General features: G+C 40.0%; 2 protein-coding genes across 4 annotated transcripts; one reads left to right on the top strand and one right to left on the bottom strand.

The window, feature by feature from the left end:
• Positions 1 to 49,334: 49,334 nt before the first annotated feature.
• Positions 49,335 to 88,204, bottom strand: LOC126204460 (uncharacterized). Of its 3 annotated transcripts, none has more exons than XM_049938847.1 (6): positions 88,065 to 88,204; positions 71,449 to 71,654; positions 71,140 to 71,269; positions 69,901 to 69,995; positions 63,161 to 63,397; positions 49,335 to 51,943 (listed from the first exon to the last, which is right to left on the bottom strand). In XM_049938847.1, exons 2-6 carry the CDS (start codon positions 71,644 to 71,646, stop codon positions 51,836 to 51,838), a joined length of 768 nt encoding a protein of 255 aa, XP_049794804.1. In that variant the 5' UTR covers positions 71,647 to 71,654; positions 88,065 to 88,204; the 3' UTR covers positions 49,335 to 51,835. The 3 variants fall into 3 exon arrangements, with proteins under 3 accessions (XP_049794804.1, XP_049794805.1, XP_049794803.1); XM_049938848.1 differs by lacking the exon at positions 88,065 to 88,204 and adding an exon at positions 87,938 to 88,063; XM_049938846.1 differs by lacking the exon at positions 88,065 to 88,204 and adding an exon at positions 87,359 to 87,630.
• Positions 88,205 to 88,221: 17 nt separating this feature from the next.
• Positions 88,222 to 117,989, top strand: LOC126204459 (uncharacterized). The gene is made up of 3 exons (XM_049938845.1): positions 88,222 to 88,636; positions 89,498 to 89,821; positions 117,273 to 117,989. The coding sequence occupies exons 1-3, from the start codon at positions 88,399 to 88,401 to the stop codon at positions 117,950 to 117,952; spliced, it is 1,242 nt and encodes a 413-aa protein (XP_049794802.1). The 5' UTR covers positions 88,222 to 88,398; the 3' UTR covers positions 117,953 to 117,989.
• Positions 117,990 to 125,621: the final 7,632 nt, after the last annotated feature.

Consider the following 125,621-nt stretch of genomic DNA (forward strand, 5'->3'; position numbering starts at 1 on the left):
CATCTTATATCCTCCTTTCAAGACACTGTTCATTCCGTTCAACTGCTCTTCCAAGTCCTTTGCTGTCTCTGATAGAATTACAAAGTCATCGGCGAACCTCAACGTTTTTACTTCTTCTCCATGAATTTTAATACCTACTCTGAATTTTTCTTTTGTTTCCTTTACTGCTTGCTCAATATACAGATTGAATAACATCGGGGAGAGGCTACAACCCTGTCTCACTCCTTTCCCAACCACTGCTTCCCTTTCATGCCCCTCGACTCTTATAACTGCCATCTGATTTCTGTACAAATTGTAAATAGCCTTTCGCTCCCTGTATTTTACCCCTGCCACCTTTAGAATTTGAAAGAGAGTATTCCAGTCAACATTGTCAAAAGCTTTCTCTAAGTCTACAAATGCTAGGAATGTAGGTTTGCCTTTTCTTAATCTTTCTTCCAAGATAAGTCGTAAGGTCAGTATTGCCTCACGTGTTCCAACATTTCTACGGAGAAATTTGGTGTACTTGACTCAAATGAGAAGTCTAATATTTAGTATGAGAGTAGAAGATCGTTGCGGCAACATCGTTCTTTCCATAATTTTCTGGGTTGGCAAGATTAATATTCATTACGAAAATTTTGATTCTCATCCCTGTATCTTGGGCAATTTACCGATATTAGCTTTCATTACTGCCTTATGCCATATGCTGTAGTGCACAAACTGCAACTATATTTTTCCATTTTTAAAATGAGAGCTGAAATGCAGAGTAAAAAAAAAAAAAGAAAGAAAAAACGCAAACACTACACATAAGACTCTATCTGTAAACTTTTGCTACGTACCACCAGAAGGCGGTACGGGCTGCAGACCCGCAAGACCTGTAAAACACGCACTCAGCCGAGCGCAATGGCTCACCCAACCATTTTAAAGATTTAAGCCTAGTTTACACCACGACAGTGGGTTGCGCCACTTGTTGCGTGGAATGAGTTGTACGCAAATGGTTTCACATTTGACTGTCGACACGGCGAAACCAGTATACACTTCAGTTTCGTCGTTTTGTGGGTTCCTGAGTCATGTCTGAAATGAGTTTTGGCAGGTGCACGTCGCACGAGTTGTGATGGAGTTAAAACTGTATAAGAAAAAAATAAGAATAGTGTTTCGATTCGTGACTGGATGAAGAAAAGGTGGTTCAAATGGCTCCAACGACTATGGGACTTAACATCTAAGGTCATCAGACCTCTAGACTGAGAACTAGTTAAACCTAACTAACCTAAGGACATCACACACATCCATGCCCGAGGCAGGAGTCGAACCTGCGATCTTAGCAGCAGTGCGGTTCCAGACTGAAGCGCCTAGAACCGCTCGGCCACACCGGCCGGCTGAAGAAAAGACCTCAGCTCGATTGCTCAGCATTCTTGCTGAAATAATTTGTAACGGAAGACCCAAGAAGTTCTTTTAATTATCTTAGAATGTCACCAGAACTGTTCATGTTTCTTCTAAATAGAGTTAATTTTGCGATAAGGAATAAAGACACTGTAATGCATGAAGCACTTCGCCAGAACTGAAATTACATATCACAATGCGTGCATTACAATCGAGAACACTCGACATTCCATAAGATGCGGATTTAGTTGGTGATGACACTTTTTCATTAACACCGATAATTATTAACATTAACAGTAATAATTATTAACATTAACAGCAGTAATTATTCGAACAGGCTGTATTAAGAAGAGAATGGTTTGCAAACTACTGTGTTGAAGATTGATCTGTACAGTGGCAATATTTCAAAATTTAAACATATGTGAATGGGGAGCACTGCTGCGACGTTTTAAATAGGTGAACATTGAATAAAGAACGCAGTTTGTTGATTGTGTAGCCTTCCCCCCTGTCAACAATATTTCGCAAAAAAAAAAAAAAAAAAAAAAAAAAAAACCACAGTCGGCCAACTCGAATGATGGGTTTTTAATCTTGTAGACGACAACATTTCCACAGCTAGAATTACATTTGCTTGTATTTTTCTTAATTCAATTGTATATGTGCTTCTAATTCAATAAATTTTGCCTTGCAGCTCAGATATGTTCAAACTTTCTGTGTTCTGATTCCACGTGAAGGTCTCATGAGCAGCAATATATTACTAATTTTTGTAATCAGCATCACTGAAAACCCACAAACACCTATGCAAAGCATAGATATCCAAAAAGCGAGCATTATTCTCCGTTCCTCACTGCATATTTCAATTTGTCTACACTCTTCGAACACACATAACCTCAAAACTCATGCAACTAGTGTCGTCAAAGTTGGAACACGCCGAAAGTGTTTAGTTCCACAAACGGGTTGCGCAAACGCGCGACGCGCATGCGCAGTAGCCGGTAGCGCAGTTGCCTCCAACCTAATGTCGTCGTGTAAACTAGGCTTTTCTGTTCCTAGAGGCAACTGCCAAACACTACAGAGAACCTAGGTCGTGTAAAGGCCCGTCCACACGTTACGATCTGTCTGCGCAAATGTCTGCACACATCACATCTGCGCAGACAGATCGTTGCGTGTGGACAGAAGATTTGCACCAACCTGAGGTGTGTGCAAACCTGGAAGTTGGAGTTGGAGGTTTGAGCGAAACCTCTCAAATCTGTGGGTTCAAACCACATCTGCGCAGACAAGTTGGAGCGTGTGGACAGGAGATCGCCGCAAATCTGTCGCGAAACAGCTGTTTGCTCAGTCTAGTGTTTGTATTTGTGCGCACAGGGCATTAAATTGGCTGATACTCGTCAGTGTTCTCGAGAGTTTGTAAGTGAATTCATTGAATTTGTAGAAACCACCCATGTTTGCGGAAGATTAAAAGTAAAGAATATAGTGACCGAGACAAAAAGATTGCAGCATACAATGCTCTAATTGAGTTATCCAAAGTTCAGAAATCTAGATATGGTGTAGGAGTAGATCAAGTATACCAGCCAACGTTATGGTATTTTGATCTGCTTGGCTTTCTTAGTGATCAAGAAACACCAAGACCAAGCAGGAGTACAATTGAAGATGAAATTGGAGTGTCAATGTTACCGCCAGCCGTTCATGAGGAGAAATTGCCCTTCTCATACAAGTATTTTTCCTCATAATATGAAGGGTTACAAGCTTTAAGAAATAATTATAAGTTTCGACATCTATCCGCAAATAATTTCGCCAGTCGTTAGGTTCGTCCTGCAACTCTCTCAGTAAATTTACGTGAGAAAACTGCTTTCGCTTTAGCAGCCACTGTCTACACCATTTTGCCCGCTTTCTCTGTTTCCTGCGGTTGGTCTGAATGTTTTTTGCAACACAAGTTGCGAACACAGACCACAACAGAACTTCCTCCATTTCTATATTTCAAAATAACTGAATTAAATGTTTGACGTTTACGGGGAGCGTAGTCGCTTGCCACTGATATTTCTTTTCTACACCGACAGATGGCGGGCGAGTAGTAGATTGGGGTTTGTGTCGTGTGAACACACCACATTTGCAGCGATCTTTTGCATGTACAGACATCTGCACCGATGTCTGCGCAGACAGATCGTTGCGTGTGGACCGGGCTTAATGCCCTATGAGCAGGTGAGTTGGAAGATGTGACGTCATCTGTTCCAACTCTGTAACGTTTGTCGATGCGGCCGTTCTCGGCGGCCTTGGTTTCTTGAGTTCTGACGTCACGTCTTTCACTCAGTCAGCTCGTAGAAATTGTTCCTGTCCGAGTTTCAAAAAATAGGTTCGTTCGACTAACGATGAGAACCAGTCATAATCATGCGAATGCGTTCGGGCAAGAGGTTATATCAGTTCCAGTCGTTCGTAACAGGACGGAAACTATTCGAGCAATGACCAAATACAAAGGCCCACGTAAATGATCAAACATTTTGTCACACTTTACAATGCTTACCAAATATTTGACTATGTACACTGCAGTTTGGCGTGATTTTCACGCATAGAGCGCGTTTGTGAGAAATTTTGACTGACGAAAAGTCTGACAGGATTGCGGACGTTGTTTGTGTCGATGCTTCGTCGCATACGTTTGATGAAAAATTGTTGTATTACAATTTATCTCACTGCATAGTGACTTTCCACAACTATGAATACTACGACCAATGATAAAAATAAAATAGCACTCATGATTACCAAAATGTTAGAGGTTTCATATCATTCCCGTCACGCAAGAATAGGTACGAACAAAATCACTATTTCAAGCAGGAGTGCAATGAAATAAAACAGCCGGCCGAAGTGGCAGAGCGGTTCTAGGTGCTACAGTCTGCAACCGCGCGACCACTACAGTCGCAGGTTCGAATCCTGCCTCGAGCATGGATGTGTGTGATGTCCTTAGTTTAGTTAGGTTTAAGTAGTTCTAAGTTCTAGGGGATTGATGACCTGAGAAGTTAAGTCCCATGTGTTCAGAGCCATTTTGAAATAAAACAAAACTCTCTCGTTCTTCCACAGTCGATGTGGTGCTACACTATGTGATCAAAAGTGTCCGGGCACCCCCAAAAACATACGTTTTTCATATTAGGTGAATTGTGCTGCCACCTATTGCCAGGTACTCCATATCAGCGACCTCAGTAGTCACTAGACATCGTGAGAGAGCAGAATGGGACGCTCCACGGAACTCACTCACTTCGAACGTGGTCAGGTGATTGGGTGTCACTTGTGTCATACGTCCGTATCCGAGAGTTCCACACTGCTAAACATGCCTAGGTTCACTGCTTCCGATGTTATAGTGAAGTGGAAACGTGATGGGAAACATACAGCACATAACATATGGGCTGACCTTGTCTGTTGACTGACAGAGGCCACCGGCAGTTGAAGAGGGTCGTAATGTGTAGTAGGCATACGCCTATCCAGACCATCACGCAAGAATTCCAAACTGCATCAGGATCCACTGCAAGTACTATGACAGTTAGGCGGGAGGTGAGAAAACTTGGATTTCATGGTCGAGCAGCTGCTCATAAGCCACACATCAAGCTGGTAAATGCCAAATGATGCCTCGCTTGGTGTAAGGAGTGTAAATATTGAACGATTAAACAGTGGGAAAACGTTGTGTGGAATGACCAATCACGGTAAACAATGTGGCGATCCGATGGCAGGGTGTGGGTATGATGTGGTCGTGTTTTTCATGAAGCGGCTTGCACACCTTGTTGCACTAACATAACACAGGCCTACATTGATGTTTTAAGCACCTTCTTGCTTCCCACTGTTGAAGAGCAATTCGGGGATGGCGATTGCATCTTTCAACACAAGCGAGCACTTTGTCGTAATGCACGGGCTGTTGCGGAGTGGTTACAAGACAATAACATCACTTTAATGGGCTGGTTTTCACAAAGTCGTCACCTGAATCCTGTTTAACATCTTTGGGATGTTTTGGAGCACCGATTTCGTGCCATGCCTCACCGACCGATATCGATGCCTCTCCTCAGTGCAGCACTCCGCGCCAGGCTTCACCTTGCAGCACTCCATGAAGAATGGGCTGCCATTCCCCAAGAAACCTTCCACCACCTGACTGAACGTATACTTGCGAGAGTGGAAGGTGTCATCAAGACCAAGAGTGGGCCAACACCACATTGAATTCCAGCATTATAGATGGAGGGCGCCACGAACTTGTAAGTCATTTTCGGCCAGGTATCCGGATACTTTTGGTCACATAGTGTATATGCGCCTGCTTGTGGTATTTAAATGAAATATCATTACAGGACCAAGTAGAAGAGAATAAATTTTCCCATATATGTGTCTTCTTTTTCAATGTGAGGCGAAGTATCGTTTCACTGTCCATCTGCAGACAGTTGATTTTATCAATAGGTTCTGAGTGTAATATTTCCATTAAAAGGTTTCCATGTCAATATTTCCCTCTCATTTTAAACAATTTCATGGGCCAGCCTCTTGTTTTCTTCTTCTTTAAACACAGTTGTTAGAAATGATTTATTTGCGTCTGTAGCCACTCCCACTAGTGCCAATAAAACAGCATTGTATTATAGTAATGCTCGTTCCATAGCTCATGAATACGATCTTTCGTAATGATGTAGGACGAGTCAGTGGTGTTATGCCATTTGCTGTACAGTACTGTATGTACATCGAAAACGTTTGCTTCAAATCTTAGAGTAAATTGACATTATTTTCTCGATACGTGTAGGGGCTTGTTTGACACATCCGTGGCTAGATAAGAGCAAATTTGACAGACAGGTTTCCTTTTTTACGAGGGTCTTAATAACTTTTAAAAATTTTATTGTTCATTCGAATAAAGTTGAGCTTGAAACAAGTTTTCGAAACACGTCTCCGGCTACTTCATGCGGACACCGCCTGGAAATCTTATTCGAAACACGTTCCTTAGTAGTATCGACACACATCAAAGGAAACATTGTTTCAGGCCAGCTGCCTCATATCGCCGCTGCAGGAATGCACTGTGTCGTATGCTGTACAGTGTAGTTAGGATTTTTGTTTTCCCTTGGTGTATGTAGTTTTTCTGAAAAAAAATGCAGAGGAAGTGGAAGTAGACTGTCGGGTTGTTATTTTTGTAACAAACTGAAGACCACTTGTAGAATGTATGAAGCAAGCAGTAAAAGAATAGCAATAAAACAAAAGATCTTCTGCAGAGAACTGCTGCTACATTTGGTACAATACTGACCAAGACAGCGTAGAAAATAAAATAAAGTCTGTTGGATACCTGAGTAAAATGACGAAAACTAGAGCTGTCTTCCATATTCAGTTTCCCTATAAAGCAAGCATTCCCCACCAGTTCTTTTATAGTATGTTTTCGCTCACAAATGACGACTATTCAATGCAAACAAGCAAATCTATTTCAGACAGCTAATCCGATATTGTCAAACAATAGTAACTAAATCAACGTAATGTCATAGCTTTTAAAACCAATTACGAATTCCTTGAAAACGCAACTTTGTTCTGTAAAATTCCGATACACCTACAGATGGTCTTTCGGCCAAAAGCCACGATAAATAAATAAAAAAGAAGAACAAACGGCGACGACGCCTTCCATCTTGTTTGCGTGAACCTTCCAGCAGCACATATTACAGTTTCCCCGTCTCTAGACATGAAGACAGACCAGAGGCGCCAACTTGAAAATATTTTTGGGGGGACAAGAATCATTTTATTAGGTACAACATTTGACAGATAACTTTACGTTTCCAAACCAATCCCATTTGCAGATGACCAGTGTATTGATTGAATGTGGAAATAGAAAGGTTCTTATGCTGTATACTGAAGTCACAAATGAAAAGATTTCAGAGTGGTTTGTGATGAATTAGCTACTGATTACCCCTTTAAAAAAGAAAAAAAACGCCACTATAAAATTCCACACATAGCAAAATTAAAAATCCTTTAAAACCAAATATTTCTTTGGAAAACCAAAAAATTAAGTGTCACTGAAACAAAATTGCTTTGTTTACTTACAAGGCAATCTGAAATGGAATTCTCACATCACATTCTTAAGTTCTAAACTATCTAAAATGACCTATGCAATGACAGTTATATGGAACAACACAAGTGCTGAAGGAGAGAGGTGTATTATGCACGCATACTTTCCCTTTTGAGTTATGACATCATATTCTTGGGAAATTCCCCTCACAGCATAACAACTTTCAAGAAACAAAAAAAGATTGTGAGGATAATGAAAAATGCAAACAGCTGATGGTGGTGGTGGTGGTGGTTAGTGTTTAACGTCCCGTCGACAACGAGGTGGCAAACAGCTGAAAATCATGCAAACTACGATTGGCTGGCGACTAGCCCCTACCCCTCGACTCGCTGAAACGTCATTTCAGTCGGAGTGTAGGTCAGTAGTGGTACAAAACAAATACATAAATAAATTTGAAGAAACATACCTTAATTTTTAATGGCAAATGTACTCCTCCTCAGATCATTCCTGCATATGAACTCGTCACATATGCCATCAAGGTCGAGTTTCATCGATTCATCTCTATGGGCGTTGAGAAGGGAGATGGCATTAAGACGATCTTGCCTCATTATAGAACGAAGATACGTTTTCACCCTCCGCAGACAAGAAAACGGTCGCTCAGCGCTGCAGGACGTTTCCGGAATCGTCGGCACTACACGTATGAATGTCACTAGTTCAGGCAGTAGTTCAAACAGGTGGTTTTCCCGTTTGAGGTATTTCACTATGTCATCCAACGAACTAATATTCGCAGAATCACTACTTTGGATAATCTCATGAAACATGCTTCGGTGGAGAAGCAAGCGTTCTTTGTCTATATTTGATTCGTAGAAAGATAAAATATCGCAGAATCACTACTTTGGATAATCTCATGAAACATGCTTCGGTGGAGAAGCAAGCGTTCTTTGTCTATATTTGATTCGTAGAAAGATAAAATATCGAATGAATGTTTATTATCACCCAGAAAAAATTGTTCAATTTCATTTACAAATATGAATGACTGAGTTTTGAACCGTGATTCCAAGAAGCTGATGGATTTATCCATTGTTTCATAATACAATCTTCTATATTTGTCACATACTTCAGTGAATGTTTCTACAGATGAATTGATGGAGTCATCGTATTTCTTAGGGACTTTTCTTCTACGGGGTAATTTTGGGGAATCAACTTCCATATCTTGACATTTTGAAATTACTTCACCCCAGAATGATTCAAAATTGTTTCTCATAAATTTAATAGAAGTTACAAGAGTGGAAATCATCTTATTGGTCTCCTCTAAGTGTAGGGATTTCCTCTGTAGTGTTATGTTTACGGTATCAATGTGACCAAACAGTTTTACCAAAAGTGATAACATGAAAAAGAAATCATATGTCTGTATATTAATCAAAACGCCGTTTACTTTGGCCCCAGTGTCCGAATTGTCATTTCTTAAAACATTTAGAAAAAATTCCTGAAGTTCTGTATAGTTGGACAAAACTGAAGACATTACCAAGTATCTTACAGCTCAGCTTGTAGGACAGAGCGGTTTCAAATTTGTAGAGGCATCTGCCTTCAGGTGAGCAAAAAGATCTAATCGTTTAGGTGAATCTCTCACAAAATGTATTAAGTCCTTCATAACATTCAATGCATTTCGACATTCTGTAACTGCTTTCGTAGTGTCTTATAGTGTTAGATTTAAACAGTGTGCAAGGCAGTGCACAAACATAACTCTCTTCTCCATTTTCATAAACTTGGCCTCGACACCATTATATAATCTGTCAAAGCATTGGCTCCTACAATTTGATGTAGGCGAATCAAATCGTCTTAAAATGTCAATAATAATATCCAACAGAACCTTAGCTATGGTACTTTGTATTGAGTATAGCCCTAAAAAATATTCTTCTATCTCTAGCGAAGCAATAACAAATCTTATACAGATACTAAATTGCTCTTTGGTGGCTATGTTTGTTGTTTCATCTGCTATTATTGCAAAATACTCTGCACCCTTGATATCCTCCAATAAGTATTACAGTAGTTGTATTACCTTATAAATAAATAAAAAACTTTTTTATTTTAAATTCAGTGCATTAGTATTTGTAAAATTACTCTTAGTGTTCATTAAAAAATGACGATCATTCCACTTGGGACCTGTGGAATGGTACATTAGCTTATTTGTTTTAATTGTAAATATTTGTCATGTATTGTTGTTTTTCTGACATGTTCCACATCCTGGAGGACCTCCTCACTACGGATCAATTGGAATGAAAGTAAATCTAATCTAATCTAATCTAATCTTCTAAGAAGTGTATGACTTAAAATGGCCAAAATTTCTTTTTGCACATCATGGGATGTCCATGTGTAGGTTTCGCGCTGCAGCCATATTAAAAGTAGCTGGTTATCTTCACATCGAAGGCGTAATAACACAGTCTAATACATACAGTCGCGACACTCTCGCTGAGTTTTGTTTTACACCGCGACAACAGCGCCCCAAGCGGTGGAGAAGCTACGCTGCTGAATACGGTATTCATTAAATGTAAACAGTATCTTTATATTCATTTTTTATACGGTTTTTACGAAAGGCAGCGTATGTAGCGCAATCAGTTGCAGTAATAATAGGAAGAAGACACCACATTTGTCATTCTTTAGGTTTCCTAAGGACCCTGAGAGGTATGAAACATCACATTAGTGCGCTCTTTGTTTACGATTTTTTTCTAAACTGTATTGAATTAGTGAATTTGTTTTTCTTTTTTAGGAGCAAGAAATGGTTAATAAAAAATAGAAGACAGGACCTGCTGCAAAAAGATGTCCTTTATTTGCACAATAACGTGAAGTTTTGTGCGTTACATTTCGAGTCAAACCAGTTCATGAGCGCGGAAAAGAAAGACATTGGTATGGAATGCAGTTCCTACGTTATTTGACGTGCCGAATAAGCCACAACTAGTGACGATGAAGAGAAAATTGCCATACAAACGTGGAAGTGTTACTGCAAAAACAATAAAACTATCTCCTGACACAGAAGAAACAGCTACCACAAGTGTTCCTATACGAGAGACATACATGAAATCACTAACAACGGAATCTGCAACACAGACATCTTTTGAAGATGAAATGCTTAGATTATGTGACATTATTCGAGTGTTGGAAAATCGTGTGAAATGTAAAAACGTGCAAATCATTAGACTTCGTACAAAATTACTACGTGACAAGGAACGTGCCCATTATAACAATTAAAATGTGGGACAAATATTAACATATTTCATCTTTTAATGCAGAAAGTGCAACAGTTACCAGAAACTGATATAATTGTTAATTTATCTGTGGATGAGATTTCACTAATGGAAAATTTGATATATGACGGCTCTAGGGATCGTGTTATTGGATTTGAAGACATGGGTTTCATACATACCTCTGTGGTTGCCAATACTGCAATAGTTGTAATGATTAATGGCACCTTCTCAAATTTTAAACAGCCATTAGTATATTATTTCTCCAAAGGATCAGTAGGAGCCACCTATCTGACTCGCATATTTTTTGAAGTTGTCATAAAACTCAAAGAGATTGGTTTGGTTGTAAAAACATGTGTGACTGACCAAGGCTCGAATTTTGTGGAGTGGAGGCACAGACTGGGTATCACACCAGTTAATCCATGCTTAGTACACGAAGGGTGAAAAATATCAACTTTTTTTATGACACCCCAAACTTGATAAAAAGCATACGTAATAATTTATTCAGGTATAACATTATCCACACAAGAGATGAAGGATGCATTGGTACTGCTTCATGGAAGGACATTTGTCAATTGTACTCAAGTGATTGTGAAAGGAAGTACAAGTTGCCCCCCCCCTCCCCCCCAGCTCACTAAAAGAGCTGACCAACTGCCAGCACTTTCAAAAATGAAGGTAAGCACTGCAGTTCGTGTGTTGAGTCATACAGTAGCAGCAGGCATTGAGACACCATATCATCATCTGCTACTGCTACTGCAGATTTTTGCCAAAAAGTAAACGATATTTTTGACATATTTAATGCATATAGTGTTAAAGGGCCTGTGTCCTTAAGGAACTGCATTACAAGTGCCTCAAGACATTTGGAAATATTAAAGACACTGAAGCCATGGATACAGTCATGGAATTTTGAAGTTGTTGATGGGAAAGATTTTTCATCTAGTATTAAGTGTGTTAAAGGACTTCTGGGTAACATAAGCGTTTTGAACATGTTTGTTGATGATGTTTTGGATGGAACCAAGTTATATTTATTAACACGCTAAATTAATCAAGATCCACTGGAATACGTTTTCTCAGTGATAAGGCAACAGGATGGTTTTTGTAGCAACCCATCACCATGACAGTTTTGTGCTGCATTCAGTAATTGTGCTTTACGCAAATTAATGAACACACACAGTGTAGCTACCTCCAATTGTGAAGGGATCAGTTGGGGTCAGACAATAGTGGATATGAAAGAAGCACCCAAATTACTTGTTTCACCACTGTTGGACATCAGTGACAGGATTTCAGTGATCAGACTACCAAATATGGAAGTCCAAACACACCTCGGAGAGGCAAACAGCATGAGATACGTGTTTGGTTATGTATTAAAGAAACTGCTTAAAATTCATGACTGTTATAAATGTAGGACAGTACTTGTAGATGGCAGCCAAGACTTAGATGCAAATAACAAAGTTTATTGACATTTTAAAAGCTATGAAGGCAACTTTGGAAGCCTGTTTATTTGTACAGAAAATGTCAAAGAATTTTTAACTCATTGTGAGACTAAGATTGCGAGGTGCTGGGGCTAGCAGTGGATTTAACACTAAATTCTTCTAGAATCTTCATGATGCTCTAAGCCCCCCTTTTCTAACTTCGACTTTTGCTGTTGCACATGGATTAAGAAGAAACGCGAAATGACTGTAATCGACCCTGCAAGTGGAGTAGAAAAGAGTTTGGCACCTGCAATAATTTAATTTGATAAAAATTAATTTGATAAAGGAAAGTTTCATTAACGTAGTGAGAAATGAAAGGGTTGCTTTACCGATCCCCAGAATGAAAGTTCTGTCCAAAATAACAATTTGATTTATTACGACTAAACTCAAAATAATAAACAAAGCAAATGAAACATTTACAATACGTCAAACTGGATACTCAAATAAATGTTGTGAAGGCGAAGTTGTCCATAAACTAGCTTGTGACGTTTATGACCAAGTGGTATGTGGAGCCAATTCCTTGCAACTCAAATCTTAAGAGAAACACCCAGCCAACCCAACGTTAATTGCTGTTACAGTAGTGAGAACTCAGACAATGAACATCCAAGACAGAACCACGTAAGAAAAGACAGGAACGGGCGCGCTCTGCTGAGCTCTGATTATCAAAGAGAAAAATTCCCTAATCTGCCGGTGCTGCGGACATACATTACCAAGCTGTCTTCTTAACTGCAAGAACACGATCTGGCGTACCGGAGGCGATGGCTAGTTGCTTCGACATCCCATCATGGTGATGATAATGTTGCGAGTATAGCCCGAAACAAATAATCCTGGTCTGGTTGTTCCAGACTGAAGACTTCCTATCAATACAAATGCGCCTCTGATGGAGACGAAGAAGGCTCGCCACACAATCACTGACGGTACAGTGATTGATTTTAACAAGCAAAGTCACACTGTGATTCCGATACAGTCAACTTTAGCCAAAACTGCTCTAGACGGACAACATAGGCCGCTTGTATGCAGAACGCGCAATTGCCAACTGTACTTGGAAAGTTACGTTGAAGTCGAAACTTCAGCAACTTCGTCAAACAGTTACAATTAAATGAAAGTATATTAGACAGCCAACGGAAGGCAGGCTGTCCAGAGCTGCGAGAGCTCCATCTTGTAACCTACCGAAAGGCGATAGCCGACTCTCTCAAGAGCACCCGTTCATGTCGAACACAGAACATTCCCGCCCCCACGATGGTGGCCGTGGTTAAACGTTCCTATCAGCAACTCTAAAATCGGCGGAAAATTCCGCTCTATTGCCGACACACTACTATTCCACCAATGGAGATACTAGTCGCCAATTTCTGCGTCGATTTTGCTACGTCACGGAGCTATCCCCTGAGCAAGCACATCACAGTTATGATTTTGCAGAAAACGCGGGAATTTTCCCGCCAAGAGTGCCTGGGAACACAAGTCGTTCCCACGTCTCGCTGGTAGCCCGCCAGAAAGTGTTTCTGCGAAGTAACGGAATCTCTAGACCAGCCGCTCCATCAGGCCCCTGTGGGCATGTCGCCCCCTCTCTTATGGCAGTGTCGGCGTCTGGAAAGCATCCACTCGACTCCCTCACACCCGTCGCCTTAACCCTTTCAAGATCAGCTGAACCCGCCTCTCACCGGGCCACCCGGGTGACAAGAGACGCTGCGTGGGAAGTCCGCATGTGAAGGAATAGCAACTTTTCACCGCATGCAATTAGAGAAGAAAATCGAATTACTCAGAGTAAGATAAAAATGACGAGATAAAAGAAATTATTCAGGTAGTGAAGGGAGACGAAAATTTAATAGTCATGGGTGACTGGAATTCGTCAGTAGGAAAAGGGAGAGAAGGAAATATAGTAGGTGAATATGGATTGGGGGGAAGAAATGAAAGAGGAAGCCGCCTTGTAGAATTTTGCACAGAGCATAACTTAATCATAGCTAACACTTGGTTCAAGAATCATAAAAGAAGGTTGTATACCTGGAAGAATCCTGGAGATACTAAAAGGTATCAGATAGATTATATAATGGTAAGACAGAGATTTAGGAACCAGGTTTTAAATTGTAAGACATTTCCAGGGGCAGATGTGGATTCTGACCACAATCTCTTGGTTATGAACTGCAGATTGAAACTGAAGAAACTGCAAAACGGTGGGAATTTAAGAAGATGGGACCTGAAAGAACGAGAGGTTGTAGAGAGTTTCAGGGAGAGCATAAGGGAACAATTGACAGGAATGGGGGAAATAAATACAGTAGAAGAAGAATGGGTAGCTCTGAGGGATGAAGTAGTGAAAGCAGCAGACGATCAAGTAGGTAAAAAGACGAGGGCTAATAGAAATCCTTGGGTAACAGAAGAAATATTGAATTTAATTGATGAAAGGAGAAAATATAAAAATGCAGTAAATGAAGCAGGCAAAAAGGAATACAAACGTCTCAAAAATGAGATCGACAGGAAGTGCAAAATGGCTAAGCAGGGATGGCTACAGGACAAATATATGGATGTAGAGGTTTGTCTCACTAGGGGTAAGATAGATACTGCCTACAGGAAAATTAAAGAGACCTTTGGAGAGAAGAGAACCACTTGTATGAATATCAAGAGCTCAGATGGCAACCCAGTTCTAAGCAAAGAAGGGAAAGCAGAAAGGTGGAAGGAGTATATAGAGGGTTTATACAAGGGCGATGTACTTGAGGACAATATTATGGAAATGGAAGAGGATGTAGATGAAGATGAAATGGGAGATACGATACTGCGTGAAGAGTTTGACAGAGCACTGAAAGACCTGAGTCGAAACAAGGCCCCGGGAGTAGACAACATTCCATTAGAACTACTGACGGCCTTGGGAGAGCCAGTCCTGATAAAACTCTACCATCTGGTGAGCAAGATGTATGAGACAGGTGAAATACCCTCAGACTTCAAGAAGAATATAATAATTCCAATCCCAAAGAAAACAGGTGTTGACAGATGTGAAAATTACCGAACTATCAGTTTAATAAGTCACAGCTGCAAAATACTAACGCGAATTCTTTACAGACGAATGGAAAAACTGGTAGAAGCGGACCTCGGGGAAGATCAGTTTGGATTCCATAGAAATGTTGGAACACGTGAGGCAATACTAACCTTACGACTTATCTTAGAAGAAAGATTAAGAAAAGGCAAACCTACGTTTCTAGCATTTGTAGACTTAGAGAAAGCTTTTGACAATGTTGACTGGAATACTCTCTTTCACATTCTAAAGGTGGCAGGAGTAAACTACAGGGAACGAAAGGCTATTTACAATTTGTACAGAAACCAGATGGCAGTTATAAGAGTTGAGGGGCATGAAAGGGAAGCAGTGGTGGGGAAGGGAGTGAGACAGGGTTGTAGCCTCTCCCCGATGTTATTCAATCTGTATATTGAGCAAGCAGTAAAGGAAACAAAAGAAAAATTCGGAGTAGGTATTAAAATTCATGGAGAAGAAATAAAAACTTTGAGGTTCGCCGATGACATTGTAATTCTGTCAGAGACAGCAAAGGACTTGGAAGAGCAGTTGAACAGAATGGACAGTGTCTTGAAAGGAGGATATAAGATGAACATCAACAAAAGCAAAACGAGGATAATGGAATGTAGTCAAATTAAATCGGGTGATGCTGAGGGAATCAGATTAGGAAATGAGACACTTAAAGTAGTAAAGGAGTTTTGCTATTTAGGAAGTAAAATAACTGATGATGGTCGAAGTAGAGAGGATATAAAATGTAGACTGGCAATGGGAAGGAAAGCGTTTCTGAAGAAGAGAAATTTGTTAACATCGAGTATAGATTTAAGTGTCAGTAAGTCGTTTCTGAAAGTATTTGTATGGAGTGTAGCCATGTATGGAAGTGAAACATGGACGATAAATAGTTTGGACAAGAAGAGAATAGAAGCTTTCGAAATGTGGTGCTACAGAAGAATGCTGAAGATTAGATGGGTAGATCACATAACTAATGAGGAGGTGTTGAATAGAATTGGGGAGAAGAGGAGTTTGTGGCACAACTTGACAAAAACAAGGGACCGGTTGGTAGGACATGTTTTGAGGCATCAAGGGATCACAAATTTAGCATTGGAGGGCAGCGTGGGGGGTAAAAATCGTAGAGGGAGACCAAGAGATGAATACACTAAGCAGATTCAGAAGGATGTAGGTTGCAGTAAGTACTTTGAGATGAAGAAGCTTGCACAGGGTAGAGTAGCATGGAGAGCTGCATCAAACCAGTCTCAGGACTGAAGACCACAACAACGACAACAACAATCATTAATCCTATTATGCAAAAATATATGTGCAAGTTTTAAAAAATTTCCCAGTAAAGGATAAGGAAGGGGGAGAGAGCGGTGAGAAATGCATGTTTGAACATTGGGGGGGGGGGGGGGGGGGGGTAGGCCCCTTCTTTAAACTGTTGGGGGGGGGGCGCAAAGTACCTTGTCCCCCTCCCCTGTAAGTCGGCGCCACTGAGACAGACAATACTTAAACAATACACCATATAGCGTTGCAGACGACGTGAGTACTCTGAGAAATGTTTGATGCCAGTGTGGAGAAACTGAGAAAAGAAACCAAGTTGGAAAAAGATGCGAAACACTGCGGGAACTATATTCTGACTGAACGCGGCTTGAGAGTACTATAATATTTTCTTTAGTATGTTTTCATGTCTTCTCCTTCTTCTTCTTCTTCTTTAAACACAATACCGAAGTCTGCCAGGACTGCCTCATCTGCATTTGTGATCATTCTCACTACGGTCAAAGCAGTCACGAAGACGAACAGCGTCTACCTCAAAATGAGATTAAACTGACAAACTTTGCACGTGTGCAGCTTGTTAGACAAATCCGCGGCTATAAATTTGTCAAACGGGTTTGTTCGTTTACATTTCCTTAAATTGACCTTGCACTTCTGATATTTTGGAGTTCTGCGGTTACGAATTGCTTCATTATAAATTTATGTAGTCTTGCTACAACATAGATTAAAGTGTCATCGTGAAGAGATGCAAAGAAAGACTAGGATCTAGAGCGAGAAAACAAAAATGTTTGCAAGAATATAAAAGATATTCCGTATAGAAATGAAAATTACAAAAGTAACGAAAGATGTCTCATATGACCCATAAACATGCTCGGAATTATAATACACTAGGCAAGTCAGAGGAAAGCTCGCATCTATAGGAATACAAAAAGAGCCAAAAAAGTTCAGCGCTGAGTGAATGCGAGAGCTACGACAGCCTCGAAAAGGAAGTGGAAAACGGCTCAAAGTGATTACGTAGCCCAAATGGACACAGTGGACATTTTTTATGTTTCGTGCTTTATCCTAAAACAATTTGAGGCAAATTTTTTAAAATCGGTATCTTTGGATTCATCAGTTTTCACACTACCAGAATCATTAAAGCAATTATTTGTATCTTCAATATTTTGAGCACCAGAAAAAAAAGATGTCTGCGATCTGTCCACATTTTCCCATGGTGGGGCAAATGTGGTCATTGACTGAAATGACATGGGGTAAAAGTATGTTTCTGATATAAACAAAGTCAAGTTCCTGAAAAAAAGTTTTATTTATCGCTTGATAAATGTGAAACATTAATATTAACCTAAAGAACTTTTTTGCTTTTTTAAACAAATATTGTACTTTTCAAAATTAACATTAAACTGCAGCATCCTCCCGTGCCTTTGTGACCTGGTTGTTTTTGCAGAAGGCAGGAGACAAATAACATCAGACCTCTCCACTACTGATCCATCTGGAACAAAAGAGAATACAAATCCAGTTCCTTTTTTCGCAGATAGGAAACATACATTTCGTCTTTTCCTATGGTATTCACAACTTGCCCAACATAATATATAAAAGTCTTCTTGCTAGCAAAACAAACCAAAACAAAATCACCAGGCCTCAGTTCTTTATCATCTGTCAGCATTTGTAAGGTTTGGGCTTCATCGTCGTCTCTTTTACAATATCCCCCATCCTCAGATTCTAGCATAGTGAATGAAAGGGTTTCTGTGGGACTTAACATCTCAAGTCAGTAGTCCCCTAGAACTTAGAACTACTTAAAACTAACTAGCCTAAGGACATCACACACATCCATGCCCGAGGCAGGATTTGAACCTGCGACCATAGCTGTCTCGGTTCCAGACTGAAGCGCCTAGAACCGCTCGGTCACTGACGCCGGTGGAATACTAGTGTAAACTGCGGATTTCTTTTGCCTCGATCTTCATTCTCGCCTTGCGGCTTTTGGGAAAGGTCGACAATCTTCAAGAGCTGGAATTTCAGTTAGTGCTGCACTCGAATTGGGAGGTAAAGCATCACACAAACTTGCAGGTTCCACAAGAGAACGTGTGTCACAACTTGACATAGAGGCTGCTGGCTAGTCAGTTATTTACAATGGCCTAAAATCATCTTCAGTGAATGCCAACCTATTAAGTGGCCACAATCCAGGCACCTTGAAATGCGTTATTTTTTTGGGTTAATGAAAGTGGGAATGCTATCCCACAAAACATAGCGATCTGTGAAGTGGTGACTGAGCGATCAGGATGCATTCTCATCCAGTCAGCAATTGCTATTCTTCGACATCCCTTAAATGGCCCAAACACATTGATATCTAGTGGCTGCATCCTGTGGGAACAATGTGGAGGGAACGTCAGCAGAGTGATTCCAGCATCCCTTTTCAAGTTTCATATCAGAGCACACTCCGCTGCAGAGCAAAAATCTCATTCTGAAAACATCCCGCAGGCTGTGGCTAAGCCATATCATATCATTTCATTTCATTTTATTGTCTTCCTGTAAATCATTTACACGATGTAGGAACTGCCACAACAATAAATTAAAATATTCTTCAATAACTTTATACACAATCAAAGTACTCATCTACATCATAGAAAATTTTGCTTAAAAGGTAATTTTTAAGTTCAGTCTTAAATTTTACTTCATCCATTATTTCCTTCATGTACACTGGCAGAGCATCGTAAAGTTTTATTCCAAAATAGCTTACATGCTTTTGGGTTTGCATTGTCCTTACCCTTTCTACATAAAAATTCTTAGGACTTCTAGTATTATAATTGTGGCAGTTCTCATTTGTACATAGATTTTTCATATGTGCTCTTGTAAACAGAATGCTTTTAAATATATAGTGATGGTATTGTGAATATTTGTAGTTAATGATTAGTTAGTTAGTTAATATAGTTAATGATGAAGCCTACATTCTTATATCAAATATTTGTAGTTGTTTGAAAAGGTGCCTACAAGGAGTTCTTGGAGAATTCTGTGTTATGCTTTGTATAGCTCTTTTCTGCAATTTGAAGATATCTATTACGCTTGATTTAGTTTTACCCCAGAACACTATGCCGCAAGACACATTGGACTGAAAGTAAGCAAAATACACTAGTCTAGTACAGTCTGTGCTGCATACACTAGATAATATCCTCAATGGAAAACATGCCGAATTGAGCCTGTGGGATAAATATTGCAGATAGTTTTTCCAGTTTAAGTTTTGATCAATGTGCATGCCCAAAAACTTTGTGGATTGCACACTCTTTATCTCCTTATCATTTAATATTAACTGGAGGTTCGTATCTTGGGTTGCTTTGCCATACTGTATATAATTTGTTTTACTTAGATTAAGTGTTAACTCATTAGCATTAAACCATTGTTGTATACATATCAGGACTTTGTCAGTTGTGGTGTTTAATTACTTTTTATATCATCACTTATAATTATGTTCATGCCATCTGCAAGCAACATTATTTTGATAGAAATATTTGGATTTTTTTAATATCATTTATATAAATCAAGAGTAATAAGGGACCAAGAACACTGCCCTGTGGGACACTTATTTCCAATTTCTTTGCAACTGAAACCCACTTAATTTTCTGATTTTTATGTTCTGCGATGCTTTCTACCATCTGAGTTCTATCTTGAAGGTAAGATTCAAACAATTGCCTCACAACTTCCCTTACACCTAATGCTTCCATCTTGTTTAACAGAATTTGGTAATTTACTGTATCGAAAGCCTTAGAAAGATCTAAGTTAATTCCCACTACACATTTTTTAGTGTCGAGATTCCTGACAATCTCTTCAGTATATGCATGGATAGCTGATTCTGTGCTGTGGCCTGAGTGAAAGCCACGTTGATTTCAGTTCAGAAGTTTGTAACCATCTAAGTAATTTATGAGTCTGGTTTTCATTAATTTCTCTAGGATTTTGGAAAATGATTGGAGAAGGGGTATTGGTCTATAATTTTCTATCTTTTGTGGGTCACATTTTTTAAACAGAGGACTAACCTCAGAGATTGTCAACCTGTGAGCAAACACACCTTCGCTGAAAGACAAATTGGCAGTATGTACCAGGGGCTTTATAATTTGTTGGGTAACTTTTTTTTATTATTGACACAGGCATTTCATCCGCACCTGCAGGCATTTTTGATTTTAGACTGTTTATCACATTTAATATTTCATTACAATTTGAGGGAGTTAACAAAATACTACTGTTTACTTTTGAGGCTGTTAATTTCTCATGTTTAGTAAAGTTTTTACTTAATGGCACATGTGCACTTAAAAAGTAATTATTTATGTAATTTTCCAGAGTTTCATCTTTTAATTCAATATTTTCACTATTTTTGAGTACTATTTCCTGATCCTTTAGGCCCTTACCTATTTCCCTTTTCACAATTTCCCAAGTAGTTCTTGATTTACTACCCAATTTTCTTATTACTTTATCATTACTTACTAATTTTGCTTTTGTAATTACTCTTCTATATATATTTTTTGTTGTTGTTTGTTACATGTTCTTTAAATTTGGGGTCAGTACAACTTTTCAGTTTATAGTTAAGCATTTTCATGGTCCTGGAGCAATTTCTAATACCTGTTGTGATCCAGGAGTTGGCTTGTAAATACCCGTATGAGTTTGTTTTGACAAGTATTTTAGGAAAACACATTTCAAAATTCAACATAAACAGGGAAGAAAAAACATTATATGCAGCATTTGTGCTAGTTTGCAACAGTACTTCTGCCCATGATTGGTTAATCAGTGTATTTATGAAGTGACTGCAACTATTTGTGATTCAAATGGCTCTGAGCACTATGGGACTTAACATCTATGGTCATCAGTCTCCAACTATTTGTGGAGAAGGTTCTTTTGTCCATTTGATATGAACTATTTTTAGCCACAGGGGCTATGGGAAATTTAAGGATGAGTGCATTGTGATCAGATATTCCTGGGTCAAAATTTATTACATCTGTATCTATGGCATCTATATTTGTGAAAATATTATCTATGAGACTTTTTGAAGAGTTTGTTACTCTTTTAGGGTTAGTTATATGCGGATGCAAGTGGAAGCTCTGTAAAACATTCAGGAACTGATCTATGGATGCACCTTCAGTCAATAAGATGACATTAAAATCTCCACTTATAATTATCGTTGATTTTTTATCATGTAATATATTGAGCAATGTCTCTAACTTATTTCTAAAAATTTCAGGATCACCACATTGTGATCTGTACACTGGCATTATTATTAATTTTCTCTTTTGCATATTCAGTTGTATTGCTGCAGCTTCAAAGTGTTTTTCTCCACTCAAGAATTCAGTTACAGTCATATTTTTAACCTTTACTCCAGGTTATGCATAAATGTCTTCTTTCCTTCCTGCAATAGTGACTTACTAATTTGTATGGGGAAATGCAAATATTTTCTAGTTCATAACTCCTGCATCAATGTTCTTGAATACAAATACAATCTACACTGGCTGCAATATCAAGTTAAAGCTCATTATTTTTAAATTATTAAAATTAGCTTGTCAGGAGTTCATACTTATGCTTCCCAATGTTACTGACTGTTTCTTGTTGAGGCTGGATACCAAAAATCCTTAAGAATTGCCCGTTCCCTGCTCTTTGTATTTCTTACCCCTGGAGGTGCCACCATACTTGTTGTATCTGTTGTTGTAGCTGAAGTTTCAGTGGATGCTGGAGGTGTTTCTGAAGCTGATGTTTCTGTGGATGTTGGAGATGCTGCCAGTTTTGATGTTGAATCTGCTTTTGTAACTGATGTTCCAAATGATACTGTAACTTTTGCTGAGATTGTAGTTTCATTTAAAACTGGAACTACGGTTGGCACGGACATTACTGTGGATGTTGAAGCTGCGTATGAAGTTGATAAATGATGCTTTGATGGTGTGGATTTTTCTTCTGTTGATGATGTCTGAGTGGCATTTTGTACCACTGGGCTTGCTTCTGTTCTTCTGATTGCTTGACTAGTCACAGATGCTGTGCTTGATTTTGAACCTGCTGGAGAAGGTGGTACATCTGCTGCTGATGATAATGGGTCATTTGTTTTTGATGATTTTGATACCACTGATGAGTTGGCTGCTGTACTGGACGACAATTCAGATTGGTTTACTTCTTCTAACGGCAAAGAATCTTCTGTTGTTACCAATGATTGTGGGGCATCAGCTCTACCTATTTCCACTAAGGTTGACACTGTAATAAGGTCGTTTTCAGACAGTGTGATAGTGTTTCGTACTCCTTTGGACTCTTTACTAGTGTTCGATATTTCTGCACTCATGGCAACTTCCCTTTCATGGATCTGTGAAGTCCATGCTCTGTAAAATGCTCTCTGCAATCACTATTTATCCAAACATATGCAGCATTAGGGTAACCTCGACATATCTTGGCGAAAAGTCTGTTGGCGGTAATAATCTCAGTATTCAAGCAAGAGCTTTCCATGAGATCATACCTATGAGGGATACTGACAACAAAAAATCTCACTTCAGGCATTTTACAAATTACTTGCTTTATAACTGTTGTATCACATTTAGTTTCATTGTGGTATATATCATTTGCACCTACAACTATTACACATGTGCTGCCATTTGTCATAGACTTTTTACAGCTATTTAAAACTTCACACAGTGGTGCTCCTGGTTTGACTATCCCTGTTTCCTTGAATTTTTATTTTTGCTTTATTAGAATTCATAATTTTGGCTACACCTCTTCCATGGCTCTCTGCTAGAATAATGATTTCATGTCTATTTTCTAACGTGTGTTTTTTTGTTGTTTTGTTTACAAATAGTAGGGCTATTTGTTTTGCTTTGTAGGTGCAATTTAGCATTGATCATTGAACTGTCCATGTGGATCATAGTACAATTCGATTGTTCTTTCTCCTCTGTGTTATTTTCAACCACACTAAACATATTACTTAGTTTTAAAGTAAGTTCTGCTGTTTTTGTTTTTGGTCATTTATTTATTTATTTATTCGTGTTCCGTAGATCCATTATACAAAAGAATTGCATGGGTATGGAACGAGTCACAATATAAATTAACACAGTAGCCTACTTGTATATGCTAACAAATGTAAATTGCAATTGGTGTATAAGAAACAAAGTATGTTAATAGTTACGGGCTTAAGCATTTTCTATGGTAAAACAGAGGTATAAAATAATAAATTACAATTTTCCATATTACAAACTATACATTAGCAGGAATTTGATAGTGCCAATTGCCTGAACACGAATTCCCATACTGGTGTGAGATGTATTAAGTTACAAAGTGGCAATAGCAAATATTACAAGTAAAGTATTACATCCAAGTTACACTGTTACATTAAAGAATTGATTAAGAGAGTAAAACGCTTTTTCCAGAAGATATTCCTTCAATTTATTCTTAAATTTTGGCATTTCACTGGTAAGATTTTTTATGACAGACTGGAGTGTATTAAACACCTTTATGCTTGAGTAGTATACTCCCTTTTGTATCAGACTCATGTGCTGCTTATTTGACTCATATTTGAGAACACTTAAAGGCTAGATTTTGAGGAATTTCTCACACTTCTTACGAAGTTTTCAAGCGTTTTAGTGTATTTTATAATATAATCAAGTTCTTTCCTAAGTTCATTCTGTACATTGACTTGCAAACCTGCACTGTGCATTTCACTGGCGTTGTTCCGCCCATTGCATTCCATATCACAGTCGCACTTGTTTAGAACTTCCAATAATGAGAAACAATGTGCGTGACACCACATATGATTGAATGAACAAATTCTTAATCCATTTAACACAATGTTATGGCATATAGTACACTTCACTGACGAAATATGATCACAAATTACAGAGTGATTTGAGACTACATGTATACTCGCCGCCATCTTTACTTACTACTTTACCTACTTTATATCTCCGCAAGTGTTAGTTCTGCAAGGTTCACAGAAGAGCTTCTGTGAAGTTTGGAGGGTAGGAGACAAGTTACTGGCAGAATTGAATCTGTGAGGACAGGTCATGAGTCGTGCTTGGGTAGCTCAGATGGTAGAGCTCTTGCCCGCGTAAGGCAAAAGTCCCGAGTTCGAGTCTCAGTCCGGCACACAGTTTTAATCTGCCAGGAAGTTTCATCTCTGGCCATATTGATAACATCAATGCTGATGTGTCTTGCATGATTATCCAGAAGTATGAGTAAGTAATTGTCTTTCGAACAGCTATATGCTTCAAAACTTTGGGGAACAATTCGGTTGTCATGTATCCAGATTTGTTGGTGAATCCAGTATTACTGTTCGGTGCACCATCCAGAAATTTCTCTCTCATATGGACTTGTGGAAAAATAAACACTGGCGGTATGGCCATACCTGAGACTGAACAGGAAGTACACATGGGGACGTTTCCCCTCTGTCATGCGATGCTGCCATTTCCACTTGCTTCTTACCACATTCTGCAATAACTTTAGGAAGCTGCATTATGGCAGGAATGCCACATTCATCCAAGTTCATTATCCTGTATGGAGTGAACTTAAATTTGTCCAATACACTCAAAAAATTGTCAAAGAAAAGGTTAACATTTACTTTGTTAAATGCTGCATTCGTTGCAAAGCTCATATTTTCAGGTGTACGAAGTGATAGCTTCTGTTGCCTACGTAAAAATCCATACAATCAGTGCTTTCCTGCCACACACCTTACATCGCAGCTCCTAGGGGAATTTCTTTTTTGCAGTTTTTTAGCATACATACAACCCAATTCACGTGTTTGGTTGTATGTCAGTCCCTAATGTAATTTCGATGCCCTCATGAAGTAATGAGCGAGTAATTTATCTTCAGGATCTGTAAAGACCTTGTAAACTCTGTATTAGGATTCTGTCATATTAAGTATTTGGATTACTTCATTTGAATTTCCAGTCACTTCACATGGATATGAAAAAAGCAGTAGTCAGCCACAATGTAGGAATAGAAAAGGATTTTTGCAGTTACACAACTGTATCTGTTATTTGTCTAAGACAGTTGATTTACAAAGAACAATAGACTTATTATATGGTGGCATAGTCGTTTGGAAACTCACCTGGATGGATCTGAATGCTTTCTTATTTCTTATCAGTGGTGATGCGTTTCTGTAGCATAGACTTCTTTAATTCAAATTTCTCTGCAGTTCATCGAATACTCCCTGTTTTGAACAAAACTTCTATTACTGCTTTCTAAACTTTTCTTCGTCAATGTTAGTGCTGTCGGTTTTCCAGATATATGCCCTCACAATCTACAACATAGATAATTTACTAAAATCATTTATAAACATAAAATAATGAAACTAAAAGTTGGCATCTGTTCTAAATCAGGACTGGGGTAACAGTGGACACTATCCACACATGCCCCTCTTCAAGTGTCCACATTTGCCCCAAGGGGCCATTTTTGGATATGAAATCAAAGTGTAGCAATGTGTTGTATTTAGATGAAACATAACACAAGCAAAAGTTGGGGAAATCTTTATAAATTTATAAACAAGAACTGATAATATGTTCAGTACTAAACTTTTGAAGTAATCTTGAAATTTGTTTCTTACAAAAACCAAATAGAAAGGACAGAAATCAAATTTTCACTTCTCTTGCTTGCAACAATAACCAGACTGGCACCAAATTTTTTTGATCGTTTACTACATGCTACAGAACTACCAACGTGGCATACAAAAGTTCCAAAGATTATTTCACTGAAATAATTCTGTGTCCACTCTGGCCCCCGTCCACACTAGCCCCACTCTCTCCTACTTACAGGGGCCAGCAACAGTCCAAATTTGTGATTTATCTATTCTGTAACCATTATACTACTCTGTGTAACCATTGTATTAAAGACCCTGATAATTAAATTACTCAATACTATGAAACATTTTTTATGATTTTATCCGGGCGTTTTCATCAAAAATCTATGGGATGGACCCGAACTGTGCACACAGTTTATTTTTTTAATAATTTGAGACAGTGATCATGCCATGTGTGTTTTCAGTTTCTTAATGCATTTATTTTATTATATTTTTGAAGTATGGACTTCTCATTTGAGACATGGTAGCAGCTGTTCATAAGTATAAAATTGTGAACTTCACAAAACGAGAAAATATATTCTATGACTGTAATATACAAACAGATACATGGGTGTAGCACTTCATTGGGACATGAAATAAAACGACCACATAGGCTCAGTCGTTGGTACAGTAGGTGGCAGATTTGGTTTATTGGTAGAATACTGGAGAAATGCAACCAGTCTACAATGCAGTTTGCTTACAACTCACTTGTGCAATCCATTCTAGAAGATTGCTCAATTGTGTGGAATCCGTATCAAATAGGACTAACACGGGATGTTGAATGTACCGGGTGATCAAAATTTGAAAACTTAATAAATCACAGAATAATGTAGATAGAGAGGTAAAAATTGACACATATGCTTGGAATGACATGGGGTTTTATTAGAACCAAACAAAAAACAAAGTTTACAAAATGTCCGACAGATGGTGCTGGACAGCAAAATGTCAGTGACTGCGCATGACAATCGTGCATAAAAGGAGCTGTAATGAGAGAGAGAAAACAGATGCGTCAGCAGTCGCAGCATGCTGACGTTACCTGAAAAGGTGCTTTTAGTGAAGCTGTATTATCAGACTGGGGAATGTGCTAGTTCAGCATTGCAATCCTATCACCATAGGAAGGGGATTCGAATGGGTAAAGGTCCATTGACAAATGCAGCTGTGGCGAGAATGATTTCAAAGTTCGAAGCCACGGGTTGCTTAGACGATGGACCCCATAGTGCCCATCGAGCACAAGGCATAATGCTGCTGAGACAGCTCAGGAAGAAATGGAGACTGTAGCGGGTTCGTCTATGCACAGGGAAGTCAGCACTCGTGCAGTCGCACATCGCACTGGCATTCCATACACTACTGTTTGGTTGGCACTTAGGCGCACCCTCCGATGCTATCCGTACAAAATCCATCGGCATCATGAACTGTTACCTGGCAATTTAGTGAAGCGGATGGTATTTGCGGTGTGGGCATTTCAAAAGATGGTGGAAGATGATGATTGGTTGAGTAACGTGTTGTGGATCGACAAAGCTCATTTCACGCTCCAAAGGTCTGTCAATGCCCACAACTGCACAATTTGGGCTACCGAAAATCCTAGAACTGTCATGGAAACTCCATTACACAACGAGAAAGTCACAGTATGGGTTGGATTTACCACATCTATCATTATCGGGCCTTTTTTCTTCGAGTAAATGCATGATTCGGTTTTGTAACTGCTACCGTGACGGGTTCAGAGGTACACCGATATGTTACAGAAACGCATCATCTCCAGCCTGGCTGATAAACACCTGCCGGAACGTACAATGTTTATGCAGGATGGCACTCCGCCCCATATTGCTAGATGCGTGAAAGATCTCTTGCGCGTGTCGTCTGGTTTGGTGATGATCGTATGCTCAGCCGCCACTTTCGTCATGCTTGGCCTCCCAGGTCCCCAGACCTCAGTCCGTGCGATTATTGGCTTTGGGTTTACCCAAAGTCGCAAGTGTATCGTGATCGACCAACATCTCTAGGGATGCTGAAAGACAACATCTGACACTAATGCCTCACCATAACTCCGGACATGCTTTACAGTGCTGTTCACAACATTATTCCTCGACTACAGCTATTATTGAGGAATGATGGTGGACATATTGGGAATTTCCTGTAAAGAACATCATCTTTGCTTTGTCTTACTTTGTTATGCTAATTATTGCAATTCTGATCAGATGAAGTGCCATCTGTCGGACATTTTGTGAACTTTGTTTTTTGTTTGGTTCTAATAAAACCTCATGTCATTCCAAGCATGTGTGTCAATTTGTACCTCTCTACCTACAATATTCTGTGATTTATTCAGTTTTCAAATTTATACTGACTTTTTGATGACCCGGTATGCTGAGAAGGGCAGCATGAGTGGGCACAGGTTTGTTTGATCCGTGAGAGAATGTCACAGAGATACTAAAGGAACTGAACTGGAACATTCTTGAAGATGGATGTGAACTACCCCATGAAAGTCTATTAACAAGGTTTCAAGAACCAGCTGTAAATGATGACTCCAGGGATGTACTGCAACCCAGAATGTATTACTCATTTGGGGACTGTGAGGACAAGATCAGATTAACTACAGCATGCACAAAGGCATTCAAACACTAATTCTTTTCACACTCGATATGTAAACAGAACGGGAAGAAATCTTAATAACTGGTACAATCGGATGTACCCTTTGTTATGTGCTTCACAGTGATTTTCAGGGTAAAGACATAAATGTAGATGTAGACCCGTACTAACAAGTCTGTTGAAATTATCAATTACCCTTAACAATGCCCTTCTGTTCTTGTTCAGAATGTTACTGTGTGGGTCAAACCGTAGCTGGCTGTCAGTTACCCTTGATCACAACTATCCAACACAACATTAACTAGTTATTGCAACCAAATCTTATTACTGCCCTCTTCGATTGAGAAATGAAGTTTAAAACATTTGCTGTGGGAGTCATATACACTGTCAGAACTGCTGGCTTGTATGTTCAGCAAGGTTAGTCATCACACACAGTTCTCAGAGTTTTTCAACGCAGAATTCATGGAAGAGTAAGATCTGGAACTTTACTCCAGTTTTTGTGTATATAGCCACTGCTCTTTTCCTCATATCACACCTACTGTAATGTGATACTACCTCGTATCCATCTAGGTGCGTCTGTTAAATTTCTATGACTTTCAAGTGATACTTTGTTGTATACAGTACATCTGTAGGAATGCTTTTAAATTTTTCAGTTTCCTGTCGTGATACGGAAGGCCTATTTTTCTTAGTAACATGCTTAATATGTTTTGACAGAAAAATCAAACTGTAATTGTAGCCTTTGTGCTGCTCAAGAATTCATGTTCGTTTCTGCAATAGTTGTTGCAATTGTGTCTATAGTTACTTGACAGAACATTTGCCCTAAAAACGTCTTAGTGTAAATACTGTAAATCAAAGGAATTGGACTGAGAGTGCCCAGGAAGACACTGTATGCTTCTGGCAATTTGATGTGCAAGTAGCCTCTGAATGGCAACATTCTGATTTAGAAGGCTTCAATGTTAACTAATTTTGTGGTCGAGCCCATATATTATTGCTGTTTACTGCAGTTTGAAATTGTGCTAACTATTATTGTGTTACTGTCAAATCATCTTCAGATTTCTATAATATTTCCTCTTTTTCCAGTACTATGTAGTGGTAGCAAAAATCACTGCATCTTCATAAATGCCCAACACCTCCCCACAGGAATTTCCATTCCTGATGATTCTGAGAGGAGTGGCTTCATGCATAAAAGTTGGAGACAAGTACCACATACTTTAGGTTAACGACTATTGTGTTGGACAGGTCTTTGTTTGCTGTACCACAATAGTGGCTCCCGAAACATGTAAGAATGTAGTCCTGACAATTTACAGACAACAGTTTTAATTAGACTATGCGTGCTCAGCTGGAGAATCTTTGTTCGTGCAGTGCTGAATTTCTGTCAGATGGTAATGACCAAAGGCACTTATTTATATGACCAGGATGGTCAAATGCTAACAACAGAAGATACTAATCAGTGATGCATAGTAGAAGTTCCTGGGTAACACATGAGATATTTAATAATGATAATAATAAAAATAATAATAATATGTCAAATGTTTTGTGACATTATTTGTCTAAAAGCAAGAGATAAAACACATTAGACAACCATAAGCTATTTTATTTCTTATTTTAGACAGACCATTTCACAAAACATTCGACTGTTTTTTTAATATTATTTTAAAGTTTTGCTCAGAAAGCATGAAATATGATATATTTAAATATCAATTGGTACTGTGTTATTATTGAGAGTATATGGATCAAAAGAAAGGAGATAAACTTCAATTTTGGCTGTACTTTGATTTTTTTTTCCAAGATGAAAGAAAAAATTCTACAATTCCTATGTCAATGTTATTTTTGATGTACAAAATAGGTAGACCTTTAAGAGATGTTCTTTTTCACACTTCATTTACATTGGCTAACAGATTATCTTCAAGCCATTAATATATATTTTTTTAAACACCACCACACACTGGTGAAATTAATACCTCATTGTCCATTTCCCACTCATTGTTTGTAAAAATTCGAACAAAAATTCATTTGTAATTTCTAGGGAGTCTTGTTTACGCTCTGCTCAGATGTGTGACCAAAACAATTAGATTGACAGAAAGTGCAATATGGCTTAGCAGAAATGACGAGAGGAGAAATGCAATACTGTACAAACATGCATAATTAAGGGAAAGATAGATGCTGCCTACAGGAAAATTAGAGAAACTTTTGGAGGAAACAGAAGCAACTTCAGATATAAAGCGCTCATATGGCAGGCCACTACTAAGCAAAGAAGGGAAAGCTGAATGGTGGAAGGATCATTTACAGAGTGTCTATATAACGGAAGCAAACTTGAGTACAGTATTATAGACAGAGAAGAGAAAGTAGATGAAGATGAGATGGGAGATATGATACTGGAGATATAATTTGACAGAACATTGAAATAAGTAAGGGAAAACAAGGCCCCTAGAGCAGACAAAATTCCTTCCAGATTATTGAGATCCTTGGAAGGTGCATCAGTGTAATAAGTCTTGGCTGAAAAATATTGACACAAATTATATACAGAAGACTGGAAAAACTGGTAGAGGCTGAACACTGGAAGATCACTTTGGACCTGAAGGTGTTTAGGAACAGACAAGGTAATACTGACTCTACAACCTGTCTGAGAAGATACATCAAATAAAGTTTAACCCATGCTTATAACATTTGTAGATTTATAAAAAAGCTTTTGACAATGTTGTCAAATTTTGAAGCGCTATATCTACATAGATACTCTGAAAATCACACTTAAGTGCCTGGCAGAGGGTTCATCAAACTACCTTCACAATAATTCTCTATTATTTCAATCTCGAAAAGCGTGTGGAAAAAACCAATACCTATATTTTTCTGTGCGAGCTCTGATTTCCCTTAATTTATTATGATGATCATTTCTCCCTATGTAGACTGGCATGACCAAAATATTTTTGCATTTGGAGGACAAAGTTGGCAATTGAAATTTAGTGAGAAGATTCTGCTGCAACAAAAAACACCTTTGTCTTAATGATGTTCACCCCAAATCCTTTATTATGTCAGTGACACTCTCTCCCCTATTTCGCGATAATACAAAACATGCTGCTCTCCTTTGAACTTTCTCGATGAACTCCATTAATCCTTGCTGGTAAGGATCCCACACCATGTAGCAGTACTCCAAATGAGGACGGACAAGCGTAGTGTAAGCAGTCTGTTTTACATTTGCTAAGTGTTCTGCCAATAAAATGCAATCTTTGTTTTGCCTTACCCACAGAATTTTCTATGTGTTCTTTCCAATTTAAGTTGCTTGTAATTGTAATTTATAGGTATTTAGTTTAATTTATGGTCTTTAGATTTGACTGATCTATCTTGTAACCAAAGTTCAACCGATTCCTTTAAGCACTTGTGGATGATGTCACACTTCTCATTATTTAGGATCACTTGCCAATTTTCACATCATACAGATCTCGTTTCTAAACCATTTTGCAATTTGGTTTGATCTTCTGATGACTTTACTAGATGATAAACGACAGCATCATCTGCAAACAACTTAAAACAGCTGCTCAGAATGTCTTCTAAATCGTTTATATAGACAAGGAACAGGTGAGAGTCTATAACACTACCTTGGGTAACACCAGAAATCATTTCTGTTTTAATCGATAAGTTTCCATCAATTACTACAAACTGTCGCACCTCTAACAGGAACTCACAAATCCAGTCACATAACTGAGACAATATTCCATATGCATGCAATTTCACTATAAGCCGCGTGTGTGGTACAATGTAGAAAGCCTTCTGGAAATCTAGAAATATGGAGTCATTTGAAATCACTTGTCAATAGCAGTAAACACTTTGCGTGTGTAAAGAGCTAGTTGTGTTTCACAAGAACAATGTTTTCCAAATCCGTGTTGATTGTGTGTTAACAGACCGTTCTCTTCAAGGTTTTTCATAATGTTTGAACACGATATATGTTCCCAGATCCTGCTACATATCGACATTAATGATATGGGCCAGTAATTTAGTGGATTATTTCTATTACCTTTCTTGAATATTGGTGTTAACTGAGCAAGTTTCCAGTCGTTGGGTACAGATCTTTTGTTGAGTGTTTGGTTGTCTATGACTGTTAAGTATGGAGCTATTGCATCAGCATATTCTGAAATAAACCTAACTGGTACACAGCCCAGGCCAGAAGAGTTGCTTTTATTAAGTGATTTAGGTTTCTTCATTATTCTGAGAATATCTACTTGTAAGTTACAGGTTGGTTGGTTTGGGTTTTAAAGGGACCAAACTACAGTGTCATCAGTCCCTTTATCTGCATTCAAACAAGACTCAAGTTAAAACAATTCCCAAAAGGAGTAGGAGAAAGGAAAAGGGTGAAAAACTAACAGGGAGCCACATGGAAAGAAAAACCGAAAGAATCTAACCAAAAGGGGAAAATGAACACTAAAAGGAAAAGTAGTGGAATGTATTAAAATAATATAGCAGGTGGCAGAGGCTGGCTGTTCACAAGAATAAAAAGAAATGAGCCAGTCACTCTGTGATACACTAAAATCTCCAGCTCAAAAGAGAAGGCGAGATGAACACGCATAGGGACAAGAAGAATAACAAGGCAAACAAACAGCAAGTAATGACATAGAACAAAAATGGCTGACTACAAAAACAGCTACAGACATTTCAGCTAAGGAAACATTAGGTATGGAGAGAAAATCAATGACCCACATGGTTTGATGAAGAGTGTAAGAGTGTGACTGAAGAAAAGAACACTGCATACCAAAAGACATTACAGGAGAACTGCACAAGAAGCTTGTTGGAGGATTATCGAGAGAAGAGGAGGATCGAAAAGATGACACATCACCGAAAGAAAAGGGAATAGACTAAGGCTGAAATAGAATGTATGGAATTGTCCAAGAAGAAGAATGAAACTAGGAAGTTCTTTATAAACGTTAACAATGCTAGAAGACAATTTGCTCCAAAAACCAGCTTGATTAGGGATGAAGAAGGAAACATAGTAAGTGAGAGTAAACAGACTCTGGAAAGATGGCAAAGATACTTTAATGACCTGCTGAATCGAGAGATAGAGTGAGCAGAGGATATCTATAATGACTGTGAGCAAGGATTGGATGATGAACTTCCACTGGATGGCCCAGGGTTAGAGGTCGTTAAAAAAACTTTAAGGAAACAGAAGAATAACAAGGCTCCAGCATTGATAGCATTCCTGCAGAACTGCTAAAAATGTGGAGGAGCAACATTAGAGAAGTCTCTGTTTGAACTTATCACTCTCATATGGGAACAGGAAAGGACACCAGATGAACGGAATGAAGGAATATTATGTCCCCTACATAAAAAGGGTAACCAAATGGAGTGTAGAAACCACCGTGGAATCACCCTCCTGAACCTGGGGTACAAGGTGTTATCTAATATTATTTTTGATTGGTTGCTCCCACAGGTAGATAAAGAAATTGGAATATACCAAAGTGGATTTCAACGAGAAAGGTCAACAGTAGACCAGATTTTCCATGTGTGCCATATTTTGGAGAAAACTGTTGAATATAGAACTGGAACACATCACCTCTTTATTGACTTTAAGGCTGCATATGACAGCATCAATAGAAACTAGTTGTTTCATGCCTTACAGGAGATGGGGATACATGGAAAACTCCTGAGAATGGTTAAAATGATGATGTCTTATGTAAGAAGCTGCATTCGAGTTCGAGAAAATTACTCAGAACTGCTGGAAATAAAAAATGGGCTACATCAAGAATACGCTTTAGCATGTTTATTATTTAATGTAGCACTTGAGAAGGTGATTAGGGAAGCAGGCCAACAGACCAGGGGCACTATCTTTTATAAGTCAGATTTTAGCATATGCAGATGACGTAGACACCATAGCATGGATAGTACCTGCACTGAAAGAAGCTTTCACAGCTTTAAGCCAAGCAAGTAATAATATGGGACTTACGATAAACGAAGATAAAACTAAATACATGGCCTGTGGGAAGGAATATCAACCCAATATACTGTCAACTTTGAGAGCGAATGGATACACATTTGAAAGAGTTGATAGCTTCAAGTATTTTGGTTCCACAGTCACTTGCTTTAATGACATCTTATCTGAAATTAAGAGTAGGCTAATATCAGCAAATAAGGCATATTTCACCTTAAGCAATTTATTCCGGTCAAGACTCCTCAGCTACCCAACAAAATTCATTATTTATAAAACCCTTGTTAGACCAGTTCTCACTTATGCTTCAGAAACATGGCCCTTGACGGATTTGAAAGGAAAGTTTTGGGGAGAATAATTGGCCCTGTTATGAGAGAGAACAATGGAGAAAAAGGTACAATGCAGAATTTTACACTATATATGCCGATTCTCCTGTAACAGAAATCATACAATCAGGAAGGATAAGATGAGCAGGTCATATGGCAAGAATGGAGGAGTCTGTGGTGATAAAGAAGGTTCTCTTTGGTAATCCGGGAGGACAAAGATGGCTGGATGGAGTGGAAGAAGACCTACGGATGCTCAGATGCAGAAACTGTAGGAGGGAATCATGTGACCGTGATGGATGGCAGAAGCTTATTGGGAAGGCCAAGGTTCATCCTGGACTGTAGTGCCACAGAAGAAGAAGAAGAAGAAGAAGAAGAAGAACAACAACAACAACAAGAACAAGAAGGTTTTCCAAACCTGTATTGACTATGTGTCAACAGTCTGTTCTCTTTGAGGTTTCTCAGAATATTTGGACACAATATATGCTCCCAGATCCTGCTAAGTATCAATGTTAATGATATGGGCCTGTAATTTAGTGGATTATTCTTACTACCTTTCTTGAATATTGATGTTAACTGAGCAAATTTCCAGTCTTTGGGTACAGCTCTTTTGTTGAGTGATTGGTTGTCTATAACTGTTAAGTATGGAGCTATTGCATCAGCATACTCTGAAATGAACCTAACTGGTATACAGCCCGGGCCAGAAGAGGTGCTTTTATTAAGTGATTTAGGTTGCTTCACTATTCTGAGAATATCTACTTGCAAGTTACAGGTTGGTTGGTTGGTTTGGGTTATAAAGGGACCTAACTACAATGTCATCAGTCCATTTTTACTCATGCAAAGAAGACTCAAGTTAAAACAATTCCCAAAAGGAGTAGGGGAAAGGAAAAGGGCGAAAAATTAACAAGGAACCACATGGAAAGATGAAGCGAAAGAAGCTAACCAAAAGGGGAAAACATACACTAAAAGGAAAAGTAGTGGAAGGTATTAAAATAATATAGCAGGTGGCTGAGGCTGGCTCATCGCAAGAATAAAAAAGGATGAGCCAGCCACTCTGCAATGCCCTAAAATATCCAGCTTAAAAGGGAAGGCAAGATGAACACGAATAGGGACAAGAAGAATAACAAGGCAAAGAAACAGCAAAGAAAGAGTAAGGAAGTGATAAAATCAAGGGAGAGTGGAGTCCTGGGAGAGAAGGCCTGGCTCCCACCCTTAGATTGAGTGATAAAAACTCCTCTTACGAATAAAACATAAAACAACACTAGACAATGAGGCATTGTTGTCCAACACCGGAGGCAGGATGCTGGGAAGGTTAAAAGTCCACTGCGGAGCGGCTAAAATAGGGCAATTCAACAAGATGTGGACAAAAATCATATGGGAGCTACAGCGACACCGAGGTGGGTCCTCGTGATGGAGGTGACCATGTGTTAGCCAAATATGGCTGATGCGGAGCCGGCAAAGGATGAGTCCCTGCGAGTGGCTTGCTTGGATGACCGCCACTCATTCAATGTCTCCTTGATAACACATAGTTTATTTGGTGTACTGAGGGTGTGCTATTCAGTATCCCAGATTGCGAAAACTTTGCAGTGGAAGACTGATCTTTGATCAGTCTCCTGCAGGCCAATCTCCATATTGGTTTACTTGTAGCCTATTTTGCCAGGCAGTCAGCAAGTTCATTGCCCAGGATCCCAACATGTCCTGGGGTCCAAGTGAATGTCACTGAATGTTCACTTTTGCCGAGGGCTTAGAGAGACTCTTGGATAGTCAGTACCAAAGGATGGCGAGGGAAGCACTGGTTGAGAGATGACGAAGGACTCGCCAGCGCAGGAGCAGATATGCTCAAGAGCATGATAGATGGCTACCAACTGTGCACTGAAAACACTGCAGCCAGGCAGCAAGTGTAATGGAACTGACAAATAGACGTCATTTTATTTTATTATACACTAAAGTCGTGTTATAAATGCTTTTGCTTAAGATAATACTAAGTTAGGTGTTGCGATCAATAATCGATATTGGAATTGTATGTTCTTTGTAGCTTATGACCGTGATCTTTGGTCTACAACGAGTCTTTGGCCACTTGTGTGTTGGCCGCGGTTGAGTGTAGTTGTGCATATAGTTTTTGCAATAAATGTGTTTTGATACAAAGAAACCGTGGAATTCTGCATCATTTTTCGATAGTCCAGTAATAATTAAAAAACCCGCACCTTTTCTTGGAACCAAAGCAGTAAAGGAATCATCGCCTAGACAACAAGAAGCCACATGGACAACGCAGACACAGCAGCATCAACAAAGGAGACATCACGGCCAGCTCTACTAAAGTACTATACAGCCATTAGGCACACCGTAACGGTGTCCTTATGGAGTTAACATTGCCTGCGAAGTAGAGCCGGTTTCGTGACAACTGGGGGCTCGTCCGGGATTAAGACATTTATATGTACTGGATTGACGAAATCTGTTGTGCAGAAGTCTAATGACCACGTGGTACGAAGAAGTGAAGACTGAAAAGATAAGTACATTTGTTTAGTGCTGTTTTTTTCCTGTTATTATTTTGTGTGTGAAAGTTCACGAAAATGACCATTGTGAAAGAGAAAAGTGGTTCTGAATCTGAACAGGATTGTGAAAATTTGTTAGTCTGTGGGGACGTAGACATACCGATAAAAATGGAAGATGAGTCAGTCAAAGAAACGGATCAGATTCTTAATTCCTCAGAACGTGAGACGTCGGACATTAAATCACTGTTACAAATGATGGAACAATCGTTAGCTTTGAGTCAGACTGTTGCAGCTTCAAATCAGACTATTGCAGCTTCGTATCAGACTGTTGCAGCCCGCTTGCAAGCTAATGAAGAACAATTGCAAAGCATGAATCAGACGGTCGTGGACAGTTTTCGTGTTATAAATCAGAAAGTGTCGCGTCTAGAGGAAACTATGAACAAAAAATTTGATAATGTCTTACTTTGGGGTAATAAACTTCGCAACGATATATCAAAGATAGACAAGAAACTTAACAAGGCAGAAACAAAGATTTTGGCAGTAGAATCTAAAGTGGGAGAAGTAAAATCTAGTCTGAGTAACAAAATTCAGTCTGTAAAAAATGAACTGGTCACAGACAGAGAGAAAAATGCAAAATGTTTTGTTAATGTTAATAATCAATTAGATACAGTTTGTGTAAATGTAAAAGCTATGGCAGTAGATCTTGAAAGTAGAGTAGACTCGAAACTAAATGTTGTGAATGATAAAGTGGAAACAGTCAGTAACACAGTAAAGCTCCACGAGATTGAAACTAAGACAGATGTTAGTGAATTAAAAAGTACAGTATCAGAGTTAAACCAAAAGTTTGAAATATTTAGCAATGATGTAGCTAACAAAAATTTTTCTATGAACACATGTACCTTATTATCCAATATTCCAGTTAAAATTTTTTCTAATGAGTGTAGTTTGCATCCTGTTGACTTTCTGCAGAGTTGTAGAGACAACTTCTTGCCAAATATGAGTGAAAGTTTCAAAATTAAGTTTGTTAAAAAATTTTTGGAGGGAGAATCTTTGTCATGGGCCAATCAAAATTTTTCTATGGACATGTCTTATGCAGAATTTGAAATTGAGTTCTTAAAACGGTTCTGGTCTGAAACTGAACAAGCCAGGATAAAGAGCAAGTTCCTAAATGGGCCAAATTATAGAGAAACACAGGGGAGTATGAAACAGTTTTGTAAGAATCAACTGAAGAAACTTGTACATTTGAGTAAACCCTTCGATGAGCTCACACAGATAGATGCTTTAAAGAGAAGGTTGCCAACAGATGTGCAATGGGACCTAGTGTATGGACCAGATGACAACATTGGACAATTTCTAAACTATGTGGACAAGCTTGACAGGATTATAGACAAAGTGGGGAAACCAAAAAACTATTTCAATCACGCACAAAGAGGTGGGGATCATAGTTGGGGAAACACTAATTTTCACAGGAGGGAAAACAGTAGGCCCAACAACCATAGTTTTCACCATAGGGAACAAAATAGTCACAATATTAATAACAATTTCCATGCAAGGGAAAACTATAATTTCCATTCGAGAGGACAATCTGGGAACAATTGGAACAGAAGTAATTACAGGGATTCTGAAAACAGGAATTGGCATGAACATAGAGACACCAGGGGTCAAAATGCTATGGGAAGTCCTGAAGTAAAAGACTAGTGTGCGCTCCATTGTCGGTCCACAAGGTAGGGGCGAAAAGCATAGATAATAGATGGACCAATAACAGTGACTACATTGCACCAAGAGATACGTCTCAAGTAATGAGTAGTTATCTTATGAATGTATACTACCCTCTAAACACAGTACCTGTTAAGAATGAACACATTGGTTGTAATAAAGAGCCAGAGAAAATAATTGACTTAGGTGAATTTTATAAATGGGCAGAAGCTTGTAGTTTGTCAGAGGACCTGCAGATTAACGATTTAAATAATATAGGAATTGATGCACTGATGAGGGAACCAAGTGAGCAAATTGTTGACACTGATTTAACGGGCAAAGAATTAAAAACACTTGGGTGTGAAAGCAACGTCTTAAGTTTTCGGGAGAGAGAGGTTGATGATTGTAGTATGTGGGGAAATGAAGATTTAATGATACATGATGATGGTGAAAAATATTTTGTTTGCTTGAAAGAGGAAATGGAGGCATTAGGTGTTGTGGGAGATACTGATATGCATGTTGTAGATGTACCCAAAGATGTTATTAACAGTTTAAGTGGTGTTAATGCCAGTGTCACAACCAATAGGCTCTGTAATCCAACATCTTATGAAGAAACCTGGGCAGTTGATAAAGATTCCCTGAACAGTGAAACTGACTGTGCAAGTAGGCTACCATTTGCAATGAACAAAGGTGAATTATTTCTTTATAATATGTGGATAAATAGTGATGCAAGTAAAAATGATAGCAATTTTAGAAAAATGATTCTTAATATGTCTCAAATTTTATATCCTGATTGGTGGCAAAACACTAAACATATTATTGCTGAACAACTGAAGGATAAATACCTGAGTGGTGAACAATGTAATATGGATGAAAATATTTGGATTAAGGAAATTATCGATGCAAGTGACAGTGCTAATGATCTGTGTGTTAATGTAATGACCGTAGATAATAAAGGTGACAGTAATATACGTACTTGTAAATCAGAACGTCATTGTTTCAGTGAAATTCAAAATGATTTATTGTATGAATATGTTCAGCCTGAAAAAGGTGGGGACATAGGTAGTCCGTTCATTAGAGCAAAAGTTGGTACCTGGGAAGACAAGTGCCTTATAGACACAGGGAGTCAGGTGTCAGGAATATCTGAAATTCTAAGCAAAAAGCTGAAGTGCGAGAAAGATTACATTGAAATGCCAGTCATTGGGGTGAAAATAAGAGGGGCTACAGGAAAACGTAGTAAAACTGTGAAAAGACAAACTTTGTTATCTTTTACAATTGAGGGAGTCACATTTACACATGAATGCCTAATTATACCAGGCCTCAGTGAGGACTGTATTCTCGGGATGTCATGGATTCGGAGCGTAGATGCGAGATTTGACTGGGGAGGACAAAAACTTATCATAACAACACCAAATGGGGGGTGTATCTCCACCAAGTTTGTCAGATCAAATACAGTTTTGTGTAATGATAAATTTAACACTATAAAGCTTGTAAAGGAGAAAAGATATGTTGACAAGTGAAGTAGATTTCAACACTCTGGTAAACACTAAGATTTCAGAAGCTAGCGCTCTAAATGATGAGCAAAAACAGGAACTAGAGTCTTTGTTGTGGGAATACAGTGATGTCTTTAGCAATATTCCAGGGAAAGTTAGGGGTTACGAATGTACTTTGCTAGTAAGACCACATGACCCATTTTTCATAAAACCATATGGTGTGCCCATGGCAAAACGTACAGCAGTTGAGAAAGGATTACATAAGATGGAAGTGTGTGGCATTATTGAAAGGAGTATCAGTGCTTATAACAACCCATTGGTAGTTGTGTCAAAAAGGGATAAGACTAGGCTGAGAAAGTTAAAAGGTGACTCAAACAAAAGTTTCTCACTAGAAATTTTGTATATAAAAAATTGTCTGATTTTGATACAGTTTTGTGCCCTTGAAAGTGTTTATTATTTGTTTAATATGTATTCACTGTATGAAGTGTTTGCAATGAATTTTCTGTGTAATATGCTAGCCATGTTAGTTTTTGATATTTCTGTATGTTTATGCAATTTGATGGATGTTTAATAATTTGTGTACTTTTAGTTTGTGTAACTCTCACACCACACTTGTTGAGATGTCATTTAAAATACAAGCCACTAATCAGCACTAAATCTGTCTTGCAACAATTAAGGTTTTTTAAATTTTTTACTCTTAAAGGCAGAGTCCTAATTACTACACACTTAAGTGCTTGAAATGTCCAACTCTACAAGGAGACAATCATTTTCAGTAAACCACATGAATTACTGTATATTTCTCTCTCAACCACTGCAAATGCAAAGGCAGTAATATTTTTTAATTTTGATAAATACATACCATTCCAAAACTTTCATCCATGATTCTACCTTTGCACTTTTACTGTGAATATGAACCCTCGTAACAAACTGCCTGTAACTTTACTTTTGAAAACAATTGAATTTTTTATCCTTGGAGTAATGTCTCTGTGATAAGATATTTTACACCCAATATGTTAATGCATTTGTATTACATGTTTATAGAATTTATCAGTATTTAAAGAATCTTTTTTGACCAGTTCATATCTGTGTAGTATTACTCAGACAGATACTGTAAACTTCTCCCACTAGATAAACATTACCAGAAGGTTAACTATGTATCCTAACCATGTACTTACATATAAACATTATGTAACCAAAAGGTGATCTGTGTATGTGATTTTTAGATAACATGGCATTATAGTCAACAAAGCAATACAAACAGCTAAGCTTTGGAAACAGACGCACTGCAGGACAAGCAGGAATCAGACCTTTTAACGGACGTCACCTATGTGCAGATGGTCAATGTGGGACAGACTGTGAGTAGTGTGAAAAGTGGGCAACTAAAGGAAATAAAACAAGTCTGCAGTTAAAAGTTACAGTCTTTCAATGGTTTCATGTGAAGTGCTAAAACATTATGGACTCTTCTAAGTGAAAATTGTGAATCTTCTTTCGTATTTCATTTACTCTAAGATTAAAAAATTGTATGTTTTCCTTTGCTGAGTATAACAATTTCAGTGTTAGCATAACTTAAAGGAAACAATCCTAGTAAAAATTTTAATTTATTTAGAAACATATTCTTGGCAGTTCCATTATTCTGTTGTCAGAATTTTGTTCGCATTTTCATACTTACAAAATTCTTGGGGGGCTATTGTAATGGAACTGACAAATAGACGTCATTTTATTTTATTATACACTAAAGTCGTGTTATAAATGCTTTTGCTTAAGATAATACTAAGTTAGGTGTTGCGATCAATAATCGATATTGGAATTGTATGTTCTTTGTAGCTTATGACCGTGATCTTTGGTCTACAACGAGTCTTCGGCCACTTGTGTGTTGGCCGCGGTTGAGTGTAGTTGTGCATATAGTTTTTGCAATAAATGTGTTTTGATACAAAGAAACCGTGGAATTCTGCGTCATTTTTCGATAGTCCAGTAATAATTAAAAAACCCGCACCTTTTCTTGGAACCAAAACAGTAAAGGAATCATCGCCTAGACAACAAGAAGCCACATGGACAACGCAGACACAGCAGCATCAACAAAGGAGACATCACGGCCAGCTCTACTAAAGTACTATACAGCCATTAGCCACACCGTAACGGTGTCCTTATGGAGTTAACATTGCCTGTGAAGTAGAGCCGGTTTCGTGACACAAGGAGCACTGTTTAGTATGTCCAACATGAGCTGAAGCGAAACCAACAAGATTGTTGACCACTGATCCATCAGTCTAGACTATTTCTGAGCCCTGGAACTTGCCGAGAATAGACAAAAATTGCTGGCAGAGGGCCTCAGGTGGAATTGAGCCTTTTGGGTGTTGCGATAGATCCAAACGAAGTTGTGACCGAAGCATGGACCATCGAGGTGTATGTAAGTGGACCCGCAGGTGAGGTGGTAGTGGGAAAGTGTCAAGTTCAGTGAGAAGTGGCCGGACACGAACTGCAAGGGTATGTCCTGTTCTGGGCTGCCACTGCGGGGGATGGATTGCCATTTTAGGAAAAAAGAGATGAATTGGGGTGGTGAGCTGAACTATGAATGTGGGTGGTATAATTTGCAAGCAGTAGTTTCTGCCAGAGCGCTGCAATGGAGGAACACCAGCTTCCACGAGAAGGCTATTCACTGGGCTCGTTCTAAAAGCTCCCAAAGCAAGCCAAACTCCACAGTGGTGGATAGGGTCTAGCAGCTGCAGCACGGAGGACGATGCTGAACCATACAGTAGGCTCCCATAGTCAGTATGGGACTGCACAAGAGCCTTGTACAGCTGCAGCAGTGTTGGGCAATCAGCAGCCCAGTTGGTGTGGCTCAGACATAAAATACTATTAAGATGCCGCCAGCACTTTTTCTTAAGCTGACAAAGATGAGGAAAACCAAGTTAACTGGGCATCGAAGACCAGTCCCAAAATGTGGTAAGTCTCCACTACAAGTAGTTGGTCATCAAGATAAAGTTCTGGATGGGGGTTGACATTACGACGACGATAAGAGTGCGTGATGCAAGTCTTGGCAGCTGAAAACTAAAAGCCATGAGTGAAGGTTACGACTGTGCCTTTCCTATGGCTCCCTGCAACAGGCCTTCAGCCGCACCAATAGAAGAGGAGCAGATAGGAGGGAAGATACTGAGGACCCTACTGCTAGTGCAAGACCGTTAACAGCAATTAAAATGAGTGGGTCAGTCAAGACAGAGTCCTGTGGGACCCCGTTCTCTTGGATAAGGAGCAAACTGTAGGAAGCACTGAAGCAAACTAGGAAAGTGTGGAGCAACAAGAAGCTCCGTATAAAAATTGAGAGCAGACCCCAGAGACCCCGCTCATGCCAATTAGCAAGGATGTGGTTTCACCAAGTGGTATCATAGGCATTTGCCAGATCAGAAAGGGTGACAATGCGGTGTAGTCACTGGGAAAAGACTGATTGAATGGCAGACTCCAGGAGGGCCAAGTTGTCAGTGGTGGAGCATCCTTGGCAAAAACTCGGACGGAGCCAGAAGGCCCCGAGACTCTAGGAGCCAACACAACCAATGGCTCACCATACATTCAAGCAGCTAGCACAGAATCTTGGCGAGGTTGATAGGACGATAGCTATCCACATATAGCGGGTTAGCACTGCAACGATGATACTTTCCCACCATTGCAATGGGAATTTGCCATCACTCCACATGAGATTGAAGACAGCAACGGGATGGCACTGCTAATCTGCTGACAGATGCTTAATCATTTGGAATGGATATGGTCTGGGCCAGGGGATGTGTCAGGACAATCAGCAAGAGCACTGAGAAATTCTCACTCACTGAAGAGAACATTACATGGCTCAGGTTGACGTGGAGCAAATGATAAGTGTTGTCGTTCTACCTGTTGTTTGAGATGAAAGGGATGCCCTTTCTCAGACGCAGAGGTGCGAGCATATTGCTTGGCAAGCTCTGCGATTACGTCTGGATCAGAGGACACAGTTCCATGCGTGAAAATTCCAGGTACACATGCAGAGATCTGATAGCGGTAAAGTCATCGGAGCTTAATCCAAACCTGGGATGGAATGTTTCATGTTCCAATGGTGAAGACGTATCGTTCCCAACACTCCTGCTACCGTTGTGTGACAAGTAGGTGGACCTAGGCATGGAGCTGTTTGAAGGCAATGAAGTTCTCCAGGGACGGGTGGTGCTTGTGAAGTTGGAGGGCCCACCTATGGTCTCGAATGGCCGCAGCGATTTCCCATGACCACCATGACACTGACTTCTGCCGCAGGCAATGTGAGGAACGAGGGATTGCTGATTCAGCTGCGGCAACAATGATAGTAGTGACACTGTGGATCACTTTGTCAATGTTGCCATGCAACGGAGAGTCAATTGTGGTAGCAGTGGTGAAAGGAGGCCATCGGCCTTCGTAAGAGCCCATCTGCCATCTGTGCAAGCGTCCAGATGAGTGACACTGGGGGAAGGACAGGAACAGCAGAAAGTGGTCACTACCACACAAGTTGTCATGAGCTCTCCAGTGGATATACGGGGAAAGGCCAGGACTGCAGATCAAGAGATCAATGGCCGAGTATGTGTCATGTGCCACACTGAAACGTGTGGGGACTCTTGTATTGAGGAGGTAAAGGTCAAGCTGAGATAGTAGGTTCTGGACATCTTTACCACGGCCAGTAATGTTCATTCCACCCCATAGTGTTACGGGAAAAAATCACCCAGAAGTAGAAAAGGTAGGAGTTGGGAAAGTAGTGCAGCCAATGCATGGTGCAGCACTTCACCATCTGGAGGGAGGCCCCCGACACCCATAGCTTCTAAAAGTGTTTGGAGGGTCACAGAATCGCCAGACAGATAAAGGACATAGATAAAAACGCCACATGAATGTCTGTCACAGTCCTTACGGTTTTTGCAGTACCCCCGATAGCCACGAAATGCAGGGGTCCGCATTGCGGGAAACCAGGTTTCCTGAAGGACAATGCAAAAAGCAGATGTAACACATAAAGAGTTGTGGTAACTCAGTCAGGTGGGAGAAAAAACTGCCACAATTCCATTGGAGAAAGACGCTTCCTATCATCTGGGAGGACACGAAGTAACCAAGAAGGAATATTATGCCTCAGGGTCACCTGCCGCCACCGGTTGAGTGTTCGCAGCCAGTACCATTGCATCCATGGTGTCGGCTAGACCTAGACCCTCATGGGATGCCAGAATCTCTACTTCATCCTCAGATGCAGAACTATTAGGGAGTGGTGGTGTGGGCGCCACCAGTCTCCCATTTCTAACGGACTTCTTCTTTGCTTGTTTGCCCTCTCGCCGTTCCTTAGGGGCTTGCTGGGATGGCTTCTTGAAGTAGCTTCAGGGACAGAGGAAGACCGTGAAGCCCTTCGACCAACAGCTATTGGCTCTTTCAACCATTGGCTGGTGTCCACTTGACCACAGGAGGGGGGGGGGGACTGTGGAAGGTAGACTCTTCCTGCATGAGAGGAGCCGGAGGAGGCTCAATTCTTGATTTGAATTCTGGAATATTTACTTCAGTTTCTTTAGTGACGGAATTTTGGAGGGCTGTGTTTAGTAACTGTTTTGGCAGCACTGTCGTCAATAGTATTTCCATTGCTATCACACAGAGAAGGCATTGATTGTGTCTTGCCGCTAACATACTTCACATATGACCAGAATCTCTCTGGATTTTTTATCAGATTTCGACTCAAAGTTTTGCCTTGGAAACTGTTATAAGTATCTCACACTGAAATCTGTGCTAAATTTCAAGCTTCTGTGAAAGATAGCACATCTTGGAGATTTTGGTTCGTTTAAATTTGGCATACTTTTTTTGTTGTTTCTGCAACTGTGTTCTGGCCCACTTTGCGTACCAAAGGAGATTAGCTCCATTGTCTGTTAATTTATTTGTTATAAATCTCTCAATTGCTGTTGATACTATTTCTTTGAATTCAAGCCACATCTGGTCTACACTTACATTACTAATTTGAAGGGAGTGAAGATTGTCTCTCAGGAACGTGTCAAGTGAATTTTTATCTGCTTTTTTGTATAGGAATATTTTTCGTTTATCTTTGGAAGATTTGGGAGTTACAGTATTCAATCTCACTACGACTACTGTGTGTTCACAAATCCCAGTATCTGTTTTGATGCTCATTATTAGCTCAGGATTATTTGTTGCTAAGACATAGTGTGCTTTCACAACCGTTAACTATTCACATGGGCTCATGAATTAGATGCTTGAAATAATTTTCAGATAATGCATTTAGCACAATTTGGAATGGCGTTTTAGGAATAGCTCTGGATTTAAACCTGTAGCAGGTATAAAATAAAGGGAGTGAAAGGTTATTTACAACTTCTACAGAAACCAGACCACAGTTATGAGTATTGACAGATATACAATGGAAGCAGTAGCTGACGAGGCAATGAGATAGTGTTGCTACTTATCCCCTATGTAATTCAATGTGTACTTTGAGCAAGCTGTGAAGGAAATGAAAGAGAAATTTGAAAAAGAGAGAAATAAAAGCTTTAAGGTCATCTGATGATATTGTAATTCTGTCAAAGATGGCAACATGGAAGGGTAGTGGAATGGAATGGACAGTGCCTTGAAAAGAGATTTTAAGATGAATAGCATAAAAAGTAAAATTTGGGTATTGTAATACGATCATATTAAATCAGGTGATGCTGAGGGAATTAGTTTAGGGAGTGAGACACTAAAAGTAAACAATGAGTTTTGCTATTTAGGCTGAAAACTAACTGACAATGGTACATTAGAGTCGATATAAAACACATCCTGACAATAATAAGTCGGTCATTATTTTAAAAAAAGAGGAATTTGTTAAATCTAATATCAATTTAAGTGTTAGGAAGTCTTTTCTGGAGGTATTTGCTGGAGTGTAACCTTATACGGTAGAGAAACATACACAGAAAGCAGTACAGACAAGAGGAGAATAGAAGCTTTTGAAATGTGGTACTACAGCAAATGCAGAAGATTATATTGTTAGGTTGGGATGGTGCTGTATCAAATTGGGGCAAATTGAAAATTATAGCACAACTTGACTAAAAGAAGGCATCAGTTGATAGGACATATCTTTAACAATTACTGTTATCGATCATATTCTCACCAACACAACACAACACTGTGTCAGGCAATTACAATGTCACAGCTTTGTGATCTCTGAAGTTGGCAGCAATCTGAAACAGAGAACAGCCAACAAAAAGTTTTCAGGATGAGGGCAACATCCAACTTATGCCGGCCGCGGTGGTCTAGCAGTTCTAGGCGCTCAGTCCGGAACCGCGCGACTGCTACGGTCGCAGGTTCGAATCCTGCCTCGGGCATGAATGTGTGTGATGTCCTTAGGTTAGTTAGGTTTAAGTAGTTCTAAGTTCTAGGGGACTGATGACCACAGATGTTAAGTCCCATAGTGCTCAGAGCCATTTGAATCCAACTTATGACACCTTAACTATTGCTAGTCTATTGTGGGCTCATAACATGCTAATCTGTTAAGGTTACCAAATAATAAGTTCAGTAGACAAATGGTCTGAGGTGTTGCCCCACAATGTCAGTATTGGTTTCTGAGCAAAAAAGTTTTGATGATCACTGTACGTACACCATGATTTCTTTTGGTTCTACAAACCTGCAGATAGTTTTCTTAACAAATTTTGGCATTTTTTAAACATTTCTCACATGGTAGTCTATGAGTGCACATAAGTGTTGACAGTCTGATAAAGAATGAAACTGTATGTTAAAATACCAACCCGCTTCCGAAGTTCCAAGCATAAGTGAATGTTCCAAAATATCTTCTGACCCTAATTTCTCAAAAAATTTGAACTCATTGTATCCAGTACCTCAAATTGTTCTACTAATCAGCAAGTGGTGGGAAAACTAGATTAACTGGTCAACAGCACACTGATGAAATTACAGCACTGATCAGAGGTAGATAACAGTTTTGCATGACATATGGAGTGTGGGTAGATAATCTTTGAGACTTAGATATATCTGGGAGTCCCAAGTGGACAACTTGTCTTTCCAATGTGCAATATGAAAGTGTGACCACCCATCATACTATGAATCTGAAAGAGTACAAACAGGTGATCAAACTAAACTTTCATCCATTACTGAAGGCATACAGAAATAGTTGAGCATGTCATCCTGCCATGGTGGCACAGAGCAATGAGTGGCCAGAATACAATATTCCATCTCACTTGTTCAGGAAAAATGACTGAGGAACCATTTTCAGTTGTCAAGCATCCAAATACAAGTTTCCCATGACTGCTGACTGTAAATATTCTTACAGTTTGATTATATAAGAACATTACTAGTAGAATTTGTACACTAATGTCAGTAATCTTAAGTTTTGTCTGGAAAATGAATGTTTAAAATTTTAAACTGGTTTTTCGTAAATTCTACTGCGCAAGTACGATGGTTCACTGCATACTGCATAGCTTATGTGTCAGATGGAAGAGAGAATGTCGCATCACCACATATTCCCCTGTTTGAATGCAACAGTTAATTTTCATCCTCAAGTTTACACTGCAGCTGATTTATTGCTACAGAGCACATTGTTCAGAAAACACAACACAGTAAAAAAGAAAACTTGAAATCTACTGAAACTATTGAAATCTCATGCTGTGTTGCATTATTCAGCTGCCATGACTACAGTTGTCTCTTGGTTATCTTAAATGCCAGTACACTCAAAACCCCAGTGAGATGAGAATCAAGTCAGCTGTATTAGGGGTCCACAAAGAATGAACAGAAACTTCCTGGCTGATTAAAACTGTGTGCCGACTGAAACTCGGACTTGGGACCTTTTGCCTTTTGTGGATAAGTGCTCTATATCTGTGCTACCAAAGCACGACCCACGTTCCATCCTCACAGCTTTACTTCCGCCAGTACCTTACCTCATTCACTTTTTACTGATTCCTAAGATTCTTTGATTAGTTCTTTAGCCTCAGATATTTCAAGTATTGAAAGGAAAACAGTTGGCATAATCACATTATACAAAACTCAAATTCATTAAAATATTTATTGTAATCTGTATAATCGAAAAATATTTAAGAAATATAATAAAAAGTTGGACGGATTTGCAAGCTCATGATATACACAAATGTGATATAACACATAAATATTTTACTGGACATGTAAACTTGTCACTGAGATATACTCTGACCAGTCATAATAATGAACTAGTTAAAAATAGGGACATAGTAGCACATAAAACACAATAAAAAGTGCAGATTCTCCAGTTCAAAAAACATACAGATTCAAACAATGCTATACAGTTATTGTGCCAGCTACATGACTGACATGACAATTACTTTAAATGCTGCACAGCAAATAACTCCACATGACCTTTTACGCACAACAATATTATTTGTTACATGTTCCATCCCCAATTATTATGAAATAACCAAGAATACTGATGATAACTAAATAGACTGTACTAAAAAACTCTGTTTTAATACTGAAATGAATCTTTTGGTACCTCACAATATAATATTTATTAAAATAGAAGGAGCTCCTCATAGCAGGAAGTAAAGATTAATACTCTTCCACAACAAAAATATTTTTTTTCTTTCTTTAATACTGCCAAAGTGGAAGTATTCTGTTTCACACAGCTACCTTTCCAAGTTTCTGGGTTTGCTGCCAGATTAGTTATCACTTTTCTTCTACGATACTTCCTGACAGATGAACATTGTGTGCCAGATTCAAACTCTAACACAGCCTTTAGCAGGCAATGCTCTTACTGACAGCCATCCAGGCGCAACTCACAACATTAGTTCCACCAGTAAGTTGTGAGGGTGAATCACAAGTTGTGCCCGGACAGCTGTTCTGGGTTCGGGACCCAGGCTGGCACACAGTTTTCATTCAGTAGGATGTGTCAAAACAAACTGAAAGGTTCGTCCTTCCATGATATTCTGACAACCTCTCTAGTTGTTTTCATGAGGTGTCATGTGCAGAGTTCAATGCTTGCCATCTGAACTCCAACCAAACTGTGGACAGGACACATTGCACACCGCTCTAGTGATATTTACAAGCACTGTCAAAGAATAAAAATCTTACAGAATTTAAGGCCAACTCAAAGGCTGCAATCGACTCCTGACAAAGACATTTAGGGAGGTTGTCAAAATCTTGTTGAAGGACAATGATAACATTAACTCTGTTGCAAAGCCAGGAACTTGGAAATCATTAATTATAGTGCAAAAGTTTAAATTCTGTAATATACCACGTTTTTACTGATTGGACTGAAATTAGTATACATGCACAAAGTCTCTGTATCGACAAATCAGTATACAAGTAGATGGCATTGCTGACCAGTATTTGACATCGTGAGGCAGTATTATATGTGCACCTAAAATGCAAATTTAAAAATAGAAACAATAATGTCTAGTTTTCAGAACTGATTGTACTTCCTCAAGAAGAAAAGAGGAATACCTTGGATGCTGACGAGAAAGAGGTGCAGGTTACACAGCCCCCAAACTAGGACATCTGTCAAAGTTACATGCTCCTCCTTCCAACCTTCCCCGAGCTACCCGTCTTTTCTCCCATAGAAAAGGACAACAGTTCTGGTAGATAAATGTTATTTTTACTTCCTACATTCAAATTTATGTATCAGCAGTATTTGAACTTTCCCATCTTAAGTGTAAGTATTGGTCAGTCGTTCTGTCTGCCTGCAATTTAACAGTTTTTTTTAAGCGAACTTTCCTTTTGATCCAATTAATTTCAATTTTATAGTATCTATCAAAAATATACACTGTCCAGCTACAGTGAAGCTATAAGTGACTTATAGACAAGTCAACTCTCACTTTTAAAATCACCGTTTGTATGTGAAATATATGAATAATCTGTGAACACAGTTTTTCTTATGACAATGAACTGTTCGACAGCAATAGAGAAGACAATAACATTTCTAGTATTATACTGTAAAGTGAAGACTCGCAATCATGATACATTCTTCCAAAACACAAATGAGATTCAAGAACAGGGTCTTTTTCTTTGCGAGTATACATACATTACAATGCTGTCAAATTAAGTACTTCTCACAGAGGGAAAGAATCTCATGACAACTGGTGAAATACAAATAATATTCTCATGATTCTTCAACACTTAATCAATTGAGATTTGAATTAATCCACTCGAATAAACAGAAAGAAACATTAAAGCCTGCCTTTTTTTTTTTTTAACTGAATTCATAGACAAAATCTTTCAAGTGCATTTGTGGTTTACAGCCGCACATATTTTATGACAAGTAGTGCAAAATGCTGGCATGACACCAAAAACTGCACTTATTCTTCAAAACTGATGGGTAAATATGACCAAGTTATGTTCTAAATGCAAAAATCTTAATCTACTGACAAATGGTATCACGCAAAAAATAATATTTGTAAAAATAATGTTTGTTTATTAGCAGCACTCATCACGTGTAAATTATTTTGTAGAAAAGTGGGACCATCCACACCACTAATTTCAATTCTTTGTGATTTTATGTCAAGTCCTGTCTACATATTTCAAAATCCTGTTGCAGGAGCTGTTGAGACTGTGCTATGGGGTGTTGTTGGTCGAGATCCTGCTATGGAGTGGGTAGTAGACGCATTCAAAGATGTCATTGTGCCCATCTAGAAAAAGAAAATGAAACATTTTTCAGCCATAGTACAGTTACATTTGCATTTACAACAAATATCACAATAAAATTGAGATATTATTTTTCAAATTTGCACACAAAACAGTGCATAAAAACATCCATGCAGAATAGTGCAAAATTGAAGAAGAGATTAAATGCAGCTGGTTATTATTACATGCACCAACCCTTGAATTTTCAGCATACACAAAAAGCAGCATTACAGGCTAAAAATGTGTACAGAATATTAAAAACCAATTTATTTTTTAGCATGACACCAGTAGGAAGTGAAACATCTGTCACAGAAATATGCCTCAGTCCTCGGCTTAAATACCAAATACTAGATGTCACCACAAAGCAAAATGAAGATGTGAAAGGCCAGATAATATAATAATTTCTTAAACATTTGGAATATTCTACACTTCTGACTATACGCTATAACATCTCTGGAAATGCATCATAGCTACTAGTATTTGCTTGATTGTTGTGCTGATCAACAATTATACCAAACCTTACACATTTCAAACAGACAGACTAATACTGACTTACCATTACTACTCGAGTGTAATAACTTTAAATGCATACCAAGTTAATTGCCAAAACACCCGTGGAGAACATACTAACCTAACTTGTGAACTATTTCTGATCAAATATCATGAAACTTGTGGCATACTTGAGCTACCAGCTACTTCCTGCACAATGGGAAAATTTCTATATCTAAAAACTACTAATCGCACAGCTACAGAAATATGTTTAGCTAACAGACTTACTTTTCAAGTGCCCTACAAGATAGTACCCAAAACTGTTTGAAAGCATAATAATTCCATCCATTTGTGTTCTTTTAGCTGAAAAAGCTGTAGGTAGTAGCTGTACAAAACGCATTGATAGATCGTAAGGAAATACTGCAGTATAAATGGACAATGAAAATTGTAGCAGAACCACATTGAAATAATCTCTATGCAACCCATCGAGAGCATTGCAAGTTTCATATTACTGCCTGAATAGTATTTGCACAAGATAATGTCTGTAGAAACCTGTTGCAATTTTTGTTTTGGCAGCATATATTTACAGATATTGTGAACATATCGTCACATCACACTGTGATATTGCAGGAGACATTGACATATACAAGTGCATTTCAAATTGAAATTTTGATATTTTGAAAATGGTTCTCCTTCTTCTTCGCTTTCCTTGGCTGCTCCTGTTTCTATGGAGTCAGCATTGTTATATGAGGTTTGACAAAAGTTAATGACAGTTTGAAACCAGGTGCCAATTCTGATGCCACCACTCCTTCGGGATGGAATTTGTGTACCGTACCTCATCTGTCTGCATTTAGGATAGATCTCATGCTGAAGTGTCAGAACATTTTCTAAATGTTTGTGTAGTGTGTATCTGAGGTGGGACACAAGTACCAGCCCGATATTTACCTAGCTGGATGCGGGAAACTACCTAAACATCATATACAGGCTGGTCAGCTCATCAGCCCTCATTATTAATGTATGAGGTTGATTCAATTGGATGCAGGTTCGCCTACCTGGATCCCAGAAGTGGTGCAATAATATGTTCGGGTATCCAGATGAGAATATGTGTATTTCGAGAATGGTTGTATTACAAAAGAAAAAAGAAAGTTGTACATGAAGTATCTATTACATCACATGTAAGGTCTCTATTTTCCTGATTTTGCAGCTGCCCCCCCCCCCCAAAAAAAAAAAGAGCAAATTAAGCGTTAACTTGGCACTTGTGATGGTATGTTTAGGAGCATAACTTCTGCTTAACCATGCAATCAAACTTGAAACTATTAGTCACTGAGCCCATAATAAAGTGCTATCGGTAATGGTACACTTTTTTGTTTTGTAGAAATAGCCTGTCTTATTGGAGATTAATTTGCCATGTGTTACCTAAAGTCAGTTTAGCAGTGATCTTTTATTTCTTTGTGTATGGTCACCCCTTGACGGTGAGAGAGTGGCCAAACACTGTTCAACTGACCTGTCAAAATTCCAGGAAACTAATTTTATTGCATGCTGTAATAATTTATACCACAGGTTGGCACATCACAATAGTACAAACAGTAATTCAATTCTCGAACTTCTCTCATAATAATCGTAAAATAATGAACTGGAATTTTTTAAGCTCTGTTCATAAAACACACATATTAATATGGAAAAGAGAACAGACAGTTGAAAATTTCTCTGTTGGTTTCTCTGGATAAACAGAACATGCACTGCAGATTTCATGTAGTCACTTAAGAATAACAAGTGCTCCCACAGTTTATGCAGTTCATTGATGAACTCTATGACACATGCCAAGCTGTATGTCTTGGTGCTGTAACTATGAAGCAGCCATGAAAAGCAGATGTGCAAAGATGGTGGCATTTTTTGATGTGAAATCAAGATATGTAGGACTTCTAAGTGACTGTCAAACAACCATAACAATATAAATAAAAAAGATTCATCCCAAGTAGAGCACATCTCCTCACTCCAAAATACACTAATCACACTTTTCTCACCAAAGGATGTAGCACTGCAAAGCCATTGGTAGACTGGTGATGAGATGTATCAGCGACATCACTCAATGGTTCAAATTATTTTGCTACAATGTGAATGCTTTCATTAATTCAATGAATACATCTTCCCTCCCGTCTTTCACAGAATTCCATTTTGTAAGTATAATGTTGACTTTGAATTTTGAAATGGCAACAGAGAGAAAACAAGAAGAATAACAAATGATTAACATTTAATATCCATTGTAGGAAGCAGCAGAAATTTTGCTTGAAATGGACCACAGCTGAAACCCCAAAATATTCATTTTGAAATAAACACTCAGATGCAACTACCTAGAATGTTAGTCAAGAAGCTAAATTGTGTGGCTGTCACTAGAAGCATTCATTCACGTAAATCTTTTTTAAGTGTAGAAAGAGACAACTAGTAATATCTTTCACTACATTATCTGACACCACACCAACCTCATTATACTTCAGCAGTGTAATCTGGAGGCTAACACAGTGCATTGACTTTACACGAGAACAACAATTTCAATAATTCCTGGGAACTCTAATTTGAGCAACATTCTATCTGTTACCATCTAAGAGCTGCTTTGTTAATCAGTATTTCATTTGTTGTCAGTTTTTGGTCAACCGATCTGTACTTATTCCCCCCTTCCCAATTCTGAGCTAGCTGACCACATTTTCAGAGCTGATTATAGGTTTTCAGGTTTCTTTGATATACATGTTGCATCTCAGTGTCAAAATCAGCAAGTCATTCACAATACACTTTTCCACATCTATGTGGGACACTCTTGGTGTCACGAGTAATTGCATCTCATGTTGTAGGAAAGTCATCACCTCATTCTGTTACTCTCAGCATCTACTTCAACCCATCAGATATCAACATTTATTGAGATTATAGGTGAATTATGCTATTTTATTGATTTGTTATTTTCCTTCCTACTCAAGTGCCATCCAATATAGATTGACTTGCAAATTGGTATTCTTTTACACATACGAAGCATCTAGTGATCAGTACCCTGTATTGTAGGGATTCTATTAACGCAAAACTGTCATCACTTTAGCTGTGAATTTGGGGATTCCAAATACATGTGGTGGCATAAAATTTTATTGAAAAGTTAATTTTTGTGGAGATAATCATGCCCACTGTTGAACAAATAGAGGTCATTACTGAAATGTGGTTGATGCCATTCCAATTTCACAGGTGACATTGTAATCAGTTCCTCTACAAAAAGCGACAAATTGATACAGCATGTGCTTCCGATCTCCAGGAACTTGAACTTTTGAGCACTTACACATACTACACATAAATCAATTTTCCGGACCTTTCTATCCAAGTTTGCAGCAATTTTCTGGAGATATGCTTCCATTTCTCATGTTATGATATTTTCACCTGTAAAATCTATGTCTGTTAAGTGATATGTTTCATCTGGAATGCTAAAGTTAAATTTGGTCACTATTCTTGGCATAATAATCTCCGTAGCAACAAAAACCAAGAAGCACGATAAAGAACTATAACTTTTTCCTAATAGTAAAGAAGTTACAGTTGACATATCCAGTCTTTATACAAGTACTGGAGTTGAAGTATACACATCTGATGACATCAATAATGATAAAGATATTTGTTATATGCTCTGGTACCGCGTACCGTGGAATTTGAATCCCCACCAGACGTCATGGACGTCAAAGACTCCTAGAGGTCTCTGCACCATCGCACCATAAGCTGTGGCGGCGTGCGCCTCCTGGCCCGCATGTAGTGTGAGGGTGCCACAGTGGAACACGTGGTTCCGGCAGCCAATAGCAGCACTCCTGATGGAGTACTTAGGTGCCTGCCTCTCGTTCAGCCAGCCAGTCTAACCTTGCGTATGTCTCTGGACACATCGCCTCACCTTAGACAGCTTATTTACTTTCTTGTTCTGTGTTACAGGTGGACGTGGTTGTTAGGTTTTCTTGTAACTCTGTTGTTTTTGATCTTGTTGTTGTTCGTTCTGTCTTTCGTTGGTCGTGTCCGTCCTCTTCCATTGTGTTGTTGTTCGGTAGCCGCTCCGCGGGTCCTGCCGCATTTTCCGTCACTTCAACCCCCCTCGACCATTCCAGTCGGCGTTACAACATTTTGGCGACGAGGTAAACGGCGGTCGTTGTTGGTATAGAGGCGAAGTTGGTCTGTCTGCTGGAGCAACAGCAGCAGCTCATGCAGAAGCAGCAGCTCCAGTTAGACATCTTACAAAAGTTTCTGCAGTTGCTAACGGACAAAGTCGATGCTCGGGACCCGTTACCACAACAGCTTCAAAGTCCTCGGGTGTCCGATGCTTTCCTGCGTCCGCCGTCATTTCCACCCTTTAATGACGCTAAAGAGGACTGGGAAACCTACTTACATTGGCTGAAACAACATTTCACGGCTTTTCAGGTCATGGACGACTCCCTGCAGCGGTCGCTGTTTTGTCTTGGGCCTCCCCAGACACGTTCTTTGTTCTCCGCAAGTTGGCACCATTGTCCAATCCTGTGGCTCTCTCTTTCCAGGAGATATGCCTTTTGTTGACAAACTATTATTCCCAATGCTACTATGTTGTCGCCTCTCGGCTGGAGTTCCAACAGTACCATAAACAGCCTGGTCAATCGTATCGTTCCTGGGTCACGGACTTGCAGGGTCTCAGTCGTCGATGCAATTTTACGTGCACCAATCAGCAGTGTAAGGCTTTATATGCGGACTCCCTGATCCGGGATGTGGTGGTTCAGCTGGCTCCCGATCCTGAGGTCTGTACTGCGGCATTGAAACTCGGCAACCCCTCCTTGGAAGAGATTCTCCGCATTGCCCACTCCTTTGAAATTGCTCAAGCAGCTAACGAGCTTCTTATGGCGTGAGCACAGGTGGCGGCGATCGCGGCGGGTTCCACCCTCGCAGCGGCGACATGGCCCGGCCGACAGAGGCCAACGCCATCGGGACTCCTCGTTGTTCGACAACTCTATGGCATCGGCGGCTTCAGTCGCCCCTTGTCGCCGGTCCACTTCCATCTTGCCCACAGTGCTTTACTGCCCATTCGCGTGCTGACTGTCCCCACCGCTGGAAAACGTGGACTCGGTGTAACAAGGAGGGCCACATCCGATCGGTTTGTCGTAGTCGCTCTACTCTCTCTTTCCAGCCCCTCCTGGGCCTCAAGATACAGTCCATGCTCTGCAATCGGTCGTCCCACAGGATGACAGTGCGGAAGCTTTTCCTCACGCTCCGCATTTTCACTGAGGATGTCAGTTTTCTGGACAACACAGGGGCCACCGTCTCCCTTATTAATATGGCGACATATACCCGGCTGGGCTCTCCTGCGTTTCGCCTCCCTCTTGCCGTCTGGTCACCTATGGAGACGGTTCCATTCCCCTTCGTGGGCAGTTCATCGTCCAGGCGACATACAAGCGTGTTCCCCGGCTCCTTACCCTCTTTGTCATCGACCATCCATCGGCTTCGAATATTTTTGGCCTGGATGCGTTTCAGCTGTTTGGCTTTTCAATTTCCGACGAAGTTAAGGTCATTTCCATGGCTGTTTCCTTTCAGGACTTGGAATACCTGTGCTCCGCTTTTGCGTCATTGTTTGCATCGGATCTCGGATGTGCTTCCAGCTTTCAGGCGCACATCACCCTACGGCCGGATGCACAGCCTCGCTTTTTCCGGGCCCGGCCCCTTCCAGTGGCCTTACGGCCAGTGGTCAAGCAGGAACCTGATTGGATCCAGGCCACTGGCATGCTGGAGCCTGTAACTTACAGTGCGTGGGCAACACCACTGGTGGTCATACGGAAACCCAATGGGTCCCTTTTGCAGTGTGGGGACTTGGCACTACAGTCAATGCTCAGTCCCTCGTTGACACTTACCCGAAGACCTTCTTGTGAAGCTTGCCAGGGGAGAGTATTTTTACATGATCGACCTGGCTGAGGCATACCACGTTGCCCTTGGATGCCGAATCTCAGAACATCTTGGTTCTCAACACGTCATTCGGATTTTATAAGTAGAAGCGCCTTCCCTTTGGTGTCTCTTCGGCGCTGGCCATTTTCCAGTGATTCCTGGAGCAGCTTACACAGCCTATCCCTGCCTGTGTGAATTATCTGGATGACATCTTGGTCACTGGGCGTTCCCGCCAGGAACATTTCCAAAACCTCAGCGCCTTTTTTCACGCTCTACAGTCTGCTGGTTCATGCTGTTGGCTGGGCAAGTGTTGTTTTTTTCAACTGGAAGTGGAATACTTAGGCCACTGGCTTAGCAAAGATGGCATTCGCCCTTCGGGTCATAATGTCGCGGCCATTGAGGCCCTTCCTCGTCCCAAGGACTTATCTGAACTCCAGGTGTTTTTGGGCAAGATGACTTATTACTTAAAGTTCTTGCCCCAAGCTGCCTCCGTTGCTCAATCACTTGCATCTCAAAGGGGTACCTTTTGATTGGACTCCTGCCTGTCACCACGCTTTTCTCTGTTTAATAAAGGCAATGCTGAAGTCTGCCCCTTGCCTTACTCCCTTTTCCCCGGACCGCCCCTTGGTTATGGCAGCTGATGTGTCGGCATACGGCATTGGGGCCGTCCTTGCCACCAGGACGCCGATGGCTCCGAACAGCCTATTGCTTATGCCTCTAAACGTTGACCCCAGTACAACGGAACTACTGCCAGATTGAAAAGGAGGCTCTGGCGATCATGTTCACTAGCCAAAAATTTCACACCTATCTCTTTGGGGCAAAGTTCAGCCTCCTGACAGACATAAACCCTTGGTCACATTTGGACCCCACTCTCACCTTCCACAGTGGACGGCTCAACGTCTCCAACGCTGGGCATTGTTTTTACGTAATTACGCTTACACCATCCAGTATAAGCCCACCGCCCACCATGCTAACGCGGACACTTTGTCATGTCTCCCAGCAGGCCCCAATCCTGCCTTTGACCAAGAGGAGGTCCTCTTCTTTCACACTGATTCCGCTTGCCGAGATGCACTGGATGGTCTGCCTCTTATGGCTGCTCACATTGCTGCGGCTACCCGCCGCAACCCTATCTGTCGGCAGGTTCTCAACTACGTGGTCCACGGGTGGCCATCCTATGTTACTCATTGGATGCAGGGCGATTTCAGCCCCTGGCGCCACCTGTCCCACAGGCTCTGTGTGGTCAATAATGTCCTTCTGTTGGCCACAGAGTCGGATGCCCATTGGGTGGTTGGTTTGTTACACAGCAGGCACTGGGGTATGTCCCATATGAAAGTTTTGGCTCGCCGGCATGTGTATTGGCCTGGCATCAATGGTGATATTGAGTGCCTGGTCTGTGGGTGCACTGTCTGTGCACCTCACCAGGCGAGGCCCCCCTCAGTCATTTGCACCGTGGCCTGTGCCTCCCGGCCCTGGGATCACATCCATATCGATTTTGCGGGCTCGTTTTTGGGGTCCGTGTGGTTACTCATTGTTGATGCCTACTCCAAATACCCATATGTTGTCCGCATGGCATCCACCACCACAGAGGCTACACTCACATCCCTGGCACAGGTCCTCGCCACTGAGGGCCTGCCACACAAGTTGGTCTCCGATAATGGTCCCCAATTCACGGCCTCCACGACTTCTGTCAGGCCAATAGTATCAAACATATCCGTAGCCCCCCTTTTCCACCATTCGTCCAATGGCGCGGTGGAGAGCACTTTTAAACACCAGTTGACTAAGGCGGTCAACACATCTCCAACCACGTCGGCCCTCACCCTGTTTTTGAGCACCTATCGCACTACACTAATTCACGGGCAACAGTATCACAGGGGAGTGTTATGGGACCATTGCTTTTCACAGTATATATAAATGACCTAGTAGATAGTGTTGGAAGTTCCATGCGGCTTTTCGCGGACCTTGCTCCATTTGCTGATGCCATCCTCCTCCCACCCTCTCGCAGCAGTATGCCCCTGCCACGGCCATGTGGGCCCGCAAGTACGGTGGGTTGGACACCCGCCACAATCGTCGTGGTCCATGTGCGGCGTGTGATGACGGTGCAGACGTCAAAAGGGTTAGAGCGCCGCCATCATAATCAGTTCCGCCCGCATGCCGCCACGGGACTTGCGTTACCGCCTCTTTCCCTACCTCCATCAGGTACGGACGTGGTCCTTGAGTCATTGTCCCTGCCCCTGATTGCCGTCTCCACGCGGGCCTGCCACTGGCCCTCTCCGCCTCCGGGTGGATCGGTGGCTCCTTCCCCTGCCCTGGACTCTGGATCGGTTGTCATATATACCTCAGGCATCCCTTCCTCCCCACCAATAGCGGTTGATGAGCCTGGCTCCTCTTCCCACTGCCGCCGATCTCGGCACAGTCCGGGGCGCTTCCGCCCCTATGAGCAAGTTGCAGGGGGGGAGGGATCTGGTACCGCGCGCCGCGGAATTTGAATCCCCGCCAGACGTCATGAACATCAAAGACCCCTAGAGGTCTCTGCACCATCGCGCCTTAAGCTGTGGCGGCGTGCGCCTCCTGGTCCGCATTTAGTGTGAGGGTGCCACAGTGGAACACGTGGTTCCGGCGGCCAATAGCGGCACCCCCGACAGAGTACTTAAGCGCCTGCCTCTCGCTCAGCCAGCCAGTCTAACCTTGCGTAAGTCTCTGGACACATCGCCTCGCCTTAGACACCTTATTTACTTTCTTGTTCTGATTTAGGAATGGACGTGGTTGTTAGGTTTTCTTGTGACTCCGTTGTTTCAATCTTGTTGTTGTTCGTTCTGTCCTTCGTTGGTCGTGTGCGTCCTCTTCCATTGTGTTGTTATTTGCGGGCTGCTCCGCGGATCCCGCCACGTTTTCCGTCACTTCAACCCCGCGACCATTCTGGTCGCTGTTACAACATATGCCATAACGTGCAACGATTGGATGCAACCGATAAACACATATTCTGCCTGTGATTCCAAGTCAAGAAAACATTAAGCCAATAATGTAAAACAATGAGTGTCATTTTCAGATGAAATATATGATTTTACAACAGACTTCCAGTAATGGAAAAAAGAAACACAACAAATAAGGAAAAATGCAAAAGGTTGGCTGGACTTCAGTCTGCATAATAATGACAGTTAACATCAAGTATAACAAATTGAGGTTTTCATTTTCATAAATGGTGTTGTCAAATATATTGTAAATGTTCAACAACATTATGAAATAGCCATTATTTGCAACCCATTACCAATACTCTCATTTTGTAAGCAAAATGAATGCGAAGGACAAATACTAGCAACGTATATTAAGCAAGGGAAGTGTCAACTTGCCAATTACCGAAACAGAAATGATAGTGAGCAAAGTTGACAAATGTACGTCTTTAAAAATATTCAGGGTGAACCAGAACTTCATTGGCAAAATTTCAGAATTCATTCAGGGATACCTTCAGGGTATTTTGGCATAAGGGACCCACTCTCTCCAGTGTCTCGTTACAGAGAAATAATGTAATTATGATTTATTTGATTTTTTACTGTTTGTTCCCATGAAAAGATATCACAACAGTGATAAAACCTGGAATACACTACATTTAGAAGATACCACACAAAACATAGAGTAGTGCAACATCCCCAGTAAAAATTTAATCCTATGATACATTGGCAGCAGGAACGGCTTAGTGTTGTATCATTGTTTCATTGCATATGAAGTGCAAATCACCCAACTCAGTAAACTTATCCATACTGCTGTGTATCACTGTCAGTGCATAACTAACTGCCAGAAACAACAAACACAAGATACAACTGAGAAGTACTGAATGCAAGATTAAGGACGAAATCTAAAGTGGGCATTACTACTGTCAACAGCAAGTACAATGAATGAAACAAGTTCGCTTCCAAACCAAACATACAGTGCTTAACATTCTCATATGCACAGTTCTGCGCTATTTGCAATACAATACAGATACAAAGCTAACTGGGGCAAGAAACCAAACAAAACGCAATAACTCTGTAACAGGCCCCTCATACCACACTACTCAGAAGATGTGCCTCAATGAGTTTGTCGGTTCTGTTCTGATTCATCCCGCTCACGAATTTTCTAAATATTTTTTCATCCATTTGAAGACTGGGAATAAGAAAAAAAAGACATGCACACGTTCTTACAGAGAAGTAATTGCTGAAATATATCTTGTGCTGTGTGTGTTCTCCTGCATAGTTTATATTTACTTCCCTTCCCTCAAGCATTTGAGCACATGCCCTTTCCAGCTCCTGTTTTAATCTTGAAGAAAGAATTTAAGTAAAATTTGAAAGTTTGAGACTTAACAATGCTTTTGAAATTGTGTTTCTCTCCTGCTCCATTAGTACCTATTTGGGCAAATATTTTCTCACAAATATTTATTCTTATTTGAAAGAAAAGGTACTAAATCAAATAACTTTTGTACCTTAAATAATTTCAATAGTCACTGAAAGAAAAGTAAGTCAAAATCTTGAAACACTTCCATATATCGTACTACATAAAAAGCAATTACCAAAAAAATATGATCTAAATAATTTATAAATGATAAACCACAAAAACAACTGTCACTGCTAACTGCATTAACTGATTGCAGCCAAAAGAAGTAATCAATGATATGTAATACTTGTTTATAAACTAAATGCCAAAAAATAATATATATACATACACTCACTCTGCAAAAATGAATAGCACAATTGCAGAAAGCATTTTTTTACTATTTACATCATGCAAACAAGTGTAACTAGACTACGCTAACTATGGGTATAAAAGTTGCCACACATGATTTTCACACTTACTCTTAAATGTGCCAGATCTTCTAGCTTCGTCAAATCACAAAGTTCCAGGTACAGGGAATATACCAAGAGAAAGCCATACACATTAGCAGCCGAAAACATAATCCACAAAAAGCACATGGCAATATTGTACGAAAATATCATGTCATTCACAATAGATGCAAATACGAAGGCAAATAATCGGAACAGTGTAAATGCTGCAAAGCAATATATCCATGGTACCATCTTCTTCTCATATTCCTGCAACAAACAACAGAATGACTTGTGAAACAACAGAATGATAGCCCACAATGAATGGTGTCATATCACAGATAACATTCTTCAACATGGATGTTAAAATGTGCAAGTTCAAAAACTGCATGTTATGTAACAAGCAATAGAAAGGTACATGGACAGAAAAATAAACAGATGGATAAAAGGCAGGAGTTGAGGATGTGATAGTGACTACTACAAAACCAAAGTTGAGACAAAGTGATCATATAGAGATGATGGAAAATGGACTGACAACAAAGAAACAAGCAGGACAAAACTGCATGCAAAAAGCAAAAGATTATCATACATTACAAAAGTTACCAATAATTACTTTTCTTTCCAAATGATAGCATTAGCACTGACACAATGTGGTGGGGGCTACACTTTGTGAAACAGATGTAAGAGCAACATCTTCCTCATACAGTTCACCCCCTACAAACATAATTTCTACTTTGCACCATGCATTTAACACAGTAAAATCGAGACATACACATAACATGTGCTTTAATATCTACATCTACATTTATACTCCACAAGCCACCCAATGGTGTGTGGCGGAGGACACTTTACGTGCCACTGTCATTACCTCCCTTTCCTGTTCCAGTTGCGTATGGTTCGCGGGAAGAACGACTGTCTGAAAGCCTCCGTGCGCGCTTTAATCTCTCTAATTTTACATTCGTGATCTCCTCAGGAGGTATAAGTAGGGGGAAGCAATATATTCAATACCTCATCCAGAAACGCACCCTCTCGAAACCTGGCGAGCAAGCTACACCGCGATGCAGAGCGCCTCTCTTGCAGAGTCTGCCACTTGAGTTTATTAAACATCTCCGTAACGCTATCACGGTTACCAAATAACCCTGTGACGAAACGCGCCGCTCTTCTTTGGATCTTCTCTATCTCCTCCGTCAACCCAATCTGGTACGGATCCTACACTGATGACCAATACTCAAGTATAGGTCGAACGAGTGTTTTGTAAGCCACCTCCTTTGTTGATGGACTACATTTTCTAAGCACTCTCCCAATGAATCTCAACCTGGTACCCGCCTTACCAACAATTAATTTTATATGATCATTCCACTTCAAATCGTTCCGCACGCATACTCCCAGATATTTTACAGAAGTAACTGCTACCAGTGTTTGTTCCGCTATCATATAATCATACAATAAAGGATCCTTCTTTTTATGTATTCGCAATACATTACATTTGTCTATGTTAAGGGACAGTTGCCACTCCCTGCACCAAGTGCCTATCCGCTGCAGATCTTCCTGCATTTCTGCTAAAATTTTCTAATGCTGCAACTTCTCTGTGTACTACAGCATCATCCGCGAAAAGCCGCATGGAACTTCCGACACTATCTACTAGGTCATTTATATATACTGTGAAAAGCAATGGTCCCATAACACTCCCCTGTGATACTCGAGCAAAAAACATGTTCTAAAATTCTACAACAGATTGACGTCAGAGATATAGGTCTATAGTTTTGCGCATCTGCTCGACGACCCTTCTTGAAGACTCGGACTACCTGTGCTCTTTTCCAATCATTTGGAACCCTCCGTTCCTCTAGAGACTTGCGGTACACGGCTGTTAGAAGGGGGGCAAGTTCTTTCGCGTACTCTGTGTAGAATCGAATTGGTATCCCATCAGGTCCAGTGGACTTTCCTCTGTTCAGTGATTCCAGTTGCTTTTCTATTCCTTGGACACTTATTTCGATGTCAGCCATTTTTTCGTTTGTGCTTAGCTTCTGTTTGTCTGAGAGGTTTTGGCTGCGTTTAAACTTGGAGTGAAGCTCTCTTTGCTTTCGCAATAGTTTCCTAACTTTGTTGTTGTACCACGGTGGGTTTTTCCCGTCCCTCACAGTTTTACTCGGCACGTACCTGTCTAAAACACATTTTACGATTGCCTTGAACTTTTTCCACAAACACTCAACATTGTCAGTGTCGGAACAGAAATTTCCGTTTTGATCTGTTAGGCAGTCTGAAATCTGCCTTCTATTACTCTTGCTAAACAGATAAACCTTCCTCCCTTTTTTGTATTCCTATTAACTTCCATATTCAGGGATGCTGCAACGGCCTTATGATCACTGATTCCCTGTTCTGCACATACAGAGTCGAAAAGTTCGGGTCTGTTTGTTATCAGTAGGTCCAAGATGTTTTCTCCACAAGTCGGTTCTCTGTTAAATTGCTCGAGGTAATTTTCGGATAGTGCACTCAGTATAATGTCACTCGAAGCTCTGTCCCTACCACCCGTCCTAAACATCTGAGTGTCCCAGTCTATATCTGGTAAATTGAAATCTCCACCTAAGACTACAACATGCTGAAAAAATTTATGTGAAATGTATTCCAAATTTTCTCTCAGTTGTTCTGCCACTAATGCTGCTGAGTCGGGAGGTCGGTAAAAGGAGCCAATTATTAACCTAGCTCGGTTGTTGAGTGTAACCTCCACCCATAATAATTCACAGGAACCATCCACTTCTACTTCACTACAGGATAAACTACTACTAACAGCGACGAAGACTCCACCACCGGTTGCATGCAATCTATCCTTTCTAAACACCGTCTGTACCTTTGTAAAACTTTCGGCAGAATTTATCTCTGGCTTCAGCCAGCTTTCTGTACCTATAACGATTTCAGCTTCGGTGCTTTCTATCAGCGCTTGAAGTTCCGGTACTTTACCAACGCAGCTTCGACAGGTGACAATTACAATACCGATTGCTGCTTGATCCCCGCATGTCCTGACTTTACCCCGCACCCGTTGAGGCTGTTGCCCTTTCTGTACTTGCCCAAGGCCATCTATCCTAAAAAAACCGCCCAGCCCACGCCACACAACCCCTGCTACCCGTGTAGCCGCTTGTTGCGTGTAGTGGACTTCTGACCTATCCAGCGGAACCCGAAACCCCACCACCCTATGGCGCAAGTCGAGGAATCTGCAGCCCACACGGTCGCAGAACTGTCTCAGCCTCTGATTCAGACCCTCCACTTGGCTCTGTACCAAAGGTCCGCAGTCAGTCCTGTCGACGATGCTGCAGATGGTGAGCTCTGCTTTCATCCCGCTAGCGAGACTGGCAGTCTTCACCAAATCAGATAGCCGCCGGAAGCCAGAGAGGATTTCCTCCGATCCATAGCGACACACATCATTGGTGCCGACATGAGCGACCACCTGCAGATGGGTGCACCCTGTACCCTTCATGGCATCCGGAAGGACCCTTTCCACATCTGGAATGACTCCCCCCAGTATGCACACGGAGTGCACATTGGTTTTCTTCCCCTCTCTTGCTGCCATTTCCCTAAGGGGCCCCATTACGTGCCTGACGTTGGAGCTCCCAACTACCAGTAAGCCCACCCTCTGCGACCGCCCGGATCTTGCAGACTGAAGGGCAACCTCTGGAACAGGACAAGCAGCCATGTCAGGCCGAAGATCAGTATCAGCCTGAGACAGAGCCTAAAACCGGTTTGTCAGACAAACTGGAGAGGCCTACCGTTCAGCCCTCCGGAATGTCTTTCGCCCCCTGCCACACATTGAGGCGACCTCCCACTCTACCACAGGTGAGGGATCAGTCTCAATGCGGCCAGTACCCCGGGCAACCACAGTCGTAGTCCGATCGGGGGATGCGTGGGACGAGCTGGCCGTCCCCGACAAACGCCCATCCGGACCCCCACAGTGATGCCCATTGGCAACAGCCTCAAGCTGTGTGACCGAAGCCAACACTGCCTGAAGCTGGGAGCGAAGGGATGCCAACTCAGCCTGCATCCGAACACAGCAGTTGCAGTCCCTATCCATGCTAAAATCTGTTGTGCAAAGAACGTCTGAACTAATCTACAGAGAGCACAAACAAATCGACAAAATTTAAACGGTTATTAAAATACAAGATTGCCTAGTAACTGCAGTAATGCTGCTACTTGCGCACTGCTGACACACTGCTCGGCGGCGGAAGGAGACTACGCGATTTTACACTATTCAGGTACTAAAACGCGATGCTACAACTCTCAAATACTATAATACGCCCGAAATTTATGAATTAAACAATGCAAGTACCAAAAACACGCAAAGAAATTAAGAATTAAACTATGTAACAAATGAGTGAGCTAGGAGTATACGACTTGCTGCTGCGGCTGCTTATCCAATGGCGGCACCTTCTCATGAAGGTGCCTTCTCCAAGATGTACATGGTTCCCACAACAGACCAGAAATTGCATCATTATTCAGTTCACACCAATAAACTAATGGACAGCAAAACAACAGTTAACTATGTAAAGGGTACTACACTGCTGCAAGAACTATATTATTATTATTATTATTATTATTATTATTATTATTATTATTATCATTATTAGAGTTAGTAAAACATCTACAACAAATTAATATCATTTATCTTCTGTCATGTTAAACATGAAAGTGTTAAGAAAATTAGTTTCATTTTAGTTAGATGCTGACGATGATGATGGGGGTTGGGAGGAGTACTAGCGAACATTTGATTACACCAATGGCACATGGTCTCAGAAACGTTCGAACCACTGTTCTAAACAGAGTTCATTATCACAGACTGTATCAACCAGCATCATTTATCCCAATGTGTAAGCTTCAGGCTAGTTAAAAGTTCAAAACACCATCCAAATAATCACATTAAATCTGTCAACAAAGGAAAATATAATAATAATTAGTCTTAGAGAACTAATAGGTGTTAGTTTTCCTTCATATAACCTAAAAAGCCACAAAACCTGAAAGACAAATTTTACAGCACTTTTGTTCATATTCCACCACATAATATCTACATCTACATCTACATCCATACTCCGCAAGCCACCAGACGGTGTGTGGCGGAGGGTACCCTGAGTACCTCTATGGTTCTCCCTTCTATTCCAGTCTCGTATTGTTCGTGTAAAGAAGGATTGACGGTATGCTTCTGTGTGGGCTCTAATCTCTCTGATTTTATCCTCATGGTCTCTTTGCGAGATATACGTAGGAGGGAGCAATATACTGCTTGACTCTTCGGTGAAGGTATGTTCTCGAAACTTTAACAAAAGCCCGTACCGAGCTACTGAGCATCTCTCCTGCAGAGTCTTCCACTGGAGTTTACCTATCATCTCCGTAACGCTTTCGCGATTACTAAATGATCCTGTAACGAAGTGCGATGCTCTCCGTTGGATCTTCTCTATCTCTTCTATCAACCCTATCTGGCACGGATCCCACACTGCTGAGCAGTATTCAAGCAGTGGGCGAACAAGCGTAATGTAACCTACTTCCTTTGTTTTCAGATTGCATTTCCTTAGGATTCTTCCAATGAATCTCAGTCTGGCATCTGCTTTACCGACGATCAACTTTATATGATCATTCCATTTTAAATCACTCCTAATGCGTACTCCCAGATAATTTATGGAATTAACTGCTTCCAGTTGCTGACCTGCTATTTTGTAGCTAAATGATAAGGGATCTATCTTTCTATGTATTCGCAGCACATTACACTTGTCTACATTGAGATTCAATTGCCATTCCCTGCACCATGCGTCAATTCGCTGCAGATCCTCCTGCATTTCAGTACAATTTTCCTTTGTTACAACCTCTCGATACACCACAGAATCATCTGCAAAAAGCCTCAGTGAACTTCCGATGTCATCCACCAGGTCATTTATGTATATTGTGAATAGCAATATACTGTTATACTGCTGAGGAATGGATTATTAATGATAAATAACCATGCCATTTTAAAAAAATCATGTTTTCCCCTGCTGTTGTTCCTAACTTAATACCGGTACTGGCTTGTACTGTGTCAATCTTCTTGACAACAACAGAACGTCTGGGATATTCTTTAGTTTTTAGAAGCTCCACAACAGCACAACCTTCGAGAACCATTCTTTTAATTCGACTTATCTACTTCATATTGGTATAAACACACAATGTCACATTTCAAGGGCTAATACAACCCCAAAGCAAGGAAATTCAATAGATTAATGACAAGAAATAAATTTCGAGAAGATAAATGTTCAGTCCTACATGCAACAAGCTGAAATGCCAACTGAATATATTCACTATAATTTCCTGTGACTTGAATATTTATGAGTGTGCCCTATCTTTCCTTTCTATTTTAAGATATTAAATGTCCTTTTCTCTCACTATTTATGATGTTGAGCACTTAGCACATTTTTTTATGATCATGTTTACATTATAAAAGCATAAAATTCTCCCTTTCCATTTTCCATCATTCAACATAGCCTTATATTTCATATCTTTCATCTAAATTACACACTGTAAATTATACTGCATATAGAAGAGTTATGATTATTAATTGTAGGGAATAAAATGAATGCAACATTGTGTAAATATGAAATAATCCAATATAATATACAATCCTCTTCATCGAGCAAAGAACAGAAATACTTCTTAAATTATTTAAACAAATAATAGCTTTTCAAGACAAGATAACAACAGAATGACAACCATATATTGCTGCTTAACATTTGGAACTTCATAAATTACAAATAATAAGTTCAAGTCACCTTTCGAAGAGCAATAATAAGCATGATGCTTGTCACGAATAAAGCCATTCCTCCAATTAGTGAAAACAATGCAAACACAACAAGTGCGTTTCGAACTGGAAAAAAGTCAAACAGTGATTAGAAAAATTTGGTCTCTGAAATTTTTATTGATATAAAAACACAGTATTTGCTTAAAATAAAATAAAGAAAACCATGTGAATAAACTTAACAATTCTCAAAATGAATGAAACATTTCAAGACAACATAGTAATTAAGGAGCACAATACCATTCTATCTCCATATGTTTTACTACTGTGAGTCTTAACAAATAGTATTATTAGAAACATCACTAATTACTCTACTGAAAGTAACAATACCACAGCCTAATTACAATTACTTGATAACTGATTTGTACCACATGCTATTACAATGCTGACACAACAACTGTCAGCTGCACCTAGGTTAAGGTGTGAGAAAAGAAAGTGGGCTGCGAAAACGGGCATATCAAGTCATACCCACTATGTCACAATAGTAACTCGTACTGCTAGCAGACTTAACATGTACACAACACAGCAAACTAACTGATGCTTTGTTGTGGCACACATACAACTGTGCACAATTTGCTCAGGACACTGAGAGTTCTGAACAGAGGAACTCAGATTTGAGGTATGAAGTTTCAACTAACAAGTAACTATTATTTTTTATATCACAGAATAGTGTTTATCATTATTAATTTCAACTGTTGTGCAACAAGCTGACATATATTGTTTATGTTTCATGTTCGACAGCATCCTCAAGTATACTGATACATGCAACAGAAGAATGTCATTCAATAAAGAATGATCATAATTTTTTATGGTCATAATTTCTCACACTAGAATAAAATATTATGATTTCCTGTCAGCTTTTTGTGTAACAAACACACCATACAAATTTCACTGTTGGCAGTCCGTTCCCACCTGTGAGTGACACATACTCACAATCAGTATCACCTACTGCAACAGTGCAGATGGTTTAACTCATTTGAACATGGGAACAAATCAATTTCAAAGGAAGTTAAGTTTACGTAAACGATATCACATCCTTCATTAGAGTTTTGTCTTATTGCAGTGTCTCCAATTGGTGAGTATAGCTTCTCTATTTGTCTTCTTATTTTGTTACCAATATTTGCCTCATTTATGGAAGCCTATAGCTTTACACACATCACAGCTGCAGAATAATAAGATTTTGGAAGTTGCCGTGTGACTAGTTGAATCTTACCATGCAAACTGCCAACATAAACAAATTCAAAGCTGATGATGTAATATCCATAATGAGTCGAGCCAGGAGTTGCCATTGCAAGGCAGTAAATATCAAATACAGCCGTGCTGATTGTAAACAGACTGAGAACCTGTGGAATTAAAATTAATCAGATGTCAATAATAATAAATTTGTCTTATACTAGTAAACCTTATGCAGTACTTCACAAGTTGTGACAAAGACTATAGTTTCACATCAACATTATTGAAAAACACGTGCATAGTAACACAAATTCTAAGTGTGAGCCCAACAATTAAAGTACACGCTTACCAGTGAATAAACAGCTACCACAAGAGCTCCTCTTTGTAAATCAAGGATAATGGCATCTTGTAATATTGGTTTCTGATACCATGGTGTTTTTAATGATCGAAGTGACCGAGAAGATTTTAAACCTGCAGAGGACCTGTTTGTCATATGAGAATAGACAGATGGTGTCCCCATACTTGGGGTCTTCCGTCCATAGTTCATTGTGGAACCTGCAACAAGCAGCTCATGTTTTGATATATTGAATTAAAAGATACATTATCAGTGTATGTAATGCAATGCTCACAGAATATATTAGACAGAAAAATTATTTCTAGACAGGATAGTACACACAAATTTGAATGAAGGGAAGACATGCACATTCAAAAGCTAGCCAAAGAGTTGAACAACAGACAAGTGAGTCTCTGCTGTAATTAGTAGGTTATATGTACCATACATCACATTTATGGTAGATGCTATGATGTCTTATACAAAAATGAATTACATACGCCGGCCGTTGTGGTCGAGCGGTTCTAGGCACTTCAGTCCGGAACCGCGCTGCTGCTGCAGTCGCAGGTTCGAATCCTGCCTCGGGCATGGATGTGTGTGATGTAACTTAGGTTAGTTAGGATTAAGTAGTTTCTAAGTCTAGGGGACTGATTACCTCAGATGTTAAGTCCCATAGTGCTTAGAGACATTTGAGCCATTTTTGAATTACATACAATTATGAAACACTATATGTGTATGGATACATTTTGGTAATTTGTAAGTTCACAAACCACTATTTATTTCTAGTCAAGAACTAATTTATAGAAAGAGTTGCAAAACAGAAAATAGTGTAACCTGCATTTAAATCATTACTGCAATCTGAGGAAATGTTACAGATTGTACTGGAGTGGAAATGAAGGAAGAAAAAAGGGAGTGGTGGTTGTGAGGGATAGTGTGGAAGAAGAGGTACAGAGGATAAGCAACTGAATAATGAAGATCACAATAAGAACAAAGAGAAGAAATATGAAGATGGTTCAGGTTCAGGTGTAAGCCCCTCACGTGGGCTGCTCATTTCAAGAGAAAGAGTTTAAGGAAGAACTACAAAAGCAATTGAATGGATACGAGGTAACAGTCATGAGCAGCTTGAACACGCACATATGTAAAGAAAGATAAGAGTACGAAAATGTATTGGGAGCAGAAGGATGGGAAAAGTAGAAATAGAAAGAGATTGCTGGAATTTTGCATGAGAGGTAACTTCTGGTTTCAGAAGAAAGAGAGCCACAAAATAATGTGGTATGGCAGGAATCTAGTGCACAAATCTTTGGTGGATTACATGCTCTCTGACTGGGAAACAAAGAGGAATTAACAGATATAAAGGTACTACTATCTGCGGCAATGGATAATGACCACTGGCTTCTTATGATGGGCAATGAGACTCATGACAGAATGGAAGAAAGAGAACCAGGAAATGAGAATTAGCATATGAAAACTGAACAAAAAGGAAGTCAAGAAAGAATAACACGATATTATAAGGAAAAGTTACCAAAGTATGCACAAAAAACAGAAGAGGAATTGGGACAATTTAAAAGTGCTATAGTAGAAGCTGCAGTAGGTGTATGTGTAAGGACAAATCGCAGAAAATGGTGGAAGGAGACACTAGGGGGAATAAAGGTGTCAAGGAGTTAGTGGGAAGGGAGAACAAGGCCTTCAGACTATGGTTCCAAGAAAAGACTGAATGAGCAAGAGAGGGGTATAAGAAAAAGAAGAAAGAGCAAAATACGACAGTGACTGAGGAGAGAAGCACCTGGATGGAAGATTGAACAAATATTATGCAGGAAGAGAGCAGAGGAAATAAGAAAGTACTACATGGAAGTGTCAAAAGTAAGAGGAGAGGTTTGAGAGAGGATTGAATAATGACAGGTGTGGAAGGAGTACTGTGAGCATTTGATAAATCTAAATCTGAATGGACTTTGAGATGAAGATGACAGACTAAAGGAGATAGAAGCAAAAACTCTAGGGGTGGAATTGGGGGGGGGGGGGGGGCAGCAGGTGAATGGACTAGGAGATAAGGATGATAGACTGAAGGAGGTAGAATTAAAAACTCTGGGAGGGAGGCAAGGGGGAAGGGGGGAGGGGGGGGGGAGGCCTGTCATGGATAGAAATGGAAATGGCACTGGATAAGACTGAAAGGAGGAAAGGCACAGGTATGGGCAAAGTAAATGTCAATATGGTGAAGACAGAAGGGGAAGTTGGGAAACAGCGGCCATATCAAGTGATGAGGATGGTGTGAAGTTAGACGAAGGCACCAGAAGATTGGAAGAGGGCACAAATTGCCCCTATATTCAGACAGGGAGTAGGAAGGACTGCAGAAACTGCAGGCGAGTCACACTTGTACTGCAATGTGCCAAGATACACTATGTGATAAAAAGTATCCGGACACCTGGCTGAAAATGACTTACAAGTTTGTGACGCCCTCCATCGGTAATGCTGTAATTCAATATGGTGTTGGCCCACCCTTAGCCTTCCACTCTTGCAGGCATACGTTCAATCAGGTGTTGGAGGGTTTCTTGGGGAATGGTAGCCCATTCTTCATGGAGTGCTGCACGGTGAAGCCTGGCACTAAGTTGGTGTTCCAAAACATCCCAAATGTGTTATAGGATTCAGGTCAGGACTCTGTGCAGGCCAGTCCATTACAGGGATGTTATTGTCATGTAACCACTCCGCCACAGAACAGGTGCTCGATCATGTTGAAAGATGCAATCGCCATCCCCGAATTGCTCTTCAACAGTGGGAAGCAAGAAGGCCTTAAAACATCCATGTAGGCCTGTCCTGTGATAGTGCCATGCAAAACAACATGGGGTGCAAGCCCCCTCCACGAAAAATGCAACCACACCATAACATCACTGCCTCCGAACTTAACTATTGGCACTACACACACTGGCAGGTGATGTTCACCGGGCATTCGCCATACCCATGCCCTGTCATCGGATCACTGCATTGTGTTTCTAGATTTGTCACGCCACACAACATTTTTCCACTGTTCAACCGTCTGACATTTACGCTCCTTACACCAAGGTGTCGTTTGGCATTTACCGGCATGATGTGTGGCTTATGAGCAGCCGCTCAACCATGAAATACAAGTTTTCTCACCTCCCGCCTAACTGTCATAGTACTTGCAGTGGATCCTGATGCAGTTTGGAATTCCTGTGTGCTGGTCTGGGTGGCTTATTGCACATTACGACCCCTTCAATTGTCGGCGGTCTCTGTCAGTCAACAGACGAGGTCGGCCCATACGCTTTTGTGCTGTACATGACCCTTCATGTTTCCACTTCACAATCACATTGGAAAAAGTGGACCTAGGTGTGTTTGGGAGGGTGGAAATCTCGCATACAGACGAATGACACAAGTGACACCTAATCACCTGATGACGTTCGAAGTCCGTGAGTTCTGTGAAGTGTCCCATTCTGCTCTCTCATGATGTCTAATGACTACTGAGGTCACTAATACGGAGTACCTGCAGTAGGTGGCAGCACAATGCACCTAATATGAAAAACATATGTTTTTGGGTCTGTCCAGATACTTTTGATTACATAGCATGTATGAAAAGATCCTGGAAAGCAGAAGCCAAACAAGAGCATAGAACATCTTGAGAGAGGAACAGACCTGCAAGGTCAAATTTTGACCCCTTATTTGCAGTGAGGCAGCTCCACGAGCACCACAATGAATTGGGGAAAGAACTTGTGATGGGCTTCCTCAATCTAGAGAAGGCTTAGGAAATGCTAGAAAAAAAGGGAGTAGAAAAAGAGACAACAAGCAAAGTGGAAGAATTGTAGTGTGGAAGGCTGAATTGTGTGAAAGTGGAAAACAGAAGGACAAATTAGTTCCAGAAACTAGCAGTGTGAAGCAGGGCATTGCACTGTCACTCTCCTCTTCATCATGGTCGTGGTTGAGATAATGACTAAGGAGGCAGAAAAAAAATGGAGAAGACAAGATGAAAGCAATAGCGTTTGGGGACGACTTGACGATATGGGGAAACATGGAGGAGGAGATTCAGGAACAGCTGGGTGCTTGGGAAGAAACTTGGAGTAAGGGATGAAATTTAATGTAAACAAATGTGAGATTGTAGTTACAACTACAAAGGAAGATAAGGATTGGAGATGAACAACTGAAGGAGGTGGAAAGTGTCAAGTGCTTGGGAAGAGTAATAAGAGGAAAATGGAAGATATCAAATTTGTTTCTTCAAATGGAACTGTGTGATTTTTTTTCCCATAACAGTAGTTTTGATTATTTCTGCTACTCTTTTATACATTTGATGGTGACATTCTCTATACATTAGTACAATGTTAGACAATTTTTCATTTTCAAAAATAATTTTAGAGACAAAAAATCTTTTACAGATTAATAATGACTACACACAAAAACTAATTTACAATTAAACTGACTTTGACATATATCACAATTCACTTCAGCTAGTTAACTTTCATTCACTGTCCTCTTTCTCAACCACAGAGGGTCAATACACAATTAATCATGCATCTCTATCTTGGCGAAACATTTTATTGTTAAAATAGGCATAAAATAACAGGTGGTGTGTCATTCAACCCATCACAAGAACATCATGAAAATTTAATACATTTTCATCCCCGTAATTTCTTTCAAGACCTCAAGAAGGAAGATTAAGGTTTAATGTCTTGTCAACAATGGGCCCATTACAGATGGAGCACAAGATAAGGTTTGGGGAAGTATGAGTAAGGATAGTGGCTGTGTCTTTTTCAAAGGAAACATACCAGAATTTGTGTTATGCAATTTACAGAAACAATGGAACCCCTCAATTTATACGGCTGAGCGGTGACTATTAACCGCCACCCTCATAAATGCGAGGTCCAATGTACTAAACACCTTGCCACTTCAGTTGGTCCCAGGGCTCCAGACCTATGAAGTACTTATATTGCCTGAAGTTTAAAGAGCAGTCTCCCTATGAAAATGGAGCTGATCTAACACAGCATACTTCACTTGAAGGAATCTTTCCCTCTGCACCAGAGTGTGCACCAATTTGAAACTTTCTGCGAGATCAAACTGTACGCTGGACCGGGATTTGAACCCAGAACCTTGCCTTTCGCAGGCAATGCTGTTATCAATTGAGTTATCCAGACACAACACACGAGTTGCCTTATAAGCTCTCCTGCATATCTTGCTGGAATAGCACCCCTGGAACAAAGAGACTGTGAAGAAATGCCTCAGCCAAAGCCAAGATGATTGTTCCCAAATTGAATACTTCATTCTGTGGTGCTCCGACATACATTTAGTCTGATAGATTTGCACATAGATGTGAACCAACACTTTACAGAAAACCTCAGCTTGCTAAAATGTGTGTTTCGGAATCATATAGTCAGCACTGGAAAAAGACTCAAATTGTCCAAGTGACTGTGTTAATTACAATTTTGTAAATGGTGAGCATGCCAAGAAATCACGTGGAACAATACTAAATGCTTCCTCTGAGGACAAGTTAGAACTGAAACACAAAGAAAGCAGACCTTCATGGCAGATACTTCTGTTTTTGGTGATGTTTGTTTTACTGGCATTAGGCCATGATCCAAGGCATATTTCTCTGGATAATGTTTCACCTTCTTATGTTGGGGCCATAACAAGCCACAAAGCAGTTAAAATTTCAAATAAGCTCAGCAAATTGAACTGCTCAAATGCATCCATGCAATGCTTAGTTCATGACGTCCTCAGACTGCTGATTGTGGAATAGCACTGACATGTGTTATGGAGCTTTATTTAGTAGTAACACTCACAACTTGTCTAATTTCAATACTTCTACTTTTCTGTTAAGGTTGTTCCTGTGTTTTTGACTTTCTATCGTGTCTCTGTACACCCTGGCATAGAAAAATACTCTGGCAACGAGACAAATAGGGCACTACACCCTACAAGATATGCAGCTTCTAATGAAAAAGAACCAACTAAGGGGAAAGTTTTCCTCCCATCCATAAAAATGGTCACAGATTGCATCAGCAGAATACTCAGAACACATGTACTGACAAGATGTTTAACCAACAACAAAGGTATGTGAATACTTGAAGAATGTAAAGGACTACACCTGTTGCTTGCCACAGCAGGATAAAATCCCTTGCAGATGCAGTTAAGTGTACAGAGGAACTACAAAAATAAGCATTAACACCCATCTTGAAGAACACAATAATAACTGTCATCTGGGCAACACATATACTGGCAGTAGCAAATCCTGCACTGGAACCAGGAAACCACTAAATTCTTTTTCTGATAACAAGGTTTTATCAATACCTAATCAGTATTATGCTAGAATGTACAAAGAGGCCACACATTTAAAAAAAAACAAAAACAGCTTTAACAGAAAAGTAGAAGGATTGAAATTGGTAAGTTGTGGGCTTTAGTACTTAATAAAGCTTCATAACACATGTTGTCTGCGATTCTAGGCAGTGGTCTGATATCATCATGAACCAACCGTTATGTGGATACATACTAAAACTTAGGCTTGTTGAGACTGTAACTGCTTTCTGGGTTGTCACAGTCTCTCACAATGTCTCCAGTGTTGGAACACAAAATGTTAGGCAGAGTATTACACCTTGCACCACGGCCTAATGCCCATAAAACATGTCTCACAAAAAATGCAGATAAACAAAATAGACTTGACCTTTTCAAGTATGTCCACACTGAAACTGGTGTCGGTGGCCACAAGACAGTTGTAGCAGCAATTATTGCTGAATAAAAATGTTCAACTACATCTAAATACATACAGTGCATGGTGAGGGGTACCTTGTACCATTACTTGTCATTTCGTTGCCTATTGCACTTGCAAATAGAGCGGGGGTAAAATGACTGTCTATAAATCTCCATATGAGCCCTAACTTTTCTTATATTATCTCCAAGGTCCTAATGGAAATTGTACACTGGCAGCAACAGAATCTTACTGTAGACAGCTTCACATGTCCAAGCAAACTAAACTAAAGCAAGTAGAAAGACTTAAATCTTCAGTGAATCATATAAAGGGGCAGGAGTGTCGCACAAGAACGAGCCGAAAATGTTTTAACGCTATGCATGAGCATGAAGGAACAGCTATGCAAGTTGACCAAACTCTGGATACTGAATATAATAGAGGGAAACATTCCACTTAGGAAAACTAGATCTAAAAACAAAGATGATGTGACTTACCAAACGAAAGTGCTGGCAGATCGATAGACACACAAACATACACACAAAATTCAAGCTTTCGCAACCAACGGTTGCGTCATCAGGAAAGAGGGAAGGAGAGGGAAAAACGAAAGGATGTGGGTTTTAAAGGAGAGGGTAAGGAGTCATTCCAATCCCGGGAGTGGAAAGACTTACCTTAGGGGGAATAAAGGACAGGTATACACTCGCGCGCGCACACACACACATATCCATCTGCACATACACAGACACAAGCAGACATTTTCAACTGTCGGTTGCGAAAGCTTAAACTCTGGATACTTCTGTACTTGTTAAAACAGATTAGCATTTAACATCCTGTCAACATCCAGGTCATTAGAGATGGAGCACAAGATCAGAATATTTCAAGGATGAGGATGGAAATCAGTTGTACCCTTCCAAAGAAATTATTCTGACATTTGCCTGGACCAACTACGAGAAACCACTGAAAACCTAAATCTCGATGCCCAGACAATGATTTGAACTGATGCCTTCCCGAATGCAAGTCTAGTGTGCTAACCACTGTGCCATTTTCCTCCTCAGTATATCAGAACAATTCACGGAGGAAGGAACTCTAAATGGTATACAGACACTGCAAAGAAACAGCAGCTACCACACAGTAGGTGTAAAATAAAGCATGTGGGTACACACAGAAAGGTATTGAATGAAACGCATTTGGTGGTTCAAAGAACAATGCCTGGAACCTTTAACTATTACTGTGGCTGGATCATACAAAAAGACCCCTTGCAAAATCAAAAGAAACTGAAGTCTTACGTGAAGACTATCACTGACATCAAAGTGAAAGTCCAGACATTCAAATATGACAGAGGAACCAAAATGAGGGATAACAAAGCAAATGCAGAGGAGGAGGAGGAGGGGAAAGGAGGAGGAGGAGGAGGAGATTAGTGTTTAACGACCCATCAACAATGAGGTCATTGGAGATGGAGTGCAAGCTCGGATTAGGGAAGGAAATAGGCTCTGCCCTTTAAAAGAACTGTACTGGCATTTGCCTGAAGTGATTTAAGGAAATCACAGAAAACCTAAATCTGGATGGCTGGCTGTGGTTTTGAACAGTCATTCTCCCAAACGCAAATGCAGAACTCAATTTTCTAATGTTCCTTTACAAAGGCTGTTGCACTATCTAAATCTACATAGCTGCCATTCATTACACCAACTGGAAATTTTGTTTAAGTCATCTTGTATCTTCCTACAATCACTCAACTTTGACACCTTACTGTACACCATGGCAAGATCAGCAAACAACCGCAGTCTGCTGCCCTTCCTGTCTGCCAAATCATTTATGTACATAGAGAGCAACAGAGGTCCTATTACACTTTCCTGGGGCACTCCTGACAATACCCTTGTCTCCGATGAACACTCACCATCGCAGACAACATACTGGGTTCTATTATTTAAGAAGTCTTCGAGCCACCCACACATCTGTGAACTTATAGCATATGCTTGTACCTTCGTTAAAAACCTGCATGGGGCAGCGTGTTAAATGCTTTCTGGAAATCTAGAAATATGGAATATGCCTTCATCCAAAGTTCTCATAATATCATGGGAAAAAAGGGTAAGCCGAGTTTTGCATGAACGACGCTTTCTAAAACCATGTTGATTCGTGGACACAAGCTGCTTAGCCTCAGGAAAGTTTATTATACCAGAATGAAATTTTCACTCTGCAGCGGAGTGTGTACTGATATGAAACTTCCTGGTAGATTAAAACTGTGTGCCGGATCAAGACACGAATCAGGACCTTTGCCTTTCGAGGGCAACAGCTCTACTGACTTGAGTTACGCAGGCACGACTCACGACCTGTCCTAACAGCTTCATTCTGCCAGTATCTCATCTCCTACCTTCCAAACTTCACAGAAGCTCTCCTGCAAACCTCGCAGAACTACTAGAAGCAAGAATATTCTGACAGTATTGAAGCTGTGAGGTTGGGTCATGAACTGTGCTCGCAAAGCTCAGTCGGCAGAGGACTTGCCTGCCAAAGGCAAAGGTCCCAAGCTCAAGTTACGGTCTGGCACAAAGTTTTAATCTGCCACAAAGTTTCATATCAGTGCACACTCCGCTGCAGAGTGAAAATTTCATTCTGGAAACATCCCCAAGCTGTGGCTGAGCCATGTCTCCACAATATCCTTTCCTTCAGGGGTACTATATCCGTAAATTGCAGGAGAGCTTCTGTGAAGTTTGGAAGGAAGGAGATGAGGTATTGGCAGAATTGAAGGTGTGAGGACAGGTTTTGAGTCATGCTTGGGTAGCTCAGCCGGTAGAGCACTTGCCCGGGAAAGCCGAAGGTCCCATGTTCAAGACTCAGTCTGGCACACAGTTTTAATCTGCCAGGAAGTTTCAAGTTTATTATATTCAAACTGAGAATGTGATCAAGGATTCTGTAGCAAAGAGAAGTTAGGGATATTGGTCTGTAATTTTGTGATTCCATTCTTTTGCCTGCACTGTTTTCCTTGAGACTTTGTGCTGGGTGAGAGATTAACGATAACTGCAAGCTAGATAAGGGGCCAATGTTGTAGAGTATTCTTTGTAAAATTGAACAAAGATTCCATCCGGACCTGGTGATTTATTTGTTTTCTAATCTTCAAGTTGCTTCTCCATGCCAGGTATGCTTACTTCTATGCTATCCACATGGGAGTCTGTCTGATGGTCAAAAGACGGTATGTTTGTATGATTCTCCAGTGTGAACAATTTCTTGAATGTGTAATTTAAAACTTTGGCTTTTGTTTTGCTACCTTCAACCGGCACACCAGGCTGGCCAACAAGGGGCTGAATGGAAGCCTTAGATCCACTCAGAGATTTTACATACAACCAGAATTTTCTTGGGTTCTCTGCTAGATATTTTGCTAAGGTGTGATGGTGGCAGTTTTTGTATGCTTCGTGCATAGATCTTTTCACAAATGCACGAATCTCTACTAACATTCACTTGTCATTGTTTGTGTGTCCCTTTTTGAACCTAGAGTGCAAAAGCCTCTGCTTCCTCAGCATCTTACGAATTTCGTTACTAAACCATGGTGGGTCTTTTCGATCCTTTATTCACTTACTAGGCACATAACTATCAAGACTACTATTTACAATCTGCTTAAAGTTTGCCAATATTTCCTCTACATCCAACTCACGGGTACTAAGTGATGCCAATTTACTGTCTAAGTAAGATGTTATCAACTGCTTATCTGCTCTACCTAGCAGAAACACTCTACTAGCCTTCTTGACTGATTTATTAATTTTTGTAATCATAGTAGCTATAATGACATCACGATCACTAAGCCCAGATTCTATACCGACATTGTAGATAAGGTCGGGCCTATTTGTAGCTACAAGGTCTAAGATATTTCTGTAGTGTGTGGGCTGCCGACCTAGCTGTCAAGACAATTATCAGAAAACGTATTCAAAAATATTTTGCATGACTGTCTGTCTGTAGCCCCGCAATGAACCCATAAACATCCCAGTCTATATTCAGCAGGTTAAAGTTGCCTCCAACTAGTATTGCACCATCTGTATTTGTGCGATATTGACCACAAACTTTCTTTGAATGACTCTAGAACTGCCACAGCAGAACCAGGTTGTCGGTAAAAACATCCAACAATTAACTCAGCTTCATCTACATCTGTTATTCACTACAGACAACTTCACTGTCACACTGAACAACCTCAATAGAGACAATATTTTTGTCAACTGCAATAAAAACTCCCCCTACTATGGCCTCTAATCTGTCTTTCCAATATACATTCCATGACTTGCTAAATATCTTAGAGCTTTCCACTTCGGGTTTCAGCCAGTTCTCAGTCCCATGAATAATTTGAGCACAAAGACTTTCCTGGAGGGCAATAAATTGGGGAACTTTATTACAAATACTATGATAGTTTAGTGATGAAACTGTGACAGCCATAGTGTCTTTATTCTGAATGCCGTTTGACTTCTCTTGCTGTGAATCGAGTGGCGAGTGTTCATCAGAGCATCTATTATTACCGCATAGTCTAAAAAACCCCTCATTTGCACTCCATAAATACTCTGTTACCCAAGTGGCTGCTTCCTTTATGTAGAGCACTCCTGACCTATCAAGGGGAGTCCTACAAATCCCCACATGATAATACAGGTCAGGAAACCTGCAGCCCAGATCTCCCCAGAGTGAACAAAGCTTTTGATTGAGACCCTCCACTTGACTCCAAACCAAAGCACGCTGATCAACTCTGGGAACGATGTTAAAAATTGCAAGCTCTGCTTGCACCCCTCAAGCGAGGCCAGCATATTCGATAGCCACCAGCAAGGCTGCCTCCATATATCGGATAGCCCCCCCCCCCCCCCCCCCTAGCTCTGGCAGACATACCGAGCAATCCAGCCCCAAATGCTATCTGGCTAAGTTGCTGCATAATGCGCTTAACATTGGAACTCCCAATAACTAGTGAACTCCTCTCCCGTGTGTCTGCTTGGACCCTGCTGAAGGAGCGGCCACCTGTCTACTCACAGGATGAATGGGTAAGGCCAGGAGGCCAGTCTCCACATTGGGCCTCCGCCTTGAGTGACGCGAACGCATTACTACCCATCACTCATCCTGCTGCGAGGGTGGATCCACTGCGTCATGTACAATATGTGGTGCCTTGGAGGCAGAGCCGATAGATAAAACAAGTGACATCTGAGGTGTCCCAAGCGACGTGTCAGATTCTCCACCACCGCTACACCCCAAGACAGCAGCTTGTAGGTGACTGACCACAGCCAATAGCATGTTCAGCTGTTTGCAAACTGCAGCCAGCTGCTCTTGTGTGTGCACATAGCACGCACACATCCTATCCATTTGAGCAAAACTAACCGAAGAAGTAGACCATGAAAGCAGACAATTCTCGATATGCGACTTGCTAACCTCCTGATGTGTCACCAATGGACTGATATATTAAAGAACTATGTAGTGAGCTGTTCAGTGAGTAACTGTTTCACTAAAGATTAAATGAATTTACACTTACAAAAAAAAGATTAATCCTCTTAAATAGAGAAATGCGCATGAAATTTAATAAATGTACTACATGGAAAACAAACCTGTCGCTCTGTACATGCACTCGTATCACTGTCGAGAGCTGGAGCCTGACTGGCTGGCTTACTAAATGAATGGACAGTTGCTTTCGAAACGAAACAAATGAGCAACTAATGCGCTACAGACTGAATGAATTTACATTTACAAAAATGCAAGATTAACCCTCTTAAACAGAGAAATACCCACAAAATTTAATAACTATAGTATGTGTAAAACACAGAAAAGGATAAACATTTAACTTGCCGCTCTGAAGACGCACTTGTATCACAGCAGAGAGCTGGAATCAGACTGGGCTATGTCCAGATGGCCTCGTAAAGTATGCTATGAAAAATAACCAAAAGCTGGACATTGTCAACTCTAGGAGCCTTCTATCAATACCATCTGACAACAAAATAAAGATGAAGTCTCCACAAACAATGACTGTCCAATTACATCTTGGTAAGTAAGTGCGTTTACATAGCTTAGGATTTTCATGCTGATGAACTGTAAACTGTCAGTATTATAAGCTTGGGTGTTTCCAGATCCACTATTGTGGCACAGCATTCAAACAGCTGCTTAACATAGTATTCATTAACCTGAAGGTTTAGGAGGCTAGTATGTGACGGGACTGCTCCCACCACCCTCAAATTAAAAACACTGTTGGGGGCGACAGACCCATTTGTAGCATAGCCAAAGGTCTGTGTTAGGTTGGAAGGTGCCAATCTGGTTGACAGTTGGAGAAGTTAGTGAATCTGAAATAAGGTAGTGGTAAGATATTAATCTGTAGTGTAGCACGATATCTACATTCATGCCATATTTAACACATTTTTCTCATTTATAAAAACTAAAACTACAAGGTAGATTCAGAAAACCTTTGTTAGCTAATGGACAAGCCGCCCCCCATGAACCATGGATCTTGCCGTTGGTGGGGAGGCTTGCGTGCCTCAGCGATACAGATGGCCGTACCGTAGGTGCAACCACAACGGAGGGGTATCTGTTGAGAGGCCAGACAAACATGTGGTTCCTGAAGAGGGGCAGCAGCCTTTTCAGTAGTTGCAGGGGCAACAGTCTGGATGATTGACTGATCTGGCCTTGTAACATTAACCAAAACGGCCTTGCTGTGCTGGTACTGCGAACGGCTGAAAGCAAGGGGAAACTACAGCCGTAATTTTTCCCGAGGACTTGCAGCTCTACTGTATGATTAAATGATGATGGCGTCCTCTTGGGTAAAATATTCCGGAGGTAAAATAGTCCCCCATTCGGATCTCCGGGCGGGGACTACTCAAGAGGACGTCGTTATCAGGAAAAGAAAACTGGCGTTCTACGGATCGGAGCGTGGAATGTCAGATCCCTTAATCAGGCAGGTAGGTTAGAAAATTTAAAAAGGGAAATGGATAGGTTAAAGTTAGATATAGTGGGAATTAGCGAAGTTCGGTGGCAGGAGGAACAAGACTTTTGGTCAGGTGATTACAGGGTTATAAATACAAAATCAAATAGAGGTAATGCAGGAGTAGGTTTAATAATGAATAAAAAAATAGGAGTGCGGGTTAGCTACTACAAACAGCATAGTGAACGCATTATTGTGGCCAAGATAGACACAAAGCCCATGCCTACTACAGTAGTACAAGTTTATATGCCAACTAGCTCTGCAGATGATGAAGAAATTGATGAAATGTATGACGAGATAAAAGAAATTATTCAGGTAGTGAAGGGAGACGAAAATTTAATAGTCATGGGTGACTGGAATTTGTCAGTAGGAAAAGGAAGAGAAGGAAACATAGTAGGTGAATATGGATTGGGGGGAAGAAATGAAAGAGGAAGCCGCCTTGTAGAATTTTGCACAGAGCATAACTTAATCATAGCTAACACTTGGTTCAAGAATCATGAAAGGAGGCTGTATACATGGAAGAAGCCAGGAGATACTGACACGTTTCAGACAGATTATATAATTGTAAGACAGAGATTTAGGAACCAGGTTTTAAATTGTAAGACATTTCCTGGGGCAGATGTGGATTCTGACCACACTCTATTGGTTATGAACTGCAGATTGAAACTGAAGAAACTGCAAAAAGATGGGAATTTAAGGAGATGGGACCTGGATGAACTGACTAAACCAGAGGTTGTAGGGAGTTTCAGGGAAAGCATAAGGGAACAATTGGCAGCAGTGGGGGAAAGAAGTACAGTAGAAGAAGAATGGGTAGCTCTGAGGGATGAAGTGGTGAAGGCAGCAGACGATCAAGTAGGTAAAAAGACGAGGGCTAATAGAAATCCTTGGGTAACAGAAGAAATATTGAATTTAATTGATGAAAGGAGAAAATATAAAAATGCAGTAAATGAAGCAGGCAAAAAGGAATACAAATGTCTCAAAAATGAAATGGACAGGAAGTGCAAAATGGCTAAGCAGGGATGGCTAGAGGACAAATGTAAGGATGTGGAGGCTTGTCTCACTAGGGGTAAGATAGATACTGCCTACAGGAAAATTAAAGAGACTTTTGGAGAGAAGAGAACCACTTGTATGAATATCAAGAGCTCAGATGGCAACCCAGTTCTAAGCAAAGAAGGGAAGGCAGAAAGCTGGAAGGAGTATATAGAGGGTTTATACAAGGGAGATGTACTTGAGGACAATATTATGGAAATGGAAGAGGATGTGGTTGGGAAAGGAGTGAGACAGGGTTGTAGCCTCTCCCCGATGTTATTCAATTTGTATATTGAGCAAGCAGTAAAGGAAACAAAAGAAAAATTCGGAGTAGGTATTAAAATTCATGGAGAAGACGTAAAAACTTTGAGGTTCGCCGATGACATTGTAATTCTGTCAGAGACAGCAAAGGACTTGGAAGAGCAGTTGAACGGAATGGACAGTGTCTTGAAAGGAGGATATAAGATGAACATCAACAAAAGCAAAACGAGGATAATGGAATGTAGTCGAATTAAGTCGGGTGATGCTGAGGGAATTAGATTAGGAAATGAGATACTTAAAGTAGTAAAGGAGTTTTGCTATTTACGGAGTAAAATAACCGATGATGGTCGAAGTAGAGAGGATATAAAATGTAGACTGGCAATGGGAAGGAAAGCGTTTCTCAAGAAGAGAAATTTGTTAACATCGAGTATAGATTTATGTGTCAGGAAGTCGTTTCTGAAAGTATTTGTATGGAGTGTAGCCATGTATGGAAGTGAGACATGGACGATAACTAGTTTGGACAAGAAGAGAATAGAAGCTTTCGAAATGTGGTGCTACAGAAGAATGCTGAAGATAAGGTGGGTAGATCACGTAACTAATGAGGAGGTGTTGTATAGGATTGGGGAGAAGAGAAGTTTGTGGCACAACTTGACTAGAAGAAGGGATCTGTTGGTAGGACATGTTCTGAGGCATCGAGGGATCACAAATTTAGCATTGGAGGGCAGCGTGGAGGGTAAAAATCGTAGAGGGAGACCAAGAGATGAATACACTAAGCAGATTCAGAAGGATGTAGGTTGCAGTAGGTACTGGGAGATGAAGAAGCTTGCACAGGGTAGAGTAGCATGGAGAGCTGCATCAAACCAGTCTCAGGACTGAAGACCACAACAACAACAAACAGTATCTGCCGGCAATAAGTGACAACAGGGAAACGGCACAACACAAAATTTGGATTGTAGATTAATCAACTAAATGACAACAAATAAATTATTCGAAACAAGTTTCACTCATTGCCCAGTGTTTAAACTACAACTTGTCCCATAAATACTTACGTTTGTTGTTTGCAAATGATCCTGCACTCAAACAAACGTCAATACAATGCCCAATTCAGAAAACCAAATAAACAATCCAATCCAGTAAATAATTAGCAACTGAAGAACATTTAGCCACTTTAAATCATGAAGTGAATTATCTGGTGAATGTTGCCACTGGACAAGCAAAGCGAATAAAAATAAAATTGCACTTTGCACTGTGTTTATTAATGATTGCGAAAATAATTGCGGTTACGAAGAACAACAACACGCCCATAAGTCCAAAGATATACGTTAAACAATTAAAGACATTACCGTCTCGCTATCTCTGGAATAAAAAATAAATTCCTTCATGTTCATAGACCATAGATGTTATTTACGTTCTATGTCCATGTTCCTTCCGCAGTCTAATCTCTACAGAACAGGTTATCACTAAGCTTTACATGCGACATATCTTCCGAAACACGAAAATTGAGTTTCGGAAACCGTTCTGTCATGTTTACACGGAAGGTCTGCATCAGATTTGCTAGCCCAGTTAAATATGGTGCCTGGAAAACAGGTGATACAGTTTATGATTTCGTCACCACAATCGCTACTTACCTGAAATTAGACGAGGTGTAAACAGATCCAATGTAATATTTATTCTTATCTTTCACTGTACATAAAGGCACTCCATGTTTATTAGCTGGAAATTTTGAAAAAAAAAAAAATAAACAACAACACAAACCTGACAGCCCAAGCACTTTTTAAAATCGGTTGTGTTTACATGCTATCGAAAATCGATTGCGGAAATGGAAAACCGACAACCAGAAGGGGGTTTCCAGAATTGATTTCAAAATGTTTTTCATGACCACCCAGAAGCGGTTTTGGGAAATCGGTTTACGAAATCTGATTTTTGGAACCCTACATAAATGGGGGTGATAGACTGTCTACGACACACTGGGTGCGTGTCTGATTGGATAAAATTGTGTTTGATGGCGTCTCTTTCTTCAGCCAATCACGATCGCAGCGGAGTCTTCGCGTAAAGCAGCGAAGATATGTGGGTGGATTGTTGTTGAGATATGATGGCAGATTCAAATTTGTGTATACTGTGTGGCAGAAAATTTACAGCTAGAAAGAATTTGTTTGCACACTATAGAGGGGTACATAAATTACAGCCACATACGAGGGCTACGATTCGATGCCCCAAGGAAGGCTGCAGGTTTTCCTGTAACTTTTTGGCTAATTTGAGAATGCATGTAGAGGAAGAGCACAATACTCTGATGGTGAAAGAAGTACTTATGTTCGAATCAGCGGAAGGTAAGTTTTCTCTTGCATACACAACTTTGTATTGTAATTAGTTTGCAACCCAGTGTAGTGTAATTGTTGTGCGGAGTATTTGCAAGTTGATAGTCGTAGGCAACTTTTTAATTTTGTTCATATTTGCCATGCTGTTGGCTGAAAGCGTTGGTAAACTTTTATAAAGCTGGTCACTGTTGAGAAAATTATGTATTGGCTTTACTGATTTTGGCAGTCTATACTGTACCGGTTTTGGCAGTCTAGCCATTACCAGTAGTCTGTAAGAAACGCATGACAGATAGCTGCGTTGAAACATGCTAGGAGTCTTCATTTGATTGCGGCTCCTAATGTATTGACGTTATGTTATTGACAGAATCATTACCGTTCAGAGTTATATGTTGACGTGTTAATGGTGAACTCTTTTAGGGTAGTTGTGGTATCTTTCAGAACCATTTACAGTTTGATTTGCAGTAAATCTGTTATTTAGCATGCCCATTGGTATTGATATGGAGATATGTTAATAAGCAACCAAGTGTCATATTAACTGACATGGAAACTGATCTTACTCCAACCAAATGTAGTTACACTAACATTTGCTTTCAGAAACATTTCAGCAGACACTGGTAGAGCTGTGGGAGTTCAGTAACAGTTTGGTATCAGTAATTTGGCTATCAGATTGTACAATCCGTCTATGAATGTTGATTTCCGTATGTGAAATATGATTTACAGTGATTAAAACCATACCTACAGAGTTTAAAATAACATTAACTCTAGTCTCTTTCGATTAAACTATAGCCTTTAATACAACCTATTGACTTTGACTAATGATATTATAAGGTATGAGAGACTCCTGTTAACCTCTTTGTGTAATGGTTGTTTCAGAGTTTCAGGAGTGGAAGGCCAAAGAAGAGAAGGAAACCAAAAGCAGCTTTGTACAACACTGTGGTGCTAAGCGTACAAAAGGTGGCATTGAAAGGATCACTTTTGTTTGTCACAGAAGTGGGAAGTTTCAGTCTTCATCCACAGGCAAAAGGTTGCTGAAATCACAAGGCAGTATCAAGTTAGGAAGCCACTGTACTGCTGCTATTGAGCTCCACAGAGAAAAAAGTGGTGATTGTACTGTTGTTTATTTCAAAACGCACTTTGGCCATGAACAGCATATAGGCTTACTGCAGCTTAGTAGATCTGATAGGGAAGCCATTGCACGTAAGTTTTGAATTAACTTTATAAAATAGTCTGTATATAAGTGGGAAGATTGGAGTGCTCATGTAGCTGTAGACAAGTCAGTTTGAATGAGTCAACTATGAAATCAGTAAAGAAGTTGTGGGTAATTGTGTGTGGGGAGCTGTGGTTTTAGGTGGTAGAGAAATCTGAAGTTGTTTTCAAGTTCCTGAGTAACTACTAAGTGTTTTCTTGTTAGGTTGTATTAAGAGATATGCAAATTTATAGTGACAGTTTTCTTTACTTGGTGGTGAACACAGGTTCTGGGCTATTTAGTAATTGTTATGCATGCACTGAGTGATCAGTAAAACATTATTTCAGAAAGTTTTCACATTTATATTGAAAAATACTCAAGAAAGGGTCAGCGGAGGCGTCCGATCCAATGTGTCATCGTAGCTGTGTGTGTTTTGGTATCATCAGTTGTAATTGCCCTATATAGGTCAAGGGAAGTGTCAGATTCCAATGTGTTGTTGCTCAATGAGTTTAGAAATCGTCAGTTGTAGTTGACCTATATAGGTCATGGGAAGTGTCAGAGTCCAATTTTTGTTGTTTTCGGTGTTTGTTTTGTGGTATCGATACTTGCGGTCTGAGTATAATTTTTGGGTGTTGGTTTTTATTTTGTGGTATCGACAATTGTGGTTGAGTTATGTAGGTGAAGGGAAGTGACTGATTCCCCTGGATATTGTGGGTGTATGTGGGAATTTTGTGTTGTTTTTATGTCATCGTTTTTTGTGGTTTGGGGTTGTGGTGTGTGTCTTTACATGTTTATATTTAGTTTGTCCTCACCCAAAACCCTCCAATTTCCCATGCTGATCCTGTTAGTTTGATTATATTTTTGGAGGGAGATCTGTTTGTTGTTTTTATATGTTTTTTTGTGTTTGTTGTCGTGTTTATGTAATTACATCACAGACGCCATATTGGAGACATTGAGAATGGTCGTTTCCGCCATATTGGAGATGTCATGGGTGGAATCAGACGCTTCTGTAATCCCATGGGCCCAAGTGCATGTGCGAAAGTAAGGTTTTATAAATGTTAAAATCAAAATCGTGCACAGAAATCTAGAGGTATTTAGGAAGTTATATGTGTGCCGATCATTCACTTTTTGCCAATTGATTATTCATGTGTGTAGGCTAATGATATTTATTTCTCACTCAAAGGTAAATATGAGTGGTACTGCCCCAACTGGACTTCTGGGTGGTTGAAAAGTTGTTCGGGCATAAAAATACAGGGTTTTTATAAATTAATGTCAGTTTTAACACTTTATAATATTTATTATATTAAACTTACAGTTATAGATTATATGTCAAATTAAAGAGCAACTCAGTTTTACCTTATAAATGTTCAATGTGAGCACAATTTGTCACACGGCACACATCGAGTCTATAGTCGAGTTCTTCCCAAAGGTTGATAAGTGTGTCTTCAGTGATTGTAGCAACAGTAGCTTCAATCTGGTTTCCTAATTCAGGGAGGTGTGCTTGTAGAGGAGGCATGTACACACGATCCTTGATGAAGCCCCCAAAGGAAAAAATCACATGGCGTTAGGTCGGGTGATCGTGGAGGCCATGCAAAGCAAGCCCTGTCATTGGGCCCCTTGCGGCCTATCCAGCACTTGGGTACAGTGAAGTTCAATCACGTACTTCGCTATGCCAGTAAGGTGTCGGACCATCTTGCTGGAAAATGAAGTTCTCGGGCTCATCTTCTTCCAACTGAGGGAAGAGCCATTGCTCTAGTGTAGCTAGGTAAGAAGTGCCAGTTACAGTAGGTTCACCAAAAAAGAAAGGCTCATAAACTTTCAGCTGGGAATCTAGCAGATTGCGGCGGATACATTGCATGCTGCGCATGGGCACTGGTGCCAAACGCAACTGTTTGAGTTGCTCAGTCTTTTGACATATCATTTATAATTGTAAGTTTAATGTAATAAATATTATAAAGCATTAAAACCCCAATATTCATTTATAAACACCTGTAGTTAGACATAGAAATTTGATCCATGTGGGATGATTCTTGGAAGCAGAGAAAAAAAAGGCACATTCCTGAACTATACTTTTCATGGCTAATATGAATTATTCCCATATAACGGACACAAATACGGCAGCAGAAGCCGTCACACCCTTGGAAAAAGGCTTTTGAATATTCAGGACTCACATAGTGGCCTTACTTAGATCATTAATCACAAATAAATTAGATAAATGCAAGTCGGTAGACGACTACTGCTATCAAATAACAACAACAACTGCATTTAAGTTAAATGAAATGAAATCTCTGGTAAGTGAAGAGTAGATAGGAACTTTGCTCCTGGCTGGATTAACTGATCATTGTGAACCTATGATCATGGCACTTGAAAACAGTGGCACACGTATCACGGGAGATTCTATGATGTTAAACTGTCGCACGGAAAGGATATGTGGTATTTTTCTAATATCACTAAAAGTTGAGTGAATTTAAAAAAATAAGCATTAAATGTTGACCTTGATTTTCATCTGAATTACCCCCAAAAGGAGGTAAATATGTAAATAGCAAAAACATTGACTTAAACTAGTTGTAATAAGAGAGAAAGTGTTGTGTAATCAAACCTATCATAGCAGAAGGAAGAACCGATGCAGTGTCAGGCAAATATTTACAACCATTAAACCATAAGAGGTTGATCTGCAGGACCCTTGCTGACCATAAACACCAAAGTGGTGCAGCAAGGTTACAGACTGGGGACTGTGAACTGAGGGCCAATCAGGTGATAGAACTGGAGCAGCAGGAATATAAATGCCTTTTTCTGTGATGATGGCATCATGTTCTCTGAATTTCTTACTTACAGATACTACTGTCCTATGACATGCAGGAGAATTGGGAAAAGGGGGAGGTTAAATATATGGGGAACTATGAAAGGATAGGAAAGTGGGGGGGGGGGGGGGGGGGGAGGGCTAAAGAGGAAATGGTGTGATGTGAAGTTCATGTAAGACAGAGGGTAATGTTATAACAAAGAAAAGGGAAACTTGTGCAGTTACAGGAAAATTTTGAACTTGGTGCCGTAAGTGTTGAAAGGGAGGGGGAATTGATTTTAATAAGGAAATAGGGTAAGAAGGAAGAGGGGGGAGGTGATAATGGGGGATTTCATTTTAGGAAGAAGGTAGATAACATAGTATCATAAAAAGTTTGATTTTTAGTAATCATGTGCATTCTTTGAGGTGCTTGATCTCAAAATTTAACAGAATTTTGACACATTTAAGAAATGCTTTAGGAGAAGGAGCATTTTTTGTATCTCAAAGAAATTCTGAAATTGGTCACATGTACTCCCATAAAGAAAAGTTTAACCTTGTCGTATATGATGCATATTTTTCTCTTGTTTATGAGCTTGACCACTCTGAACTAGACAAATTTATGAAAGCTATTACCTCCCTCATACAGGAAATCAGCATACCTGTTAAAGATAGGCAATTTTAAAAGATCTCCCAGCTAAAGAAAACACACTGTGCATCAGATTATGGTCTAAATCAGAGCCATAAATACCAAGTGTTTTCTCATTTGCATAAAGAGTGGTCAACCTCAGCTCTATTCAGTTTAGTACTACAGTGCGATCTGCTTAACAAAGGTCTAAAACTGTTTCCAGTGATCATAGCACAGTAGTATCTGTAAGTAAGAAACTCGAACAACATGATGCTCTCATCACATAAAAAGGCAACACAGCTGTTGCCGTGTATAGGGCTGATTATATTAGCAAAAGTTAAATTTTTTTAATGAGAATGCCACCCACTCCATTGATCATGATCCAACACAGATTTATGTTACGGAGATACAAGCTTGCATTTGTGACTATACTAATATAATTTCCCTTGATAACCACTACAAACAAAAAGTTGTGAATCCAAGGATCCCAAACTTTTGCTCCCAGATTATAACCCACAAGTTACATTTTCTAAATTATTCCATTGTTAACTGTAGAAACAGCCCTCCTGAATCTGTTGTTAATTCATATTAAAAATGTTTAAAGAATTTTATATCTTTGAAACCTCCTATATCCTTAACTGGAAAGTATTAGATGAGCAACTACAGGGAAATTTTTTCCCATCCTCTTCTTATTTGGCTTCCCTCAACCTAATAAAATCTATATAAGAATGTTCCCATTCAAGCAATGAACATCTATTTTTGACAACATGTCCAAAATGGCAAAGTAAATCCAGATGATATTGATGAGCTTCTCTCTCTCTCCTCTGCCTCATTACCTCATACAGTTATTTTTCTTTCAATAGCGGCATGTATAAACAAGTAGACAGCATTGCAATGGGCAACTGCGTCGTGAGATGTTTAGCAGACATATTTCTTAACGTCATTGAAAACTGTTATTTTGTGCAAGTCTCCACCTTTTGCAAGAAAAACCTTTTTTGTAGCAGATATATGGGTGACATTTTATTATAATGAATGCATCCATGGATGATGTACCCCTCATAGACATCTGGGCTAACACTTGCTTTCTCCAATAGTTATGTAACGTTTGGGATTTATAGAAACCCCACAGCCATTGTCGTCATCATCCACTCGACATCCTGTCATTTTTTATTATTTTATTTTATTTATTTATTTTTTTTTCATTCCCAAAATAAGCTTATTTTCTTGTATCGTTGACTGTTTATGCGACATCCCCTTGGATTCAGAATCTGTTGACCAGAGCATGCTAACCTGACACATTGCTAGAACCAGTGGATACCATTCTAGTCTGTAGACCAAACATACAGTAACAAAATTTCTCCTCAGTCCGTGTGTGTCTCCTTACCATCACATGAAGGTAGCTATAACAGCAAACAATTGTTGAAAGACACATATTCCAGCTCCAGGATCTACAAAATAATGTGCTACAGGGCTCAATATTGCACATTGGCCAGACTGGAAGAGCCCAACTAGAGTTCAACAACACCTTTTAAATAGGAGGGATGCCGTCTAAACAGTTCAGCCACCTCGAGTCATCTCAGGAGGACCAGTCTCCTCTAGATGAGCTGCAAATCTTCCACTATACTCCCAAAGGGGGGGGGGGGACTTTTGGAAGAATTCGAAATTTCCAAGTTTGTAAGATAGTCTGCAGAGTACTGCCTCAATCAACAAAGTACTATGGTGTTTCTTTCCAAAGTGAAATCTTTCTGCCCCTGTTCCACTACCATCCCTCTCCCTCTTATCCTATTTCCTTACTAAACAAATTTCTTCCCTCTGTGTCTTTCCTTTCAACACTTATGGCACCTTTTTTCCCACTCTTTCCAGGTCAAGATATTCCTCTACCAGCAAGCCAAGTTTCTCTTTATCATAACATTACCCTCTGTCTTACATGAATACCTTGTCCTATTATTCCATATTAATGCATAAGATTCCCCATTTATTTGACCTCCCTGCTTTTCCCTCCTCCCTCTCTGATCACCTCCTCTGCATTCCCACTGCTCCAGTGCCGCCAGCTAGCTGGCCCGCAACTCACGCAGTCCATAACTTCGCTGCACCTGTTCTATTGTTTACAGTTGGCGAGCACACTGCAGTTCCACCTCTTTCATTTTAATGGTTGTAAATGCGTACCTACCTCCGCACTGGCTCTTCCTTCTGTTGTGATTCGTTTAGTTATGTGACAGCTCTTTCTTATTACGTTTATATAACATCCCCCCACCCACACACACACAACTCATTATACTTAATGTTTTTGCTATTTATCTTTTTAACTGTACTTAGGATTTTCCAGTGTTATTTCATAGTTAAAGTTAAAGACAGGTTAAAGTTAAAGACAGGTGTTTCCACCACTATTTTATATGACAGCCAGGTCCCTTACTTAACTCTTTCCACTTTCGACCAAGTAAGTTTTTAAAGTTTTATTAAATTCACTCACGTTTTAGCGATATTAGATCAGCTGCTGGCTAGTTTCATGTGCAATACAAGTTAATGACATCTCTGCACACTATTCAACAACTGTAATTGTTTCTATGTTGTTCCAGTATGGGGCTGCACTAACCACATAAACTGTAATTTGAATTAATAAGACAATTACATAATTGCAGCAGAGACTGTTCACTAATTTGAATAATTTATCTACTGTTGCTGTATCTGTGATAATGGAGTGGGATGAGATATTTTCACTTTATTGGAAGAGTACTCATTTGCAGTCATTAAGTGAGCTTTTATGTAAAATACATTCTTATAAACAATGATTGAGAAGTGCTTAATTTGTAAGGGATTGGACTGGTAAATGTGCCATGAAACCTTGGTGTAGGCACTTGATGATGAACTAATGAATGACCAGAAAGTTACTGAACTTCTGATCATTAACTGCCTTCCTTGTAAGCTGCATAAATCTCTTCCATTAAGGAATTACTGGTAGTTGCAGAGTGGGTTGCATTAGATGGAGCTGCTTATCACACATACACAGCATCTTGTGAGATGGTTGTCAGTAGGTCCAGTGGAATAGGATTGATCATATTTAAATCTAAAATAGTAATCTGCTATAATACATTGTTTGTCTTAACATTGAAATACTTGAAGTTCTGTAACATTTAGGTGACCTGCTTGTTTTGCAGTGGGAGCCTCTAAGCATCTTCAGATGTTGGGAAAGCTTAGGCCGGGGTGATGCATAATTTAATATCCTCAAGCTGTGAAAAGTATTCCACCCATTGATAGTGGAGACAGTAAAATGGACATTGTTGAATACATATTGACCACATGTTACACTTGACAGGCTCCTCAGTGTGGTAGACATTTGACAGCTCCAGCTGTTAAGCTTTTTTACCTAATAGCTCATCAACAACTGCAAATAAATACTCAATTAACCAAAAATAACTCCACTCTATGAACGTGAGCTCAGTGAAGTTATTTTATCTATTCACATGAGAGAACTGGACAGGATATGCTGGGGATGTACAATCTGTACGTAAACTGAAAAGGAAGCAGTACTCGTGGTGGAGGAAGTTGCCTTTCCTAGAAGAATACTAAAACTGTTGTGCAATGTGACTAAATTTCCCTCTAGCCTTGTAGAATAGTGTGCAGAGATGTCATTAACTTGTATTATTAGTAACTCATATCTGTATCAGATAGATTATATAATAGTAAGACAGAGATTCAGGAACCAGGTTTTAAATTGTAAGACATTTCCAGGGGCAGATGTGGACTCTGACGACAATCTGTTGGTTATAAACTATAGATTAAAACTGAAGAAAATGCAAAAATGTGGGAATTTGAGGAGATGGGACCTGAATAAACTGAAAGAACCAGAGGTTGTAGAGGGCTTCAGGGAGAACATTAGGGAACGTTTGACAAGAGTGGGGGAAAGAAATGCAGTAGAAGAAGAATGGGTAGCTTTGAGAGATGAAATAGTGAAGGTAGCAGAGGATCGAGTAGGTAAAAAGACGAGGACTAATAGAAATCCTTGGGTGACAGAAGAGATATTGAAATTAATTTATGAAAGGAGAAAATATAAAAATGCAGTAAATGAACCAGGCAAAAAGGAATACAAATGTCTCAAAAATGAGATCGACAGGAACTGCAAAATGTCTAATCAGGGATGGCTAGAGGACAAATGTAAGGATGTAGAGGCGCATATCACTAGGGGTAAGATATACTGCCTACAGGAAAATTAAAGAGACCTTTGGAGAAAAGAGAACCACTTGCATAAATATCAAGAGTTCAGATGGAAACCCAGTTCTAAGCAAGGAAGGGACAGCAGAAAGGTGGAAGGAATATGTAGAGGGTCTATACAAGGGTGATGTTCTTGAGGACAATATTATAGAAATGGAAGAGAATGTAGATGAAGATGAAATAGGAGATATGATACTGTGTGAAGAGTTTGACAGAGCACTGAAAGACCTAAGTCGAAACAAGGCCCCGGGAGTAGGCAACATTCCATTAGAACTACTAATAGCCTTGGGAGAGCCAGCCCTGACAAAACTCTACCATCTGGTGAGCAAGATGTATGAGACAGGCGAAATACCCTCAGACTTCAAAAAGAATATAATAATTCCAATCCCAAAGAAAGCAGGTGTTAACAGATGTGAAAATTACCAAACTATCAGTTTAATAAGCCACGGCTGGAAAATACTAACACGAATTCTTTACAGATGAATGGAAAAACTGGTAGAAGCCAACCTCGGGGAAGATCAGTTTGGTTTCTGTAGAAATGTTGGAACACTTGAGGCAGTACTGATCCTATGACTTATCTTAGAAAATAGATTAAAGAAAGGCAAACCTACATTTCTAGCATTTGTAGACTTAGAGAAAGCGTTTGACAATGTTGACTGGAATACTCTCTTTCAAATTCTGAAGGTGGCAGGAGTAAAAACAGGGAGCGAAAGGCCTTCCCTCTTTCCTGATGAGGCAACAGTTTGTTGCGAAAGCTTGAATTTTGTGTGTGTGTTTGTGTTTGTTTGTGTGTCTATCGACCTGCCAGCGCTTTCGTTCATTAAGTCACTTAAAGTAGTAAATTAGTTTTGTTATTTGGGGGGCAAAATAACTCATGATGGTCGAAGTAGAGAGGATATAAAATGTAGACTGGGAATGGCAAGGAAAGCGTTTCTGAAGAAGAGAAATTTGTTTACATCGAGTATAGATTTAAATGTCAGGAAGTCATTTCTGAAAGTATTTGTACGGAGTGTAGCCATGTATGGAAGTGAAACATCGACAATAAATAGTTTGGACAAGAAGAGAATAGAAGCTTTCGAAATGTGGTGCTACAGAAGAATGCTGAAGATTAGATGGGCAGATCACATAACTAACGAGGAGGTATTGAATTGAATAGAATTAGTGAGGAGTTTGTGGCACAACTTGACTAGAAGAAGGGATCGGTTGGTAGGGCATATTCTGAGGCGTCAAGGGATCACCAATTTAGTATTGGAGGGCAGCTTGGAGGGTAAAAATCGTAGAGGGAGACCAAGAGTTGAATACACTAAACAGATTCAGAAGGATGTAGGTTGCAGTAGGTATCGGGAGATGAAGCAGCTTGCACAGGATAGAGTAGCATGGAGAGCTGCATCAAACCAGTCTCACTCTCAATTTTGCAGATCTATAAAGGAGAGAAGTGCATTACCACTATCCAGTGATCTACCTCCCCTCACACTTGTAACGTTCACCTCCAGCTTTCCTCTGTGTTCCATCCCTAGAACACAGTTTATCCATTAACAATATTATGAGAAGGAAAGTTGCTACTCACCATATAGTGGAGATACTGAGTCACAGATAGGCACAACAAAAAGACTTCCACAATTAACACTTTTGACCATTGCCCTTCATCAACAATACACACACATGTTGACAAAGGCCATTGACCGAAAGCTTTAATTGTGAAAGTCTTTTTGTTATGCCTATCTGCCACTTGGCATCTCCACCATAAGGTGAGTAGCAACTTTCCTTCTCATAATATAGTTACATTCCATCCTGGATTTTCCATTGTTTAATTTATCCCTTAATACGGTTCTAATGCACATAGGTGTGTTAAACACGTTTGATGTTAGTTATTCTTTTGGCAATAAATATCAATTTTGTGCCATTAAAACTTTTTTACTAATCTGTGATTTTCCATCATACAGACACTTAGTCCTAGAGAAAATATGAATAGGACCTTTTTTGTTGGACATTTACCATAGTTTTGTTTTTACGAGGAAACATTTTCAGTAGAAGCCATGGGTTTCAAGGTAGTAAAGAAAAAAGTAAAAAGTGACAGTTAAATGTCCACCAGGCAGGATTTTTGGTATATAATTCACTTCATTCCCCACTACCACCGTACACAGATTTGCAACTACACAGTTTTTTTTTTCCTTTGTTGAACAGTTGTTTACCTTGGAGAGAACATAAGAAAACATCTTAAGTGCACTTAAGAGGTCAGTGGCTCGTGCATTGTATGCTGACGTTGGCAACTTGTTGAAATTGATCGTAGCCAGTTGGTTATAGTGTATGATAGTGGAATTTCTTTTGGCAGAAGAAATGAATTGATAACATTTATTTTTGATATAGAGAGTGCCAAAATAACTTTTACTTATCTGGTTATTATGAATTTTAAGGTTGCTTGCTGGCTGTCGTATTTCTTTGGTGACTGGAAAAGTTAAGTATGCTGATGGACTGATCTGTGGCAAATCCTGAGGCCTGCATGCTGCACTGGCATGCAACTTCAAATTCAGCACTGCAGTTGTAAAATCGCCCAGTGTCATGGTAGCATTCCCATCTCTTCCTCTAGCTGTGCAACAAGCCACCAAACTTTCGCCTCATGGCACGAAGTCACCTGCTACACAACCGGCAAAGGGAAAGGACAGAATGAATACTCCTTTGAAGACTCCTTAAATCCCTCCAGCCATCAAACATCTGAGTCTTCCTCTGCCAATTGGAAAGGCTCCAAGAAATTGAATAAAGGCAAATTGTCTTCTCCTTCGCTGACTCGGAGAGCCTCTTCAACAGTCAACACATGATACCCTCAACTGGCCAACCTCCGCGTTGTCAGCACGCACCCCGACTGTTTTTCTGCTCTGGACTCCGCAGACCAACAGATTGAGGCTAGTGATGCCTCCGTAGATCTCGTGGAGCAGGATCCTCCAGCTTCTGCACCTGGTGGCAGAGAGTCTTTGAAGTCTTGCACTTGGCAACGGCTGAGGTGACACCCGTTCATTTTTTTCCCTCCTCCCCTTTCCTCGCCAAGCTCCTCTCCAATAGAACATCCGTAGCCTCCGATCCAACAAAGAGGACTTTGGTTGCTCTTGGGATCACAGCATCCGCTTGTTCTCTACCTCCAGGAAACAAAACTGCGTTTTCACGACCGCTTTGACTTCTCTCATTTATCTCTAGTCCGCTTTGACCTTCCCCCTCGAGGACTGCATTCCATCGTGGAGGAGTTGTGGTGCTTGTTCGGAATGACACTCATAATCAAACCATCTCCCTCACTACCCGGCTTCAAACTGTTGCAGTCCATATTTTCCTTCCTCACTTCATCTTTACCCTTTGTGCCGTTTACATTCCTCCATCATTCGGTGTCACCAAGGCAACTCCCTCTACCCTTTTTGCTGCTCGGTGACTTTAATGCACATCAACCCCTCTAGTGCTTTCCCAGAAGCCCTCTTGGCTGACCATCTCAATCAACTTAACCTCATGTGCCTTAATGTGGGAGCACCCACATTCCTTTTAGACTCCATGCACTCCTATTCCCATTTAGACCTCTCCTTCTGCACTGCCCAGCTTGCCCATCATCTCGAGTGGTCCATTCTCTCTGACACATACTCAGGCAACCGTTTCCCATGTGCTGTCTGTTTGCTGACACCTACCTCAAGTACGTGCACACTCAAACAGCAGCTTTACTTCGACCTGGTGACCTTTGACGAACAACTTTTACACAGTTGTGATGACCAGGTACAATATCTTACAAACATTATTCTTCCTGCCACAGAATGTTCCATGCCTCACCCTTCCTCTTTACCGCACAGTGTCCCGGTCCCTTGGTGGAATGAAGCGTGCCGTGACGCAATTCGCATGCGGACACGTGCTCGCTGCATTGTTAACAATCAGCCTACGATGGCAAACTGCATTTGTTATTAACAGTTGCGTGCACAGTGTTGTCACGTTCATAGGGATATCAGAAAAGCTAGCTGGATTTCATTTACTATTTCTTTCAACAGTTCCGTTCCCTCTTCCGTCGTGTGGGCCAACCTCTGACAGCTCTCTGGGGCTAAGGTCCATCCTCCAATTTCCAGCCTGACCATAGCAGATGATGTCATAGTGAACCCTACTGCTATCTCGCCACTATTTTGCAGAGATTTCGAGCTCCACCCATTATCACACAGCCTTCCTCCATTGCAAATGGGTGTAGGAGGCTCAGACGATACACTTATCTTCTCAGAATCGCGAGTGCTACAATGCTGCCTTTACTATGAGGGAGCTAGATCATACTCTCACTTCATTCCGATCCTCCACCCCAGGGCTGGATAGTGCTCACAATCAGGTGTTGCAGCACGTTTCTCTTGTGGGTAAGCACTTTCTCCTTCATATGTACATTCACATCTGGGCAGAGGGCACGTTTCCCAGATGCTGGCGTGAAGCCCTTGTCGTACCCCTACCTAAGCCCAGTAAGAATAAAAACCATCGTTCTAGTTATCACCCCATTTCCCTCACCAGCTGTGTTTGCAAGGTGATGGAACACATGATTCGTGCGTGGCTGGTACGGTGGCTTGAGTTTCGCAATTTACTAACCGCTGCACAATGTGATTTTGAGCGCGCCATTCTGCAGTTGACCATGTCACTTTGTCAACCTGTGTCATGAATGGTTTTATGCAGAAATACCAGGCTGTGGTCGTGTTTTTTGGGGGAGTGGTATCCTCCCCACTCTCTACAAGTGGGGCTTTCACGGCCGCATGCCCCATTTCTGACAGGAATTTTTAAAACAGTTTTGAAGGTATGTGTGGGTTTTGCCTTTCTGACACCTTTATCCAGGAAAATGGTATGCCTGAGGGTTCCATCCTGAGCATCATCCTCTTTGCTATTGCCATTAACCCTATTATGATCTGTCACCCGCTGGGCATCTCTGGCTCCTTTTTCGTTGACGATTTTGCTATCTATTGCAGTTCTCCAGCGACTTGGCTCCTTGAATGGCATCTTCAGCGTTATCTTGATCATCTTTACTCATGGAGCATTGACAGTGGCTTTTGATTTTCCACTGACAAAACAGTTTGTTTGAATTTCTGGCAGTGCAGTGGGTTTCTTCCATAGTTCTTACATCTTGGGCCTTTTTCTCTTCTGTTCATTGAAACTATGAAATTTCTGGGGCTCATGCTCAATAGGAAACTTTCCTGGTGCTCCCATGTGTCTTCCCTGGCCGTCCACTGTACACAATTCCTCAATGTCCCAAGTATCCTCAGCGGTACTTCCTGGGAAGCAGATCGAACCACCTTCCTTCGTTTGTACCAGTCCTTGTCTGTTCAAAACTAGATTATGGGTGTTTGGTTTATGCAACTACACATCCATCCTTCTTACGCTGTCTCGGCATTATCCACATCGTGGCATCCATTTGGCCACTGGTGCCTTTTGCACTAGCCCGGTTGAGAGTCTGCATGTAGAAGCCGCTGAAATACCGCTGCCATACCGTCGTGATTTTCTCGTGAGCAGAAATGCATGCTGTTTGTCTGCCATGCCTGGCCACTACTGCTTCTCCCCTCCTAGCGCTCCCTTCAGCTTGAAGTCAGTGCTGCCACCACTTCTTGCCCCTAGCCTAGCAACTGCTGATAAGAGGGAGGAAAGTGTGGGGAGTGGTTTGTTTGAATCTGATTCTCAGAGACTGTAAATGCAGCAGCTGGAGACAGCGGTCATATGTGCATCAGTTGTGTCTGGGTGATTGAGTGAGTGTTTGTGTGCTCTTGTTTTCTGACAAAGAGTGGCCAAAAATTTAGATGGGAGTGTGTGATGGTCTTTTGTACTTACCCATCTGTGGCTCAGTGACCATCATTACAGTGAGTTGCTACTTATCCCCATTATTATTGATTCTCAGAGTATTCGTACAAGCTATCTGTTGCATGGATTTATCACCGCGGTCTCATTTTATCAACATGCTGTCTGTGACTTGTGAATAGCTGGCCACATGAGTGGACTTCTGTGACGGGCCAAAACCACAGGCCATTGCTGTGGGTATCTTTAACAGATTGGGCTTGCCAATCTGAAGCCCACTGTTTCCCACAAATGTGCAGGCCTTGCTCACCGAATCTACTCTCACCAATCTGCCTGCAGGCCGGGTCTGTTTGTGTGTGGTGTAATGTGCAGATTTTCGTGATTTATCTATGGACCCAGGAATGCGGGCGATGTATTTCAGGAATTGCGACCATCTCACCACATGTACATTGTGCAGTGCAGTTTTTTATAGACATTTGATTTGTTCTGGTAATTTTTGGCATTTTGAAGGTAGTTTATGCAGGGTGATTCAAAAAGAATACCACAACTTTAGGAATTTAAAACTCTGCAACGACGAAAGGCAGAGCTAAGCACTATCTGTCGGCGAATTAAGGGAGCTATAAAGTTTCATTTAGTTGTACATTTGTTCGCTTGAGGCGCTGTTGACTAGGCGTCAGCGTCAGTTGATGCTAAGATGGCGACCGCTCAACAGAAAGCACTTCATCACTGGCCTCCAAGAAGCCCTGATCTTACCCCCTGCGATTTTTTCTTATGGGGGTATGTTAAGGATATGGTGTTTCGGCCACCTCTCCCAGCCACCATTGATGATTTGAAACGAGAAATAACAGCAGCTATCCAAACTGTTACGCCTGATATGCTACAGAGAGTGTGGAACGAGTTGGAGTATCGGGTTGATATTGCTCGTGTGTCTGGAGGGGGCCATATTGAACATCTCTGAACTTGTTTTTGAGTGAAAAAAAACCTTTTTAAATACTCTTTGTAATGATGTATAACAGAAGGTTATATTATGTTTCTTTCATTAAATACACATTTTTAAAGTTGTGGTATTCTTTTTGAATCACCCTGTATATTAGAAAGTATGGGCGATAAGAAGAAGAAATTGTGGCAGTCATTGGCAGTTTGTGCACTTTGTACTCTTATATTTCTCAAAAGAAAAATCAGAGCATATCTGTAAAATAATAGACATAACACAGTGGGTAGTAACCGACAACAATGAGCATAGTAGAACCAACATTTTATTGGGGTCACCCATAATGCTAGTTTACGCAATTCCTCTCTGCCTTATACACTTCGTCCAAGAGGCCTCTGTCTTTCTTAGGGCGTTGCTGAAATCAATGAAGGCACTTTAAATCTGTCTCGCAACGCCAACGAAATGTGTGTTTTTGTCACCAGATGTTTTGTTTTATCGAAATAAAATAACATCACTCGTAATGAAACACATATACCATTTGGCTTTCTTTCTGCATCTAAAAACAGTTCATTACAAAAGATGTTGATGTTAGTACTTAAGATTTTTGCTCACATCAGGAAAGGTCATCTGCTTGCAAGTTTGTTTATGTATTTCCTTGCTTGGCACTATTTCTGTAGCGTAGCTTCGAAGATGGATTTAAAATACATTCAGTTACTACAAAGCAGCTACAAGCAATATGGTCATGCAAACGTAGAACCACTTTTTTTTTTTTTTTTTTTTTTTTTTTTTCCCCCCCTCCGGAACTTCATGTCAGATTTTGTAGCTTCATTGTTATGGCAACACTGTGGCCCACAGTCAGAGTACTGTCTGCAAATTTTTGAACCATCCCTTTGTAGACCCCTTTTTTTTACTTTCTTGTGTATGTAATGTTCATGTGTCAGTTTTCAAAACAATGTATTCCATCAGAATGAGATTTTCACTCTGCAGCGGAGTGTGCGCTGATATGAAACTTCCTGGCAGATTAAAACTGTGTGCCCGACCGAGACTCGAACTCCGGACCTTTGCCTTTTGTGGGCAAGTGCTCTACCATCTGAGCTACCGAAGCACGACTCACGCCCGGTCCTCACAGCTTTACTTCTGCCAGTATCTCATCTCGTCTCCTAGTGCACTTGCCCGCGAAAGGCAAAGGTCGTGAGTTCGAGTCTCGGTCGGGCACACAGTTTTAATCTGCCAGGAAGTTTCAATGTATTTCATGGTACAGTTGTATGTTTTTTGTTGCGGTTGTTGGTCCAGACCCTTCATTATATTTGTAGCAATTAAAACTTGCTGTCTCTTGAAAACCACTCACTCAGAAGTGGTGAATTTTGAACAACAGCTACATTTCTCTTGTTTCCTGTTAAAAATTTACTTTGTTTGGCAAAACAGAATGGAATTTGCATAATGTCACCATACCAACATCCTAATGCACCTGCAGTTACAGAATCCTGAAACAGTGGTTAAAAAGGGAATGTGGTCAATTCAGGTCAAAAGTTTTTGAAAAATCACATTTTTGGTATAAAAAGAAACGCGTAATTCCTTATCTTGTTGCAAAGGCACGCTAATTCTCATTTCAGTGGCTATCGAATACTTTAAAAAATTACAGCATTCCATTACATAAGTCTAGATACTCGTACAACGTGGTAGGTAAGAAAATTCCACATGCTTATTATGCAGAAAAATACTAAAATATTTCTGTGCTATCATTTGCCAAAATCTCATTTCGATAACTCAGATCATTTGTGAGGCATGAGGGATGCTGTGAATACATTATTCCCGCATTCTGCAGGTATAGTCTCAAGGTCAGGCAAGCACAAACGCACAGGCAGGGGCTGCAGGTATCAAGGAATCCGCTGGAAATATCCGTAGCTCTTTGGGAAAATACATTTTTTCTGTGGCATCTTGCCTTCGAAGGTGCACCAGCTTTCCATTGTTGCAGGAGTGTTGTCAGCAAACAGCTTTCTGTCCTCAGTCATGTTGCAACTCTCACCAAGTTCTGTTAGTATATCCTGGTGAAACCAAGCAGTGTGAAATTCAGTGTTAAATGGCTAAATGACTTGCGGTTTGAGGGCAACAAGGCCCACAAGACATCAGAATTGCAAGTGTTTTGCACAATATGCAGCAAGTCTTTCGCTCTCAGCAACATTGGAAAGATGGCTGTAATCAACCATGTAGAAGGAGCTATGCATTCAAAGGCAGTTGAAGCAGTTAAGAAGATAGCGGGCATTCATCTTTTTCTTCAGTTCTCGGTAAGTGAAGTGCTGTGACTGTTAAGTGATGCATAGACATCATCTCACTGACCTTAATGGGATTTTATTTTCAGGGACTGCATTGTGTTTTTATCCTGCTGTTTTAGTGATGTGTTAGGCAATTAAAAGTTTATACTTGTAATGTTTTAAAATGTAAGTGAGGAGAATGAGAACATCAGGCGAGCTGGGAAACTTTGCCAACAGAGTGGCGCTCAAAAGTGACTGACAGACTTTGGCCTTTTTGGCATACCCTCGTGCAGCTCAATGCAACCTATCTTTGGCGTTCATGTTTTTTTCAGTTAAGGGGAGGGGTGGGGGGAGGGGGGTGGCAGCTCGGCAAGGTACACTTCACCACCCAGCTTTCTCAATGTTTGTTCTTCTCGCTTCCTCTTTGGACAAGGGAGTTGATTTCATTAACCCCTTCTTCAGTGTGCGTGTATTCTAAAACCAGACAACTGCTGTTCTTCTGCTGATAGTACGTACCTGAGTACCTGACTTAGGCGGAAGACTCCAGATTTTCTGCTTTTTCTCCCACCTCCCAGTTATTCCATTATTCTCCCAATTTTTCAGCTAATGATCGTAAAGCCAAAAAATGGTTGTTTTGAAAACTCATCATTTTGATATTTGTCCAATTGTGAAAACTTTTTTGCTTATTAGTCTTTTTAATCAGTGTCCTTCTGAGTTTGAAGAAATCAGGAAATCGCATGCAACATGTTATGTACTTTTCTCTTTCCTGCACATTTTGTAGAATATGTGCTCATATTGCTCAGTTTTTTGCTCTGTTTGGACTTGTGTTTGTGTGTTGTCACTGTGCCAGTGCTGCTAGTGGTTTTCCCACTAAACGTGATGGTTTGAAGAACCTTCTAGTGGTGAGTGAGTGGGTATTATGGTAGATTTTAAACATATGAGAGTGCTTTTACGGTAAAATAATGTGTAAAAACACTTGATCCATTCAACATACAGAAAATAGCACTGTTTAATTTATTTACACCTACTAGCTCTTGAATTTATACAGCCTAAACATTTATAATACAGTGTTCTGTCTTTGTTCCTGTGTTGTTATGCAGTCTAGTATTAATGAATCTGCAACTGTAAGCCTTGTGCATAGCTATAGTGCCAGTGTTTGTGTGATGTTTTTTACATCACTGGATATTGTTGTAGTGCTAAACATGGGTAAAGTAAAGGCACAATATGCCCAGAAATGTCACGCTGAATAGTAAAAAATTGAAAGTACTACGAATACCTGATAAGTCTAATACAACAGTGAAGCAATGCATTAAGCAGATTATTGTTCTATATTGTAAATGTGATCAGCCTCGTTTCATCAGATAGATTTACACGTACCTTTAAAAATAAACTGTTTGTGTGTGCATAGTGAGTAGAAGAGAAAGTGTGCCGACTGCCAGCGCATTAACGCAGGTAACTTAAGACAGGTGGCATGCCCACAAACTACGAGCAGCACTGCCACCTGAGACTTAAGTTGATGTGATGTTGCCTTATCAGGAGGTGTGTGCTGGTTGTGTCTTGTGTTTGTTTTGTGAATTTGTTTAAAGTGTTGTGAGTGAACGTTGCAGAGTTGAAGGCTGCTTATTTATCAATCTATATATTTTCATCATTGGTCTCATTATTTAATTTATATGACACCTGAGGTGTAATATAATGAAAAACACATGTGTATTTGAATCAAGTTTCAATTTATATTTTCCACGTCTGTACGTTAAATAACATCCTACAACGTGTGATGTCGAGAGCACATCCGACAAGTAATTCTACATTACTCTGGCACACAGTGTCTTACATTACTGATTGTGAATAACATCATTTGCATCATTATTTCTTGAGGTTTCATTTGGGCTTTCCAAGCCTGTCCCTCATCATTGAAAATTTAATTACAAATAGTAAATAGTCAAATAACATAAGAAATTCACTGAAGTTTCATGAAAATGCATGTGAGTGTTTTTTCATTATATTACCTCTCAAATGACATATAAATTAAATAATGAGTCCAGTGATGAAGAAATAAAGATTAAATAGTAAGTACAAGGTGGATTCGAACTGTCGCCTCATCCATGACGACCTTGCCACGCGGAACACTAACCACAATTAATTCATCCGTCCAGCAACTTTGTACAGATAACATGATATACGTAAAAGATGCATAAAATTTCTCTTGCAATTTTCTCAAATTTTTAGAGTAGTGCACCTCACTACTTTCACATTATGATGTTTTAATGGCCTACTAAGGGTGTACAATGTCTGAAGTAAATCCGAGATGCCAACATTGTGCCCTCCCCTTTTAAGTAAGAAACAGAAAATTGTAGTAGACACTAAGATAAACAAAAGATAGTTGGGAAACAATAAGGGAATATGGTACGATAATGAGTTTCTTCTGGACAGTGTGCTCTTAAAAATTAAGTCACCCAAAGAACACAGACATTACTGACTGTTGCCACTTCCTTCTGAAATACATCTACAAAATTTAGTAAAGGGTCTCAAATGCTCATATAGAACCCATACACGTGCTGTGGAATCAATTCAGAATTATTTTTGGGAAAGATGAGATGAAAACGAATGCTTAGGTGTGCCAATTTTTGATGTAGTTAAGCTCCATGAAGAACTGCATTTCAATAGCACTTTGTTCAAAGCATATACTCCAGAACACTGTAAGAATAAACTTGCAAATCATGCTCTGGTGTTTATATTTGTACCTCTACTGCATTACTGGATCCACCCTGTTGCTGTGTATGCTAGACCCAATGCAACTACTCGTGACGTCATCTCACAGATATTAGATTCAAGTAATTATCCAGCAAGAGCAAGCCGAAACAACAATTATTGGATTCACTGCTGATGACGATCAACCGAATAAAAAGGTGTGCCAGTCCTAGGAATTAGAGCATAAAAAATAAAGTTACCTGCTCTTTATAAAATCTAGCTGATTAAACGAGAAGATGCTATTTGTGTAATAAAATGCGCAAGGAATAATTTTTTTGATAAATCCAAGGTACTTTTCAATGATGAGATCATCAACTACAATTTTTATGGAAGTGTTTGTGAACAAGATAATACCCCAGAATTCGCAGGACAAAGTTTGCCACAAGTTAACTTTCACACACTTTGATCCGTTGCCATTTCAATGAATGAAATTATTATTAGTTCCACAGTCATTCAGTAACTCAACAGCCAATGGAATAAAATTCTTCAAGGAAATTGAAGGGGCAGGATTCAAAGGCAGTGAATCATCGGAATCATTCACTACATGTATGAACAACTTAGTGGACACACTTAACTCTGTTTCCTAAGGATGCTTTGTACAACAGCTTGGAGGCTCACAAAACATTAATGAAACTGAAAAGCATTCTCATCAATAGAATTAACAACTTTTCTTCCAAAAGAACTCTCCAGTCTCCAAGAGCAACAATTGAAAAAATCTTACGAATATCTGAATTCATGTGGAAAAGAGGTTTCAGCTGTGTCCTGACAGCAAAATTTAATCAGGATCCACTTGAACGTCATTTCGGTATCGTAAGATCTCCAAGTTGTAATGATCCTCTGTCAGTAAAAGACTTCCTGGGCTTGCACATGTTACAGCATGTATACATTCCTGCTAAACTTTCATATCTTTTGATGGAAACTGAACATAAATGCGAATTTTCCCTGACATCATATATAAGCCAGATGTGGACGTTAGCTAGAGAATTGCGGCAGAAGAACAGAGACACGGTTCTAGAACTGGAAGACATAATTAAAAACACGCCATGTGTTCAACATAACTTGACACAGGCTTAACGTAATCTACAACACATGCACGAGAGTCCTGAAAGCTTCTCGGCCAAAGATTGTTTAGTTTATCATTAGACATGTTAGTGGTGCATCAAGCAAGAATATTCACAAAATGCCCGAGGTGTTTGTGCCTTCTAAATAAGAATTTGTTTAACATGCCACTCTCTTTACTGATGTCTATTAGAGATTATGGCTCTTCTACAGGAAAGATGCCCATCGAGAGGCATCTTCAGTGTTCTTATCCAGGTGGAAAAAAAATCATCGCAGTAAAACTCCAAGAGAACAGTTTATTTCTGTCTTAAAATCATCCAATTTATGAGCAACAGTGGTACGGCCTAAAAATGCAGGTGAAAAATAGTGCATTTCAACTTACTTGTTAACTTTGTGGCAATATCCATTTGTTGCAACTCAGCCATCCTGTTAAGGCTTTCATCAAATAAGATTACGAAAGGAACGTCATCTTCAAGATATTCGAGAATATTTTTCCTAAAGTACGGAACTAACCCATCAACAATACTGTACATCTTACTAGCTACGCTATTGTTAGGAAACGACTGGAAACAAAGCAGCCTGCAAAGTCTGTAATATTTCCACTCTTGTGTCATCAGCCTGACTCAGGTACTTTGAAATACAACTGTTAGTTGATGCAGCGTTAGTGGCAGTGGAGGAGGTGAGGTTGGGCTGCAATAGCTGGGATGTTGACAAACCGACCATCAACTGCAAGCTTCTGAGTTCACCAGTTACCATGATCTTATCAAGTGTCAACAGAGCATCTCCATTATGCCCAGTTGTCTTGCCATATGACGGAGTGTGATCTGGAAGTACTAGCACCCTGAAAACAATCAAATACCTAAATAAGATGATGACATGACCGTTGTGATACTATGTACCTGTCAACTTCTAAAATCCAAACATAAGGAGATGCAGTTTTTAAAAAATCAGGAGGTACGAATGATCAAAGCTCACAGTTCTGAGACAAATGATCTGAGCCTTTCCTTGTGATGTCAAAAAGCTATATGATGGCTATAAAATACTGGAACTAACCAAAGCATCAATTCCATACCTGTTATTTGTAGCATATTTCAACTGTGGTACGAGGTCAGTGCAGTTAATCGGCAAATTGTAAATGATGTAAATAATTCTAACACCAACATTCTAACACTTAACATTTTCTCGGTAATTCGAAAAATCTATTTTTACATCGTGTAATACACAAATGTCACATCAGCAAAGGCAAGATATCCTTCTCGTGCGAAAAGTGGCAATTGACCCTAAATAAAGGAAAGTATGAGGTCATCCACACGAGTACTAAAAGAAATCCATCAAATTTCGGTTAGAAGATAAATTGCACGAATCTCAAGGCTGTCAGTTCAGCTAACTATCTAGTAATTAGAATTACAAACTACTTTAATTGAAAAGACCATATAGATAATGTGTGATTGGGGGGGGGGGGGGGGGCAAATCAAAGACAGCACTTTGTTGGCAGAACACTTAGAAGATGCAGCAAATCCACTAGAGACTGCCTACTGCTGCGTGGTATGGGACTCTTACCAGATAAGATTGATGGAGGACATTGAAAACGTCCAAAGAAGGCAGCTCATTTTGTGTAGATGTAGTGTTCATTTTTCCTGTGCACTATTCAAGGCCGAACGGTAAAAAAATAATCTGAAAATGGTGCCATGAATCCTCTGCCAGGCATCTTAAGTGTGAATTGCATGCTAGTCATGTAGATAAAAATTACAAAATGTAGACAATGGATCTTTCCTTGACATAGTAATGCACGGAAATAGTTGCAATATTGCCCCAGGGAAACAGAATGAAAATGAAACTTCCTGGCAGATTAAAACTGTGTGCCGGACCGAGACTTGAACTCGGGACCTTTGCCTTTCGCGGGCAAGTGCTCTACCAACTGAGCTACCCAAGCACGACTCATGCCCCGTCCTCACAGCTTTACTTCTGCCAGTACCTCGTCTCCTACCTTCCAAACTTTACAGAAGCTCTCCTGCGAACCTTGCAGAACTAGCACTCCTGAAAGAAAGGATATTGCGGAGATGTTTGAGATTGGCTGATTTCAAAAATCAAATTATTGCACTGGTTGCAGCACTGTAATATATTATTGTTATTTCTAAAAATTTGATCACGTTAATGTCTGTTGATGTCTTGCCGCAAATTTTCTGCAAAATGGGGCCTTAGTACATGTTTTATAATTCCACTAAACTTTGTTCTATGTATCTAAACTTTTCTAGCAGCATCATTGCCTGAATTTACTCACATACAACTCATTTAAGTGGTCACATATGATTGCTCAATGGCAAAAAATGCAAGGGAACCTTTAGCTTGATTCACGTCTAAAGATTCTTTCATGGCTCTGAAAGATATTTTTGTTTAGGGTGCTGCAGCTATCTTGTGTTTTTTGTCCCACTATGGCTTGTAAGTTGGCATAAGATGCTTACAAAGCACTACAACAAAATCCGCAAGATGCTCTTGTGTCATTGCCAAAATTTCTTTCTAACCAGTTTGCAATTTTACTATCACGTAACACCTAGGTGAGAGACAGTTTAAGCATCTGGGCTCCTACAGATGTTCAGATGCTTCTTCTTTAAAAATGAGTAACTCACATTGTGAAAAGTATTCCAGCTAATAAAACTTAAGTCGCAAAGGAAATGCACTGTATACAACAAAACACGGTGATCATACAAGCCTCTGCCAACTGTAAAGTTTGTCAAAGTGTTTAGGAAGACTATGCAATGCTTCTTAACAAAAAATTGCCTCCAATGAGCGTGACGTGACAGTTGTTTACATTGTTTCGTTTTAATGCAAGATCTTTAAATGTTTTACACGTACGAACATACGGCCTTCCTGCGTCATCGTAGCTGTGCAAGTGCAGTGACATCTGTTATCTGGAGCTCTCTGGCAACTGCTGAACCAAACCTATTCCTAACAGGTCACAGGAAAATATTGCGAATGGTTGTTTGAAAAGCGTTACTTCGAAAGTTAATTTACTTTTATGCAAGATGAACTATGTGCAATAATGTACAACAAATTTCTTAAATCACAGAGCGTTTGACTTTCATTTAAAAATCAACTCTTTGGGATGACCATCTAGAAGAATTTCTATCCCAGAAGATCAGACATTTACGTCGTTATTAAAAATTTTACTGGCACATTTAGGTGATGTATCTTAAAGTGTAACATGAGGAAAAGAGATCAACAGTATATGTGGAAACTTAGCTTCTCTTGCGGCTTATTAACCTTAGAGATCAATACTATATGTGAAAGTTTTGCTTTTCTTGTAGCAAAAATATGTATATTAATTTAAACCATTAACTTTCCTTATTTGTGTGTTTGCGCTACTTAAAAGTGATGTTGCTATTGGCTGACTACATCATGTGTCCTATGCTGTCATCAGCTGGCAAGATCACGTGACATGATCTGTGACTGGCTTACGAAGCGCGTCATTATCTCGATTTCAATGCTTCGGAAAGTAACATGCGGTGTTTGGTGGAATTCGAATTTATACTTTCGTAACACGAAAATATGCAGCGTACATGTTGCTGCACATCAAAGATATTTCCGAAACGTGTTTTTTCCCCTGAGTTTCATCTTCTGAAGTGCCGGATAATTCTACGTCAGTATATAAAACCATAAACAATCAAAGTATTGATAAGTTTTACAGTGCCAAGGAAAAGTATACTGTCACTTAACACAGAAAAAGTGTATTTTCATCCGGGAGAAAGTGTATTTTCAACCGGGAAATCTGGGAATTTTTTTTTCCTTGTCCATGTATACACCCTGTAATGGAGCGATACACCTGGAGTGAGTACACTGATATAGTTGGTGTGTACTACGTAACGCACCACAACAGATGAGGTGCACAGCGGGTTTATCAACAACAATATCCTAATCGCCGTATCCCGCATCATACGACCTTTGCTGCTGTGTACCAATGTCTGCGTGAGACCGGGTCATTTAGCAGATTACCTGGACAGGGATGCCGTCGCACGGTAAGAACGCTGCAATTTGGGGAAGTTGTCTTGCAGCATGTGGAGCGAGGTCCTTCAGTCAGCACTTGTGCCAATTGCAAGTAACATGGGGACAAATCAGACGAATGTAAGAACAGTCCTTTGAGAGCAATTGTTACGTCCATTTCACTTATAGCATTTCCACAACCTGGAACCAGTTGATTATCCACCCAGAGCACAGTTTTAACAGTGGTACCTGGAATAGTGTGAAATACATCCTGCATTTCCATCCTCTGTGTTGTTTACCAATGAAACAACGTTCGGACATGATGGAGTCTTCAACATGCACAATTCGCATGTTTGGAGTGAGGATAACTCACATGCCACAGTTACTAATGCTTATCAAGTGCAGTTCTTCGTTAATGTGTGGGGCAGTGGTGTTGGAGACTGTTTAATTGGGCTGTATCTGCTACCTAGGCCATTAAATGGCAGGCACTATTACAATTTTCTCACCAGATCATTGCCAGAATTGCTAGAAGACTTCCCTCTCCCTACAAGACAACGCATGTCGTTCCAATATGATGGGGTGCCGGCACATTTCAGTCGTCATATGCTTCGATTCCTGGACCGACGGTTTCCAGAAACGTGGATTGGCAGAGTTGGTCCTGTACCACGGCCTGCTCGATCCCCAGATATGTCCCCTCTGGAGTTGACGTTTTTGTGTGGGGATGAGATGCGCAACCTTGTTTACTCAACCCCTGTTGCATCAGAAGAGGATCTGGTTGCCCGGATAGTAGCAGCAGCAGGAACAATTCAGGATACTCCTGGGGTTTTTGCCCGTGTCAGACAGAACATGATCCGACAGTGTAACCTTTGTTTACGTGTCAATGGAGGCATTTTTGAAAATCTACTGTAATTGAAATTGGGTCGTGTTAATGTGTTGTCTCGTGGTCATAAAAAAAATGGAAAAGTGTTTGTTGGTTTAATTAATTTGCTGCCAGAGGAATCTTCCTCTACCGGTTTAAATACTCCTATTAGGAAAAAATGACATTAGGGAAAAATATTTGTTTTGATGTCCCCTACAACCTCCCAGAGTTTGTCATTTTAAATACTTTTCACCCTGTAGACAGCTCCTTGCGTGTATGCATGCTGCATTGCCAGTGATTCATAAGGCGTATTGGGGAGGATCTGTATAATGTATAACTTTGTGAAACATCCTGTAGTTGATTCTTGTGATGATATGGGATAGCAGGGGTGATCATCTGCTCGTTCTTCTGTTTGCAGTCCTACGAAGAAGGTGACCTAACTTTGCTCATGCTTCTACCCTCCATCCCCACTCCTCCATCCTGTTGCACCCCCAGAACACAGGAAACAATAGTTTTATACCACTGAAACATTAATTTTAATAATCTGCAATTTTTCCATCCCCTGCAAAGCAGAAACTATTGACCCTAGAGAAAAAATGAATAGAATCTTCTTTGTAGGAAAGTTAATGTAGTTTAATTCTGCATTGGGAAATATTTTGCTACATGCTGTGGTTTGAGTTATTCAAGAGAAACATTGAAATAAGTGACCTTTGACCCCCCCCCCAAAAAAAAAAAAACCACACACACACACACACACACACACACACACATTCCCACCTCCTACTCTGTAGAAAAATTTGCGACTACAGGTATTTTTTCGCCTATTTGATCTTTTTTGTCTTCAGTGACTGGACTAAACATTGCCAAACCCAAAACAAGTAGCAAATGGTGGAGAAAATCCAAGAACTGACTCAGATTGAAACTGAGACACTCTGGACAGTACTCCAGAATGCAACCACTGTGCCACCAAAATGATTTTCTGCTGTTGAACTTGGTATATTTAACATTCTGTGCAAAAATTTTGAATTTCTCTTTCTAACTATGCTCCTATAAACTAATCACATTAATTAAAAGTTGTCTCCACAAATTGTTATGAGATACACTATCTGCACTCATTTCCTATGAAGCCGAACTTCCCATAACTTACCCTTACAATCTGAAAAAAATATTTTGAGCTTCAGTAATGGGGAATGGCATATTCACATATTTACTAATATCTTCTTCACTTAACAACTTCTTTATTATTTACTTTTTTTTAACTCATATTTTTGCAAAACAGAAACACAGTTTTGTAATGTCGGTAGGTTGTGAACTGTATTTGACTAGATTTGTGAAATTTCGGCAGTCAAAATGACCCTAGTTCTCAACAATGTAATCCGAGATTAACATTTATACAACAGGTTTGAAAGTTTATTTTCTGTGTTAAACTAAGGTACACTGCATAATACAATTGGTCCTAAGTATATTGCTCCAGTATAATGTCATTTTGATATACTCCATCCAGTAAATCACAGCATTATGTTTTGGCCCTGTATATCATCCCAAGCCATATGGAACTTTTCATATATTCACAGACTACCGAAGTCCTGTCCTCTTCTGTTATACAAATTTAAAGTAAAAATTCAATGCAAGTAACCTAACACCCCATTCATATAGGTCAGTTTTTCAGTTGTTAGTCACTTTTAACTGTTGTTTAAAGATGTCATTCATTATGTTTAAATTAAGCCAAATGTGTCTGTTTTCATTGTCTTTGCTTCACTGAAATTTAAGAGTCCTTACATTTAGTACCTGTGATATGCTGTATTAACAGTTCAGGCCATTTCTGTCACTCAGAATAAACAGTGAAACATCAGAGTAGTTTGTAATATTTCAGAGCAGAGAATATGACACACAAATTATTAAGATTTGTGATCTATTTAATTTAAAGAACAGTCAGTAAACAGAGGCCTGTGACAAGTGTTAAGTGCCACTGGTAATTCATGTGTTGTACGATTAAAAGGATAATTGAGAATCTTAAGTTTGAAAATCCTTATTTACTCCTTTCTTATTTTTGACTGCGCCTAATGGCATAAAGGTTTTAAGAACTTGATAATGGGATTGTGTTTTTTAAATTAATCAGATGTCTGAGCAACTAATGTCATATTCTCCATCATTATATTGTGATACAGTTGTACTAAGGCTTTACAACACATTAGTATTTGTTTTGCATGATAGGTTTGTATTTGGATTAATAGTTAAAATTTGTTGCAGGTCAAATTGCTAAGGGCGTGCATTTCGAAAAAATTTTGGATGATGTGAAGAGCTCCATCCATTCCGGAGAACCGGAGAGGCTGCACCTTATTACTCGCCGCGACCTCCACAACATAAAGAGAGATTTTGGCATTGGTGGCACTCGGCAACAGGACATTGATGAAGTGAGTGGACAAAATGAAAGACTGGACACACATTCTTCTCAGTTGAGGAGACTGGAGTATAAATTACAGCTTTTGAGACGCCGTATCAGCTCAGGTATGATGTCCAGAGAAACAAAGTGTAAAGTGGAGAAAGAAGTTGATCGTTTGCTTTCACTTACTCAATCAGACTTCAGCAGGGAAGTTCCGCATTCCCACAATAGTAAAAAATTGAAAGTGCTACGAATACCTGATAAGTCTAATATCAACAACGAAGTTCCGCACTCCCCCAGAAATGAAAAGTTCAAAGTGTTACAGACACCAGATAAGCCCAACATCCATAGGAAAGTTCCTCACTGCCCCAACAAAGAAAAGCTGGAAGTCCTACCAATACCTATCAAACCTAAGATCTTTCCAAGGAGCATTTTTGTGGTTCCGGCCCATATCGAGAAGCCAAATAGTGTAATTGTGAAGGGGCAACCAAATAGTGAAGTTAAGACTGTGCATATTGGTTTTGATCACACATACTGTCAGAGCTAGTTAGTGTGTGTGTGTGTGTGTGTGTGTGTGTGTGTGTTTCATATAGTTTACTGCCTACTGGAAACACCATTTAAAAAATAGAGCAATGTATCTGGCTTGGTACATCCGTCGTGATATGGAAACCCAAGTGTTGTTAACCCTGTATTGCATGACTTTTTTCTAGGGAACCAGTTTCAATGAAAACCACATCTGGGGGTAGGGCCTGACACACAAAATACTGTGTAACAGGTAAAACATAGAAAATTTGATTTATTCAATATTTTATGATTGTTGCCATATGGCAACACCATGCTTATGTCAACACAGTTCTCAGAAGACTCTCAACACTGTTATTTACATATATGTGTAAAATTACTTAGAAAAGATACACAAATGTGCTTCTATGTATATTTATGAATAGTTTTTGGTGAAAAACTTACTTTTCTGTTTTCAAAAAAAATATTTTGTCATATTATTCAACAGTTTGATAACTCATTTCATCACTCAGTGTGAAATTTTAAAAAACAATTCTTATTTGCAGTGAAATATAAATGCGCCTCACATTTCAAACACTTCACTTTAACAATTCCATTGCAAGATGGAACTTTGTACCTTCCTTTGATATCTATAATAAGCAAAAGTCCTATGCCACCTAGTCCCATATCTTTTTCAGGCAGTGCAGCTGTTGGTCCTTTCTTCTTCTTCTTCGCCGTGTAGGCTTTCTCAGTGGAATTACTTACAGATCTTCCTTGCTTTCTTACCTCACTTTTTCCACGGAACAACAAACCTCTATCTATGGCCTTCTTGAACTCTGCTAAAGTGAGTGTGCTTTTTCAATGCATTCCACTTGATAGTTCACTTCTTCTGTAAAGAAACCAAGCATTCACTACCATCAGGTCTAGAATATGAAAAAATATTCTGTGGTACCATTCTTTGGAATGTATCTGGATCCTATACAATGCTGAAGTGAATCCACATGATCTGATTATACTCTACTACTGCCCTGGGGCAAGGCACCTCGACTGACTTCTTCAACTTCTTGTCAGATCTTTCTACTTCAGTCATTGGATTTGCTCCCACAAAATTGCTGAGTAATGTCACAAATCTGTTGTCATGCCACTTCTTTGCAGCAGAATACTGCACATTTCCTATGGAACACTGCCTTCATCTGTTGCATTTCTTCCAGATCTCTTCATTTTCTTGTCAGAGTTGAACACACATCCTTTTAGACGATTGGAACAATCAGTGCCTAGGCTGTAGATTCCTCTTTCTGCCAGTTTCACTTGCACATCTACAGAACCAGATGTCAAAAAAAAAAAATTACAATTTTTGTGTTCAGGTATTGCACTAGCCAGCCTTAGTACAACATTTCAGCTGGCTCCTGTATCAGGAAGATGTTCATTTTGGTTAGTTCTGCCAGTATACAGTTTAAAGTTGTATACTAAACCATTCACATCAGGTAGTACAAACATTTTGTAGCCCCATTTCTTTGGTTTTTTTCGATTGTACTGTTTCATTGAATGATGCCCTTTTAGTGGCATAATCTGCTCATCAAGGCTGAATTATTCCGGTTTCAGTAGCACTTTACACTAAAAAAAAAGAGTATGGTCAATAAGGCTCTCCTTTAGGTATTGTTCTCAAATTATCAGCAAAATGTATGTCACTTTTTATTTGCTCAGGTGGGTGTTTTTTTTTTTAGTCTGTTTGACTCCTCAACAATAATGTCCAACATTTTGCTTCCAAGAAACATGAAAATATTCTTTTGTACTGCATACATTAAAAGGGATGTCAAGTGTACCAGTCCATTCTAGCATAGCATGACTAGTACTTTCCGGCATTTCTTCCAACTACACACACGTTTAGGCCTTTGTTTTTGGAGCACTATTTTCTTCTGCTGTTACAATGTCGTTTTGATGTAGCACATTGTTTTCGTCATGTTCTTCCTCTTCTTGTTCCTTTTCCTCTTACTCTTGTTCTCCTTCACTGTCATGGCTATAGCCGAAGTTCCATGAGGAATATCACGTCCAGCACTTTCATGCTCTGAATCATCTGCAAATACTTCTTCACTGTCGGTTTTACCCAATATTGAATCATCACTTTCTTCAGGAATATTCCTAATTGCCGCTGAATGTCTGCCACTGTAGAAGCATGAAGCTGGAATTATCAGCCATGTCTACAAAATAAAAGTAATTAACAGCATTGTACTTAATCCGCCCATGTTGAAAAAGGTTATGTTTACATTGGCAAGATCATAGTGCTCACATATTGCAACAACGAAACTATTGAGTAATTATTTATCATTCAGTTAAAGAGGCATCGAAACATTATCTGTGCTATCATTAAGCATCATTTTACATACCTTAAAAATATAATTTTTTTAGGTGTGATCTAAATGGCAGAAATAATTTACTTTTTCTACTGTTGTAGCATGTGTTTACAGATAGTGGACCTCCAGCAATGACTATAGACCATCAGCATTTTCTGCCAATATAACACCGCTAAACACAGTCTACCTTGACTCAGTCAGACTGTGTGTTGCCATAAGGCAACGCCATGCATATACAAGCAGTTTCCGTAACATTATACGTAAATTTATAGTTCGTTGCCATATGGCAACACCGTGCAGTAGAGGGTTAATAAAGGAAACAAATTATTCCTGTTATTTTTACATATAGTGGAAGCGCTTTAATTTGATTATTTTTATATAAGAATTGGAGCGTGTCCCTTGCAGCAAATGATGGAAAGTTTGTTTGGTCATAATTCCTTTAATAGAGGGAAGACCAGTGTAATTTAGTATGGGATCAGTCTTCCTAATTTTTATTTTTGTTTATTTTTTTATTATAAAAAAACTATGTATCGTGGTTTGCCCAGGTAGAAAGCAGAGGCATTTTTGTAAAGTCAGTAAAAATTTATTTGTAGCTCATTGCTTATCCTAACAATGCCAAATGGGTGTGATAAGTTCTGGTCAGCCTGTGTATAAATGTACAAAAAACTGAGTGCAAAAAGTTTTATTTCATGTGTAACTGAGTTGTAAATAAGAAGAGCAGATTGTGAAACTGAATGTCAAAGTGACTGAAGTGATTAATAGTCTGTTAATGTACCCTGAGAGAAAGAAAACATGTCATAAAAATAACATGTAATTTGTAATAAAATGAATAATTTAAAAAATCAAAATGTGAAACTTTCCAGAAATATTTCACCTTTACCTTTCTCAACCTCATTTTTGCTTTACCAGGGAATAAGTAAAATCATGGTTGCTTAAATTAACATTTATTTATTTATTTATTGTTTTCATTTGTTAATTTTTTTGTGAAATGTGAAAATGTACATTTTTGAACATTCAGTGAATAAAAAGGTATGCAGCATATCTTCATCATGCCTGCATGGAGTGCTTAGGTAAGTATTGGCTTTAATTGTTATTCCATTTAACAATTTTACATTTTCCAAGATATGTAGAACTATGGACACTCTTCTTGTGAAAGCAATAAAATACACTGATCTTCCAGAACATTATGACCACCTTCATAACAGTTGGTATGTCCACTTTTGTCACGGATAACAGTGGTAATGCATTGTAGTATGGAAGCAGAAGCAGAGGCCACCCCACATCTGCACATGCAAGTCAGCTAATTCCTGTAAATTCTGGAGGGAAGGAGGGGAGGGCGGGGGGAAGGCGATGAGCTCCTGACACCATGCTCAGTCACGTCCCAGATGTGTTCGATTGGGCAAGTTGGGTGGGGGGGCAAGCACATCGATTGGAACTCACCACTGTGTTCCTCAAACCACTCAATCACTGTCGTGGCCTTGTGACATGGTGCATTATCTTGCTGAAAATGCCACTGCCTTTAGGAAACATGATCATCATGAAGAGGTGTGTGTAGTCTGCTACCAGTGTACAATAGTCCTTGGACATCCTGGTACCTTGCACAACCTCCTCTGGATCCAGGAATGCCCATGTGAATGTTCCCCTGAGCGTAATGGAGCTACTGCCAGCTTGCATCCGTCCCACAGTACAGTTGTCAAGGAGCGGTTCCCCTGGAAGACGGATTTGTCTTACCCATCAACGTGATAAAGAAGGTATTGGGATTCATCAGACCATGCAGTGCTCAACCACTGTGCCAATGTCCACTGCTGATGGTCATGTGCCCATTTCATTCATAGTTGCAAATGTAGTAGTGTTAACATTGGCAAATGCATGGTTCTGGCAAATGCATGGTTCATTGGCTGTGGGGGGAGGGGGGGGGGCATCGTTGGGAATGTGTAGTGCAGTGTTTGTTCACACATACTTTTACTCTTCCCAGCATTAAACTGGTGTTAGCGACCACAGTTTGCTGCCTGATGTGTTTTACCAGTCTGCCCAGCCTAGGACGTCTGACATCTGTAATAATGGCTCACCACCCAATCCGACATCATCATCTGGACATGATTTCACCATGTGTTGAAGACACTCACTACAGCACTCCTCGAACACCTGATAAGTCATGCAGCTTCCGAAAAGCTCATGCAGAGCCTCCAGGTCATCACAGTTTGCTCTCGATCAAATTCGGATACCCACACACCTTCCCCATTCTACACATGGGCAGCATGTACACTGACAGTATATGTGCCATGCACTTGTTTGACTAGCAGTCATTCCTCGTCAGTTGACAATGCTGTTGCCTGGACAGGTTTATATTGATACAATATCAATGGTATTAATGTTCTGGCTGATCAGTGTATGTTACTTATTTCATTCTTGTTACATTAGTTGTAGTTATTGTGAAAACTTGGATTCGAAGCTACAGAAAAATGAAATGAAATTTTAAATAATTTAGGAGTAAAGTAGATAATTCACTAAAGTGTAGAAGCATTGAGTCTTAAACTTTGAGAACTGCTCAATTATTATAGTTATTTAATCATTAGGATGCAGAACTTGGCACTTGCATTTTGCTGTGTGCTGATACTGTAATGAAATAATGTTGCTATAGCTACCAGTAATTATGCTTTTGGACATTTTTAAACAATCATCGGTGCCACAAATTTTCCTTTCACAGTATAAAACGGTAGAAATTTACTCGTGTAGCACCTGCTATGGTCCGGGCCCTGTCCTGCCAAGCAGATTCACTGCCCATTTTTTTAATCTTTTTTGTGTGTTAACTGTCAGCAATTTTAATAAAAATAATAATTATTATGTTTAAGATTATATTGGCATGGTAGAGTACAATTTTTAAAGTACTGGCAATAAAAGATCATTGACATAAAACTGCAGGAACTTTGGAACACAGTGTAGTAGTAGCATCGCAACTGAATTCTTCAAGTCTCTTTTGGTGTTAAAAATTATCAGTTTGCTACTCCACCCACTCCCTTGCACCGCTGCCCATGATCTGATTTTATGTGCATAATGAAAAATTAGTGCCACCATATTGTCAACAGAGATTTATTTGCTTTGCAGTGCATGGTGGTGAAGTTTCATTTTTTGTTAACAAAACCTGTCGAAAATGTTGTACTTTCATACCAAATGATGTAGATTACTTAAATGTTTAACCTGGACACAGTCAACCAGTACTAGTTGCAGATTATGTATGTACTGCTTTCCAGGGGCAACAATAATGTGATTTTGAATAATTTGTGTAATTAACTAAATCAAACAAATTAAAATGTCCTTATAATCTACTCATTAAGAGCTATTATCTTCAGTTAAAGGTTTGACACAGTATGGCAAGTATCACAGTCAGAAACCTCGTATTTCTTGTGGCACCTTCGCTCAAGAAACTAAAATCATCTACACTATATTAAAAAATGGAAAATCCAGGATGGAATGTAACAATATTATGAAAGCGAGAGTTGCTACTCACCATATAGCGGAGATGCTGAGTCGCAGATACACAACAAAAAGACTATCACAAATAATGCTTTTGGCCAGTAAGGCCTTTGTTGTTTCCTCTTGCTTTCAACTGTTCACAGTACCAGCACAACAAGGCCATGTTTGGCTGATGTTACAAGGCCACACAGGTCTATTATCTGGTTTATTGCCCCCATATAGAGTCTCGCTCTACCAAAACTATGGTTTGATGGTTTTGGTACAGTACATAAATGATATAGTGAGTGGTAAGATTACTGGTAGTGCTGGTGAGTTATTGGCTCCTAGTTTCTCTTTTACACGTACATTTATGTTTCTTTCCTCACCAATCTTCTTCTTCTCTCTTTTTTTTTTTGCGCGTAATTAGAGCTGCATATCATTCAGTGTTAGTCCACTGTGTATTTTAGATCCTTCAAAAAAGTAGTGAAGTGGTGTTTGATATATTTTGCATTTTCTCTGTTTTACCTATTTTTGAGGAAATTGTATTTTCTAGCGGTATATGATCAATCTGTATTGATTTCTTTATTCTTAGTACAACATCCCTCTGTTGCACTTTACAAATCAACAATTTCAAATAAAACCTGAACTAAACAACAGCAATTTCAATTTTGCTCCAAACACTGTTTATTTTTATGTAACAGACTGGGGGATAACTAACAATATAAGAGAAGGAAAGTTGCTACTCACCATATAGCAGAGAAGCTGAGCCGCAACAGGCACAATAAAAAGATTCACACAATCATAGCTTTCGGCCATTAAGGCCTTTGTCAGCAGTACACAAACACAGACACACACACACACACACACACACACACACACACACACACACACAATGCAAGCGCAACTTGCACACACTACACTGTGCAGTTTCAGCTCTCTGAGACTGCAATTGTGTGTGAAAGTTGCACTTGCATTGTGTGTGTGTGTGTGTGTGTGTGTGTGTGTGTGTGTGTGTGTGTACTGCTGACAAAGGCCTTAATGGCCGAAAGCTATGATTGTGTGAATCTTTTTATTGTGCCTATCGCTGCTCAGCCCCCCCCCCCATGAACCATGGACCTTGCCGTTGGTGGGGAGGCTTGCGTGCCTCAGCGATACAGATGGCCGTACCGTAGGTGCAACCACAACGGAGGGGTATCTGTTGAGAGGCCAGACAAACATGTTGTTCCTGAAGAGGGGCAGCAGCCTTTTCAGTAGTTGCAGGGGCAACAGTCTGGATGATTGACTGATCTGGCCTTGTAACATTAACCAAAACGGCCTTGCTGTGCTGGTACTGCGAACGGCTGAAAGCAAGGGGAAACTACAGCCGTAATTTTTCCCGAGGACATGCAGCTTTACTGTATGATTAAATGATGATGGCGTCCTCTTGGGTAAAATATTCCGGGGGTAAAATAGTCCCCCATTCGGATCTCCGGGTGGGGACTACTCAAGAGGACGTCGTTATCAGGAAAAGAAAACTGGCGTTCTACGGATCGGAGCGTGGAATGTCAGATCCCTTAATCAGGCAGGTAGGTTAGAAAATTTAAAAAGGGAAATGGATAGGTTAAAGTTAGATATAGTGGGAATTAGCGAAGTTCGGTGGCAGGAGGAACAAGACTTTTGGTCAGGTGATTACAGGGTTATAAATACAAAATCAAATAGAGGTAATGCAGGAGTAGGTTTAATAATGAATAAAAAAAATAGGAGTGCGGGTTAGCTACTACAAACAGCATAGTGAACGCATTATTGTGGCCAAGATAGACACAAAGCCCATGCCTACTACAGTAGTACAAGTTTATATGCCAACTAGCTCTACAGATGATTAAGAAATTGATGAAATGTATGACGAGATAAAAGTAATTATTCAGGTAGTGA

Source organism: Schistocerca nitens, chromosome 9 (genome assembly GCF_023898315.1).
Source record: "Schistocerca nitens isolate TAMUIC-IGC-003100 chromosome 9, iqSchNite1.1, whole genome shotgun sequence".
Taxonomy (NCBI): domain Eukaryota; kingdom Metazoa; phylum Arthropoda; class Insecta; order Orthoptera; family Acrididae; genus Schistocerca; species Schistocerca nitens.

Excerpts from the sequence above, each read along its gene's own strand:
- LOC126204460 (XM_049938847.1), bottom strand. The coding sequence starts at position 71,646 with ATGAACTATGGACGGAAGACCCCAAGTATGGGGACACCATCTGTCTAT. Across the intron at positions 71,270-71,448 it reads TGGTAGCTGTTTATTCACTG|GTTCTCAGTCTGTTTACAAT; the intron begins GTAAGCGTGTAC and ends TTAATTCCACAG. Across the intron at positions 69,996-71,139 it reads TTATGTTGGCAGTTTGCATG|TTCGAAACGCACTTGTTGTG; the intron begins GTAAGATTCAAC and ends ACTTTTTTCCAG.
- LOC126204459 (XM_049938845.1), top strand. The coding sequence starts at position 88,399 with ATGATGGCAGATTCAAATTTGTGTATACTGTGTGGCAGAAAATTTACA. Across the intron at positions 88,637-89,497 it reads TATGTTCGAATCAGCGGAAG|AGTTTCAGGAGTGGAAGGCC; the intron begins GTAAGTTTTCTC and ends TGGTTGTTTCAG. Across the intron at positions 89,822-117,272 it reads TGATAGGGAAGCCATTGCAC|GTCAAATTGCTAAGGGCGTG; the intron begins GTAAGTTTTGAA and ends AATTTGTTGCAG.